Source organism: Saccoglossus kowalevskii, chromosome 3 (genome assembly GCF_978046115.1).
Source record: "Saccoglossus kowalevskii chromosome 3, keSacKowa6.1, whole genome shotgun sequence".
NCBI classification, from domain to species: domain Eukaryota; kingdom Metazoa; phylum Hemichordata; class Enteropneusta; family Harrimaniidae; genus Saccoglossus; species Saccoglossus kowalevskii.
This window is the reverse complement of record NC_140643.1, coordinates 25,994,151-26,132,516: the sequence shown is the minus strand read 5'-3', so window position 1 is coordinate 26,132,516 and position 138,366 is coordinate 25,994,151. Positions and strand designations below refer to the sequence as shown.

The 138,366-nt window shown below is 36.2% G+C and overlaps 3 protein-coding genes and 2 long non-coding RNA genes across 6 annotated transcripts; all 5 read right to left on the bottom strand.

Annotated features, from left to right (window-relative positions):
* Positions 1-30,123: 30,123 nt before the first annotated feature.
* LOC144354701 (uncharacterized) lies at positions 30,124-30,668 on the bottom strand. The gene is made up of 2 exons (XR_013421002.2): positions 30,620-30,668; positions 30,124-30,246 (listed from the first exon to the last, which is right to left on the bottom strand). It is a non-coding gene; the product is annotated as an uncharacterized LOC144354701 (long non-coding RNA).
* Positions 30,669-57,039: 26,371 nt separating this feature from the next.
* LOC102803115 (uncharacterized) lies at positions 57,040-89,506 on the bottom strand. Its single transcript, XM_085497411.1, has 24 exons — positions 89,494-89,506; positions 81,846-82,006; positions 80,222-80,293; positions 79,911-80,010; positions 79,607-79,732; positions 78,755-79,463; positions 78,123-78,306; positions 77,616-77,805; positions 73,472-73,846; positions 73,226-73,279; positions 72,773-72,845; positions 72,173-72,222; positions 71,717-71,902; positions 64,402-64,556; positions 63,763-63,804; positions 63,572-63,665; positions 63,309-63,446; positions 62,475-63,174; positions 62,071-62,260; positions 61,148-61,337; positions 59,397-59,783; positions 59,245-59,298; positions 58,422-58,494; positions 57,040-57,109 (listed from the first exon to the last, which is right to left on the bottom strand). Exons 1-24 carry the CDS (start codon positions 89,504-89,506, stop codon positions 57,040-57,042), a joined length of 4,386 nt encoding a protein of 1,461 aa, XP_085353537.1.
* A 2,462-nt stretch (positions 89,507-91,968) lies between these two features.
* On the bottom strand, positions 91,969-99,322 carry LOC100371314 (uncharacterized). Its single transcript, XM_085496542.1, has 3 exons — positions 98,976-99,322; positions 92,767-93,118; positions 91,969-92,303 (listed from the first exon to the last, which is right to left on the bottom strand). The coding sequence occupies exons 2-3, from the start codon at positions 93,110-93,112 to the stop codon at positions 92,236-92,238; spliced, it is 414 nt and encodes a 137-aa protein (XP_085352668.1). The 5' UTR covers positions 93,113-93,118; positions 98,976-99,322; the 3' UTR covers positions 91,969-92,235.
* A 7,029-nt stretch (positions 99,323-106,351) lies between these two features.
* On the bottom strand, positions 106,352-119,928 carry LOC100371924 (actin-related protein 2/3 complex subunit 4). Of its 2 annotated transcripts, XM_085496970.1 has the most exons (6): positions 119,868-119,928; positions 117,768-117,886; positions 113,417-113,528; positions 110,824-110,919; positions 110,330-110,500; positions 106,352-106,960 (listed from the first exon to the last, which is right to left on the bottom strand). In XM_085496970.1, exons 1-6 carry the CDS (start codon positions 119,916-119,918, stop codon positions 106,955-106,957), a joined length of 555 nt encoding a protein of 184 aa, XP_085353096.1. In that variant the 5' UTR covers positions 119,919-119,928; the 3' UTR covers positions 106,352-106,954. The 2 variants fall into 2 exon arrangements, with proteins under 2 accessions (XP_085353096.1, XP_085353097.1); XM_085496971.1 differs by lacking the exon at positions 110,330-110,500 and having other exon boundaries at positions 106,541-106,960.
* Positions 119,929-121,881: 1,953 nt separating this feature from the next.
* On the bottom strand, positions 121,882-122,850 carry LOC146747650 (uncharacterized). Its single transcript, XR_014928881.1, has 2 exons — positions 122,216-122,850; positions 121,882-121,990 (listed from the first exon to the last, which is right to left on the bottom strand). It is a non-coding gene; the product is annotated as an uncharacterized LOC146747650 (long non-coding RNA).
* Positions 122,851-138,366: the final 15,516 nt, after the last annotated feature.

Here is a 138,366-nt window from a genome sequence, read left to right as displayed (position 1 = left end):
CAAAAAACATTATACCAGAATGTTCATAAGACATTTCGTCATGTAGTAGTATATGTTAGTGTTCTCAACAGGTTCAAATAATACAGGGGTGCTGAACTTGCACACTTCATTGTGGTAATCAAATTTTCCGCATTTTCTGCATCAGTGTTCTTTTCAAGCATGTTAAAGCATGTTAAATATATATGTATGGCAGCATTTAAAAAATTGATACAGGGAATGACACTAAGCATGGAGGGAGCTGCATCCCCTCTTCTCGTGCTAGTTGGATGGTTATAAATCAATTTATTTGTGAAAAAACATTGGCATTGCATGTTAGTTGAATGGGATTAGCCCAATGAAGCATGTCAACCAAAAACAAGGTATTCTTGAAAAAGTTTGATTTTTGTTATTCTTACAGTGAACCAAACTATTAGCACAGGTAAAATATATCTATGGGAACATTCGATTTGTCTTAGCTTTTGTCATTCTAATACCATGATTAGATATTTCCATTTTTTCTAATGACAGTGCCTCCATTTCAAGGATGTCAGGTGGAAAGACAATTTCCCTCCAAATAGGTGTAATGCATCAGGACTTGCACTGGGATTCAGAACAATGGGTTCCTTGAGAGTTCACATTGAAAACAATGGGGTCCCACTATGAAAATTGGGGTCCCAAATAAGCAATTGCTTTGAAAATCAAAGTAACAAAAATCTATTTAAAGGAGATTTTACAAATTATACAGCTCAAATTTTAATCATAGAAAAATTGAAGTCGTGCCTCTGTCAAGGTGAAAATGCACAAGCACAGACAAATTCAAGTCTGATATTGCAATAACAATGCACACACTTATCGATAAAGGCAATATTGGTGGAGTTTATAGGCATTGTCATAGACAATAATTTTATGTGCCACAGGAAACCTTGTTTTAATCCTGAAAGGCATCGCTGAAGATGCATGACTCTTCATCACTTCAAACCCAATTCAAATTTTATGTGAACAAAACATTGTAAAAAGTTCTTGGGATAACGTTGGACGGCCCTTTGCGAATTTGTTGCAATTGGTAGTATCTCTGCATGGTCTTGCTTCGATTCTGGCATCTGAATTGAAAAAAAAAAGTTTATTACATGATGTGGGGCAATATCATCGTTGCACCAGGATTCAGGAGTGGTGAGCCTTGATATTTGTTTTCAAACAGATAAATATGAATTCAAATGGTGATAGGATTTAAGAAAAGTGTTAGCAGCCCATAATATCAATGCGATATTTGGTGTGAGCTCCTTTGAATTGTTCTGCACAGAATAATGGGTGCACCATTCGTCAAGTAATGGTTAATACCATTTGTTGGCAGCCCTTTCACTTCGAAGTGTATTGTACTTAAAAGCTCAATCTGATCCAATCTAGGCAGTCACACCACCCCCAAAAATTTTCATTGATTAGATGACTGTGCAGAGAGACTGTTATCCTTATATGCATGGTCAAATGCAGAACGGTACACACAACTCATTATCAGGTCAGCTGAGAATCAATTAATTATAGCCTACAGTTTACCAACTAACGAAGAACCACTTACCCATGTAACTGTGGCATGTTTGGAAAAAAGCTTAACATATTTGTGGAGCTTAGCATATGTTCATTGTTGTGCACTGGACCAGGCAGGATAGGCAGATTTTGCTTTCACAAGCACATCCTTGAGTAAGAGACCTCACATCGCATTTCAGAACAGTCTTCTACTGTAGCCGTCAGCAGTGCACAGGCTGGGGAGCGGGAGTCTGATTTCTGCATTCAGGATTTAGTTTAGCAAACTGCATCAACAGTTTTCTTGCACTAGCATTAAGGATAAAGACTACCGTATCCTTATGCTGGCTCCAAAATGGCAGGTAGTTCTTCAGTATATATTCAGTTATTGTTAAAACAATGTAACAAGGCTTTATTCATACCAATGGCTGTCTTCACAATTTTCACATTGGAATGCACTTTCAAAGTTGATGTTAAACAGTCTGGCATACCCATTCCAAGCGATGCTCATCTTGTGGAGTGGCAAATGCAGGTCATCATGCTTTTCTACATAAGCCATTAGAAACCCTTAGAAACAAAAACAGTCAGTAATGACTTCCATAGAGCCATATTGTATTATCATGTCAACACTCACAAATAAATAACACTGTAATGAAAATGTCGGAAATCTGAAGAGTGTAATAACCATCAAAGTTAATTTACATTTACCTGTGATATGCTGCAAGTGTACTTTTGCCTGTAACCATAAGATGAAGGTAGCCCTCTAACAATCCATAATGAACAAAATCACTGTTATTTAAATTGAATAACAAATCATTCTGACCATCATAGTTAAGTCGACAAGCACATGGCCCAAGCATGGTCTGTAGAACACTGCCAATAAACAATAATAATAAACAAAGTGTACATGTACAATGATCTCTTTATTAAAATTTAATACATTGGGTTCTTTGATGATTGGAACACAGTAACATGAAACATGTCAGGGGTTGAAAATTATTCATGAGTCACCAGTATAATTCTTTAATTTGCTAATTTAAAATTGTGTGATTCTGAGCATACTGAATATAAGTATAATTTATAAGCATTCCCTGTCTTAACATGCAAACATTTCAGTACAACTCCAAAGTTCCTGTTTCCATATCCAAACAGAACTTTCTGTACATTAAAAAATATAATAAATGATATTAAGAAATGTATTCTACCTTTTATCGCTCCAATTTCATCTTCAACATTTAAATCCACTAAGGTACAGCTTTTTTTGTAAATAGTTCCAGGGCCAACAAACCAATTGTTATCAACTGGATTGGCTTCATCCCACTTAAATCCATTGGGGCATTCATGGTTGAGCTGATCAGAAGTTTTACTTGGGATGACTGGTACTGAATAATGTGGAAATGGTGTCTTGTACTTCGTCTTCAAGTGGGTCGGCAAGGGGTGTGGAACAGGCTGATAAGACAAGTAGTTAAATGTTCTTTGTATTCAATTGTTGTCTCCAACACACCGCTGCTGTTCTCAGCACACCACCGTCTACATGTTTCAACATAATCACACCCAGTGGTGTTGTAACGACATGTCACACAAGCTAGCTTCTTTCCAAAGTTGGAGTTCTTCAAATGTATTAGATGAACTGACCCCTCTTTGGTGGAAACCGCTGTCAAAAATGGCTGCTCAATTAATATATCCACAGTATTGGTTTGTTCTTCTGTGAAAGAAGCGTGTAGGATTTCTGCAGCCCGAGCATGATAGCAATAACTCTTTCTCTCAGACTCCAGAATCAAAACCACAGAAGCAGTCTTCTTTAAACAGTCTTAAATTCATCAGCACAGTTACATGTCAGAACAGGAATGTTGTGAAAAAACACCTGTTGAACACAACAATAAGAATTCTTCTCAAGTAAGCCTGTTTTATGATTGTAGTCTGATACTACAAACGTCCTGCCATCTGACAACTTCCATGTCTTTTTTTTTAATCTTCAATTGTCTTACATATTCTACTTTAACATCAGAAACAACACTATCGGTTCTAACCATCCTAAATAAATGAGAAAAAAATTAAACTTCAGAACATTTGTGATTACAATGGAGAAAATGAACATTTATTTTATTCTGGCATATTTTACATTTTAAATGAAAGTAGGAAATAATGTCTACGGACTTTAAAAAGTATACTTTCTTTTTGATAAAACGCTGACCTTTCAGATCACAAAAGACCCTTATTTTATAGGAATACTGATTATTTTTTCATTTGTTTTAAAAATGTACCCTTTTCTCAGACATGCAGAAATTCAGAACGCTCTTGCGTATTCCTTGACCAGCCAAGTGCCCCATCTTGAATTTTCAAGGTGAATGTTCCGGCGAAGCACTCCACTATCACCTTGAAGTATTTCATTAGGAATATGTGTATGTGACAATGCCCTCACAGTTTAGAATCAGTTTACCAACAGCCAATCATATTGCTTCTTTCATCAACGCGCTTGACCAAGCTATCAACATTGTCGGGGCAGAGCTAAGTCACAAGACGCTATTAAAGACGCGCACCACTCTGCCATGTATTCCTATATGAGCTCTGCGCGAGCTGCTGTGGAACGCCGGTCGAAAAGCCGTTGAAAATAGCTAAAATCGAAAAAACAGCACAAACATAACTTTAAAGAAATCCTAAACAACCAAATTTAAATATGTTGCATGTGCAGGGTAATCTTGTTACACGGTTCAGGGGGTGTCAACAACCATCCCAAAGTACCGTTTTCTGAGAGTTGTTGGCCTTTGTTTTCACCATGATGGTTGCCAGATAGTGAAAATGCTCGCACAGTGGAAGCTGTATTGGCTTGGATGTCGAGGCAATACACTATTCGAACAAAAGCCGTTCAGGGTACTTAGTTCCGAGTCTGATGTGTTCGTTTTTAGTCGCACTGGAAATGGTAAATCATTATGTTATTATGCTTTACCAGCCTGTTGAGTATTATAGAAGAGTAGGTGTTATACCTCAAAGCTCATGGTGTCACTGCAACATATTATTGGCAGAAATGAAGCCGAAGATGAAGACATCAAAAATGCAAAGCCCCAAACGCTTTTTGGTAGTCATTGTAACAAAGCTTTCTATTGGTCGGTAAACTTTCTATCGCGCAACCACGTGACATACACGGTTATGAATAGAATTACCCCACGGTGTTGTGGAGGGAGGAATGTTCGAACGGAGCAACACCGTGCAGGCGGACGATGAAGTGCCCCGACCGTCAATATTTCACATCACAATATGGACGAATAACAGAGCATGGAGGTAACTAAGTAAACAAATTTAAAATTTGGTGTGTTTATCGGGTTTTAATCGGACAGCCAAAAACCATCGACGATTTCGAATATTTAAAATAAACAAATCATCTGTTAAAACATGCAAGCCCAACAGTTGGAAACAATCAAGATTTTGGGGGTCGAGACGTCCAGAACCTGCAGCACATTTATCGGTAAAAAGACAGTCAGCTGGCATCGGTGTCGCTGGGTGTATTCGATAATGGGAAGTTGTGCAACCAAGTTTGCCGAGTTCACAGCTTTTCGCCAATAAAAAAATAACTAAGGCAAAAACTCACGGTTTTTCAGCATTTTTGTAATAAAGACTTTATTCTCTATCAATAATCCGCCCCAAACAGGAACATTTCTACTAATTCTTGTGTTTTTTTCGACGTTTTTGAAAACCTGTGATTAGACAGCGAAAGTGAACATTCCGGAGGGGTGAAATGGAAGAGCCAAATACAATGTGTACACACAATCTCTCAGACAGAGTTATAATCCACGAATACTTTCGGTGATCTAACTGCAAGGAACTCTGGGAAGGAGAATGGTGTACACATACAATGCTGAACTCCGCGCAGTTCGATACGCGTTACTTATTGTCACCGCACCGGGGGGGGGGGGGGGGGGGGAGTTGAACGACACGATTGGTTGAAATAATCGTCTTATTTGCATAAATTAATATTCATGAGCAATGAAAAACTCGTCTTTTCAGTAAAATTGTGCCAAAATGCTTTCCGATAGCATACATGTTAGTTCTAAATTGACTGATTCTATCGTTACGAGCTGAAAAAAAATAATCGGAAAAATGATGTGAAGGTATTTTTTGAGACACGTTCTCGATCAGACTCCAGCTAACTGTTGAAAGTAAGCACAGGTTTTCTCTTTACCATGATCATAGCAAGTTACGAAATTAATGGAGAATGCAGAGGCACGTTTATATTTCACTCTAGTACTATTGCTCAAAATTGCTCAAAATGTTTTCGATGACTTTTATCAGTGCAAGGGCGATAGACAAAAGTGTTGAATCTGTGATACATTCTGCTTTGGAAGATTCAAGAAATAATATTCGTAGTACACACACTAGATACTGCGCCATTATATCTATATTTAATTTCCTCACCATATTCTCTAATTTTCACCGGCTCGGCGTTCCGCGTTCCCCAGAAGCGTGCGCAAAGCCCATAGAAATACGTGGAACTGTGTTGCGCGTCCTAGCAACGTGGAACGTCTTGTGATGTAGCTCCGCCCCCGAGGATTGAGAAAGCGGTAAGCACGTACATGAGAGTTGTAAACAATATTTATCAGCGCCGCCACCGATGAATTGCATAAGATCGCTTGGTGGGAGAGATATATTCGTAGAAATAGAACTCTGCTCGGGAGATTGAGACAGGGTATGACACAGCACATTCCATTTTCGGACACACCGCGTACCAGACTTCTCGTTCGCTAACATTATTTACCACCTCATCATTATTTTAAATATTACGTAATTTGTATGTAATGGTTTTGAAAATTCTTTATAAATAGGTAAAATACAGAAATAACCCCTCATTTTTCATGAACATATTGAACATTTTACTTGATCAAGCCAAATACAACGCGTACAAATAGAATGTATCGTATCCAGCCATTAGTTGACCACATTATTTACCACATTGTTATTATTATTAGAGAACGCTCACGCGCGTAATCACTCCATATTTGGAATTTGCATTTCCTAATGTGGTAGGATGAACGGCTAACGGAAAGCTATCCCAGAGCGCAAAATATTTAAATAAGCTTAGCTGTCGGCAAGCTGTGTGTGGAATCCTAAGGTTATTCAAAAAGCTAATTAGCCGTAGCATCACAGTATTTTAGGTTCAGAAATCTGGGCGATCCGATGAAAATTATATGCGATAAATTAAATCGGCGAAATACATACTCATACAGTGGTTGACACTGTAAATATATATTTGTCCGGCGAGAGTGAATTCAAACCAGTAAAATGTTTTCCAGGCAATTGTATATTCAACACACAATCATACAGCATGTAATTTTGTAACAGTTCAAAGTATAGTTGGTGTTTGATTAACGTTACCATGCGAACATCTTGTTAAATACGCGACCCTTTCTTTAAACGCGCCACGCACGAAGTTAGTCTCATGCGACGTATAAGTGATATAACTTATATCGCTCGTTTCTCTTTAACGAATGGTTGGTTAACTTATATTTCTTACTGAATGTATATAAATATCCAGTTATTGAATCATATACTTTACGGAGCACTTAATTTCAAAATCAAACTAAACAGAGTTAGTGTATGAGTGTGTATTTATGTTTGAGTGGTGGTTGTGGCGGTGAATTTTGTGTGAGGGTGCAGAAGTGTGCATTTTGAGCGGCATTGTTTTTATGAATAATCGTATAATACTGTTTTATTATTACAGGTGGAGCTAAATTCTCTGATGACTGGCAACACTCATGAAGGTACAAAAGTTTGTTTACCAACTATTCACACCTGGACCTGCACTTGATACATGACACAAAATTAGACATCTTTACTGCATTCTGTTTCCTATCATCAGATAAAGATCAGGAGTTTAGCATATTTTCACGCCAACTGAAAAAAACATGCTATATTGACATTAATAGAACTAGCGAGACAACTTGAAAGAAGTATCAAGACTGACCCACCACCAAAAATTATTTATTTATTATTAGAAGAAGTGTATGATTTCAAGGCGTGGTTAAATCAGTTTTGTGTGATTTCATCATCACTTCGGATAATTAAAGTTAACGTTTTTTAAATAGCAGTACATTTAGTAAGACTAAATGTCATGAAAAGCTGTCGAATCCTTCGTCAACAAAATTATTAAGCCATTAAAACTTGTTTCAATCACATTTTTAGGTTTACAAAAAACGGTAACAGACTGAAAGTTCAGTAGAAAAAGTGGAAAAGTGATGAATGGTGGAGACCAATAGAGCAAAAAGAACTACCAGTATTCAACATCGAGGAGGGCGATAAATACCTACTTTCATTTGGTTAAGAAAAACGCCAAACACAAACGAGACCTGACTGCATTATCTCATGTGATGCAACCAGCAAGGGTACATATGGACAGTTTTCAGCGCCAGTGGTGGGATGGGTTTTTTTAGTACCCACGTGATCTAAGTGTTTGGTGGCATCCATATCGGGTTGGTAATTGCGATAATATATAACTTTTTCACAAAACAACATATTAAATCTCAAATACTTTATCCATTAGATTTTGTGCATGGGTCTATTTATGCTATGTTTTTATGTTTCAGATTGTAACAAAGCAGAGAAAGCGTTGTGCTGTGTGCTCCACAGGTAGTTGTGGCTGAAATCAATTCAACAAATATTGTTGGGAAGATAATGCGTAGTGAGAACAGAACCAAAACATGCCCAGTGTACACCGATTGAGACATCAAACAATCAACCACTAATTTCAATAATAAACCGCGCTTCAGTAGATGAAGTGTTTTTCTTGACACCATCAAAGCAGCTGCCAAGTAATATTTGGCGAATTATTTTTAATAATTTGCGGCTAGATACGTTCGTTGAGTTTATGACTCGACTCAAACATGTGTATGAAGGATACGTTCGTATCTGAGCCCCTATTTACTTTAAAATATGTGGCTAAGGTCAGACCAAAAACATTACTTGTTCATCGCACACGCGCACATATCATATCGCATTTTTATTTTATTTTTTATAAATGAAGATTCCATAGAAAAAAAATAGCAATATCTGGTATTCGTAATATACAGAACAAATAATATACTGTGTAACTTGGTACAGGAGTTTGTGATGAATTTAATATGAAGTGTGTTACTTTCACTGTGTTGCACACAACCTACCCAAATTTGAGCACTGACCCCGGACTTGCTGCAGTTTAGCAGCTCTTATTGGTTGCTTAGCCCCCACAACGTATGCCAGGGAATAAGAACTGCAGCACACCCTGGACGCATACTTGGAATGTCAGAAGATATTTGTACCCAGTCAACGCCAGTAGCTAGTAGAATTGCAGTGCAAGTGAAGTGATTTTGCCAAAGAAAATTGAGCCGCCTCATGAAGGTAAAAAAAATACTTAGTCCTCTGATTCTGTATAATGATGTCATTGATTCATTTGAACGCATTGAAGCGGGTTTGGCAAAAAAATAAAATTGAAGTGGGAAACCAGACAGTTGCTACAGTTCGTGATTTCCTGCGGTATATTGATAGTCACCATGAAAAGCATTAACTCACTTGGCAAAAAGGTAATAAATGTCAAGGATCTTTAATAGAATCAACTCTGTAATAGATTGCCCCCACCCCAATTTAATGAAACTAGTTCAGAGCCCAGGAATATCTTAATATACAGTATATTATCTCCCCAACATTCCGAAAGATCTTAGAGAAAAGGTAGATAAAGAACTGATGCTCGAAGAGTATTTATTTACTTATAACTAAAAATGACATTTCTTTCCTGTGCTACAAAATAAGATGTCAGTCGTTACATGATTGAATTCAAAAGTATGGCTGTCGACAAAGTTTGCCAGCCTACTGTACTGTTGCTATCTTCAACTCCAGAGGTGATATAACTTGCTGTTAGTACTATGGCTTACATCATGAAAGCAGAAGAATTACCAATAAAACAGAAGTTGGATATGGAACATCAACAAATACAGTAACCCATCATCTAAAGCCTTGTTTACACAGGAATGAAATAAGACAGTGTCACGCCTGCTTTTTTTGGGGGGGGGGACAACGGGGTTAAAAAACATATTTAAACAGAATACACCGGCGTGGGTGGCACTGGTGTTTTTATACTCTAAAATTGTTCTATTGTTCTCCCTGTTTGGGTGGAAATCAGTGATTTTTTTATGAATTATCATTCAGCAGCAACAATTCACATAAGTAAAACTCCCTACATACAGTATGCTGTGTGGTTTTGTGGCAAAATGAAAAGATTTTATTTTATTTTTGGAGGTGCATTTTTGGTCAAATGATTTTGATTCGTTCTCAGGAACAGTTAGACCAAAGGGGATCCAGGAACTATTATCAACTGTACGCAGTCTCTATAAGCAGGGGGGTTATCGGCTGGTATCTAGCATAAAAAATAGACAAGGGATGAAGGCTCCAGCAAGCTCATGTTTTTTAAACTGGGAAAAACACACGAACAGAATAAAAAATACCAGGTTGAAAAATATTAGTTGCACTTTCAAATTTCGCCAAAGCCTTACCTATATTTTATCTATCTGCAGAATAAATCAAGAAAACTACACAAATTCACTGCATTTATGAATAATTAACGGTTGGCCCGAACGCATGGCACAGTGGCCTGTTCAGAATTTGTCAAGAACTAATCAAAATACTGGTTACGAACCAGTTGAGCGAGGCTAACCGAGTCGTAACCTCAGCGTGGTTTGTAACCAGTCTTATGATTGGTTGTTGACAAATTCTGAACAGGCCACACCTCCAACTGTAATAAAAACACGAACATAGCAGCCCCAAGGGGTTTACCGGACTCCACAAATAGAAGATTTGGATTTCGGCATTCCCATGATGTATCCTTGAAAGGAAAAGATGTATAATAATAAGGTTATAACCTTTAGAATAACTTATATAATTGGTATACTTTTTTTATAGCAGAACTCCCGAATGACGTGATTGAAATTGTGTACTTGATATACTTGAAAAATGCAGTAGTTTATCTTGAACTAAAATTGTACACTTACATGTATGCCAGAGTTTTTAGGGTTGCTATGGTGATGTGGAAGTGAGTTGTATAATATGAAATTCCAGTAACATTTATTAGAAGATTTGGATAGTCTTTATTTGCAGCCATCAGAGATAACAAAATGTAAATTACAGTTATAAGATTTGTTTATGTATTATATTTTTGTATACTTGGCTGTGAAGACAAAATAACAAGGTTTACCTGACATATCCACGAATGTATTTAATGGAAAGTTTACAGCTAAACATGGAAATGCAAGAAGAGATGGGAAGTACAGACTTGAGAAAATGTATTCTACAAGTACAAAAAACACAATATTTGCAGTATGTAGAACAAATAAATGTTCTATTCTCTGTTGCTACCATGTCTACCTTTTTAAATGCCATAGTTACCCGGGAAAATAATGAATGAAATACTGTTTGGAAGAAAAAGTAAGTCGCATAATTCACACCCTCTTATTGGGATCTAGACGGCCATCTTAAAATAAGGTATATTCTCTACCACAGGTGTTGTATAAACCAAATGTAGCATGTATTATGTAAATGTGCTGTAATACTCGTAGAAATGCTTTACAAATTCACCTTACAAGGCATATTTCATCCAAGTAGTGTTTAAAAAAACTTATAAAATCAGGTGTTGTTGTCTACACAAGTGAAAAAAAAAGTCGCTATTTTCACCAAAATTGGTAACTAAAACATGCAATGAAACAAGTTATTAATATTTTATTTGTATCAACAGAGAAGAAAACAAATAAAAATGATTTTGAAAGAGTATCAGTGGCTGTCGTGCTTGAAGTTTACGTACAACGCTAATGCATACTAAAGCAAGTATTCTTACAAGATTAACACTGGTGAAACTAATTGTTTTCTGTAAGTAGCAGGAATTGTCATATGTTACTCCCGATTAAAATATCCAATGGGCTGTATCACATGAACAGGCATGGTGCGTGGATGAAATATAATAATGCTTTGTATTGTTCAATATTCATTTTTCAATCAATATACCAATATTGCAGACATTCACTAAAGACGAAAAACCATTTAGGTTTATTAAACCAAGTGAAGTTATGGGATGGGCAGGTTCGAATCCAAAAATAAGAAGAAAAGTAACTTATTAATAACATATACAGAATTGATATTGATAGCAACATTCTAACATAACATCCGTTATGTGTTTTTTTAACTTGTGATAAACTTTAGCAAGCAATTGCGAAATAATGATTATAATTCAAACGCACACCCAACCCATTTAGCCAAGTAAAATATAAACCATGAAACTGCAACTGTTTAGTATGTACAATCAATGAAGATGGGAACTTGCACTATAAATTACATGTTTTGATGGCATTAACGGTCACAAGTTTAGTGATTAGAAGAAGGGGTAAAAGTTGATTTTGTTTTGCACATGTCAAAATGGTAATAACACACGATACAAAAAATGTGAATTGCCATCTTTAACATTCTAACCTCACCATATGTGCTGTATTACCTCACACAGTAGACATGTGCATATTACGCATATGATAATAAATTTGATTGTGTTTTCTGATACTTTTGAATATCATTCAGATACATTGGTTTGAAAATAATTTACAGAAGTTGAGTGTGCTTTTTGAAAATTACTATTCAGCTAAAATGGACCCTTTGAAGATCGTAACACAGTTAGTTAGTATAGCAGTGCTATTATTTTATGCAAACGGAATAAAAATGGGAGGTAATTAACTTTTCTGGGTATAAAGTTGAGAGAGTTATAGGCGAATGGAGTGATTATCCGCATTGGAAAATTCACGGATGTTAGATAACAAAAGGAAATTCAGACAAATATTTCACATTATCTCAAGCCCAAATAAATGTTAAGATAAACAAGTAAAAATAACAAAAAGACTTTTTTTTCCAAAATTAGATTTATTTTCTTTCTGAAATTAAAAATGGAAAAATAATAGTAAATGAGCTATAAAAAACATCAGAAATATAAACAAAGTACATGTATTGGCAAGGCTTGAACTTAGAAGTTCAGAAAGCACCCAACATTCATAAAATGTCCTTGGCATATACGTAATCCTATCATTTACTATTGCCATCCGTATTTAATTTTTATCTTGTTTTGAAACATGAGCACTTTGGCAGTGTGCCCGTATATTTTTTGCTAGGATTAATTGTTCCTTAAGCATTATTTTTCAAGGATTTGAATTTGATACGAGTTTATAAGTAAACATGCATAGTCATTTTTGTTATCTTATTGCGTAAACACTCTACACTCAAATATGTAATTCACTGTATCGCCAGTGAGATCTGTGACACTACAATCACACGGTAATAGTTTCACATGATTCTAAAACCAATAATACTAATACTAATCAATGATATTAATACAATATAACTGTTAATCTAAACAACATTTTACTATGCATCATCGTAGATTGTTTTAAAAATGCCGAAATTAGCCGAGATTTTAGTATTATAATTGACGTCATTTGACCAATCTTAACTGGATAATAAAAACAATTGCATTACATGATGTGTAAGTTTTGAACATGATTGGTTAATTTCAGGCAAGATAAAATTTGAAACAACCTCATGAAAATAAAATTGCCGTCATACATTCATTTGAAATCAGACTTGGGCAAAAAGTAACTGAAATTTGACTTTTTCACATAGCAATATTATATGCAAAGGAGGGTATAGAAATGCAAGTCAATAACATTCTTAGTCAATATAAAGTACAGATAATTTCAAGGAAAACAATTTTCCTACTTACCAGCCGAGGTAGTATGAAGAAGATATTTTTAAAGTAATCTCATTTATTTTGTTTTACATGTAATTATATATGCTGAAATTTGAACAATATAGATTACCAACACCTCATAAAAAAGGTCACTTTTTTATTACTGTTACAATCCAATAACTTCAAACTGAATATAAAAACGGGTTGGATGATCTTCGCAAATTTGTTATTACTTTAGGTTCTGTGTTTCCGTCATGTTGGATGCACCACAGTTATATGATGAAAATAACATTTTATCACTTCATTTTCTTCCGTGGTTCTTTCAGGTTGTTTGTAGACAGGTGTCTTGAAACCCAGTCCTGAGTCATCATAAAATGTGAAACCGACATTATTGAAAACATGAAGAAAATACCTGTTGCCTCTTCAAAGTGTTATTTTATTTCAATTTCTTTCTTTCCATCCGCGTGCAATGGGCGTGTTCCATTTCGGCGCGCTTATTTGTATGCATTCTATAAGCGTACATTTAGACGCGCATAACTTGACGTGTTCAGAATACTCCAATTTTTTTTTCTCACAGTGGTCGTTGACATCCAAAGCGGGAAAATTGTCACGCACCTTTTGGATAAAAGAAATTATTACAGTGCCTGTTTCTAATATGATAGCCAAACCTCTGAAAGTCTCTTTACATAAAAACACAGTGGTGGCTGTTGTCACATTTTCCTGAAAACGTTTTTATGTGACAACCACCACCACCGTGTTTTCTAATATAAATAATGGTCACAGGGGAAGGATCCACCATAATGTTATATCGTGAAACAATTGTTTAACGGTGGATGTTGACATTAATTTTGAATACACTACGACGACTATTATACAATCATACATTGAAATTATAATTAGACATTGTCACGTTGGATGAAATCGTAATAATTTTTTCATTTCTGTGTATATGCAGACGATCAGGGAAAATTTTATGAAGACATTTTTTTAATGAAGAGTTCTGGACTGCAGGTATACATGGATTTCATTATTATAATTTAAATAATCCATCTTGTAAAGGATGTTCATATTTTTTTTATATTTCACAAATGGTGTATGAATATTAACTCGTTGCTGCCTGACCTGTAAACAATTTAACAGTATCCTCTACCACTAAGTTTTAAACTTGTGCCAACATTTTAACTTAGTTAGTACTTTCATATTATTTTCCCCCTATTATGCCCTTCTCCATGGCCATAACCACAATGCTAGGCACTGTAATAATTTCTTTTACCCGAAAGGTGCGGGAAAAGTTTCCCACGTTGGATGTTAACAACCACTGTGAGTAACCATGTGACGGTTTTCGGAAAGATGCGGCAACATACGTCACCGTTTTTTGTTTTTTTTAATTTATAGCCAAACTCTTGAAATATATGACTTGAATGATTGTGCTTTGGCATCCATTTCGCCGCTCGCATGGAATTTTGAAAAGACATAACGGTAAGTAAATTTTCTACCTGTTGTTGGTACGTATTCAGTCGATCAACTGAAATTATTTAGAACCCCCCCCCCGCGTACACGTTCGAGCGCGCTAAAAGAAAAAGAAGCACTACACAGCTGCTGATCGAAAACGTAATTATAGCGTTATAAGATGGATCAAAATTACATTTTTAAAAAACGTTATAATAACCAAAAAAATGAGTCCAACTTTATAACATTAATAAATGATGCATTTACAATATAAATAATTATGTTATAGTGACGTTTGCAAATAAATGCATAATTATGCTTTGCAATATCATACTAATAACGTTTTCTTAAAACGTAATTATAACGTAATTTTATAACGTTATAATACTGTTATTTTTAAATGCCACATATGTATCTTCCCTGGGTACGTCATAGTGACGTTTGCCAAAAAATGCTTGTATTGCAGTTTTAAATGTCATAACTTTAGTGTCATTTTAAAAAACTTTCACATAATCGTATTTTATAACAGAAAAATACAGTCCTTTTTATGTGATTTATTTACGTAAATTGTCATAATTCCATAATTACGTTTTTTAGTGATGCATAAAATACGTTGTATACCGTTATTAAAAATAAACTGATATAGTAATATACGTACTTTATTTAACAATACAATATCTCCATTTACACACAAAATTACATTGTAATATAATCGGGACCGAATATGAAAATACGAGTTCTATACTTGTGTAATTTCAAATGGCCAAACATATTTACCACTGATATCATAGAACTAGATATCATTTAATTTCCTTTTCCAACAACATTATTCTGAAACACAAACAAAGCAAGCAATGTTACGTAAGTAAGTTCATTTAAATACAATTTGTCCCCGAACCACAAACACAGGGGTGAACAAAATTCAAATTTGCCAAGTTCAAAATGGCCGGTCTCTGCCGCGCGTAGCAACCATCTTTCTGATTGATAAGCTTGAATAATCATAGTTTTCTGAGTAAAATCTTTGACTGAATCATATATATTAATATTAGAGAACAACTTGTATAGATTATACAACTATTTGACCACTTACCATGCGAAGAATGAAGATAATGCCGGCAATAGTTATATCCACAAGCTTAATTGTTGTGGGAAAGCCAGTTGATTGAGCATGCTCAGTACTGAGCTTATTGTCCATACCATTTTTTGGAAAGGTGTTATGGTGAAAATACGTTTTTTTGAAAACTTCATTATGACGTTTACAACTATAATTATGAAACGTATTTTTGAGACGTCATGAAAACCATCTGAAAAATCATGACATCGAAACATTTTCTAATTACATCATTATAACGTAATTTTCTACAATGTATTTATTATGTTATTAAATATCAGTATTGGACTATCATTAAATAATTTTATCTTTGCACCCCTTATGTATATTAATATATGTCTTTATGAGATGCATAGTATGCTGAACAAAATTATTGTATACTAGTATATGTTTTTATAAGATTGCTTTTTAACTATATTTTCAGTTGTAATTAATTATTGTAATAAGTTATGCACTTATTTAAAGTTATCCATTGATGTTGTTTACTGATAATTTATAAATTAGAACATTTAAATAAAACATTTATATAAACATTTAAAAACACAAAATGACAATTCAATATAATCAGACCAATCACAGTGATAATGAATTTGAAGTTGGTGTATATAACGTTATTTTTCCCGTATAATTTATATTGAATTTATTAATTGTTGCAAATTCCTATATAGTTACAATTCTTAATTTTAATCATGTTTACTCATGAGACAATGAGGACGTACAAGTCTCTTGATGCCCATAGCTATTTTACTGCTGGCTTTGTTAAGACAGTAGTTCGCCATAGAATCATTAAAGGAGTTACCATATTAACTACATATGTTAGACCATCCCTGAGAAACAATGACCAGTCTCACAAACCTTGGGTAGGAATGAGTGACAGGGTAAGTCATGCTTTAATTTGGTGTTCACCAATGGTATCTGCATGATTTTAATTTTAAATTATGTATGTTATAGGTGATCTATTTATATATATCAATGGTGGTCTGAGACAATGTTAATAACTATGAGCGACATTTTGCTAATTTTGGCACAATTATTTTGCAAGTGAAACTTGAGGATTTCGAATAATTATTGAATACTACCGGTAATTATAATTTGTACTATATTAAAAAAATTAATATATCATTTATGTGTTCTCAATGCTAAGCTGACTGTTGAATCAAGTATATGCCAAAATCCTATCCTTACATTGCCAACCAAAAAAACAACAACATTTAATTCAAAGTTTAATACTTGACTTGCCAAGCTTTGAAAGAACTAGTACTTTTGCATTTCAGATTAGGTGAATCATGTTCACATGTAGCTGCGCTACTAGTCAAACTTGAAGCTGCTATTAGAATTGGAATTACACGTACACCTTGCACAAGCAAATCATGTGAGTGGAACAATTATTATACAGAGAAAGTGCAGCCCTCTGCTATAAAAGACATAAAGTTCTTTCGTTGTGCTTTGGTTTCAAAAGTTACCACTACAGGACGGAAGAGGCGTGCCACTTGCGATTTACCACCTGCGTCCCTAGATGAGCAACAAGACTTATTGCAGTCACTAACAGTGAAATCCATGCCATGTGACACTTTCACTGTTTGAAGAAACCTCTACCTATTTCAAGAGCAAGAGAACTGTTCCCCCTACACTTACACTACCACCACTGAGATAATTTGTCAATAAAGGTCACCACCTTTACCAAACTGTTTTTTGTGGCAACTAATTTGCACGTTTGTGGCAAGCATATTTGATTGCCAGAAACTAGTTGCCGATCATTGCCAGTAGCGGCAATCATTCTGGCAACTACTTAGTTATTTGTGGCAACATTGCCACAACACAGAGTAAACATCATTTTGTGGCAACAATGCGGCAAAAGTGGTAATTTATATAGTGGGCATACGTGTACGTATATCTTAGCCGTAAGTAAATAAAGGTTGTGTGACGTCAACATTGAATATGTATTTAAAATCTTTTTTTAATTTTTTTACACATCACATTTTTCATCCATCCATAGGCCGTAGATTGATTTTTTTTTTTACCAAAACATCATACTAGTCGTTATGTTTTCCATGGTCTCAGCATCTTGAATGTCCGAACAACACCGTGCAGGCGGACGATGTGGTCTCAGTAACCGCTTTTACGTGGAGAAATTAAATTCACACAAATACTAAAAGAGGTCCAAGTGCATGAACTGTCTGACTTCGCGCGCGAACTTGTATCGTCTCCTCGCGCACCGGGCCTTGTCAAACGCATGTTGAAAGAGCTGTCACTTTTCACAGGTAAGATTATAATATAAATATACATTAATTTTACTGAGCTAAATATGTTTTGTTTGTGTGAGTCTATTTAGAATGACACAAACGTTGTAATCCAAGGTCATCTGCTGCTTGCATGTCATGATGCGTTACCGATTCGATCGATCTTTTATAAATTAACATTAAAATCTTGTTGAATGTTGACCAATGATCAGTTTAATTTCCGTGATTTTGGCGAACAATTCAGTTGAATACAGTAGGAATAATGTTGCCAAACGATATCCGAATACACGTCGTCAAAACGAAATTTACAAATTCAAGAACACAAAACAAATGACTGACAAACAAGAAGGTCAAATCCGGGAAATTATATCTATCCCACAGCTCATATATTGTCTCTTGTTCACACTAACTCATTTCTCACTGTGTATTGTAACTTACTGTGTGTTGTGTGTCTAAACATCAAGAGTGGCAAAACAGGTAATTTTTTTGTCTCTTCTCCTGTGTACAACAATGTACACCTGATTAGAATTGATAATAGAATACTTATAAGTGACTTTTGACTTGAACCAGAACCAATTGATTAATTTTTGTTTCTTTCTTTTTCAATGTTTGGCATAAACAAATTACACATGTCAATATCTAAAGTGAATATTGCTTTCAATTCTCGATGCTCTACGTGTAAGCGATCAGTGTCTTTGGGCCGTGTAATGAGAGAATTCAACCAATCTATATTTTCAAGCTCTGCCGATGTGGAATGTTATGATGGTCATCCAGTGTTATCTTGCAGTGTTTGTATGCTGTGAATTTAGCAAGATTTTCCAGGACCAAAGTCATAATTTTTCTGATTTTTAACTGGATGATTGAAAATAGGTTGCAGAGCAATACTTCTCGAAAGTCCTGGATTTTTGTTTGAGGGTTAAGTGTATGAAACTTCGTCTTGTATTCCAATTACTTTGTTAGTCCCTTTTCAGACATACCGCCGGTACTTGTAGACTAAAACAGACCTTACATATTTATGGTTCCTCAATGATAATGTCACGGAGCTTGAATGTGTCTTGACAGTGATTTGTTCAGGATTGGACAACTCGCATTTTGTGAAGTTAACTTCAGTTTTCTTATTTTATACTTTGTTTAAAAATAACAATATCTACTTATTTTTCAAAATTATTAGACTTTAGTGTCAAAATGTATATATGTCTTGATTCCAATTGCTTTGTTAAGCCCCGTTCAGACATACTTGTAGGGTGAAACAGACCTGACATATTTATGGTTCCTCAGTGTTTATGTCACAGAGTGGGGACGTGTCATGTGTATTCACTGAGTGGACCTCTCACATTTTGTGAAGTTACCTTCAGTTCTGTTATTTTAAGTTTAAAAATGACATTTTGTTATTTTTCAAAATTATTATTAGACTTTACTATCAAAAATAATATTTTGCACTTTGCAAATCCTGTAAATCACCACTAGTTTAGTAAGGCAATTAAAATATCTTGCTTCACTCAGAATAAATGCATTGTTTGATTTTGTGTTAGTGGGGTTTTGTGCGTGGGGGGGGGGGGGGCTTGTGCCTACCTATATTTCCGTAAGGGCATAGATGAATTTCTCTTTTGATTCAATTCAAGATATTACTTTTGTTTTTAGTCAATGTTCCACTTTGTATCATTTCTGTCACACGAATATAAATAATTATTTTGTAATAATGTGTCAAGTCACTAAATACTGGAAAGGCAATTGTCATTGACAATAATTTATTTTATCTGTTGGATGTTGGATTTCTTGCTAAACTTACTTTCGTTATTCTTCTTTGCGTACAGTGTATAGAAAGTTGGTGGTCTCAGATGAGAAAATACCATGATCATTATTGGTTAAATGAATTTAAGGTGAGTGTAAACAGGTTTACGGTTTTGTATTACCAAGAAACTGTTTGTACACACTTAACATTGCATAGTGTTTTTTATACTGTGAGCCTAGCATCCGGCCCGTAGATTTCTGTATTAATTGCTACAGAACCACAAAAAATGTATAACAGTATTCACATTTACAATCTAATTCACATTGTACTATAATAATGTTTATTTCTGACGGTCAGACCATTATTTTTTTTATAAAAAATAAATAATAAAATAAATAATATCAAAAGGGCATTGAACTTTGTGCCACGAACCCATATATGCGGCTAGGAGGCTGATGGGTTATATGATCCTGATATCAGAAATGGCAATTAAGGAATACTAGAGTCAGTTTTTAGTTTGATCATCCATTGTTGACAGGGACATTTCAACACGTTTATTTATTAATTTTCTGAAACTAGGCATGTTTTTTTTAATAAAGCTTTTTTTTTGAATAAGTCTCATTAGTTCTAAATTGTAAAAATACATGTGTAATGTACTAAAATACGGGTCTCATGCCAAGCAGAGCTCTCTTTGCCAAAATACAAACTTTAGTCATTATTTTAGTCAGAAAATTAATTGTGGGAAATTTGAAAAGGAATAAGAACAAAAAAAGGAGACACTAAAATTGAAGGGCATGTTACAGGTGACCTTGAGAGAACCAGCCCTACTGAGACAGTTACTGAGAAGGCATGTCTGAGCCAATCTAATGTACATGGTGTCCCGGAACGAGAGTCTTCACTGACTAATACTTCAGTCAATTCACAGCATCAGTTAGTTGGTCCAGCTAATGAGGACATGGTTGTGGTTAATGGTGTGTCTTGTGCTCTTATTGATACAGGTTCACAGATCACTTCAGTTACTGAGACATATGTCCAACACCATCCTCAACTTTGTCACCAACCTCTGGAATCTAGTAGTGTTGTCATTGAGGGAGCTACTGCTCACTTGGTACCATATAAGGGTGTTATTTTTCTCTGTCTTGAGTTTCTTGGTAATTGTTATAAAGGTGTCCCAGCTTTTGTAGTTCCTACTACTGATTATAGGAGTAAGGTCCCCTTACTCATTGGTACAAATGTTATTAGGGCCAGTTGCACTCACATGAGAAATACTCTTGGCAGATGCTACCTGACTAAAGTAAGGAACACTTCTTCTGTATGGTACAGTATCTACAAAGATACAGCAAAGGCTGAAGTTGGAGACCCTGGTGGTTGCATTGGTAAGGCCATATATACTGGACGACGACCGTTATCCATTCCAGCTGAATCTGAAGTGCATGTCAAATGTAGTGTTCCAAGAATGCCTGGAAATCAGTCTTTCACTGTACTTGTTGAGAGACCAGTAGACAATGGTAAACTTGACAGCATTGCAACAGCGCAGAGTTTGAGTAAGGTAGAGGATGGCCAAGTAGTGGTGCGAGTATACAACCTGTCGACTAGACCTGTGAAAATTTATCGCAACACTGCATTGGCGTCTTTGCATATAGATGTGCATGTTGAACAGGTACTGTCTGCCAACCCAAACGAACTTACAAAGATGTCTAAACCTGCTGAGACGAAACACCAAACTACAAGAAAACGTACCAAGGGGAAACTTTTGAGTGATCAGCATTGTATGTCACAGTCCGAAACAGCAGTGCAGATGGACATCCCAGGAGTAGATCTAAGTGGTGCAGCAGTCAACAGTCCTGAGGAGCTCAGGCAGTTACGGGAGTTGCTTGGGCGTAATAATGACGTATTTTCCAAACACTCCCTTGACTATGGTTGTACCTCTATTCGTTTGCCACATCGCAGAATCCCCCCTGCTCAGTATCAGGATGTAATGACTCATTTTAAAGACATGGAGGATTCAGGGGTTATACGTCCAAGTAAATCACCTTATGCTTCCCCCATCGTTGTTGTTCGTAAGAAGGATGGTAGTTTGCGAATATGTATCGATTATCGGCAGTTAAACGCTCGCTCGGTGCGGGATGCATATCCTTTGCCAAGGATGGATGAGGCCCTGGAAGCTCTTGGGAAAGCGAAGTATTTTTCTTCACTTGACCTCACATCAGGTTACTGGCAGATAGAAGTAGCTGAGAAAGATCGTTACAAGACAGCGTTCACTACCCCGATGGGTCTGTTTGAAACAAAACGAATGCCATTTGGGCTTCAAAATGGCCCTGCTAGTTTTTCTCGCCTCATGATGTGCTGTTTGGGGGATCAGAACTTTTCTACTCTTCTTTTGTATTTGGATGACATTATTGTCTTTTCAAGCACTTTTGGGGAACATTTAACTAGATTGCAGTTGGTGTTCGATAGGCTTAGACAGCATAAGTTGAAACTGAAGGCAAAGAAATGTCATTTCCTTCGTGAGGAGGTTAGATATTTAGGGCATGTCGTTACTGCAAATGGTGTCACTACTGACCCTGAAAAGATTGACAAGGTGAGGGTGTGGAAGAGACCAAATAACCGCAAAGAAGTGCTTCAATTCCTGGGATTTACTGGTTATTACCGTAGATTTGTGAAGGGCTACTCTGAAATTGCGGTGCCACTGAACCAACTGACATCTGGGGATGCTCGGAAAAAGAAAGGTAGAAAACATCAGGAAAAGCTGCCACCATTTGAGTGGATACCCGAATGTGAATCTGCCTTCTTGATGCTGAAAGAGAAGCTCACCACAGCACCCATTCTTGGTTACCCGGACTTTACACTACCGTTCACCCTGCAAATAGATGCGTCTGTTGATGGACTTGGTGCAGTACTCATTCAAACCCAGGAAGGACAAGAACATGTCATTGCATATGCCAGTCGGGGGCTAACACCATCAGAAACTCGATACCTGGCCCATAAGTTAGAATTCCTTGCTTTGAAGTGGGCTGTAACTGACAAACTGAGAGACTATCTCTTTGGTAATGTGTTTACTGTCTGGACTGACAACAATCCTCTGGTTTATATAAAAACTACTGCTAAGTTAGACTATATTGGTCAGCGATGGATATCTCAATTGGCTATGTTCAATTTTGAAATTAAGTACCGCCCTGGTAAGAGTAATGCTAACGCAGATGGTTTATCGAGAATGCCGAGAGAAGATGTTGCAGAGACGCTAAGAGTAGTCAGTTCAGTGGTGATGAAAAAAGAAGATAGTAATGGTAACAGCAAATCAGAGATATCGATAATGAAAGTTAAGCAGAAAGCAGGTTCCGAGACTTTGCCTGGTTTGTCCTCTCCAGAAATAAGTCTGCTTCAAAGAGATGACCCGGTTATTGGAACAGTGTTGGTGTACAAAGAAATGAAGAAGCGACCAAGCCGACGAGAAAGAGCAAACAAATCTAAAGATACCAATCTACTTTTGAAACAGTGGGAGAGGCTGTGTGTAAGAGATAATGTCTTATATAGGTCCACACACAACCATGAGGTTGGTGAATGTTGGCAGTTAGTTTTGCTTGAGAAATTGAGAAAACAAGCAGTGTCTGGTTTGCATGATAAAAATGGTCATTTGGGCTTTGAGAGAACCATTGACATGGTGAGAAAGCGATATTACTGGCTAAAGATGCAGTCATATGTGAAAGACTGGTGTACTACCTGTAAACGATGTGCATTGAGAAAGGCACCTCCCACAACTACACGTCTTCCTCTTGTAAATATTTGTACTCAGGCACCGATGGAGTTAATCTGTATTGATTTTTTGGCTCTTGAAAAGTCTAAAGGTGGTGAGGAGAATGTCTTGGTAGTAACTGATCACTTCAACAGGTATGCACAGGCTTTTGCTACCAAAGACCAGAAGGCAAAGACAGTTGCAAAGATTTTGTGGAGTTAATTAGTCCCCGTTCGGACGAAGTCCGAAAACGGGGACTTATAATTCGATCTCCGTGTGTCCGTGTGTCTGTGCGTCCGTCCGGAGTCATATCTCAGAGTCCCTTGGACTGATTCCGTTCATTCTTTGCATGTGCCTAGTACTTTATGTGGGACATATGCACATGCAGTGGTTTAGCGATTCGATTCAAAATGGCCGACTGGCAGCCATTTTGTTTTTTGAAAATGTTGTATTTTGGATATGCTTTGTCAGTTTTCATTCAAACTTGGTACATAGATTATACATGTTAGGATACATGTCCATGATGATTTATTTCACAATTGGATCAAAGATGGCCGACTGGCAGCCATCTTGTTTTTTGAAAATGTCGTATTTTGGACATGCTTTGTCAGTTTTCATTCAAATTTAGTACATAGATCATACATGTTAGGATACATGTCCCTGACCGTCCGTGAGTTCCTGAGTCTGTCCGTCCGTCTGTCCGTGCGTCAGTCTATCCAACGTCATATTTCAGAATCCTGTGGACCGATTCCGTTCATTCTTTGCATGTGCCTAGTACCTTATGTGGGACATATGCACATGCAGTGGTTTAGCGATTCGATTCAAAATGGCCGACTGGCAGCCATCTTGTTTTTTGAAAATGTTGTATTTTGGACATGCTTTGTCAGTTTTCATTCAAACTTGGTACATAGATTATACATGTTAGGATACATGTCCATGATGATTTATTTCACAATTGGATCAAAGATGGCCGACTGGCAGCCATCTTGTTTTTTGAAAATGTCGTATTTTGGACATGCTTTGTCAGTTTTCATTCAAATTTACTACATAGATCATACTTGTTAGGATACATGTCCCCGACCGTCCATGAGTTCCTGAGTCTGTCCGTCCGACCGTCCGTCTGTGTGCCCGTCTGTCCCTGCGTCATATTTCAGAATCCTGTGGACCGATTCCGTTCATTCTTTGCATGTGCCTAGTACCTTATGTGGGACATATGCACATGCAGTGGTTTAGCGATTCGATTCAAAATGGCCGACTGGCAGCCATCTTGTTTTTTGAAAATGTTGTATTTTGGACATGCTTTAGTTGTCATTCAAACTTGGTACATAGATTATACATGTTAGGATACATGTCCATGATGGATCAAAGATGGTCGACTGACAGGCATCTTGTTTTTGTTTTTTTATGCGGTATCTTGGATGTGCTCTGTCAGTTTTCATTCAAATTTGGCACATACATGTACTTTATACATGTTAGGATGCATATCCATGACAATTTGTTTCAAAATCTGGTCAAGGATGGCCGATTGACAGCAATCTGACTTTTTGGCCTTCCTACTATATTTCCACAATTTATGTACCATTTTCATTCGTATTTGGCACATACATCATACATATCAGTGTGTTTCATAATCAGATCAAAGATGGCTGAATAACGGCTGTTTTTATTTTGGCCATATTACTATGACACGAAACGCGTGTTTTGATGTAAATAAACAATTTGTTGTATACGCCACTTGGAACTCAAGTTTCAAGGATACGCTCGCGACAACCCCTCCGCTTTAATATACGAGCACAAAGAGAACTTAACGGGGACTGTGTCATTTTCAATGACTTGTTTTTTATGCATTATGGTTTCCTGAAGCGCATTCATGCTGACCAGGGCAGAAATTTTGAAAGTGCCTTAATAAAATAACTCTGCTCTGTTGTTGGAATAGAGAAAAGTAGGACAACTTCTTATCATCCTCAAGGGAATGGAATGACAGAAAGGTTCAACCACACATTACTGAATATGTTGGGAACCCTTGACCCTTCAAAGAAACAGAATTGAAAAGAGTACTTGGGATGCCTTACGCATATAATGCAACTCGCCATGATTCTACTGGGTATGAACCCTTCTTCTTGATGTTTATCCGACGTGCACAACTGCCTATTGACTTGGCTTTTGGTGTTGAGGACGAGTCAGACAAACCTGAGGTAGATTATGATGTATATGTGACTGAACTGCAGGGGCGACTAAAGTGGTCTTATGGAGAAGCACTTCGGAAAGCAGAGGTGTCCAGAGGGTCACAGAAGAGAAATTATGACAAAAAAGCGAAAGAAGGCCTTGATCTGTATCCAGGAGACAGAGTCCTTGTGATAGACAAAACCCCTCAGATAGGCAAACATAAACTTCATGATAAGTGGGAACCTGTACCGCATGTTGTAGTGTCGAAACGCCCAGATGTCCCAGTTTACCTTTTACGAACTGAGGATGGACATAAAGAACGCACATTGCACCGAAACATGTTGAAACCTTGTACATTCTTGTCCCCAGATGGACGTGACACACATGAAGATAATATTGATTACAATGAGTTAGTTGAGGACAATAATGAGCATACTAGTGATGAGGAAAATAGTGATAGTGGAAGCAGTGATGACTTTGTAACAATTCATACTTTTCCTTGTGTTAATGTAGTAGATAGTAGTGAACAGACGAGTGTGCCCAGGCCAACAGAGATGGATAATAATGTGACACAGGATACTCAATCTTTGGGGATAGCTAATGATCTGGAAGAAGTATCTCCCCCTACTAAAACAGTGTCAGTAGGTTATGCTGATGTTCATGATGAATATGTAGAGCAGCTGGAGGCGAGGTCTGTTGATGCCGATGCCAAAGAGTCTTATGACCGAAATAGTGTTTCTAATGGCTCTGCTGCTGAGCCAGATAACATGCAAACTAATTCTTTGTTAAATGATAGTCACATCAACGATGTTAAAGTACCTACACATGTTGAAACTAATTCTTTATTAAATGACAGTCACCTTGATGATACAAATGTAGTAAAGGTTGAAGCTGAATCGAAGGTCAGCGGTGTAGATGAAGTGTCGGGGACAGCAAATTTGGAAAGCGAACCTATTCGCTACCCTTCAAGACACAGAAAGGCACCTGATAGACTAGTTTATTATAGTATGGCCTTAATATGTGAACTACTGAGGAGACAAAAGTTAAACTAGTGGTATTGTTAGTGAGAGTATTGCGTTTTATCCTATTGTTCTGCATTCAGTTTATATGACTGTGAGTAGTTGTTGTTATTGTGTTTTTTCCTTGCCTAGGTAGTGTATGTTGGACATCTATAGAATTTGGATTTGTTTTTGAACTGTGGTACTACGACTGTAGTGCTGGATGTGTATGCTCATCATCTATAGTCAATGTACTTTCTTTCTTTCTGAACTTAGAGTGTATAACCTTCGTATGTAACTTGAGGTAGGAGTGTTGAACGACAAGGATGTCATTTTAGAAAGCCAGGGAGTATGTGACCAGTGTTCATGGAACACATTAGTTTGATTATTTTAATGTTCCTTTTACCTCTGGTGTGACAAGGGCTCACAGAATCTTGTTATCGAGTTTGAATTATTGTACTTAACAAAAACAAACGTTTTACCAATATCACCTGTGATGGCGCATTTTATAACATGTGGGTTCCTCGGTGGTGACCTTTAACCCCACCTGCCATCTTTTGTGTGTTCCTAGGGGTTCAAAGGGGAAATAAAGATCAGCAACGTAGAATCGGTTCATCAATCCACAATTGCAATCTCTGGTGTGTTATTATATTTTCATGTATGATCACCCAAAATTATATATACAACGCAAATCTCCGACTGACCGTCGAGAAGCCCTTCCACAAATGTATCAATGCTCACATCTACAATCTTACTGTTTTACAGTTGAATAAGAAGTGTGTCTAATTCAATAGTAATACAATTAGTATGCATTCATGCAGCGTGAAATGTATCATGGTTTGCAGGTGGAGAACAATGTGGTTATACAGTTAACCCTGATGATCTTGATGACATTTCCAGAAGATAAAATTTTCATGAAGACTGTGCAAGTTACCTGCCAGATTATCTCACAGAATTGCATATCGAACATATTTGTGGGAACATCAATATTCACAATGCCAGGGAGAGCTACAGTCTGAAATGACTCAGTTTGGTATGACTAATCAGTAAATGAAGTATAAAAATAGATAATTTATAAACAATGTAGTTTCCAACGCACAATGTTCAGTTTCCATTATTTAATACAAGAACATAAGAAATCATAATAAATCAATTTACGCAATGCTGTTTCAATAGAGCATTAACCGATATGAGACTGCAATCTTGTACATACTAAATTATTTTTATTCCATAAGGCCAGACTCTTATTATCCCTTGTTTCGCGAATCTGCCGAATGAACAGGAGCCGAAAATAAAATAAAAATTAAATTTTATTTCTGCGTAATTTCTCGCGCCCGCCGACTTGGGAATGCAAAAAATTGCTAAAAAAATTATTTTTCTTCATTTGTTCCTGCCCGCCGCCTAGTTGCATTTTAATGGGAGTATCATGATCAAAGTACCGAAGTCTCGCGCAGATCTATACTTTATGGCGTTGGTTGACAGTGAATCTCGGGTATTGACCTCTCTGCGTACTGCTTGAAACTACTAGGCGAACATGGCGGCGTGGTTTGTGGTGACACGCCGTGAAACTCTGTCGTCACATACCGAGAAATCCCTCATTAATGCTGAAAATTGTGCCACTATTGTCGACATTACCAACCAGGTTATACATGGAATAACAGTTTATTTCATTTCTTCCCTCCGATCAATGATAATCACACAAATCTAATGGAAAAAAAAGAATTAATTTTATTTTTTCCGCCCTCAAAAAATTGACTTATAAAAATTCGAGAAACAAGGAATAAAAAAAGTCTAGCCTAATGGTTATACCAAATATATTGTTATAAAAATCATTGTGTCTTTATTGTATATTTGTGATATTTATATAAATATATTTAAACCAGTTTTGGTTATAATATGTGTGTGATTATTTTCTTTAAATATTTCCTCTGAATGGAACAGGCAGCAAAGGGCAAAACAGTGTATGCATTAATTCTGTCAGATTGTTGTGGTACAAGTTGTTAACAATAAACATAATAAGCTACTACAATTGATAATGATTGATTATATAGTTCCAGTTTATTGACGAGTTGAACAAGGCTTTTAATAGGCTCATGAAGACCCTTTAAAAATAAATATGAATTTAAATCTACCATAGTAATTTGTCAATGTATTTCATTATCAAACACAAATTGATCTGCAGTTAATTTGTACCATAATTAATCTGAAACATTTCAAAATACATTTTATAACTGTATTTTGTTATACATTAGTAGTGTTTATGCTGTATGGGCTAACATTTAAGCTAATCTTATATGTTTGCAAATTGGATAGACCCAAATGTGTTCAAGCACGTGAGGGTACAGTGGTTAGCAGCATGGGCTAAGGAATGCCCAATCCTGTTAAGAATATACAAAACTTTCCAGTCATTTTAACTATCATTACGCATTACAGTAACTAGGATGGTATACATGTTAGTTACCAGTAAACAGTTACAAAACAGTACCGAATTCAGAGACTAACTGGAGATTAGATTATGTAAATTCTCGTCTGTTCATTTTTTCTCGAGAACAATATCTCTGGATGTGCTCGCGTTGATCGTCAAATCAAAAATGACATACCAAAATGGATAGTTTCTTAGCCCGTGCTAAATGTTCACACATAATTTATTTTAAACATGGGCTAAAGTATTTGACCCCTTAGCTTGTGCTAAGCTATATATGAACGCTACTAATATAAACAATTATAACTGGTTCAGTTCAGTTCAGTTCAGAGTATCCTGTGATGCCACCTGATTTTCACTGGGTGACAAGTTAAGCCACCAAGTCATTTTAGTAATGTCAAAACATTTATACAAGAGTGTATTCTTCATAGGTAATAATTTACAACTCTATATACCTCATGATGTAGCACTATGAGGTTACTATAATTAGCAGACTTTTTCAGAGGTATCTTCTGAATGAAAAAACACTTTCATTGAGCTTTTTTTTATATTTTGGTTCGAGTCATCGATGGCGTGTTCAGTTTCTGGATCAGTCTAGTGGACGCTGACTAACGGTATAGTAGGCTTTGAAGCTGTCACTATTCCATCATTTTGATTTGTTTTACCAAATTATTAATTATACTATGTGGTTTCTTCAATTGAACAACATACGATATCCTAGCTATCACTCACATACTAGTTTCCTGACTGTTTTCCAATGACTGACATCTTTCAAGATGACCTAGAGGGTGCTATACATTGATCAAAATACAATATGCTCATTTGAAGAAATATGTAAAATTAATTACAGATTTAATATCTTTTTAAACCAGATGTACCAGTCTGCCGTTATAGCTCTGTCCCCGGGATTCACTTACAGCCATGCACCAAATTTTAGATTCTTAGATTTAATTACAATATTCAAATTAGTTGTACCTGTTTATTGTGTAAAATAGTACTGGTTATCTTAATTAGTTCAAACACCATTAACAAATTCACATCTTTTACCAGAATGCACTTTATTTAAAAAAAAATAACCACAAAGATTACAACACAGTTCAATGAATAAGACATCAGACACAGGAGAATTCATTCATTCATCAGTTTATCTGGACTTCGAAAGCTCTGAAAAATACAACAGTTCAATAATGTTAAATATTATTTGAGGTATTTACCAATATCTCAGACCACTAATAAGTGATCTGAGCCAATATGCTTCAAACAAGTTTTAACTAAGCATTTATTACAGAATTTCAAAATTGGTGTGAAATGATGTAGTATAAGCAAATATCACGCAAATGACTGGAAAAGTCACGTAATGATAACTATAAAACTTAAATCTTCATGATGCAAAAAATGCTGATGAAATTAAACGCATATTTCCGTTGGAAAAAAAACACACTAAACACTGGTGATTTTAATCTGGAGATAACTGAATTGATTATTATTTGTCTACAACACGTATAATCAGTCCTGCAAACCTCTTTTACACACTTACCACAACTTCAGATGTCACTAATCGTTGCCTGATCATTACCATCTACATCATCTGGAAGAGGATTAATACCTAGAGGAATACAAACACAAATGATTTTTAATATAATATGAAAGAAGCCAAATACAATCCTAAGAGAGAGTTATTAGTGTGAACCAACAAATGGCATAATAAAACAATTTTACAACATAGCTAATGTTAGTCAAAGCTTTTTAATATATCACATAAATAACAGTTCATAAAACCATGCAATTGATTATTGATATATTTAGACAATTGAACTGTGTGACTACTTAGCTTTTAATTGTTGTTCATTTAAATTAATCTATTTGTTGACAGAATCCATAAAAGCAACTTTCTAGAATACAACACTTTTGCGTTTAAAAATAGGTGTAAGGTAAAAATCTTCGTGTTTTTTTTCGTTGATATTTTATCATTGCATTTATCTTTCATTTTCATGTTTTTTTTGTTTTTTAATTGATTTTTTATTGAAGTTCAAAGTATACAAGATACAATCTTACAGTGCTTTGAATAAATAGAATTACATGTGTTTGAGAAACCTTCAACAAATATGCATTGTATATAATAGTGTCAACTGAATGCATTTATTTTTCTAATAGATCAAGGGATTCACCCCACTTTTTCAGATGAGTGCCCAGTTTTGGTCTTTTGTTTGCAAATGCATATTCCACATTTTGAATGTTTTGCACAAATGAGTTTACAAATGATCGTAGGGATATGAAATACTTGCCAATGATACCAGGAGTATTCACCTTGGTTGTACAATGTTTTAAATGATAATGTGCATTAGTGAATCTAATACCAATCATTTGATCTCGACTTTCAATATCAAACAAATCAGCTGGCTTTCACACTGAAAATAATGCTGAAACCAAGCATGCATTTTAACATTCTGATAAATGATAAACATTCTGTGAAACACCCTTGCCTACAACATCATCCCATTCCAAAATGTTACCTTTATCATTGAATAAATTACCTACATAAATCAATCTAGCATCTACAAATTCTTTAAAGTAAATACTACATCTACCAACTGTTATGTTGCAATTGTTCAATATGCGCTGATTGAGGTAGTGTTCCTCCAATTTATGGCCAGACACTGATAGCCAGGATTGTAACATGTTAAAATGAAATTTGTTAAGTTTTAATGGCAGTGATTTCAGACAAAAATTGCATTTAAGTAACATTTCAATGAACATCATAAATAGCAAAATATCTGGCATTTTTAAGCCACCTTGTTCAATACTACCAATAACAGTTTTCCTAGCCACCCTATCAGGACCATCCCAGAGAAAGTTATACATTAATTTGTTAATCTCTCTTAATCGGTTCATTTGTGGATCACTGAGATTGAGCACATACAAGATGTGAGATATTCCCATCGATTTAATAGTCTGTACTTTACCTAATAAAGTTAAATTTTGCATTCTCCAAAATTTCAATGATGCATGTAATGTTTCCATAGGCGCTGCAAAATTCATTCCAGCCGCAAGTTTCTTGTATGAAATGAATATACCAATGACTTTAATCATAGATTTCCAATTCATGTCCATGGGTTTATCTCTCCGATCCTTTCACTTGCCCAACCAAAATGCATCACACTTAGTTTTGTTAACAGCCAGACCAGACACCATTCAAACTTTTTAAAATTTCTTGAAGAGGTGGGTACAAACATGTCAGGTCGTCTGCAAAAGCAACACTTTTCACTACCTTATCATGTATGGAGATCCCTTGAATATTTGAGTCTGAGCGTACCGCATTCTGAAAAATGTCTAGAACTAAGATAAAGAACATAGAGGAGATTGGGAAGAGGAGGCAGGGTGACCTATTGTGAAATAACAAGTACTTGCCCCTCTATTCATGATACAACTGGATATGTCAGTGTAAAGAGTTTTGGTTTTGATCCAACTGATAAGGACTGGGCCAAAATTAAATGTCTTTAAGGTTGTGAATAAAAAAAAGGCCACTCCACCGTGTCAAAGGCCTTCCCCTAATCTATAGTCAACAGATCACCTGGAATATTACACTCATTTGTATGATCAAGAATGTCACCACATGTCTGACGACATCCCCTATGAATCTGCCCTTGACAAATGTATTTATTCATTCACAATATTTGCTAGTACTTTAGTCATCCTTTTGGCAGGACATTTTGTTCAATTTTATAGTCGGAGGTCAATAATGAAATAAAACGCCAATTTTTAATCAACCTGTGATCTGTCTTTTTTTTTTGAATTAATGTTATTACACTTTGCCTTTGGGATGTTGACATTTGACCTTTTTCAAGTCCTGTATTTAGTGAGGTGACCACATATTTGCCAACCAGTGGCCAAAACTGCCTATAAAAATCCATGGGGAGGTCATCATTACCAGGTGTTCTGTTTGCTGGGAAGTCTTTCAATGCATTCAAAGCCTCTTCATTAGAGATCACACCCTCGTATGTTTCCACTTGTTCGTCTGCTAGTTTAGGGATCACTGGGTTGTTAAAGAAATAGTCATTGATTTCAATCAAATCATCTGGGTCTCCCTTAAGCCTAGTTGAATACAGCTTTCTGTAGAAATTTCTAACTTCTGAATGAATTTCTGGAAGTGAGGCAGCCATAATAGACCCATCAGATCGAATCAGTGTAGTAATTTGTGTTTTCTTATTGTTCATTTTCTCAGCTTGCAAAATATATTTGGTGTTCTTTTCACCCAATTCGCCCTTGATCTAATCATTGCCCCGTCGGTAATATAATCATACTCTATTTGGAGGTCATCTTTTGTCCTATCTCTACCTAAACAAAATTCAATATTTTTTATTTTGTTTCCAATTCATCAATTTTTATCTTACGTTCTTTAGCTTTCTTTTTACTGTATCGGATTGAGGTCTTTTTATACAATATTTTAGCCAATCTCAGAGAGAACGACAATCCACCAATTCATTGCCTTCCTGGACCCAATTAGGAAAATTTTCATCAATTAATTCTTTATACTAAAAGGCTGGTATTAAGTTTCCAGTAAGAAGGACCACTTATTGTACATGCAATATAACAACAGAATGATCGGACCATATGCAGGGAACAATTGACGCATTTTGAATCAAATTTTGAAGGTTGGCATTGATCAAAAATTAATAATAATCTACTTTGAACAATAGTGGGGTTGAATCTTTTCCAAGTAAAACATTTTTGGGTTGGATGCAGGACTCTCCAAATATCACTCAGTTCAAGGGCCTCCATACACTCACTAAGTACCTGAGAGGATCTTAACCATAGATGTGGGTCCCCCCCCCCGTCGGTCTTGGTCTAAATTTAAAACCATATTTTGATCACAACCCCACAAAATGTTAATGTCTGGGTCTGTTAAATTTGTTTTGATTTGTGCTACTGAAATACGTTGAAATGGAGCATGTCATTTAGCATATTAATTAATCACCAAGAAATGTTTACAGCAAAGTGTTACATCAATGATCAAGTAGTACCCTCCTGGGTCATTGACTGTTTTGTGCACATCAATAGTCAATATTTCTGAAAATTGTGAGTACATCGCTACTTGCAGATGAACCATGACAAAATATCATCTGACCTCTAAATTGACTTTTCCAATTCATTTTACATTGAGGAGTACTGTGAGTTTCCTGAAGCATGGTTATACTACACTTTTGACTTGAAAGCCAGGTCCAAAGTTGTTTTCTTTTTTTGTACTGACCCATGCCTCTTGCAATCAATGACAATCACATGTTTATGTTTTACAATTTTAATGTATATTTTAAATCTTGGGAATCAAAACTAAAAACAAATATAGCTTAATATACTTGGTTATCTGAACATATATATCACACCTAGTTATGCTCAAATACACTGACGAAGCACTTTTAGTGGTGGAAGCTGGTGGAAGTCCTTTAATTTACTATGTAAGAAAACTCTTTGAAAATCAATAGTAAATCTTGGCTCTTTGAAAATCAATTGCACTAACTTTAACTCTTCAATGATAAAAAGAACTCTACTTATACCTTGTAAGTTTAAAAGATGACAATAACGGTTGCACATGTAATGCTTTTTACTAAACGTTATGGCAGTTTTGGACATGTTATCACATCCAAAGTACCTATGAAAGTAGTAATGCAAATTCACAAAATACATGTGTAATTAGCATAACAGATAGTTATACCAAGTGAGTTCAAGTTAGATATTGTCGGTAAAAACAATTAATGACAGTTTGTATTATAAGCTCGAGATGTCACATGAATATCAAGGTGATATCAATACCATGGCATCCTTAGCGTATGAATGTACTAAGTTTAAAACAAATCCGGCAACACACAATGAAGATCCATATTTGGAATGTGTGATTTTGATGCATTTTTGGCCTTAAAAATGGCTGCCATTCAACCATTCATGCACATGCATTATAATAATAATAATTGTGTATTGCATCACTAGAAATATTAATAAATACAGAAAAATAAATAGTTAGTAAGAAGAATTTTAGAAAGTAAATAAAATATGTGCGTTGTTGGAATGCCATGAAGAAAAATTGTGCAACATGATTAATTGATTTTTTTCATTATTAGTTTTGATTTCTTTTGGGGATATTATATGTGAGAACAAATCTTGCCGTAATGTCATGTATTTTGGACAAACGATTAGTGTATTTTTGTTTCATTTGACATTTCACTTTGTTAATCATTTTTTTAGATTTTGAGTCTAAGATTGAGTCTCTCTATCATACAGCGAGTTCTGAATAATTTCTGTCAACATGCCTTTTAGTGTTGGCATCCAAATATTACTATAATGTTGATTTTTTTGTTCATTGTATGCCCATTTTGTTATATTGTCTTCTGGAAATTCCCGTAGTCTCAACCAATATTAAAACATGAAAGTATGTAAACTACCAATCTCACTTCTACAAGCTGCATTGTTAGCATGTTTGTTTTGTCCTAGAATTCTTTTACAGTATTTAAGATGTATTTTTTCAATAGCACCTCTATCCCATTTTGTTAAATCAATGATCTCTCAACCCCAGATTTCTGCACCATATAACAATTTTGGTTTGACATTGGAATAAAATAACTTGATAAAGATGTTGATAGCTGTGTTAATAATAGTGCTTTAGCGCACACAGCTTTAGATGCTTTTTCCGATAGTGTTTGTTTTGCTTTTTCAAAATTTACCCATTGATGATGTCATCAAAATTCGAAGGTAGGTATAGCTTGTAACGCAATTAATGTTTTTATTGCCATAGTTTCACGTGTCTGATGTTTCAAGACACTTTGTTGACACTTGGCTCATTGTGGGTCATATCATACCCCCATAACTAGTTCAGAATATATTTATGAAAAAGAATTTCTGATAATAAAAAATCAGCTAATTTAATATGGCCGTAGGTAACTACTGCGCTTTATTTAATCTTGTTATTTTCCAATCTGATTGAAGTAGGTGCATGCGATTTCGGCTCTGGTGCGTTTACATAGTCAGACCTATATGTCCTTTCTTGGCTCAAACACAAAATATAACACAGATGAACATATTTACACAGTGATTTTGGCTGGCTCAAGCTAAAGCCTGTTGTGTCAATGTGGAAATAGATGTCTAAGTGGCCGGCTAAATCTATTATATAATATGTTCAGTGTTTGAAAAAACATACCTTATAAATCCGCTATGATAAGCTTTGTATGGAACTTCCGGAAAACATAATGACAAAATGCCATAACCTTTTTTCCCATCATGTTTTCCGCTAATAATTTGTTAATCACTCCATCGTTGTTCATATATTTTACAAATCTTCCAGGTAACTTTTCTTCAATCATGTAACAATGATCTGAATAATTCTTCAAAAGTAAATAACATGGTATAACACTGAAATGGGGAAAAAGAACAGAAAAGAAGAATTACAATATGACTGCAGTACTGTTTATCCACAATCCAAATATAAGTATATAGGCTAACTAAACTAAACTAAACTTAACTAAAATTAAAAAGAGAAATATTTACAGCGGACATTGGTGATGTGAATATTTCCTTCTAATATGACAGCCATACTCCGGGAATTTTGGTTGTCTATTTATATAAAAAAATCCACGACGGTTTTATCTTGCGTGAAACCCTTCCTGTGTTGGTGTTTTATCTTTTCGGTTTACCATCGTCTCCATTCTTTCAAACACGGACTTACTAATCTCTGCACTGCACTCGTTTGCCATCCCAATACCATTCCCACATGTTTATCTCTTGATATGGTGAACTCCATCTGTTGTACCAAATTACTGATTCTTGTGGTGTTAGGTATCGTACAGTGTCATTATACTTGATATTATTTTTGTAAGTTTTAATGAGTGGATCAACTCAACGAATTGTTGTTGTAGCACCTCGCCTCTTATCGCATCTTGGACTGTATTGTATAAATATTGTGACACACTCCTGCTGATAAACTTGTGCCAAGTTTCCTTCATATCTTTTGACAATTTCAAAAGTCGGTCGGATTGTACCGCTTCACCTGGTCCTTAACGAAATATGAGTTCTTTAGTTTTTGTTTTTTTTCCTGTCGCGATCCTTGCATCTGTCTTCCATGTCGCTTATGTCAATGGAACATGTTTTATTTTCTATTAGGTCTCACAGTTCTTTTCCATTGGTGTTTAACATTCATACTGATTCTTTGCTCTTTCCTTGTAAATAAACAGCAAAAGATGACGGTACTTTGCATACTTGGCTTATGATATGAAAGTTTGGATTGGTTTCTTCATAACTTGTTTTTGCCAGTCTATACGCAACCGTTTGCCCGATGTAGTTTGTGTTACAGAGCATCGCCATTCCATAAACATGCGGTTCTTTATTGAGTACAAAAATCTTGTGCACCATTTTTGAAAGTACCATACGAGTCAACACCTTTGTCGTTTAACAATAAATCACGTACAGCAGAGGATAGTCTTCCTCTTGTCATAGTACTACTTAACACTTTACAATAGTCATTTTTACACGTTACACGAATTACACCATGACATTTCAATATATCATACACTTTATCAATGTCTAAACTATGATATTCCAAAATGGTACCATCTAAGTACGTGGATTTTTCACGGAAAATCATCTCAACGAATAATAAATAATTCTTATCTAATCTACCTCGTTTTATTTTGGGCCCGTAAGGTGGCCCACTCGCCTATATATTGTCACAATCATATTTGGGCTTGGCACACAAGGAAACGACTTCTTCTATCTCCATCCGCGTCATCTTCGTAGGGGTTTCTCAGTACGCAGTACAAGTCAGTTATGTTATCTTGAATATTCTATTGACAATATTGTAATACGTCAGATGGACTTGTTTCTTGGCTGCGGCGCTCACAAAGTATGTGTAGATGTAGTATCATCAACACAATGTAGAAAATCTTCAATGAAAACAGTGAGAAATTGTCATTTTTTTTTCCATGCATTCAGTTCAGTATAAAATCTACGGGTCAAGTCAACATAATGCTAGCTGATGAAAAAGCACAAACCCGATTGCTTCGATATTATACATATAGGTACTACAAGTGGACCAATCAATCTCAGATTTGTTCACACCCCAGGAGTTGTTTAGAGGGCTCCCAATTACAATTCAATCGAGATAATAAAACAAAACACAAACCTCCTTGATACTGGCCAAAAGCCGAGAAACTTCTTAAACGGGTCGAGATTTCCTATTACATGGGGTAGCGGCAAAATAATATACGTTTTCTGTTTGAAAAAAAAAAACGAAAATGAATCACAGACGAAGCCAAATCGCAATATATATATAGTTCTACAAACTATACAGTAATTACGTACCGAATGTATCGGGCGCGTACCATCTTTGAATACAGCCTTATCACTACATTCAATTCTTATTTCAGAATTCCTCAGGTATAGCACACAGTATAAGGTGGTAGAAGCGATGAAAAACAGATTTCCTTATTACCTGGGGAAAATTCCAAAAATATATTATACATTTAGTGATTTGCCTGTTGGTGATTAATGTTTAATTATTATACACACGTAATTATGCACCGAATTTATCAGGTCACTACGTTCACGATACATTCAATGAAGTCGTATACACCAAATGCGAAGAGTTTGAGAGTGGTGAAAAATCTACAATATGGGTACTGGAGCCAATGTTGCTGTAGTCGTATCTTGGACTGTATTGTTTCTATTAGGTCTTGCAATTCTTTTCCATAGGTTTTTAACATCCATACTGGCTCTTTGCTCTTTCCTTGTAAATAAACAGCAAAAGATGACGGTACTTTGCATACTTGGCTCATGATATGAATGTTTGAAATGTGTTTCTTCATAACTTGTTTTTGCCAGTCTATACGCAACCGTTTGCCCGATGTAGTTTGTGTTACAGAGCATCGCCATTCCATGAACATGCGGTTCTTTATTGAGTACAAAAATCTTGTGCACCATTGTTGAAAGTACCATACGAGTCAACACCTTTGTCATTTAACAATAAATCACGTAGAGCAGATGATAGTCTTCCTCTTGTCATAGAACTACTTAACACTTTACAATAGTCATTTTACACGTTACACGAATTACATCATGACATTTCAATATATCATACACTTTATCAATGTCTAAACTATGATATTCCAAAATGGTACTATCTAAGTACGTGGATTTTTCACGGAAAATCATCTCAACAAATAATAAATAATTCTTATCTAATCTACCTCGTTTTATTTTGGGCCCGTAAGGTGGGCCACTCACCTATATATTGTCACAATCATATTCGGGCTTGGCACACAAGGAAACGACTTCTTCTATCTCCATCCGCGTCATCTTCGTAGGGGTTTCTCAGTACGCAGTACAAGTCAGTTATGTTATCTTGAATATTCTATTGACAATATTGTAATACGTCAGATGGACTTGTTTCTTGGCTGCAGCGCTCATAAAGTATGTGTAGATGTAGTATCATCAACACAATGTAGAAAATCTTCAATGAAAACAGTGAGAAATTGTCATTTTTTTTTTCAGTTCGGTATAAAATCTTCGGGTCAAGTCAACATAATGCTAGCTGATGAAAAAACACAAACCCGATTGCTTCGATAATATACATATAGAGATACTACAAGTGGACCAATCAATTTCAGATTTGTTCACACCCCAGGAGTTGTTTAGAGGGCTCCCAATTACAATTCAATCGAGATAATAAAACAAATCACAAACCTCCTTGACACTGACCAAACGCCGAGAAACTTCTTAAACGGGTCGAGATTTCCTATTACATGGGGGTAGCGGCAAAATAATATACGTTTTCTGTTTGAAAAAAAATAAAAATCGAAAATGAATCACCGACGAAGCCAAATCGGAATATATATATATATTGTACAAACTATACAGTAATTACGTACCGAATGTATCATGCGCGTACCAGCTTTGAATACAGCCTTATCACTACATTCAATTCTTATTTCAGGATTCATCCGGTATAGCACACAGTAAGGTGATAGAAGCGATGAAAAACACATTTCCTTATTACCTGGGGAAAAATCCAAAAATATATTAAACATCAATCACCGACAGGCAAATCACAAAATGTATAATTATTATACACACGTAATTACGCACCGAATTTATCAGGTCACTCCGTTCACGTTTCATTCAATGAAGTCGTATACACCGAGAGTTCAAGAGCGGTGAAAAATCTACAATATGGGCACTGGAACAATGGATGTCAGATTGACCACATCTGACATCCATGGCCGCAGTGGTCACTACCAATAATGCATTGCGGCATGTTTATCCATGATGCAAAACTTCAATTTTTTGTATTTTTTTTATTCAATTCAACTTAATCTTAATAATAAAGAATAAAAAAATTCGATGAACATTGAAAATGAATATATACATATCTTAATAATTTCCGACTTGTCTATGGTAATCTGGTTAATCGTAATTTGTGTTTGTTGCATTTGTGAAATCCAGTCTCTCCAAATCGTATGATCTGGTGGGTGCTCTTGTAATACTACTACCTCTATGTGCTTCATTTTCATATGTTGTATTTCTGTAAAACATATTGTTATAACGTAGTGGTGCCCCTGTTTCGTGTGTTGCTGTGAATATGTCAATATGCAGTAATGGTTGCAGCCTGTTGGTATGTATTAAATTGTGGTTCATCCATCCGAGTTGAGTTGGCATATTTCTTTGGTGTCATCCATATATCTGGTGGTTTATTACAGTTGAATTGATAGTGTCTAGTGCTGTCTGGATGTGTCATTCCGGTTGTTACAAGATTCCGTCTATCTCCCTAAATCAAGCCCTGGTCAATCTATTATTGAACAATATGTGTGCCATGGTAGTGATAAATTGAATACTGGTTCTAGTATGGTTCTATGTACAATGGATTTTATCTTCCTTGTGTGCGTTAGGATTATCTGGATCTTCATCTTTTTGGTATGGTGCTGCTTGTGGTTCACTCCTATCCGGCATGTCATTTACTGCCTACCATGGTGATGGTTTTACACTTGGGTAGAAAACAGTAATAAAAATATCCAAATGTGTGGTTTGTAAAAACCCAACCAAATAAATGATTTAATCTCAATATGTTGCAATTATTTGTTACATTGTAACGATTAACAATAAAATTGACGCTCAGTTTTCATACAATGAAGCATTATATCGATAATTTTTGTTTTCAGTAAATAATGTTCAACTCAGTAGGTCACTAGCAGATCATTGACCGTCCTCGATTACTGTCGGACGCAACAAAAGCATTCTCTTTACATTTTCAAACTGAAAGCGAGATCGCACACGTATTTAACGGTAGTGAGGGGAGGGGCGCCCTCTCTGAACGGTTCCCTTCTCGGAGGGAGTGTAGTGTCCCAGCAATTTAGACTGGGGATGGCTGGTTACTTCCGGTAAAGTTAGGGTATGCCTTTGTTATGTGGAGAGTAAATATCCGGTATGGGATTAGGGGAATCACCACCACGTGGAAATAATTCTGACTGACCTCGCATTCGTTTTTGAATTCTGTGGGAACGTTTCTTCTTTCCAACAGAATTCAAAATGCACTCGTATACAGACAGATTCTCAATGATGGAACGGGAAGTAAGTGAGACGGTGTTTTTTGGACGTAGCTCCGTCTTTGAGAATACAATATGATTAATCAAATCTACTATGTTACTTGCTTTTGTTCATTTAAATAAACATACTATATATTTTTTTTCCACGAACCATTCTTTATCGCCTGAATTCTAGTTACCTGTATATGAGAGAGAGATAAGCATTATTGCAACGAACAACTACCAGAACAAATTTTTGATCGAGTTATACAAGCAGCCTGCAGCAGCCGACTGAGATAGCTCTGCTGTTAGCAATGTACATATAAATTAAAGAACTTAAGATATCATTGGAAAATGAACAATATGTATAGTATTAAAGCAATCGGACTTGCTGTTTTCAGCAAGATTTCGAAAATATCACTTTTCACCAAAACTATTCATCAAAAATAGAGAATCAAAGATATCATCACGAGATGAACAAATAATCTAAGACACTAACTATCAAAGAATTCAGGCTTGTAGTTTTCAAGAAGAAGTGGGAAAATATGATAAGCTCGGCTCAACTAAGTCGACAACGGAGCTAAAATACTCACATCAATTAACCTTCTTTTACCTCCCAATTACCTGTAAGTGTGAGAGAGAAAAATAAACATTAATGCAACGAATAGCTATTTGTGATCGAGAGTAACGGTAGCTACTAACTTACATCAATTAACATCAGTCACCCCGGGCTTCAGATACGGGTAATAATAACGCAAGATGGCTGTTAAATAATAAAAAGTTAACATTATTTTGATTGATTGAATGAACGAACGAACGAGCAGCTCACCTTCTTCTGACAGGCCAACTGTTACCGGCATCTTCATACAGTTCCGGCTGGGAATAGCGTTATTCTGTCAATGGATAGACATACAATTCGATTTCTAGACACTTCGACCAAAATTGGACATCACATTCAGTGAAACAAACACTGGTCTGCGAGCACTGGGAAAAGAGGCGTCTGAAATAGGTGGGTCGAGATGTCCTAATCTAAAACACCTTTTTAATTCAAATGATTAATAAGACTCATATCTTTGGTGTTCAAAGGCCCATCTGATGAGAACGTAAACACCAAATGCGGACAGCTTGGATTTACTGTCAGGGGGAAATTCTCTTTCTCTCGGGTTCTCCACACTTGTCAGGGGGGGAACTCGTCTCGTCTCTATCTCGTCCCCTTGAGGTACGGGATCGGGAAAGTCACTTTAACTTTACAGTCAAATAAGGCACACACAACGAAATACGTTTCAGCTCTCGTCTTAGTCGATCTTTTGGAGCACTCTATAAGACACAGCGCCCTGGGAAAAAGTCCCCAAGACTCTCACAAGGCTGAACCAAGACTCGCCCAAGACTGGACTGCGTCAAGGCTCACCCCAAGACTCTCTCGGACTGCTCTCTCGACTTTCGACTGTGTCTGTCGTGGAGTATTCTTCAAGACCAACTCAAACTCTCTTTATTCATTTTCAAAACTCTAACCAATTACAAAGCATTAAAAAGACTCTAAGGCGTAACCTTCAATCATAAAGCCAATCATACTAAGTACTGAATACGTCATATCTTTTGATTAATCGTTCACTACATTAATAACTACGGATGTCAGAATAGCGACGGTATCTTGTAATTAGTTCCAAATCACTGAGCCAAGTTCCGTCCAAAACTTCAAATAGGCCTAGACGATGACAGACATAACACAGCAATTCGCTAATAATCAGTTAATTAAGTCGGTCAACAGATACGCAAAAACAAATTCATGACACATCCCTTCACCCAAACTGAGATATGCCTCTCGGCATTGCACGTTCACAAATCAAAGATACCGTCAGCCACTCATCGTCATACGGGTTAAATACAATACTAAGAAAAAGGATAAATCAAAAAGAGTAAAACACACTAATTAAGTACAATGATTATAAAGTCTAAATACAATGGTTATAAAGTCACAAATATCAACGGTTATAAATCAAAAAACAAGGGAAAGGCTACCAATCGACTCACTTTTCTCAAAACGGTCCGCTGAGGGTAACCCTTCGCTGCACTGTCTCCGTTACTAAGGTTACAAACTCTATATCAAAAGGTCAAAAAAAACTAAGGCGTGGCGGTGTAACCAAGCGATCAGCTAATCGCTGCAGTCGACAGCATGATCACATGATTACCAGGGATGCGTCTCTCGGTTAAAGCATTGCAAAGCGGTAACTAATAAACAATGAATAAAAAGCTATTAATCAAACTCCTGTCATATACGCTTATAAACTTCAACTGAACTCACAATTCGTTAATCTAAACAAAAGTCATACGGCGTGGAAACAGAATGCAAAGACAAATTCGCTTTCATAACACATTACTCCTCTGGCAAAAAGACGGAAAGGCTAAAACGATAGAAACTACTAAGTTACATAAACCTGTCAATCATGAACAAAAGCTTGCGTTATCAAACAATACGCATATAAGCGCACCAAACTCTCATCTCAAAAAGACATTAAAAAACGTTACAAAGGTGCTATCAACTCAAAAAGCGTCAGAAGTATTCCGGAACAACACGTAAACAAAAACAACTCTTAAAACGTCGGTATCTCTGTACTCGACAAATCTCAAAACTCTGAAAAACTCATTGGGGCATTACTTTCCCCATCACAATCCGTACTCATGAACTCATTAAAACTCCATAAAACTTCACAAAACTCCAAATCACTGTGTTGCAAATACTTGTCCACAAACGCGCTTAAATCGTTACAAAGGACCTCGAACGTCACCAAATATCAGTTCAAAACAAAAATCTGGGCGCTTACATACATACAATTCGACATCACTAAAAGAAACGGTAAAAACGATAATAAAAAGCAGGCAATACAATACATTACTGAGCAATAGGGTTAGGGTTGTGGAAAAGAGTTCAACGTCCTGAGTTACACAGTGTCAGTTACAGTGTCCAACGAGCGGTTCTCTAAGCAATACAAAGATAGCTAAAGTCAAAGTCTATAAGCGTCTTCTTCTCTTGTCGCGTTAGTCCGGGTCGTTCTTTCATCTTCTTCTTGTCTTTAATGTCGCTCAATTCTTAATTATACAGTCCTATCCGGTACTGGTCCTTCCGAAGGGGTTCTGAAATCTTCATCTCTTCAGCGTTGTACATCGGTGCCATACTGGTAACGGTGTTAGTCGTCGAGCGCGGTTTCTGAGTCGTCTCTGCCATGGAGCTGTTAGTTCGGTTCACAAGAAAGACACCTCTTCGTCATTTCACTTTTCTTCACAGGATGATTTTTGTGTTGAACACAATGCCCGGGTTCTCCACCACGTGTCAGGGGGAAATTCTCTTTCTCTCGGGTTCTCCACACTTGTCAGGGGGGAACTCGTCTCGTCTCTATCTCGTCCCCTTGAGGTACGGGATCGGGAAAGTCACTTTAACTTTACAGTCAAATAAGGCACACACAACGAAATACGTTTCAGCTCTCGTCTTAGTCGATCTTTTGGAGCACTCTATAAGACACAGCGCCCTGGGAAAAAGCCCCCAAGACTCTCACAAGGCTGAACCAAGACTCGCCCAAGACTGGACTGCGTCAAGGCTCGCCCCAAGACTCTCTCGGACTGCTCTCACGACTTTCGACTGCGTCTGTCGTGGAGTATTCTTCAAGACCAACTCAAACTCTCTTTATTCATTTTCAAAACTCTAACCAATTACAAAGCAGTAAAAAGACTCTAAGGCGTAACCTTCAATCATAAAGCCAATCATACTAAGTACTGAATACGTCATATCTTTTGATTAATCGTTCACTACATTAATAACTACGGATGTCAGAATAGCGACGGTATCTTGTAATTAGTTCCAAATCACTGAGCCAAGTTCCGTCCAAAACTTCAAATAGGCCTAGACGATGACAGACATAACACAGCAATTCGCTAATAATCAGTTAATTAAGTCGGTCAACAGATACGCAAAAACAAATTCATGACACACCATGTCGACTGCACGACTAGCTAGGCTAAAAGACGAAATGTGGCACTACATAAATCACGTGCCAGTCTAAACGATGATTGGTTATTTGTTGCACGTTTACCTTGCATGACACGAATGTTCATTTGCATTAAATTAATATTCATGACAACTCGATTGAAATGCTTTTCGATAGTTCTAGGGGGATTGGCACGAGAGGGCGCCGTTCGATCTGGATAGAACTTCACGCAGTCAGTCGTCCTTTTTACATACAGGCTTTAAAATTGTGTCTATCGTAAAACAAATCAGCTGGCACTGGAGCCTGAGTTCTACGCGTGCTTTTATTGTGTTCAAAAATGTTTCATTTCAAACTGCACATGCGCACACACAGTGCTTTCTCGAAATGCATACTAATTAGGTAACTTGTCACTGATAAAAGATACTGAAAACATTTTGAGCAACTAGAGTGAAATATTAACGACAACATGTTATCCCTTTATTTTCTGCTCGCTTATTAAAAACACCGATCAAACACTGGCACATGAGTGAGTCGACATGGTGGTTTTAATGCTAAAGGTCGGGGATTAAATGAGTATTAACTATTATTAAATTCTAAGCGACACCAATCGTGTTCCACAACAAGTTGATATAGCGGGACTGGGTTCCGTCTGAACTCAGACTAGTACTATAGTTTGAGGTCCAGGGGTTCCCTCTTTTCAACAATATTAATATGGAGGAAGAGAAAAAAGAAACAAGGAAAATATTGATGTGTTTTGCCCAAAAAAACAACGATGTCAAAGCCACTTATATAAAATGCTAGCGTACGGACGGCGAGGCAAATTTGTTTACAATATTGTACCGGCTCTTAATATTTCAACATTGTAATGTATTGCTTTCATAATAATTAAGAAAACTCAAGTTATTTTTTTACTATTGTTAGGGCGCTGACACGGGGTATTGGGTCTGTGAATATTTCAATATTAATGACCACCTCCCCCTTAGAAGACACGCATTGCTTTGTTCAAACTTAGTTGAATGAAAAAGCAGTGTTTTCAGCTCCTATCGGCACGTCGACTGCTTTCGCTGCATTCCAATACTTGAGTGTCTCACAACCCTACTGACTGTTATGTAAGAAAAGTTTTTCGTTCATAAGAACTATCCTTCAAGCAGTTATATATATATAACACTTACTATTCAAGGCACGTTTTCTCGTTTTTGCTTTTTTCACCATGGCAAAAAAGAATGATATTTTGATGGTATTTTGTACGTCGAACTAGAAAAAGGTATTTTGACTTTGAATACATTAGCTCTCCATTAAAAATAATATGGATTTGATACAATCAAAGGGAAAATTATACGACATGGGGGTTAATCATTCAAGCTTCAGATTCCAAAATTTGCTGTCGTTTTTAATGAACTGATATACTAAGTTGCCCGTTTTATACTTTCAGCGTAAATTGACGGGCAACTCAGAGTTTGTCGTTGTTTAACGTTCAACATACTTAGCGGAAATCACGCACCATGAACTTGAGCGCTACTGGTGAACCTGCTTCCGTGGCCTGGTTTAAAGACTCTGGTAATATATTTCAAACTAATCAGTTCATAATTTACTAGTTTATGGTCATCGTCCATGCATCAGCTATATATTTTTTGTTGTGTGCAGATGTGTATAATGGACAGGTGTTGTATATGCTGTTTTGAACTAATACGCATTGATTCGATCGTGGCGGAGTGCTTGTTCGGCGACTGTAAATATACGTTACATATACATGCCAATATAACGACATATACTACTTTTTACATACGCATTCGTAGTGTCCCAACACAATATATATATAATATATATATATATATATATATATATCTGTTATTGTGCCCTCGCACATGTCTAGTTACAATTCATTATACGTGTTTTGAGAATTTATATGACGATTAAATAAGTGTTAACTTCATAATTGTTTAATTACTTTTACACGCACACACGAGGTAGGTAACAATGGTTAAATTTTCATTACCTGTATATAATTATTGTGGCCCAAGTGCTGACCTAAAAGAATACAAAAAGGCCAAAGTTAAAATAGATTAAATATGCAAAGAGCATGACATACAATATGGGAATCCAAGAATACCAACTGCTGAACATGGATATGTAACGCGTATCCTAGAGGAGAAAAAAAATGATAAAAATAACGAATTCCATGTTATGAATGAAACACTCTAAATACAAATATAATACAAGTGCAAATACAATACACCAATACAACAGATAAATGTCGAAACAACAAACCAAGAACAAACAACAGGTGAAGAGCAAGAAGCGGAAACAACAACGATGTCGCCAAGTAAAAGACAAAAAGAAGATGATGACAGAGAGAAAGAAATGCCAAACGCGACGAAAGAAGATGAAGGCTGCTCTGCAGTTGGCTTTACGGGAATTGGGAAATATGAAATGCATATGTTCAATTCGAATGGACAGGGGATAGACCCAACGAACTAACGTTTGCAAATACTGTACCAATATATATATATACCAATATACCAAGAAGTACTCACCAGTGACAGATCACAAACTCAAGTGTCGAAACTTGATAACATAAGACACCAAGTTGGTCATAGGTAGGCCACGATCATCCAATGCAAAAACACGACGAAAAGCACTTATTTGTCTATGCATGCAGAGAGTTGAAGAATAATATAACAATTAACAAATATTACTCCATTGGCAGTAACTGATATGACAAATCAAAAAACTATACTACACATACCAAGACCTGTACTGTTTATATTTGAGGACAAAATTGGAATAACACCACAATTCCAATGCCATGCATTGAGAAATAAGAAAAAAACGATCTAATTGATGCACTAAAATTAAATTATCCAAGATTCGAAAACCTACCAGAGTGGAGAGAACATATGTAATACCGAGAGTGTAAAAATCGCTTATACTGGATTTGTCAGCTGAATATTCAGATTTGTAGTAATATCAAATCCTGAACGTCAAGCAGCATCATATCAAAATAATGAAGATCATGACAATCCAAACTACCGACAAAGAGACAAAATAAATGACAGTATAAACAAATCAAAAGTACATGGAAGTATAGTTGAATCAGTATTTAATCTGTCACTACTATGGCACACATACTGTCCATTAATATATTGGCCAGGACACGATTTGGCAAAAGACCAAGGAGACGGATGAAACATGGTAACATCAGGAATGGCACATCCAGACGGAACTAGACATCAATTTAAATGTGATAAACCACCACATATATGGATGACACCAAAGAAATGTGCTAATTCAGAAGAAAAATTGTATAAAAAGTGGACTATGGACATGCAAATTAGAACCACAATAAAATACATACCTCTCAGTGGCAAACCATACTGTGCACCCGAAGTCATAGGATTTGACACATCCAGTGCATCATCTAATATTGACATATTTTACAGAAACCCGACACTAGAAAACAAAACACAAGTTCGAAAAAGTATCACAAGAGAACCAATAACATCATATGGTATCGGAGGATTGGATTTCTCAAGCATAGCCAAGAAAAACTACGAACAACCAGAGAACAGAAGTCGAAAATTATTAACACAAAGTTTTTTCAAGTTAATGTTCATCAGTTTTTGTTAAACTTTGTTAAATAAAGCAGGAATTTGAATAAAGTTATATAAGAAAAATAGTTGATGAATGGCGCAATGCATTATGGGTAACGCCTTGTCGCAATGCGTTGTGCGTATTGAAAAAAAGTCTAATAAAAAGTCACTGGAGCCATGGAGTGGCCACACGTTTGAGAACCAATGGAAGGCAATTATCCTAAATCGGCTGAAACCATCCTCCAACACTCTCGATTACCAATCCACAATGTTATATTAAAGCAGCTGCTTACGAAGCTCAACGGGTGGCCCACCATGCAAAGGTGTGGTGCGTTCTGTTGGTATTGTCATGAATTTGTTTTCGCGTATCTGCTGATCGACTTATTTAGCTGATTACTAGTGAATGGCTGTGTTATATCTGTCATCATTTAGGCTCATGCGAGGTCCTGGACGGAACTCGACTCAGTGATTTGGAACTAATTACGATATAACCGTCCCTATCCGGACTACTATTTCTGACAGTTGGTATTCGCAGTTAGTAATATAGTGAACGATTAATCAAAAGATATGACGTGTCCAGTACTTAGTGTGATTGGCTGTGTGCAGGTCGAATGTGTGAAGGCCACGCCTTAGAGTCTTTATAATGCTTTGTAATTGGTTAAGGTTTTGAAAGTGAATAAAGTTGTTTTAGTTGGTCTTGGCGAGTACACCACGACAGACGTAGTCTTGGGGCAGTCTAGGGACAGAGTCTTGGGTCAGCCTTGCTATAGTCTTGGGGACATTTCCCCAGGGCGCTTTGTCTTATAGAGTGTTCGACTGACCGACTAAAGACGAGAGTTGAAACGTATTTTGTTGTGTGCGTCTATTTGACTGTTAGGTCCCGATCCCGTACCTCGAGCAGACGTGTATAGAGACAGAGACGAGATCTCCCCCTGACACGTGTGGAGAACCCCAGAAGAATTTCCCCGTGATAGTATCTCGGGACAATGATTAAAAAGTAAATGTTGAAGAATATCAAAAGCTGCTTTCTTTAAATGAAAGCGTCTCTTAAAACCATCAAGCGGAAATCGTGGAACAACGTTCTCCGCATAACCAAAAATGTTCACTCTCGTGTATCGCTGTTTAACGCCACTAAATAATAACATTAACTTATCGTCGTCTTAATCATCGTAAAACTGATTAAACGAATACGTTTCTGTATCAAAAACTTGTTTGATGAAAGAATACGCACCGTTGCTGAGGGCCGCCATCATGAATAATCGTGATTATGCTAATCGTTGTTTTGTTTACAGCCTCGTTTTCAATATTTACGTCTTGATAATCGTTGAGAATCATGATCGTGATTTTGCAATATCAAACGCGCCCAAGGTATTTTACACCGATGCGCAGAATGTTGTTCAATAACTTCATATGAGAGCTGCCAAATGGGTACTAAAACATTGTACTACGCTATATGAAAGACCGGAGCTATAATGGCCCTTTCATCTATATTATTTATTCTCTCCCTAGAAATATTTCAAGTCACCCTGCAGCATAATAGTAATGTGCATGGAATTATGTTTGAACGTGAATGAAGTTTATTTCACTATGAACATATATACATATAATAATAAACAAATAAATGTGATATATAAACAAATGAGTAAATAAAATTAAGTAAATAGGTATATATAATTTGAATTTTAAATATATATATATTTATATAAATTATCTATAGTGAATATCACAAAAATAGTTCCCTAAAACTAGTCTAGTCCATGACCTTTTTTAAAGAATGAACTGAATAAAGAGTAAATAATACTATTAATAAGTTATATACAGGTACATAGTTGTACATTCATTTGAATAGATTCAAAGTCTTAAATTAACAAAAGAGATGAAAGAAAACAAACTGATTGAAGCATTTTTGTCAATTACTTGGAGAAGTCAGAAGAGTAACAATAAACTTAGAGTTTAGTGTTATGTTTTTTGCGAAAACCAAATTGCGTGTTTGAAAGTATGTGATTTTTTCAAGGAAACTTATGAATTGTTTATTCACAATCGATTCAAATATTTTGCTAAGGATTGGTAAGATTGAAATAGGGCGATAGTTACTGGCCTCTGCTGGAATACCTTTTTTGTGAATGGGTGCAACTTTTAAGTCATCAGGAAAAACACATTGGCTTAACGAACAATTGATAATGTGAGCAATGGGTCGGGCACTAATGTTAGCTGAATGAATTGATGTTTTAGGGTGTATATCGTCATGTCCTGCTAATTTATTGGGATTAAGGGATTTGATTTGATTGAAAACTTCGGACTCGTATACTGGGTGGAAAAATGACGAGTTAATTTGACTCCCGGTGAAATGATGTCGAAAGTCATCTGTGTTCGTTAAACTAGCAGCAAGGCTCGGGCCAATATCTGTGAAATATTCATTAAGTTCTTCACCGATATCAGAAATTTTCGTTAATTCATGGGGGATGACTTTGTTTTTGTTTTATTTAGGATCTCATTAATAACCTGCCATGTTTTATTTGTGTTCCCGCGGGTGACAACAAATTTATTTGAGTAATAAGACGTTTTAACCGACTTTAGCAACTTAGTCAAGACGTTTCTATATTGTTTATATACGTGTGCATTTTGGAGAAGGGTTATTTTTCATTTTAATAAATGGGTTTTGACTTTAATAGTTCTTTAGTTTTCGAAGTTGTATTTGTAAATACCGTTTTTTTTTTGTCTAAAAACATGTTTACTTTTTTTTAAGGATACCAAAAATTGGATAATGATCACTAATGTCCTTTAGGATTGTGCCACTTACAATAAAGTGATTAGTAATATTTGTTATGGAATCGTTGTGCTGGATTGTTGAAAAATGCAAGTAGTAGTGCTGATTATCTGGGTGAAATTATAAGCATTGAGAAGGGTGAGATAGTAACAGGTGTTCAAGTCTCCTTGGCAAAAACAAATACTTGTTGTTGCACCAGAGTCCGCGCACTTCATCAGGAGACTGTGATAAGCACGTCTTTCTTCGGTGGTCGCTGAGTAAAATCAATCACATGGAAGACACCGATTCAAATGTAATAAACCAATAGATATATGGATGACATCCAACAAGTATGCCAATTCAGATGGTATCTTAAGTTAGCAAATGATATGCAAATTACAACTATACTAGAATACATACCTACAACACAAATCAACACTGTATACCTAAAATAATCTCATTTTACACATTCCGCGAAACTAATCTATTAAGTGCACCATTACGACATAATAACATCTTTTACAATAATCCTGCACTAGAAAACCAAGAGAATTAATTACAAGAGAACCAATAGGCTCATATAACATAGGTAGATTGGACTACTCCAAAATCAATACGAAGAACTACAAAAAGCCAGATTATCAACGACGAACATTATTAATGATCCATTTTTACAATACAATGTACATCGATTTTTGTTTAAGTTGCGTCATAGATGGTTGCAGGAATGTTAACAGAATTCTTTAAAAAAAAGGAAAAAATGATTGAAGTCTGAGTAATGCAATGCATTGTGGGGCTAGTAACACGACTTCAATTATGGAGACTTGTCCACTATAACGATCATACTTTTTTTAATATGACAGCCAAACCCCTGGCTGTGTGACGCATATCGTGCAAGGAATGCCGGGAGTTTGTTCGAGACTGACGATATAATAAATCATCTCAGTTATTACTTTAATAAATAATGATAAATGAAACTTATAGACAATGTAGAAATGAGCTGGGCAATTTTTTTTTTCAATCAGCAGTTAGTTTGATAGTTCCTTGCGTGTAATACGTTCTACGCTGGTGCATCATTGGAAATTGTGAGGGCCCAGAATGATTTGTCTGAAATATCTCAAGCACTGTTTTAAATAGGGACATACACCTAGTGTAGTATTGAATCCATCGGACATGTGACTAACATATCAGATGACCATATATGGTCATATGCCCTTAATTAACATTGTGACGTAAAATACGGGGTGGGGGCCTTTCTGGGGCTACTCCGTATTCAGGAGCTGGGAGCTTATCTTCAATGCAGGTCTAATAATAAACATCTTTGCTAGCGTGCTATCTTGTAAGTCTCCTCCCTTTCAGCTCGTCCGCTGCTACGAAGGTGGGAAACGTTTGATGAATGTATATCACCACAACTGAGGCGGTGCAGGGAAGGACATATACCAGTAACGAATACAATAAATCAAAACAACACGATATATAAGGTTTCCTTTACTTTAATAAATAAATAATAGGGTTGCTGGTCACTGGAACCATCAAGAAATGGGGATATACAGTAAATAAATAAAATTAGGGACCTGATCGATGCTGCATGGTTCATTCCACTCTCTGATGGACAGCAATGTACAATCTTCCATCGTATCTGGCATACTGTCGAAGCAGGTGCACTGCAATTTGAACTCGTGCTCTGTGTCCAGGGAGTATCGGCAACTGCACTGCTATCTGCTGCTACTGGTAGCACTGGTACAACGTTAACGGGAGTAGTTCAGGCAGTCAACTTCAGTGGTTCCTGTTGATCAGCAGGGATTACTGCACAGCACGTTTGCATATGTACCCCAGTATAAGGTACAGCTCATTGGAGGCAAGAATCAACATCACAGGATATAACAGTATCACGTCAGGTCACCTTCCTGAATAAAGGTTTTCACACATGTCTCAACGTAATACCACAACTAAATTATGGCCATGCAAGCAATAAAATGTATTCAACGAAATGATTGGTTATCTCGAAATAACGAACCAATTAGTGTATAATGAATGCCAATTTTGGTATTGGAATAAACCACTCTATATTCAAGCTCTACCAATTTAAAGTAGAAGACTCGGGTCAATGATATCGTATCTATTTTTATTGCTAACAACGCTGGGCTCAGCACATTCCAAGATATTTCACAATCACCACACCACAGTCTGTGACATACCATTACAAGACGCATGTATATCAAATTCTGCTGACAACACAATCCAGTGACTGTATCAGCAGTCTAAAAATAAACATGTACAATGGGTTGTTACAAAGTATCCAAACGTGTGTACTTTTCATTCACACATCAAGGGCTCTGTTTTCTAAAAGTACTTTTCATGTCACAATATGCATAACTATGTAACATTCTTACAGATAGGATCATGTAACAAGTACAGTAATGATGGTGTATAACCACAGAAATAACTCACAATTCTTTTGACCATATGTTCACATTACCTCATTAATATGCATAAGTGTATTATCATAAGTGCTATTGTAGATAGGACAATGCAATATCGGAGCATTTGGCAAGAGATGTCCATATATGATCATGTGTCTCATTAATTAACTGCATTCTCAGCAAATATCAGCAGTAAATGACAGTAGATAACACAAAAGTACGAGTGATTGCGGAGCATGCATCCATCTGATAATGAAAATTACTAGGATTGTGGAGAAATTGATTATACTATGACTTGATTCTTTTTTATCTGCATGTTGAACATTGCCAGATTGCCGCCTGAATATCGTCTATATAGAGAGCCTGGTTGTCTGCTTTAACTACAATGACAACAAACAGAAAACAAAATTAGCAGTACTAGTATATCGAATACAGAGAGAGGTACATGCATGGCTAATTCAAAGAACTAGGCAAGATTCCACCATAAGCCTGTTTTCTTACAGCTATAATATCTTTGGAATTACTAGGTATGTTTGATATGTTGTCTGTGTAACTATATGAATGCTGTAATAAAAGCGTATGTCTTTAACAACTATCGTTCTTGTGTAAGTGCGCCCTCTTGGGTATTCAGACTTGAACGTATCTAACCTGGCGTGTAGACTGCAACTTCACACAATACTAACACAGCAGTAGTTTCCATAGAAACTGTAACCTCATTCCCTCGTAAAGGTTCTGGATTTCTACAGTCCAGCAAGATTACTTCGGAACTTGCTGTATCCGCATCTACCTGGCTGCCACATTGGTCACCAGCGGGGTTCACTGTCACTATAGCGCCCTCTATGTTGGATGCTAAAACAAAAAAGTCATGATTTATTATAAATTTGTGTTTTGAATAATAAAGTGCTAATACTAGAGGTATTTCAAATACTATTGGATATATATTCCAACTTCGTGAATATGGGTATATACAAGTTTTATTGTATTCTAAAGAAAAATATATTAATAAGAAACACAGCTTTGTTCATAATTTCTCTGTCGCATTGTTAAGGGTGATCCGGAATTGGAAAACGTATTTTTACTCAAATGTAGATTGTGAAATTCACCCATCTCTTATTCAACATGTCAAATGTTTTGCATGTGTTTTTTATAACCATTGCGCAAATGTCTGAACTACCCACCTATAATGCAGTTAGATTCAAGCCCAATAAGAGTTTGAAAACTAAAGTGAAAATAAAACAGTTCATATGAGGTTCATATGATCAAATTTTGTTACACTGACTTTCGAAAATGTGTTATCAGCGATTTGGAATTAAATGAATTTTGGTGGCATTGACTTACCACAGCAATCTAGTCGATTGGTGATCGTCACGTGATATATATCAAGAGAAACACCTAAGTGTACCGTCCACCACGGAGAAGGCTCAGAAACACTCGAAAAACAACTTCCTGTAGAGTAGTTACCGTTCTTATTGCCATCAACAGCGTTCGACGCATCGCCTTTCCCGTTTACCTCCGATGATGAGGTTACAGTTTTGCCAACGGCGTAATTGATAAACGTCTCTGGGTCCAACGATGGGTCTGCGGGAAGGAATCACAAGTAATTTAGAACCGCAGTTGTGTAAAGTATATGACAAATAGATTAAATCTACTATTTCGCATCATCAGTTTCTCACATTATCATCAATTCCAATTACACAAAAAGAAAATGTTGGAAAATACCATTAAATTATTTTTATCGGGCAGGGAAAAGTATAAACTATGAATGCAGGACACTAACTCAAGTTGAACGCATTACAATAATAATTCTTTTCAAATTTGAAAATGTTACTTGAGCATTCAGACATTATTCTTGATTGTTGGTTATATATGACGCTCTAATGGTTTGACACCTCAATTGGAATTTGTGTAATCTGCTCTATTTTGAAGACAGCTTTTTTGCAAAGAGTGACATACTTGTATTTCAAACTCTTTTATTATTATTTCAGGATAACCAAAACTTGTATTTGTGAGTGGAACTTGGGCGTAAAACTGCTGGTTGTGAAAAAGATAAAGGGGGTGGTCGTCGCGTCGCGTCCTGTTCGATATAGGACTCATAGTGACGTATACAACGAGTGTAAAATACATTGTTTGTTTGAACATGAACTTTGAACACGACGACCACCACCCTTTAACTGATACATTTCAAGAGAGCAGTCAGCTGAATCGAATTATTCATGTTTGTACATTGTAATCTGCGAATTAATTTAAATATTGGACCTGAAACAGACATGTTTACGCAGACAGTCTGCCTTACCCAATTTTAGTGCAGTATATTCAAGCAAATTGTCACTTGATGATTGTGTGTTCTGCCAAACTTCAGGTGGTATGTTGTACCATGTCTCTCTATCGTCGTCACTGAATATAATCGACCTGCCATCTCCTCCAACGCCATAGTACGCATCAGTGTCGCTATCATATGCAAGTATGTTTGTTATTTTAGGACTTTTACCTGAAAAATAAACACACATAAACTTCAACGCCCAAAGGTTGTGTCATAATACGACGTTGCATACTTAATCGTTTATGTATGAAACAGTCACTAACGACACAGACTGAAAAACACGACTATAACACCAGTCCTCTGTACATTAGCGCAAAATACATATCAGTATAGCAGTTTATTTATTTACCAGCCCATAAAGTATCATTGGTCTCCGATCCCAGCCTAGACTCGCTGCAATCGCCCCCATCCCTATAAACAACAGAATATTAGTATTGCCTATTGAATATAACGTGGAAGATAAACAGTTAATAGGGGGCAAGGGGACAGCTGGTACAGGTTACAGGAAATAGAAAAGGCATTTTACGTTTTTACAAAAAATAAAATGAAAGTTCCATGTACAGTGAAAAAAATAGTTTTTTACACTTCACAGATTCCTAATTACATTTGATATTTTTATATTCTAACCAGTAACTTATTCAAACCAGTAACTTATAAACATTACATGTCCCCAACCACAACAAAGTCACTACCATCTGGTTCATCAGCATTATTACTCATTCATCTGGGCAATGTAGACTCTTCACAGTTTACCCAAATATTCACATGCAAATGCAGTAAACCAATTAGTTCAGCACACATTTTCACACCATGTTGCCTTGCAACATTCAGTTAAATATTGAAAAGACTATTGAAATGGAACACATAATGATAACTGCATTTTGTTACAGCTACCGGCAGCCGTGCTGGATTTAAGAAAACCTGTGCACAATTTGTCGTACTTCCAGTGGTAGTGATGTGATGTTTTTTGTGAAAGCATTACTAAAAATTGTTCTATGAATGTTACAAAGAAAAATAATTAATTTTATTCCCGAAATGATATAAAATGCTTCTTCTTCATAATCATTCATTTTATTAGTCTGCAATGTAACATGCATATAAATGTATATTACAGTTTTAAAATGTGTGGTAATTGGTTGTGAAGTTCGGCGACAATGTTCATGTTAAGGGAAATGCTGTATTTATCATACATGGGATGGAGAACTAAGCAATGTGAAATTGATCACTTTTCAGACGATTCTCAAAGAAGTATTTTTGAAAAAAATATAGTACAATAAGTACTTATTATTAGTGATATAAATACAGATTATGTTGCTGATGAAGAAAAAACACATTTAATTTTATCACTTTCTGTTTTTCATTAAAAAAATGTCCGTGTGACTAATCCAAACTCTAAAAGTTGTACCAGTTCACTTTAGGGTATGGGACATTTTAGACCATTTGATTTAGCAAAGGGCTGGAGAAAAAAAAAACGGTGAAAGAATAAATGAACGATAACAAACGAAATCCAAACTATTTTGGCTTGGAGCCCTGATTAATATTGTTAAAATAGTCACATGTGCTGTAGGATAAGAAGAGATAGGAGCGAGTCCAGTCAACCAGAATAACAGCCCTGAGACAAATCCAACATTGGCTTCTCAAATAACCCTCCTATAGTCTGTGTCTCGATGAACGTACTACAAGAACAAAATTTAGATAAGATTTATAACAACCCAGAACTTACCAGGCTACCAGCGTGTCACATATCATAAGATCACCTTTATGTTTTCTCACAAGTATCCCTCTCTCATAGGTATCTATATATAGCATAAATAATTGAGTTGAAAGTTACAATGATTATATTTTCGTGCTTAAACATCGATATAGCAACGCCCTTTCACCTGGAAAGGGTGGATATGATAACAATTATGAAGTATTGAGACTAATATATCAAGTTTCCGTGGACTCGCCAATTTGTTACACACTCACACAATTAGCAAAAATGACAAACAATGGAATGGTCGCGGGAAAAGCAACCGGTATTCTTTGCATGCGCCCTCATCGGAAGTGGAATCCAAAACACATTTCGGCCTTAAAAACTCGTAATTTGTTTAAAATATTTTGACATACCAAGTTTTGTTGATATAGCAATTTGTCATGTTGTAGTTGCCGTGATACAGCGAAAAATCGCATAGGTATGCACTCGAACTGGGTAGTCGGGTAGAAGGCTCGTCCCATTTTTCAGAACGTTCTATGGCAACACTGATGTGGATATTCATTGTTAACATGCATATTCTATTTATTTGCACCAAACTTCGCAAAACCTTCATACGATAAGAATGATCTAGCTGTTATACGATATTATTTGCGATCATTACCGGAAATGACGTTGAAAAGCTCAAGGCAGTATTGATTTTTTTTTTTAATTACAAGCTTCAATACGCTTTGAGGTGTTAATGATTCTCGTATTACGTGTTAGTTACGAGTAACTCTTCAATATTATATTGTCACGTCAGTCCATTATTTATGAGTTTGTACAAGTTAAATATTGTATACAACAAATTTACCCGTTAACGTAGAAGTTTGTCTTTCAATATCGTTGGAGGGTACGGTCTTTTCATCTGTAAAGCAAAAATATGTGACATAATTATAATTATGTGATTATATTATAATTGGAAAATTAACATAAAAAGTCAACGACATTAATATAAGTGTATACCTTCAATTTCGCATATATATCCGCGGTCTTTACTACATTTTTTGTCATTCATGTTGTAACTAGGCGACAACAATTCGACGCAGTTCTCATTGTCCAAGTAATTGTTAGGTTCATGCGGTAACCACATGCTGTATCGGAGGTAACTACCGTTGACCCACTTAAATATTCCTTCTGTGTCCCGATCAGTCAAGCCGATGAACAAGTTGGTGAGTGCCCCTGTTGTGTTCAGTAGATTTTGGACAAACTCCCATTCGTTTGCGTCTTCTACTGTAAGAAGATGACCGCCCTCTGCGGCGCAATCAGCGCTTGCTTGATCAAAGTTGTAATCTTCATCATCAGTGATGTAATAGCACGACGTTTTGAAACGATGATGCCCGTCTTTGCATTCTGGAATTAAAAACAGTATAAAAACTGTTAATAAACGGAAAGTATTTTAGGTTGTATACACGGTCATGTATCTCAATAATCACATGCCTGAGGTTCGGTTCCATACAGCTTCAGTTTTTGCAGGCCTAAGTCATTTCATTACATCGAAATCGTGAGATTCAGGCGATGGAACAGATGCGTTTTATGGCGATTATTCCAAGTTCAAAATTAGTGCCCGACTCGGAGAATGGGAACCATCTTTGGTCACGTTCTGTCACAGGGAGCCCAGGAACTATAATCAACTGTAACACGCAGTCTCTATGAGCGGGGGGGGGGGTATCGGCTGGTATCTAGTGTAAGAAATAAACAAGGGATGAAGGCTCCAGCCAGCTCACATTTTTTAAACTCGAAAAAACAGACGAAAAAATAAAAAATAAAATCTAAAAAAATACCAGGTTGAAGAATATTAGTTGCTTCTTCAAATTTTACCGATATCTGCAGAATAAATCAAGAAAACTATACAAATTGACTCTATTTAGGAATTCCTAACGGTTTGCCCGAACGCACGGCACAGTTGGAGGCGTGGCCTGTTCAGCATTTGTCAACAACCAATCACAAGACTGATTACGAACCACATCGAGGTCACGACTCGGTTAGTCTTGCTCAACTGGTTCGTAACCAGTCTTGTGATTGGTTGTTGACAAATGCCGAACAGGCCACGCCTCCAACGATGTCGTGCGTTCGGACTAACCGTTAGGAATTCCTAAATAGAGTCAATTTGTATAGTTTTCTTGATTTATTCTGCAGATATCGGTAAAATGTAGGTAAGGCTTTGGCGAAATTCGAAGGAGCAACTAATATTCTTCAACCTGGTATTTTTTTAGATTTTTTTTTAGATTTTTTTCGTTTGTTTCTTCGAGTTTAAAAAATGTGAACTGGCTGGAGCCTTCATCCCTTGTCTATTTCTTACACTAGATACCAGCCGATACCCCCCCCCCCCCGCTCATAGAGACTGCGTATTACAGTTGATTATAGTTCCTGGGCTCCCTGTGGTTCTGTGCTTCGATATGTAAATTACGATGTGGCAGTGGTGAAAGCAAGAATGAGTATAGCACAAGTAATAGCGCCAGAGTTTTGAGTGTGATGACATTGCATAACACAAAGTTACGTCATATTTGGACTAATTTGTCATATGGGGGCGTAGCGTAAGTCCTTCCAAATAAGTTGCGCCTCCTAGCGATGACCCGCTTCCGTGACGTCAACAGGATAGGTGTGCCGTGCAACCACCTACACATCATAGGTGAACTTCATATTCCACGTAATATGTTATTGTACATGTCTTAATTAATACCTTCACAGACATAACAAAATTGATTCTTAGTTACCTGGTATAACATAATCAAATACGATATATTGTGGGGATTGTGAATGATAACCTATCGAGTCACAGGAATCTTTGTAGACAAGTTCACATAGTCCGACAAATGTGTGCGTTCCGGCTGGCTGTTCCTGGTTATCGCCAATCCTAAAAGTAATCTCCAAATGTATGACAGTATCGAAAGTTACATCTCCCACCTGCAATTGTAAAGCAATATATTACCATTCAGATATTACCAGTAAGCTACTTCAGACTGCCAGTTTTGTAGTTAAGTAAAATCCCACCTGAGATTGAACATCAAAGAACAAGCGACCCATGCCTGAGGCAAGTACGTTACTGGCCGAGATTCAGACACAGTGAATTTTATACGGACGCACGACCCTGTCATGTACTCTACCACCTGTTACTCGTATGTTGGTAAAATGCAATGAATTTACGGTTATCATGACTTGAATTTGAAAATGTCATCATCAGTGACCCATTGTAACTGTCGTATGGTACAACAATTTAATAAAAAAACCTGAACCATGTTACCATAATATGCAATGCAGTGATTTATTTGGGCTGTAATATTTTTAATTACAAATCATCACAATAGGCACATCCGGGGTATTTGGCGGTTCAGTATTGGTGGTTGTCACAGATTTCATACAAAATTTAAACTCCTAGACGACAATGTACACATGTAAGCAGACGTAATTTACTTATAGAAGAGATGACGTAAGAACTCCACTTTTGTCTTGTTGCATGAAAGTATAGGCTATAATAGAAAATTAGTAAAGACCAAGGTGACTACTATTACGATATTATTCCGCTATTTCAAAACCAGCTGTTCGTCACTAAAATTCCACTCATCAACTAAAAAATATAGTAGTAACCGTGCACTAACCAACAATTTACTTATATAACATAATATCTTGACAGACTTACTTTTATTCTAATTTGACTACCTTCTCCAGATGTTACAGTTGGTTCAGTTGGCATGGAGTTCTCATTCCAGTAACTGATTTCTGTGAAAGTAAGCCAGGGCGTGTACACCATATTGATTGTGACGTCATAACCATAAGCACGTGATAACGGTTGTTCATGATATACTAAATATTTGAATCTGACATCGTCCCTGAAAATAAATCAGATTATTTTCGATTATTTTAGCGGTGGGTGTCAATTAATGTAATTAATGAGGGCGTCCTACGTATACGGAGACAAGCCTTGAGACAGTAGGGTCATTTTTTATCTATAATAACTGCCTTAAAGACAGTTTTTTGTTAGAAAAACATAATAACATGCATCGATTATTCAGCTTTCTGGAAATGCGAATAGATCACACGCACCCTCTTTGATATGTGTCACCATGATTCATTAACAGCGCCTCAAAATGAAGTTTCGGTTGTCTGTCCTCTGCTATCTCCACAGCAACCGGTAATGTAGCAACAAATATTTGACTTCCTGCCAGATTTATACCTACACCAATCCATAGCTCGGTTTCATTGTTCAGAAACTCCATATCTTCCACTCTAAATGATATGTCCAAACTCAACTTGTTTGTGTCGTCTATGACGTCACCAGCGGTGATCGATATATATTCATCGAAACTAACAACGGCGTAATCATGTCGTGTGTTGTTGCATGTTGATTCATATGCGATCGCGTCAGTCAGGTCCACGGTACACGTGTTAGCATGCGTTCCCAATTCGCCTGATACAGGACATGGCACGTTGCTACCCAAGTGATCGACCGTAACATTCATCACTGAGAACGCAGAAATTTCATCGTCCCCGCAGCCGTTCCCAATTTCAATTTGCCAGGGTTTCAGTGATATTTTGGGAAACGCCATAACTAATGTCGTTGTCGCCGATTCACCGATCTGAAGAGGGGCAACGCCATCAACGGTGGGACCAACATGCGAAAATTCGAAGAACGGTGTGGCTGCAAATGCAGATTTACATATGAAGTCCATGTAGAAAATATTCGGAATCGCCATTATTCTCAGCTGAATGAGCAATTTGTATTGGTACCCTGACCACGGTCCGACTATGAAAGATAATATGAAAACGTGAAATAATCACGGCGAATCCACACGTTATTATGCAAAATATCCGAATTTCTAAAATGAGTCTTCTAAAAAAATCTATCTCAGTTGTAGTCATGGTAACTATTGTTCTTACCTTTGTTCCCATTACAGTCTGTACAATCTGTACCATACACACAGAAATTACTGTCAGAGTCCTCGCTTCCGTCATCGCATTCGCCATCCAGAGTGTAATCGCAGGAATCGTCAATATCGGAACAACTACCATGAGAGACTAAAACAGTTTGACTCGGTCAATCAAGTGAATGTACATTTTGTATAATTGTGTATATCATGGCGAAATGTAGTTGATTTCAAGACGATCTAGTTACTTAAAGTTATATAAAAAAAAAGGTTTACCAGACGTTGAAGTGAGCAAAGTTCCGTAGAATCGAAATGTATGAGGGTCAGAAACTCTCAATATTGTTAAATGACCGTCTCCCAGTTGGACAATCTGTAATAAACCAGTGTAATATGTCAATATTTGTTTTCCATGCCGATGATCATTGCTGTGCGATCTGAAGTTATAACGTATAAGGGGAACTACTTACCGAGGTACACTCAGGGTTGCAGGAATATTGTATGTCTTCAATCTATAAACAAAACAAAAATAACACTTCAGCATTTTGCTCGCAATTATGAAATTAGTTGTGTGTTTCAAATCTCAATATAGAAGGTACTCAGACTAATTGCGCAAATCTCCGCCACGCCATGCCATATTTGCAATGAATATTTCTGACGATAACAAAAAATCTGAATATTTCTGTCTCAATTGAAACTAGGTCCAGATCTTTCTAATCAATTGATCTTTCGCTCGAGTCAACCCGTCACCAATCATTTTATTGGTTATCTGGCAACCTGGTAGAAATCTTTCTAATAATACCATAATGAATGTAGCCAAATATTGGTCGCACCAAAATCTTCCTTCATTTTTTCATAGTATGGCAAAAGCGAATAATCTATCCAACAATAGCCGTCTCCTTGACAACCCTAGATCTTGCCAACATTAAATAAATTGGTCTGTGTTCCTGCTGCGACCCCTTTTAAAAGTCTTAAATGATCGACAGCAATTCTAATTATCCCGCTGACAGACAGACATACAAACTAACGCTTTCTCAATAACTAACATTTTACAATCAATCATACGAATATTTAACAGCGATAGGCCACCCACTATCTCGCTCACTCACTTGAAGTCTATATGCATCTTCAAAGAATCGAATATCCATCAAATTCAGCTGATTTGTTATCGTAATGTTCAAATCAAACTCGAAGGCGATCTGTTCACCTGCTTCGTAAGGTCCATTTTCTCCAACCACAGTGACTATCCCGTCTGCATCATAAGCTGGTAATTGAAAATAGATTTTATGTTTCATTACAGAATGACAGGATATGTCAACGATTATTTTTGAATTAGATAAATCATCTCAACTATTTTCAATTTCAAATAACTATTTTAACTGACTTACTAAATCACATAGCATAAATGCCGATACAAAGAAAATAATTTACAAATAAAATATTTATTTCATTCGTTAATATCAGCATTCGACATGGTAAAGTCAAATTGACAACTGTTGCTACGACTGGTTGGACAAACGTGAGAACGACATCAAGATGTATCCCTAATTAAAAACTCGGATACATGTATGTTTCAATAATGTTGGTCATTAAAACAATCACTAACCGATAACGGCATTTGGCAATACCATTTAATGTACGTTAATGTAACGGTAAACTTAGTTCTGATAGTTCTATCTAGAAGTGCAAAATTAGAATACTGTTATATTCCGGCATTATTGTTTTATTTACATGTTCAAACATTATAACTATATATTTAACCGCAGAATAGTACATGACTCAATAGCAGAAATGTATTGGGCAATTTGAGACAATTTATAATGAATATTAAATTCCTAATCCCAGTTTTCCCTTTGTTTCTTTACTTGTCACGTCTACACTTGAACTTTTATCCTATTCATATAACCCTTTAATTATGTCAGGGCAATTCTTCTATATTGTTTTCCTTAATATGTATGTTTTCTGTAGATATTGTTGTGTCTGGATTGTAATTATAAGAGACGAATTTATTTATTATAAGGAGATTACGTGTGGTTGAATATTATTACGTGGTTTATATTTGGCCTGACCTCATCACTTTGTGAGATTTCGAGTCAAAAGTGAGATAGTATTCCACCTGCCAATCTACAAACAAAAGTACATGCTCAAATGCATATACTCTCTATTCGAGCTGTTGTATGGGAGAACAGAGACGTCCACTGACCACCTTGCAAGACCTATGGACAAAATAATTCACTAATCCTGAAATTAAAGGTACATATGGGTATATCATTGACCTATAGAATCGATTGGATGACACCTGCAAATTGGCTCAAATAAAACTAAGCAAGTCCTATGCTCGGTATCAGGTTGATTTTGGAAAATGTACGTTACCGTGGGTGAGATGGCACAAGCTGCAAATGCAATGACAATGACAATACCGTGTTAAGGAAAAGGGCTGGCGGAATGACAATCATATAGAAAAGGATAGTATAAATAAACTGTATAATGCCAATCTGTTGAAGAAGTGCGAGATAAGAAAGTCTACTGACGACCAATTAAACATAAACGTATACACTGACACTAGGTTCATCCCAGTGTGTGTCTACTGACTTGATTGACAATCCACATACTGACCATGTTATAGTGGTCTAGAACACCTGAATGTCGACTAGAAGAAATCAGTCTGCTTGCAGGGGACAGTAACCATTCAGGATCTACATCTGGCCACTGGACTTACCGAGTCTCAGATCGAAGATGTGGAAGTATTGAGAGAATATACTGCCACACTTACGTACCAGGCAAGTCAAACATTGCTAGCCATGACTCGCAAACGGCTTTGGTAGATCCTACTTATTCTAAAACATGCCGTGTCCATTTTTGCAATTTTGCCATTTTGTATGTGTTAGATTGAAGTATTTCCAGAAATAGTATTGTGTGTTTTACGTTAATATTTAACCCTGCTCCATGACCTCGTAATAACTTACAATAGGTAAGTTTCTTGAAATATTACTTTCATTTAATATGCGAGTTTTCTGGAGATACTATTTTCAATTAATAGCTTAGTTTTTTGCGTTAAATCATGATTAACTGTGTCATTAGCTCGGTATTTTGTGACGGGCATTAGGTAGTGGATTATTTAACGCGCAACAAAATTTAAACAGAAAACAGTGACCTCACCTTGTATAATATATACAAACGCCAGGTTGCCCTTGTGTAAATTTGAGTTGTATACTTGGCCGTGATATGGTTCAAACGTCAGTAAAACAGTTAAACTCCATCCAAGCGTTTGGATGCGTCCAGAAAATGATAACGGAAACGAGAACTAACAGTACACAATTGTACATACATCGCGCCCTATTTGAAACTACCTTTAACATTTATGTTCATGTATATCAAACGAGTTTGAGGAGAGAGTAATTTCTAATCACAGACGTTCGTGCGAGTGAACGGTGGTATTCTAATATTAAAATGTCCATAATTTGGACCAGTTGCTCGAATGTTACTAGCTCAGTATTATTATTTGCCATTTGCTTTTTGGTCCTGCAAAACAAAACTCCACAACCATTGTATGTCGCGGATATATGCTTAGTTAGATTGATCACAAAGATACCGGTATTATTACCTATATTGGTGAATTGTTTACGCTGAACCACTGCCTATGCTTTATGTTTTGCCGTGTTTTATATCACAGTATATTATATTGATTGACTGTTATGTAAGTTAATTGAAGAGAATTTTCCTGTCGCAGTTCGCAATATTTGTTTTTAATATCCTGTGTAGTATAAAGCTAACGTTCCTGCAAATGTTGTGATTTAGTTAGAACGGTAACAAGTCATAGGATGTAAACACGGCGGCTAGATTATGTTGATACATCAAGTTTTTACAACGCTGTTTGATATATACTTAGTGTGTACGATTTCTCGAGTGCAGTGAAATACTGGGATGAGTGGTTGCCTCAATTATAGTGTGGCGTATGTTATTGTGGTAACCGAAAACTCAAGGCGACCATGTCAGTCCGTCACTTTAAAACCGGTTGGAGACGCAAAACCTCAATAAACCTGTTCCAACAAGAAACATAAAATATCATGGGAAAGTGTAAAATTGCAAATGCCGTGTTACCGTGAAAGCCGGGTATTTCATCGTACAAGATTGTATGCAAATATGTGTCAATAGATATCTGTGTTAGTGTTTGATTAAATGAATGTTAATATTTTACTTACGATCGTCTCCTGTAACACTCGATAAATTCGTCACTATCGTACACACAATAAAACACGTACACCACGAAACGGTCAGTTTGTACATTTTCCGTGTTCTCCTAGTGTCGAGTTTCCACCACGATCAGCCGTGAAGTACTAGCAGATAATAAATTCTTTGCCGTACAAATACAGATTACACCGGTGCGTTGATTTCGTCGCTGGTACACATCGGGGTACACCCCTTAAATGTATGGATATACTCTCTCAAAGAACACAATACATTTAATTTCACAGAAACCAATATGTTCATTCATTCTAATATCCGTAGAAAGTGTGTTTACTTAAACATCCATCTAGCTCGTTTTAGCACTGATATGAACCGCACACATCGAATTCTTTTGATTCATATGATGTGCAAACATGTTTAGAACAATGGGTTATTGCATTTTATTGACTTTTTCAAAATTGCAATTAAACATACATCAAACTGTATCAATAACATGAACGTGAATGTATGCTTTTTTGCATGGTAGAATGAATTGTCAATAACCGTATTTCATGCTTGCTTACAATACAAAATATGTCTTGATTGTGACCTTGAATTATGTGCATATTAAGTATTTGAGTACAATACACAAGTTAATAAGTTAGTTAAACGTGCTTTTAATTAGTTTTGTGCATTTTGTGACCATTTGTGACAACTCGTATGAAAGGTCACTTCGAAAACTTTACCCGTAGGTAGCTGTGCCGATTTATTTCAGATTTGATATGATTAAAATTAATACTATGACCACAACGAGTTATGACGTTTTTTTTTTTTTTTGGCGATTCGAACTGTTAGATCTGACGTTTCCAATAAACGAATTTACGGGGTAATACCTAAATTTATTCGTCCTGTTACGTTTCCAAGCTAACTTTTCAGAAAATGATTTGGAGACACAACGTTTAGATTTAACCTTCAACATACTACAATTTCTAGTTGTACAATCTGCTCCACACATAAACCGTCATGAAACATGGATTTGGACAACCATTTACTTTAAACTGCGCTGAGATAGTACCAATGCTTGGTTGTTTGCTACGTTGATGACACGGGTATATAAGCAGACATATAGGAAATTGGAGAATAATATAGATTCAAATTGGAGAGTAAGCAATCTCATATAACCCAAACAGGCCACAGCTATGATGTTGGGTTTAGGCACAGTCCCTCAACTTTACTGTAATCTCGTTGCAGTGTAATCTTGTATGTTTAGTGACTTGACACGCATTGTTGTCAAAGTTGAATACCTTTTGTATGTTTTCGTTACAACAAAACAACCTGACATACACTTTCCCACCTCTTCATATTTTCATGTGTGGCAATTGGTTTTATGTTTGTATTTTGTATAGTGCGTGAGTTTGGCGAAACACTCGGGTACAAAGACTCTTATTGAACTTAAAGATGACGTCACACGTCAAATCAAAGAGAACACTTGATGTGAGACAAAACTAATGCCGGACGATTCGGCCCCTTACGTTTCGGCTCCGGACGTTTCGGCCTAAGTAGAGTTCGATGGTAAGATGATCTTAGCCACGGAGTGAAACTATTCTAAATGAAAGGGAATATGTTTTGCAATCAACGATTTTTTTACGTTTGCTTCTTCTACTATTCGTGTAGTTGCATGTAATAGCATTCTTGTCTTTCTGCGAATGTGTGTTCGTTTACTCACGTGTCACCTGGCACCTTTAATATTAGCTGTACAGTAGATCTGCATTTCTCGTTTGTAGAATAGCTTAAGCAGTTAACACTATATGCTTAAGCAACTATATATTAATATTTCTGTAAACAACTCTATGCCGACATCACGTAATAGACTATGTATTAAATATTTCTGTAAACAACTCTATGCCGACATCATAGAGTATGTATTAAATATTTCTGTGAACAACTCTATGCCGACATCACGTAATAGACTATGTATTAAATATTTCTGTGAACAACTCTATGCCGACATCATAGACTATGTATTAAATATTTCTGTGAACAACTCTATGCCGACATCATAGACTATGTATTAAATATTTCTGTGAACAACTCTATGCCGACATCATAGACTATGTATTAAATATTTCTGTAAACAACTCTATGCCGACATCACGTAATAGACTATGTATTAAATATTTCTGTAAACAACTCTATGCCGACATCACGTAATAGACTATGTATTAAATGTTTCTGTAAACAACTCTATGCCGACATCATAGAGTATGTATTAAATATTTCTGTAAACAACTCTATGCCGACATCACGTAATAGACTATGTATTAAATATTTCTGTAAACAACTCTATGCCGACATCACGTAATAGACTATGTATTAAATGTTTCTGTAAACAACTCTATGCCGACATCATAGACTATGTATTAAATGTTTCTGTAAACAACTCTATGCCGACATCACGTAATAGACTATGTATTAAATATTTCTGTGAACAAATATAAATCAACAAATAACTTATACCGTCACTTATTGTTATGAAATAATGGATTTCAACACTTATAACGATAGGTGTGAATTTCACGAGAAAGAACAATAAAAGTGTTTTTTATGTTACCACCTCTGTTTGCTAGATGAGATTGGGAGATATTCCTGTATGGCTTCACTAATGTCGGCAACATTACTTGTAACGCTAATTTCACATACTCACAGAGTACTGGAGATCGTTTATTTTATAGAAGAGAGCCACGGGCCGAAACGTCCGCCCTGGCCGAAACATCCGTAGCCGAAACGTCCGTCCACCGACAAAACACATGGTCACATGATGTCAGATAACAGAGACCAGTTTAATCGCTTAACCACATATCACGTGCGTGCCAGGGCGTAGAACGATTTTCATGATACTGATAGACATTTGAATTAACACAAACCAGAAAATAATATATGCATTTTTAATTAATTTCAAAAGAATGATACGACCATGTTATAGTTCATTTTTTACAACTGAATTTGTGCAATTATTAGGAAGTTTACTAAGTACAAACTGAGTAAAAATTCTGTACTTCCATGGGGAAGTAAAGAAACTGTTATACCTAATACACAAGTAATAGAGTAATCGTGCATCGCTGAGTGGATGGGAAGAAAGAGCATGTTTATAGACGTCCACATTATACGCTTGTCATAGAAATTCCTCTCTACTCCAAGCAAATAAACATTACATAACAACTCATGTTTATCCACTGTAATTTGAGTTTCATTGGTAGTACACTTGACATGTGGTTATATTAGAGAACAACGCATGCGTGATTGGCTCGACGTCGATACAATACAGTGACAAGACACGTGTAATATCGTCTTTCTTCTTAACAGGTCGAGCATTGCCAAATAGCGGTCTTCGTACCATTCATAATCACAGCACTGTTGTCATGGTTAGCTGAAATTAAAACACGCATCCGCATAAGAAACCAATTGGAAAGTCGGGAGTAAGTTCAATTCAGTCACACCGAGCGATAATATTCAACTCAATGAATTAATCACGTGACATATATAAGAATCGATTTACTCGGCTTTTGTCAATAAAGCCAACGTCTAATAATGAAATGTACGTATTTAATTATTAACAAAGGGAGACTTTTAAACGAACTATGGTTCATTGTGCACGTTTGTCGTTTATTTACCGCTATATCATGTTGCTAATATGACAGCCCCGTTATATTTATTAAATTGTTGTTTTCCGTAAAAGGTCTCCTGGCTACGTCATAAACACGCCTCTCTACAATCAACCAAAATTTTTGTTTGCGACATGTATGAGATTGACTTTAATCACGTGTTTGTAAAATGTATTTAAGCTATTGCAAAGGTGAATTACCCTGTGTCTACATTAGCAACTGTCGATTCGAGGACACGTATTTTATTTCTCATACACCTTAGAAAGGTGAATATTTGTGTGTTTTGTGCACACATATAGGCGAGAATCTATGTGGCGCTCCAATTTCCTAACTCCTTGCTGTTATTTTAGCAATATCTCATTGTGGTCGACTAAAGGGCGCAAGATTATGGTTATTTTTTACCGTGCGCAGAATTTAAATCGCCATGCCACACGACTGTTAATGACAACCCATAGTGTGTGTTATGTTTTGCATATTATGAATATTGAAAGAGAAATGCCACATAGATTCTACAAGCCACTTGTTATCTGGTTACCTACACCAGTGTGGATGTGCGTAATATCTTGTCAAAACATTATAGCTAAGTGTTACAAACCTGTTGGCACGACTGAGTAGACGACCATATCTACGTCAGCGCTTGCAGTATCCCACAATTCTTTGCGAATGCTGTACCAGGAGTTTCCATCGTCATTGCTGATCAAGTATGCATTTGTGTTGTGTGATATCCCATAATATTCACTACTATTCCACCCAATAACGTTCACCGCACCAGGAGTTATTGCTAGAATAAACGAGTTTAGAATTACACTGTAAACTGTACATGTGCTGTATACGTTAACTAATGAAGATCGAACAACATCTGAAGTGAACATAATTTCCAACAGTCTCGAAAAGTTAATTTTAGTTACAAACACTATTATGAAAGTAAAATTAAATGAACTATCCCCTTCTCCGGTTCAAAGCCATGTAATTGGATAGCATACAACTTGGTATGTAGAAAATGACATGTTGACTACAACACAGGGTCGTTTATTTTTACGAGTTAACTTACCTGACATTCTACCATCCACGTTGAGCCTTGAACAAGCACTTCCTCCCTGTCTAATGATAATGTAGATCAAATAAGTTATTTATTTATTATTAAAACGTGAGCTAATATCTACGTACACAATAAGTGTAATTCCAGTCTTGAGATTGAGTGTTTATGTTTATTATAGTTCTGCTTGTAGTTGATTTCTTTTTTCTCATTGGAATATGTTCACGGAGTTTATAGTACTTCATGTAGACCCGGATTTATGGGTTTTACAGAAAACGAATCTTCGTACGCCTTTTTATAGTCAAGCATTCACGGCTTCATTTGGTTGGAATTCACAAGTATTTTTTTATACATTAAATGCTGTGAACGAACCATATACTCAATATACTTTACAAAACGAGCACTAGGTCGGAGAGTGTGTATATGTCCATACTAAATGTATACTTATAATGTATGTATGTATATATAGATCATTGGAATGTTAGCTTTATGGTCACAGTGTTTTCCCCCCTCCCCGCTCGTGTGACACACGTCCAAGTCCGCTTCTGATCGTTACAACAAGTAGTAATCACCAATACCTATAATTTTCACAAACGTAATATTGGATGTAAGTACCTGGGTACAATGTCGTCGCATGTTATAGACCACTGTCCATTCACATCATCCAAAAACTGTCTTGCATTGTAGTCTGAAATATGAACGTATTATTTCATTTCGTGTTTGTAAAATGATCGTGTTTTTCGAGGAAAGCCAGCGGCAACCTCTCTAACAGCGAGAAACTGTTAATATAAATCGAATTTCTGTCGTAACTAATCTAGCGGAAGGAGGATTGCTGCAAGATTGACAACATTTGTTTAAAGGTCATTAACTCCATATTTGAACATGAACATCAAACCAGTACATGCAATGTTCCATTCGGTGGACGGTTTTACAAACGGACGTGGAGGGCGGGTAACTATAGCAAGAAGTGAATATCGGCATCAATTAACAGAACTACAAGAGTACGAAACATTGATGAACAGACGAGTAGCAAGACGATGCACGTTGTGGTCCGCAGTTTATTCTTACCTTCAACTGGATCTACTGCATTTAGCGTATATGATACTGTGGGCGCTTGCTCACCTAAAAAAGGAAAGACAATGTAGGTTACCTATAACATTAATGTACTCATGCAATTATATAAATGATTGTAAAATATATGCCGGGAAAATAATAAATGTTAAAAAAGCGGCACGAATGTACTTGTTAACTCCGCATATAAAAATTTACGTCATCTTTTCGACCAACAATTATAGATACCGTCATAAAATGTACCTCTAGTTTCGCATATGTAATCGACTGCATCGAGACATGAGCGCGTGCCCCATTTGTCGCTATAGCTACCGCCGATAACAGCACAGTGATACCCGTCTGATGGCTCTCCTGCGGCCCAGTTACTGTAAGATAGGTACGTCTCATCGTGCCATTGGAATATATCCTCAGTTATTAAGTCGTTGCTTCCGATCCAAAATTCTTTATTCGGGTCAGTGACGTAATTGTTGAATATAAAGCTGTTCTCTGCAGCGTCGTTGATAATGACTAGACTTCCGCCCTCAGTGGAGCATTGGGAGACGGCCTGTTGCCATGCAACGCCTGTGCCTGACTGAGAATAACAGGACGTTCCATGTTGTAGTTGGCTTGATGTACAATCTTAAGAAATCAGAGAGGGTAGAGTCAATTTATTTCTTATCGTGACAAATGATTTTTTTGGAATATTTGAAACTGCGCTTGAATTATACGATTCAATATTGTAGCACATTTAGTGTAGGCTCATTTGTCATGAACTAAACATTCGTGTATTAATTTTGGTAAAAGCAAAATCTCACCCGATTCTGTTAGAATATTATATAGACATAAGAAAAAAATAGGGTGTCATTTTTTTCTCTCTTTCTGACACCCTGAAATCCAAGATGGCTTCCACACTACAAAAAGGGGGTAAATTGGACATTATGGGCGAGCTAAATCTGATTCTAATATGTTTTTCACCATCTATTTCTTGTAAAAGAGCAGGTAGAGATTCCCACATGGATGTCAACTTCCCTATAACTACTAATCTTATATTTTGTGAAGTTTCAGCCAGACCTACCATCTAAAATTAAATATGGCGTCCTGAAAATCAATGTTTAAGGTAGTTTGCTACCATTTCTAGCGGTCAAAATCTCATCACAATATTTTATTTCCAAATTGATATATAATTATTCATTATGGCACTAATGATCAACTTTTTTTTAGTTCAGAGAAGAAATGTTTTCAAAGATAAACTACATAAAATATAAAAAAAATTCCATTTTAAAAATATCTCCATAGGAAACCATTGTAAAGCATTATTTGATAAAAAATATTTTGAATCTAGAAATTGTTTTAATATTTCATGACAATAATTCGTATACCCAAGGTTATTATATATGATTTTTTCATCCTATGTCACCATGCAAATCTTGAGATATGATGAAATATTATTCCCATAGGACCCAATGGTAAAAAGTTTAATTTTCATGAATTTTGTCCTAATGTTGTCGTGAAAGTAATACAGTGACCATAAATTTTCTTTATGAATTCATAAGTACTGTATGAAATATTATGGAAATCTGACATTAAATTCAAATGGTGGCAAACTACCTTAAATGCAGTTGCTGGACGCAGTTGTTCCATATTAGATATATAAGGTTGTTTTATATATACATTTCATTGTATTTGCAGGAAAAAAGTGCCCACAGGAAACACAATGTAGCTTAGAATCCATAATTAACCAACATGGCAGAATTTTCATCTAAAAAGAGGTAAAAAAACTGTGGATTTTAAACTTTGCTTCATTTCTCAAGTGAGCAGCAGACAAACAGATTATACAAACTATGTGCTTCATCCTTCTTTGTCCTCAGTAGAAAAACTAATTAATACAACTGATGTTCGATGCTCATACGAGGAAACAGAGTTCTCTGCATTAAAGGATCGCTTAAGTGGTTTGTCTGTTGATGATCTGCTACAGAAAAGTGTTTCGTACCACAAGACTTGTTACAAGGATCTCACAAATAAAACATACATTAAACGAGCAAAAATCAGATATGAGAAAGGACAATCAACAGGAAATGCAAGTGCCGTAATAAAACAAAAGAAAAGAGGACGACCATCAAAATCTACACCTACATGTACTTCCAAGTCACAACCTACATGTACCAGGAGTAGCACTTTTGACAAGGGGATGTGTGTTATTTGCCAAGAAGACAAATCATACAAATTGCATGATGTCTCAACTGAAAACATGGGAGCTCAGCTCAAGGCAATTGGTCATCAGACAGCAAATGAACAGTTGAAAGTCAGAATGAGCAATGTTGTTGCATCATCTGATCTTTTAACAGCAGTTGCAGAGGACATGAAGTGCTTAAGCCATGCAAAGAGAGACATAGAAAAGGCTAACAGGCAACTATCAAAACATCCTATCCAGTTTGCACAGTTAGTGTCCCATCTTGAGATGCTCGACATGGTAGAAACGGAAATTAACAACACAACTCGTGAATCTGTTTTGAATATGAATGACATTGAAAAATCATATGTGCTTTTGCTAGATGCAAACAGGTTTTCTTTGCCTGATCATCCAAGATACAAACCATACCTAAAGCAACTAATTTTGGACAATATCCCTGATGTGCATTTCACCAGACCTCCAGACAAAACCAAACCAGAACAAGTACTTTCTACAAAGTCCAAGGAAACCCTGTTAGCCAGTGCTCTTGATAATGACCCGAATAACCTAAGAGAAGATGTGAAGGTCCTTATGAAAGCAGCTAAAATTCTAAGGAGACACATTGCAACTGCAACTCCGTGGAAATTTCAAGGAACATTAGATAATTATGAACCACCTGCTTTGCTCCAACTATTCTGCAAACATGCTATCCAAGGCTTGCATGAAGTTAAAACTACCATCAGTGCAGAGTCCATGAACCAAAGTGTATCTGTGCTGGCACAGCATTTCGTGAGTTCATACAAAAGTGAACAGCAGGTTACTTCAAGGCATTCATGTCTTGTGAAGATCAAATCTTGGAATCATTATCAATGCTAGGAAATGACAATAATCTTTCCCCTGATGCATGCTCCCAGCTAGAACGCTTTGTTTGTGTGCTGTATCGATCAAAAATCCACACAAAAGTAAATGAGCTTCGCTGGTTCCTCTACTCAAATCGTGCAGCCGAAGGAGAAAACCTTCCACCAACTTCAGGTTCACTGGAATTGCATATTCGTCGCGCACACTACATAGCCATGATTTGGAAGAAAGCTAATAAAAATCACCCAAGCCTCCCAGCACCTACTGCATTTGGTTGGACACTTGACGCAGGTTCAAGAAACTTCTCTCCTGTTCGATGTATGAATCCACCAGCTCCTCAGGCAGTACTGCACCTAATAAAGTGCGGATGCAAACGTGGATGTGAAGGAAGGTGTAGTTGTCGCAAAAACAATATCCCCTGTACAGAAGTATGTGGATGTTGGGCATTCACTTGCAACAACAAAACAAGTCAACCAGGGATAAATGATGAGTGTGAAGACGATTGATGTATATTTCTAAATTCACACTTATGCTGTTGTATATGTGACTTTGTGACATTTTGTGATTAATACAATAACTGAACAATAACTAACGTTGTTTTAAAATAATTTTGTAGATTTGTTTTTTGACTTTATCATGCAATACATTAGTTTAATCAAACAGCTATTTTGTTTGTACATTTATTTCCAATATCATTGTATAGATTACGGTGTTCAATTCAATAGAATTCAGAATGGAAGCCATCTTGACCATAGGCATGTAAATCATAATTTTAGCCTAAATTTGAATATTGCATTGCTTTCCTTGTGTCCAAAAACCTATATCTAGACACTTTGTTTGAGTTATAACATGTGTACGAGTCAATATATTCAATTATTGCTAAACGGCGGCCATTTTGGACGCCATCTTGGATTTCAGACCCTAATTTTTATTAAAGCTTATGATATCTTCTTTTAAAATCAAGTAACTTTTTGCTTTTACCAAAAAAAATACACGAAATTACAAATGATCCTAGACTAATTGTGGAAATTGCCTTTGTGATTTTTTTCTCGCATCAAAAATCATTTTCGTTTTTGGTTGCAAATACATCCACAATTACCAATATTAGAATTATTATTGTGTATCAGTTTTCGTCATATTTTCGTCTTAAATTGAAACAATGGTCATGTTTCTGATTGTTCAATACAACAGGTTCTATCACATCGTAGATTTATATTTTAAAATACCTGTGAATTTCTTGTGAATTGATGTTGTTTGTGTACTTCATGTTGTTTGTGAATCAAAATCGACGACTTATGTCATTGTTTCGTTAGACAAACACCGTGCCCTGTTACCGGCATTTTTGTGTCATGTATATTGTCAACATTATTGTTAAAATACCTGGAACCTGGTACGTTACTTGTATAAAGCCACCACCCATCGACAGCGTATTCGTTGACGTCCGTGTACTCTTATATAATATATCAACAACACCGATAAAAATATAGACACCGCCATTCTGTAGTTCATCCGGGTCGATATTAAAGGTAAGTTGAAGTTCCACTTGTTCGATGAAGGTAACACTGTCAAACTAAATGAAAAAACAAATATTTAATTTTAAACATTTTGGTTACGTAAAAATACATCGATGCCCATTACATAAAAGTAGTTGGTTTCAACCAGTGTTGTTTCTGTTACACTGAGACAACAGTCAAATCACTACATTCGCCACACAGCTCGCGATCAGAGTTCCAGGAAACAGTAAACTGTACACAGGTTGTACGTGTTGATTAGGATCCATATCGAACAAGTCGACGTAGCGCGACGACTGTGGCGTTTGAAGCCCTCCTTTAAGATGCTAGTCTCAAGTCTCTAATGACTTAAATGTGATTAGAAACAGTGTATCACCTTAATGTGAGTTATATATCCATTCTGACTAATAAGTGATGGCCCCGTCTCGATTGTTTCGTTATTCCATGTACAATCGCTGTATTTAACGTACGGGGTGCTGATGACGCTGATTGTGACGTCATGTGCGTAGGCATCTGAGTCGGTTTGATGGTGTAATATAATCTGAGCACTGACGTTGTCTCTGAGAAAGAAAAGAACTTTCAAAATAAAGCGTATACTGATATTTAAGTGGGGTTATTTGAGTGTCACGTTTCAACAATCACTACTAATTCAACACGTTATATACTATGAGAAAAATGAGATACTTTCAACCCTGTTTTACATACCAGATACGTCTCTATATCGCACTTACCACACATAATATACATTTCCCTTTCCCATTTCACCTATATTATAGACCATATATTTAGAAAATATCTCACTGATAAGAGTTGACTGGGCCCATACTTATTTTCAATCATTGAGCATACTTTCGTTTATAACACCTCAATTACAGACCACATAAATCCGTATTGTACACTGTATTCACTAGTTACAATATAAAAGCACTCTTTTAAAACCAGATATACGTACATATGTATCTTTCACTTATCATCTACATCACACACCAATTCAAATTAATTACTCACCCTCTGTAATATACACCATTTTCATTTATAACACTTGTATTACAGATGAGATTGGGTTGTCTATCCTCGTTCAACAAAGCATAAAATGGTACTTGGGAAGTCAGTATGAGTGAATTTTCTATGAAACCACCAACTTGAAACCAATACTTGGAACCGTTCTCCATTGAAGGATGGTCTTCCAGACGGATTTTCACCTCGAAAACGAGCGTGTTCTCAATGTCGGAGACAGCGCCCGCACTGATAAACATGTATTCTGTGAAATTAATGAGGGCGCGATTTATCTCCATCCCTGGTCCCGTCGAGTGATAAGTTATGAAATCAGCAACGTTACTGCACACGGTGACGTCATTTATCAAATTATCAGGTGGACAGGGTACGTTTGCTCCGATGGAAATCAAGTTAATGTCTGCGATGGTGAGTGTTACTCTTCCGTCGATAGAGGGAGACAGCATTTCGATGTACCATGGCTGTAGAGACGCCATCGGTAAACTCACACTGAAATCAAAGACTGCTCTATTGCCAATGGCGACAAAGGAAGAGTTTGGTGCGCCGCTTACGGTAACTACCGGTGGAGAGAAATCGAAGTGAATCATTTGAATTTTAACAGGATCCGAGTCGTACTGCGCAAGCGTAGACAGAGGTGACATTATGGTTGGTCTATATGATATTTTGATTGACATAGTCAGTTCCTGTCCCGGTGCTACGCTGTCTGTAAAGAACAACAACAATACAATGTGTGAATAGTGATATACCGAAATAATATTTTTTTTTTGTCACTTGCAACAATGACAATCAATGTCGGGACATGCAGGCATTTTTGTTTTGAAAATAATAAAACTCTTTTGAACTTACTTCTTACACCACAGTCCGTACAATCATCTCCATAATCACAGGAAGTCGAAACGGCGTTTGGACCTCCATCATCACAGTTACCGTCGTTACTGAAGGCTCCACAGTTTTCATTACAAATGTCATTCTCTGTTTGAAAACACCAACAACAGCAATATCAACAACGACGATTATGCGTTAGGTATACAATGGATAGCGATAACGATAGGGGTCGTGTTTCATATATAAATATTTCTTCACCATGATAATGTTATTGTTGTACGCCAGCTCCACGTGGGTGTTAGAATAATAATAATGAATGTTTTACCTAATATTACTGTAGATAATTCGCCGTATATTCTACAGTCAGTGGCTTGATCTGCTAAATTTATTTTATTTTCCCACAGACCCGACGTAATTTCGGTTATCTGCAATCATATGAATACAGTTTTGTTTGTAAGTGTAAATGAACAAGCAAACTATTTCAGAAAAGTGTACTGTATTTCCGGGACAAACAGTGTAAGAATGATAGGTACAGTAGCTACTTGACAAAATTTTTGCTGTGGTGTTGTTCAAACTCAAAAGCTAACACGAATACTGCCCGCTATTGGCCTGAATAGCAATATCGCATTTCCTTACCGTAGATGGCGCCGTCGTATCCAGCCAAACATCGCCTATCAGCTCTGCATACGTCCATGACAACAGAGTGATCTACAATCAAATACGTATTTGTTTATTTGAATATTGATAAAAATATTGGATTATAATTTATCGTAAACTAAAATATTGACAAAATAATATTTGTTCGATGAAAATGCATTAGTTTGTGTTTATTGATTGTTGTAACATGTACCACAACAATCAGCGTACATGCGTAATAAAGTTGTTTTGACATCGAACAAACAGTGTGGTGCAAAACATGTCAGAAATAAAACAAAATGAAACTTCATAATAATAATAATGGTAAAAATATTACGTTAAAATATGACACAGAACAAGGTATTTAAACTGTTCGATAAACTTGATCTTTACCTCTAGCGATTTCATATAATTGGCAGCTTAATGGTAAATCAATCCCGCTAATAATAGAATTATCATTTCAAATGCGATTGCAAGTAAATTGCGTAAACATTTTGTGATTTTGCTATTAAACATGGTTATGAGAAAGTGTTAGAAAATCTGTAGCCGATAATATCAAATTACGATTGTTGACAATGCTTAAAGATGGGTAGCTGCTATTCTAATAACCATGCCAACATTGAAACTCCAATTGAACTCATTGATGATAATTTGTGAAGTACTCGTCCCAGAAACACAAAACAATCAGATTTCCGACAATTATTGCGATACATGATGAAACTTCAGAGCCAGAAAGATAATAGAACCTTTATGTACCTCGAAGCATACCTCGAGCACAGTGATGCATAATTTGAATCTTACTAACGAGATAATTTAGTTCAATTTATATCATAATGGTATCATAGGTACTAAAACTACGTTTGTTCACTAAATGTTCTAACGCTGTGACACATTTCAACTTCTATTGCCTTGTACTAATGTATCAACACCCATGATTATATGGTAATTTCAATTGTATTAATACAATAACTTATAATGTTTTGTTTAGGCCAGCCGTCAATGCGTGGTACCTAGCGAACAAAGTATGCAATGTACATCATTCGAAGAGTATGTGACGATTGCGATATATAATTTCTCAATATTAAATAACAAATGTAAATTTGTAAACAAATGATATTATTTTAATTCATCAGAGTGGAATGCATATTGCATTTTATGATGTGATTACATCGTCTATCATAAATTCGTTATTTGATTTGAAAAGACAAAGGAATATAGATGAATACGCGGAAAGTACACTGTCCCCAGACGCAAATTGGATGTTGGTATTATGTAGTCAAATTTAATTATTAGCAATTTCATTTTTACCCCGACATACATTGAACATAATTCAAACTGAGGTCATATGGCGATGTGACAATGACAATGATTAAGATAATCTTTGATAATCTTTGCAGTAGTGTATATATCACCCACCTAAACAGAGTTGCGACATGATTATTGCAAATTAAATTGACTGCTGTGGGATTTTCTTGTCCATTTATCCCATAATGCAATGCAACGATAACGTTATTGTAATCCTATATAGCTGACAAAACATGAGTCAGATCTCACAAACATGCGACAAAACAATGCACAGAAAATAAACAGGAGAATTGCCGAGAATCGTTAATTGTTAAATTACCTTGATCTTGAAGCTATTTGTAGTCTCGAAAAACGACAAAGCCGTCGTCTTCACTGACTGGGTAAAATTAACATTGATGTCAAACTGAAATACAATAGCGTCACTGGCCTGGTACCCCACGTCGGCTGTTGGTGGATCTAAGCTAGCGAAACCCGTCAAATCTAAAAAAAATGATTGAAAAGATTTGACTTTTTCTATGTAATGATGGGCGATCTACCTAATCTAATAATATTCAAACATGGGTTGAAAAGAAACAGAAGTACTAGGAATACTAGGATAGTTGTACTATCAAACCCCTATTTACATTGTATTGTCCCATGGTGCATCTCAACTATAACCTCATAAGACAAAGAATGAATATGTTACCACAATACACGTACGCCTAAGATTTAATTCCAATAACATTTAGCAAGAGTTTGGTAATGGAGGCGATATACAAACAAATTTGCGATTTACAATAAATCATCGAAAGGCACAGCAAAGTAACGCAGTGGTAGTTTGAAATTGTCGTTATCATCTGAGCATGTAGTACATTTACCCTATTCACGCGCTGAATGGCGCGTCATGGTTACCTCATTTCCATTTTCAGTAACACGTAATCGCGACAAACGCTATCCATTTTTTTTATGATTCATAAAATTTACAATTTCTTTGACACAGTAACAAACTGGAGAAGCGTGATGTAAATGGATGGCCTACTCCGAAGTGAGTTCTACTGTAAACTGATCTCACCCTAGGCAGTTATGAGATGTATGTGAGATTGATTTAATGAACAAGTAATCAAGGAAATACACAACCAACTTATTCTAATACTCCTGCTATATATTGAAATTATGTACTATATCCAATGTTTCTGTAGTGTAATAAAGGTCAACGTGGAGGTGTTTTACAAAACCAATGTCTTGATGAGCACTCAATCGCCTTTTCCAATGTAGTTCGTGATAGTTACGGATAAATATTGTTTACTTTAGTTGAATTAGATGGAAGCGTGTTAAAAATACAGTAGTCAACTTGGATACTAGTGATTCGTCTGTACGCAATAGCCTATCCCAAGATCAAATGGCACATTAATGGAAACCAGTCAAATAATCCAAGGGCGATATCGCTAAGTTTCTTGTGGGTAGAGACTATAGAAAATATGCCACATACCGTTGAATTTTCTCTATTCGGTATTACTTAAATTGACTTACAGTTCACAATCATGCAGACAACGCAGACATACTTAGGTATACTTTAATGTGTTCCAGACCTCGAAATAATAACATATCGTTTCTTGCAAAAAAAGTATTAACGCTACTTTGGGAGTGTTGATATCCCTCTTGTATTGAGTGCCGAATACCACACAAGTTGAAACGTATTTGATTTTGGTCAGCCAAGATATATTCAGAATATTTCCTCACTAGCAGGTAGTTATGTTATTTTTCGATAATTATTTACGCCAGATTTGTCGTTACATTATCATTATATATTCTTAGAATGTCATAGACGAGTTGTGTTAGATAGTATACAAGTTCATCACCGTCATAATAAAGGTGTTCATATGTTAAGCCATCCCATACCAATAGCTGTTACAGTATCTGATAGATATATAGGTGAGTTCAAAATGTTATCTAGATGCAACACAGTATGAACTGTCATGTTATTTTCAAACGTTGTATTGAACGAGTGGGAACATTGATAACCTCAAAATGATCTGCAAAACATTCCGCTACTTCCTGTTGATCTGACACAATATTATTGTCCATGTTTAGACAGATTGACATTCCTTTCTCCAACCACATACCAAAATGTATGTACTTTTCTGTGTCTTCATCTCACATCTGAATAACCACTCAGCGTTTTTGTATTCGCTAGGTCAAATCAAATGTAATAATAATATAATAATAATAATACGTAATTTATAAAGCGCCAGTATCCAAAACAAGATAATGTTCAATGGCGCTGTATATAGAGATGACTTGCTTGTTAAAGGCTTTCCTAAAAAGATGGGTCTTAAGTTGATTCTTGAAACTGTTCAATGTTGGCGACTTGCGTAGTTCAAGTGGTAATGTGTTCCAAAGCCATGGTGCAGCACATGAGAAAGAACGTTTGCCGAATGATTCTGATTTATATTTTTGGTTTGATATATAACAAGGTGACATGTCATTTATTACTAATGTTTAGTAGCATCTTGTTAATGTAGTCCATTCTTGTAGCAGATTGTACATTCGTTTATGCAAATGAGCAATATTTTTCCAATATGGTTTGTAGTGCGCCTTCCAACTGGATTTTGGTATTGTACAAACTGACGTCACACGGCGAAAATCAACAATGCTGTGTAATGAATTTTCTAACTCTTCCGGAGATTTAGATTTACTAACATGACACTTTACATTTACATGTACTTTTGATGTCTGTCCTGCTAAGTTTTTCCAATTGATTTCTTGAAAGAGCAAATAGTTGAGTTACAAAAAAAGTTGAAAATGATCCGACAAGTTATTCGAGTTACCACCATGCAACATATCAATGTGTAACATTAGATTTTGAATCAGAAGGACTAAAAATGTAATCAATTGTTGAATGTTTAGTACCACAGAAAGATTTAAATCAGGGAAGATTTCCGTTTCGTGCACGTGGTCGTAATTCCATCTCTGTCCATCACGAAGACGGAAATCGAAATAATGGATTGGGTCGTAACTTTTCCTTCTAATCTCAACCAATGTATGCAAAGTGTAGATGTCACTGTGGAATGGCTAAACTGTAGCGAGCACTAGACTACGGGCATCACCTATGACTTCCGGTCAACTAGCCCTATTAATTATAATAGTTAGCTGTCACTGTCGTAACCATGGATACATCATATACACTACACCTCTCTAAGGGTTTGGTATTAAATTTGCTACTATCAATGTTGAAATGATTAAAATCTTGACAAACTCTACAACTTTGTGCGGTGTGCTCGCGTGTTTTCAGAGCATCCATTGTATTATATAAATTACAAAAGCAACTAGCCATTGGGGGTTATCCATGTGTTTACAGTTTACTTAAAATATACCATAACTAAATTCCCACCTTCTTTTTGAAGTAGTGAAATTTTCGCACGAATACTCCGTCTCAATGGATTATGTGCCGTTTTTGATTGTAAAGAACTTTAAATTGAACGGCTTATCAGTATTCATATAGTCTTATATTGCCAACAAAGTTGATCATTAAAAATGCATTGTATAAATAAGAGAAACGAACGTGTTTTTGTTTTTTCAAAACATTTAAAAAGTTATATTTGCAGAATAAATACATAAGAATGATGTGTAATACAAACACGTTATTAACCTGACTTGTTCCATGTAATTTAATCGGTTCGAAATACTAAAGTACATGTTACACAAACACTATAATATGTTCTCGACAGGGAATTGCATCGTGCGTGGGAATAAATTGCTTCTGTTCTGAAGCACACATACGTAATGGGTTTGCTGGCAACAAAGGCGTGTAATAATTACCCGAGACGTTTGGTAAAGTCTCCCACGTCACGTGATTAGCCATGTGCAATTTAATCAGGCATGGATTCGGATATGGTAAACCTTAATATATTGAAATAGTAACGAATAAGGTGTTCAGTTTTAATATTTACAGAAGATCGAACATAATAATGATATTTTTTGAATGTGTTATCGCGTTAAATCTGATAATAACACGTGTTAAAGAACGACCCACAAGAATAAATTTGAACATTAGTTTACCAAAATTGGAATGTACACGGCAAAATCCATTTTAAAAATAACTATTATTAAATTAAACGCAAAATAATAACAGATTCGACAGTAAATTCCGACCATTACATTAAATTCGGTGTTTTGTTGCAAATAAGGCTATACAATTTAACGTTGACGTGCGTCAGGTAATTACTCCTCAAATTGCATTATATACGATATCAACGCAGTCAGTCGTTAAAAGTCTCGTAAACACGGATAGTGCCTTTAGATAACTAGAGACATGTAGGGGTCGATTGTTTACGAGTCTTCCTCCGAAATTTTTTTTTTATTCATTTTATGGAGGGTAATTTCAGAAGTCTTGACAATGAACTTTTTGTGTCTATGCAAACATAAGCTTGACCTTAATGTAACCGTTCGCCGGAAAGTAATTGACTATTAAACGATGAGTGGGATATTTGAAATTGCAACATGCGTGTGTTATAAATTGTATACGTGTTTTTTATTGGCATATTAAATCGAATATGTAGAATAGATAATTTAGACTGGGTTTAATAAATAAATAGTAATGTTTAAAAGCTGTAAATGAGAACCATAGGTGGGTTTTGGGGTGCTCCTGTGGTTGACTGTACCGTGGAACTCAGCAGTGAAAACAGAGTACATTCTGACCACTTATCTGACTAAGACGGTATCTCTAGTTTAGAAATTATAGCATACAGTCGGAGAATACTCTGAGCTGCCGGTGCCGTGTGCTGGTCTTTTCATCGGTTTGCTTAAAACAACGCAGTATTCTTAACGCAACGATTAGCTGATTACCGCAGGATGACTGGAACTAATGCAGACCTGTAATTGGGATATATGGCCGTTGATCGGCGTTGAAAATAAATAAAGAACACTCGGACACCAGAATCTACAATAACTCAAAACATGACAATAATTCCCATTTTTACTGATAATTATTGTTCTAATTGTTGGTAAAAGCTAGTACTCATAACTTCTGTCTGTAAACATTGTTATTGTCACAATGGTTATTATTTCTGAACGTTTTGGTGTTTTTGAGGTAAAAATGATATTTTACATTTCTTCATGGAAACTAATATGTAATGTGTACGTACCCTGGGATGAATTTTCTGTCAGTGTATCTCAAATGTCTATTTCTCGGCGATTTTTTCTTGTTTTGTGATTTTTATTCTAAAATTTTGTTTTCGGCTATTCCTCAAAATTCATACGCCAGAATACAACTACCAATACTGTCTGTTTTTGTCATATTTTATTATCATTCGACATTGGGGTTTTAGAGTAAATTTGTCTACGTGCTGTGCTGTTTACTGTTTATTTCTCCATGCATGCATTTTTGTTATAAGTCAGAAGCATGCAGATACACTATAACTCAATCCGATTAAAATCTAATGTACATATTCAAACTTCAATACAAATAAATATTATATAAAGGGTCATAAAAAACAATAAAAAAAAACTATTGGAGCTTCATACCTACATCGGATTTTAATCAGATTGCAATGTAACTGAAAATGCCACAATATTGACCAATCACCTGACAATTTGATATCTATACTAGTATGACGTAATAGTTACAAAAGTCAATATAATTTGTTATTAGTTTGTATTTCTAGATAAGGCATATATTGTAACGTCGAGTTATGTTATCTTTTTCGTATCGATTTCATTTCATTTGTTTACCCAAATGCTATGATTGATCACATGGAAGTCAAATTTAATGATATTATGCAAATTCTGTTCATATACAGTGAATACGTAATGTTCTGTAACGTGACTGAATTCATACCTGCTATTTAATATATAGTAACATTAGCGTTACTGTAAATATATGCTATTTATTGTTTGTCTCCTGAACAGCGCAGTATCTTATACTGTAATATGACGTCACATGATATACGTGTTGGTTAGTGACATATATGACATGCCATATATAAGACCATTGTTAGTGACACATAAATGGTGATATACAAGCGTGACCCAGTGATAGTGACATGGCCACTGTGGTACCTATTGTGACATGTCTATTATGATGCGTGTGTTACTGACACATACAAGGTGACAATTCATGTTCAGTGTGAACCGTAAGACAGTGACACGTAGATATAGTGATATGCCTACTGTGACGCCTGTGTAAGCGACCCCCCCCCCACACACACATACATACATACACACGCATGGCGACATGTCTGTTGTGACACCCATGTTACTGACACACACATGGTTATATGGCTGTGTTGTCACATATATGGCGATATGTGCATTGCGACTCTGCACTTGTGTCACATACGTGGTGTAATGTCTACTGTGCCTACCTGTGTTAGTTACACACACATAGTGGCATGCCTACTGTGACGTCACTGTTGGTGGCACTCCTAGTTATATACACATGGTGACAGATATATCTTATAAGTACCATACATAGTGACCTTTTTTTTGTGACACCAAGACATGCCTACTGTGACGCCTATGTTACGGTATATATGGTTGGTGACAGACAGACATACTGTGTTTAGGTCATAAATGGCACCTAGACGCGGTGACATGCCTAGTATAGGATACCAGTGTTATGAATTGACATAACGATAGTAGATGTTCACAGGCAGTTATGTCATTTTAGTTAAAATGAGATCAAGAAGCGTTGTAGTTCATACTGAGTTTGGTAATGTGCATTCATTCTCGTATGTATAAAACATAAATGAACCGGATCGCATGACATAATTCAGTGGTCGTTATTATTTTAAAGTCACGTGCGTTGTTTGCTTTACTAATGAAACGGAATATTTATATATCTTATATTTTAACTCATCGGGAAAATCTAAGCTTTCCTTCTAACTGTGATAACTAAATGACGTGTCGTGAGATGACATGCATATATAGGACTTGCCTTGTGACTTGATTCTTCTACTGTATATCACGCACACCATCAGAAGTTTCCAAATCGAAGACATTTCTGTAATAATACGGTACTAAAACGCAACTTCGAAACGCACACTGGTTCTAGGTCTCTCTACTATGTTGGGGACGCGCGAATTGCGTAATGCGTGAGAGAAATCCAATCACGCGTTAGTAGACACGGGGATGAAATATGGACGATCATAAACACCCGCGTGTAGCTGCAAAGTTCACGCACCCCCGTCAAATAGTGTTTCAGTCCAAGCGCTCGTATTAATCTAATATCAAACCATACTTCGTGTAAGTAAATTGGAAATTTGTGATCCAGATATTGCTGCAAATTAGTTGATCCACGGAATGGAGACAACGCAATTTGCTTGAGGCAAATCACAACAACATGCGAGGAAAGATCTATAATTATGTGTACACCGCGACGGGATAATGTAATAGAGGCATCAATTACTCTGTGTAACCCGAGTTGTTTTCCCTTAATGTACCATTCACAGTGAAAAATAATGATTTATATTTTTCTTATGCCAGTTATTTAGATATCAAAATAATAAGCGAATAACATCCGGGGAATATGTAACTCGTTCAACGGAGTTCGGCGCGAGTAACTTCCTTGTGTGCTACGTAGTTATAGTTTAAATAGTTGTGTGAATATATTTTTTCTCAATATGGATTACGCCCGACATCCATCCCTAGGTACACCTGACATTTTCCCCCTTAACGGTTTTTTCCTTGGCGGTCGATGTATTAGCGATGGGGATTTACAATCTATTATTTTGTGTATATTTACATATGTAAGGGGGATACCTGTAATAAACGCGTGTGGCTCCTTGGTTCTGAAACGACCGCATACCGCATTTCATGCTTGTTGTGTAATTTGTATGAATAATTTAGGTTGGGTATAGATTCGTGCATATATGATGGCAAGTACGTTACACATATTCAATATTGTTATGCAATTCATCATTCTAACGCAATTCATCATTCAAACACTAGTTTTGTTCTGTTTTCAATTGTTATTACAAGTGCAAACTTACCTCTTAAGTCCATTCTATATGTATCGATTACTGTGGTGATACCAATCAGTCGTCTTTATGCATTCCACAAACACACACACGCCTCACGCTATTACCCTTATATCACTTTCCACATCCAGACCTTATCGCGTCCTGCAATGCTGTATGTGTTGAGACGAATATAAGATACTCACTATCACACAGAGGTAGAAAGACGCAATAGTTCATGGTTTAGATTTCACTCACGTAATAATACTAATTAGAGCAGTTTGAGCCGATGAAACATTGCAGTAATATATAATTATTTCATCATAGTATAATGGACACGATAATAATTTACATAGATTACAAAATCTCTTCTTCCTGTCAATTCATTGTTATCTACTGGTGTCTATTTCCCAGAGGATAACAAAAACTTCTGAATCTAGCAATTGCCCTTCGTGTTTTAAATATGATCTATACATGAAAAATACAATTCCAGGTTGAGGAAAGTTTTATAATTTCTATAATATGTATTGTCCTTATGAGTGGAAAATTTAAGATAAGCAATAGAGTGGGAGAAATCTCCTCCATTGGAAACTCACTAAATTAGAGGTAACATTCGTGAAATCTTCCAGCTATATTAGGTTTCATATCAAAAATAACATGCGTCTTTTTCATTTCAAGTTACCGAGTTAATTTTGAGATACGAAGAAATAATTTCACCACTGCCAAAATGCAAGTTTTTAATATTTTCCATGACATTTTAGACTGCATGTTCCCAATTATGTTTTTCAGTTTCGGTATGCTAATACAAATGAAAGCATAAAGACGGTGACAAATAATCTTCCATTCGGCTAGAACGTTCATAATATGAATCCCGACTGCAGAGAAGGTCAAATTATAATAAGATAGATGTTTCGTGAAAACGGTGAGTGATTGTCTTGTATGGTATCATCCATCTTCCATGGCGAGTCAATATACACTCACTGTATCCTCATTAGGAAACAATTGTACATTTATTTGGTTCAACATATCTACATTCTCGACGATATTAATGCATAGTGTGTCAATACAAAGGACGGCATGGGAGGGGATTGCTGTACTTCCTTGTAATAAAATCGTCCATACTTGGAGGTCCGTTGTTGACGATGAAATGGGAAATCACGCAAGACGCTGTAATAATTCGTCGCGTTTAAGAAATTACTGAACAGTTACTTAAACCTAGATACGTACGTGATCAGCTGTTTCGTTGTACGCACGCACTGTCCGATGAGTACATTTGTGAAAATAAGATCGGCGCTTTGAGTTATGGGTGTTACACTGATATACCTAGAGGGATAGTTTGCGGTGGATTGGTAAGTTTGGGCTGAAATAATATCCTAAACATGAATGATTACGCAAATTTGTGACTGAAAGAAAGTAGTAAACCAAATAGCTGCTAAGATCTCGTCGTCTCCCTTCAAATAAGCGTTCAATTTTCGAATTTCATAGTGTCCAAATTAACATGATAACCAGGTCAGGACAGTGGACGCGCACACGGTAGAAAATGGAACACTATTAGAAGGTAAAAACAAATCTCGCGGTTCTCTCGCTCTCGACGAGATCTCGGCGGCCATTTACAAATAATTTCTACAGTACTTTTTCTCTTTAGTTTGATACAGTTTCAACAAAGACTTGGCAGCAATATAATGTCGGGCTATCTAATATTCATCTCTTGGGGAAGAGCTGTGTTAGAAATGACTTGCGACAAACATACACAGTCTGGTCGTAGTATAGACAACAGAGTGACTGTGCATAACCCTTAGAAAACAGGAACATGCAAATGTGAGTATTCTTTTCATGTAACCTTAGCTAATTTTGTGGTTAGAGCAAAATCAGAAACATTTCATATTATTAAAACTGAATAGGCCTAACTAAAAATTGCATGCAAGGAGGAAGTTTTTGTTTCACTGTGGGTACATGGAAAGAAAACAAATTGGACATTTTTTCCTACAAGGCAACAAAACTGTCTAAAGGTGAACAATGGCCTGTCGAAATTTGTATCGTTATAACAAGTGTATCTATAAGACCGATATAGCCTTAGCCTCCCGTTATTCTGGGATAGATATGAATAGTGGCACAGCATAAATAATCAAACATGTAAAAAGGAAAAAACTGTTAAATCTACATGTTATATGCATAAATATGATTAACTATACTATACCCATGTCGCACACAGGGAGTAGGATTTTCTTTTGTCCCAGACAGTCAGTGGTACCTTTTTCTAAGGGTTGTGGTCGTAGGTGGCGCTTTTCACAATAGCATTTCACCCTGATGAGTTCTGTCGTAGTGATGGCCAGCGATGACATTGCACTCAAATATAAAACATACCTGAATCTTAATTCCGATGCATTGGGCGTTACTGCTTTATATGGTGTCGTATTAATATAATAGTAATATAAGAAAATGTCCTGCCCTCTACGGTCACACGTAATACATCCACACATATTCAGACAAGAGATGAACAGGAATATATTTTTGTGTGATAAATGTTATATATCTATTCCAATTTCATGGTGACATGTTTGTTTGTTTTTTCTCAAAATTCCAAATGTCGGAAAATACGAAACTACTAATATAAGTAAAAACAGCCTGGCATATATACATTTTTTATTGAAAAAATATAAATGTAGCACTATAAATAAAGTATCGCTGATGTAATAGCGTAATTTAAAAAAAATGACGATGCCCTTGAATGAAATGTGCATGACAATCTAGTTCAATAGAAAGGAAGGCAGTAGTTCACTGGGAATATGGCTCGAACGCCCATGGCGCTTTCTTAAATTCATCCTCGTCTAGTACACCATCACCTGCAAGAAAACACACTTAGGAGTAAAAATTAAAAATATCACTTAAAAAACGCTCTCTCGGAAGATTCGCGGTAGATTTTTATAAAAGCCAAACAAGTTAGTCTTTTAAAGATGAATGAGTTGCAGACGACAATTTGATTAATAGTGGAATAAAACATTTGGTTACAATGACAGATTCTCTTTAACGACCATGGCACATTCCGTTTGGCAGAATATAACGCGTTTTTGTTTATTCCGTATTTATGTTTAAAACATGTTATTTGCATATCTAAAGGAAATCAACTAGGAACGCTAAGGAGTAATCGGGAGCATTAATGAACCATCATGTGCCCTGTACCTCGCATATGTTGAAGAGTTGCAATAACTGTAAGACGCAACGTAAAAAGTGGCACGTCACGTATGAATGACGTTACGTGACCGAAACGTAACTGGACAAATATCATAATTACAGAATTAGACTCACCATTAAGATCCGCATCGTCAAAAGGTTTTTGAGCATCCTCTTCTTTGGTTTCCGTTGCTAAGGCTAACTCTGTCAAATTTACATGTCCATTGCTATCTATATCGTACGTTTCGAAGGTGGTTGGAAGATTAATCGCTTCGAAATGACCCACTTCAGCAACATCTGGGATATGACCCTCGAATGGATAAGGAGGTTCGAAATCGTCATAAATTACATCATTTCCAGTCTTCGGGACTTCCGATATGTCTGGTTCTCTTTTGAGTATGGGGTCTTTTTCCTCGTCTTCGCTGATAACAACAACGATGAAGCAAATACCAAGTAATACAACACTACCCCACCTGGACATGTTGACCTAAAATCAAAAAAAACAAATAAATTGAAATAATTAATTTTCGCTGAAGGAATGATTCAAGTGCAAATAAATTCCAGCAAATATACCATTTTTCCTATATTTTACATTCAACTCGTCAAAAATCAGTGAAAATAAATTCCATACAAAACACACCAAAAGTATTTTACGGTATACTGTAAAAAAAATGGTTGCGGCTAGCTTGAGAAAAATACATTGTGCGGGACACACAGTGAAACTATCTTTTGAACAATACATCAACAAAGTTTTACGGAATTGGTGATCAACATGTGCTGAGCACTTGACATTCGGTGAGCAAAACACTAGTCAGTATTAGGGCAAATATGCATTCAATACAAAAGCTATTGACTAGACCGCTATACACAATAATACTTCTGGAGATTAGTTTTATCAGCTTGTAAATGAACTGCAAGGTTTCTGTAAACAGACGAGTGATTAACAGCATCATTAGCATAGCCACAAATGAATTGGGCCTTTAAATGTTTACCATAAATAGCGCCCTCTGTCGAAGAAAACTTGCGTAGTGAAAACACGGTAACCTCTTTATAATGAACCCTTTATGACGATTTCCCTGATATAATTAAACAAGCAACCTGTCGGCTGATATAGCTCCGCTTTTTGTAATGGATGCTCTGAAAGCAATGACTATGAAGCAATTTAAAGTTAATGCTAGCTGCTTTAATATGGCAAGACACCAACTTTCTTGATTTTGTTACAGAGAATATTTCACTAAAAGTAGAGAATTGAAGATATCTTTACAAATAAAGTTATGAAGCAATCAGGTTAGACGTTTTCAAGAAATAGTTGAAAATAACATTTTTTACCAAAAATGACAAAAATATTCACTAAAATTAGAGAATTGAAGAAATCGTCATGAAATTAACAAATCTGACAGAGATCTATCCAAGGTACCTACAAATAAATTTACAAAGCAATCAGGTTAGAGGTTTTTAACAAGAAGTTGAAAATAACATTTTTACGAAAAATGACACAAATATTCACTAAAATTAAAGATATCGTCATGAAATTACCAAATCTGACCCAAAGTACCTACAAATAAAGTTACAAAGCAATCGGATTAGCAGTTTTCAAGAAGAAGTTGGAAATAACGAATTGAAAATGTCGTCACAAAATCAATAAATCTGAGAGAGGTCCACCCAAGGTACCTACATACCAAGTATCAAAGCATTTGGGCTAGCGGTTTTCAAGAAGAAGTCGAAAATGGCCTTTTTGACCAAAAATGACAAAAATATTCGCTATAAATAAGACAATTGAACATATCCACACGAAATGAACAAATCTGAGAGAGAACCACCCAAGGTACCTTTCTAGAAAGTTTCATAGCTATACAGTTTGTGGTTTTTAAGAAGAAGTCGAAAATGTAAAGTTGACGATGGCGACGACGACGGACAATCAGTAATATTATAAGCTCCGCTCGACCTTGCCGACGTCGGGCGGCGTCGCTAGTTGGCGTGCTGTCAGAGTATCAATCACACTATGTTCTAAAAGGCTTGTAATATGATATTTCAGATAAAGTATATATCTTTAATGGGAAGCTCGTCTTGAAATACGTGTATCAGTATTCTATGTATATCTTTTTAAATTTCATTAGATTGCCCAGGACATATCACGGAATGTAAAATTACTTGAGAAACGAGATCAAAACTGGCATTGAACTAATGATATCACAGAATAAAATACAGCAACGCCAGTATATATTTGTAATTAATTTCCATCAAAGCATTACAGTCGTGACGCAGCGCGTTTCATAAATTTCGGGTAAACAATGTGTTTTACAACACCTCAAACACACGACGCGTCGCGACGACTGTGACAGTGTCTCAGTATTTCGTATTCATTTTATTGGAAACAAATATATCTATTAAAAGTATATTTCCAATCAACGCGAAAAGTGTATTGTGAGTAACACAAGTAAGTTATTTTGTATAAAACACACTATATTCCATGAAAAGACAACCACTGTGAAATACGGCATGTAACAGTTTAATATTAACACACATTGCCATGTGACACTATTCATTAAGATCACCATTAGTCAGTCACACATTGTATAACTTGTGTTCATAGCATGAATGTTTCTTCTTATCGCTGGGTTAATAGATACTGACGTGTACTGGACCCCGTGGTGATTGATTCAATACAGGTACTGGATAGAAAAGCGACGTCATGGGACGTACGTTCGGTCATATCCAATCACAGCCCGCTCTGCCTGTAGTCGCATCAATGTTGATATCGAAAGTTTGGATTTGGATTCGGAATATGAGTAGAATTTAAGAATTGAACTTGCGACAAGTGCGAGAAATAAAAGTGTACGTGAAAGTAACCACAAAAAGACAGGGACTGGTGTGTAGCCTGGGTTTATGTAATCTGATGCCACTGCAATGCACAGTGTACTGGTACTGGCACAGTAACTTTGTACGGAACTGAAAATGCGACTCTTTCGTTTTGAAATTGCAGGTTATATATAAAAATTGAAAATTCTCTTTTTCAAGAATTTGTTTGACGAAGCGTTCGTTTCATCGCCCACTAATAACATGGCACGCGAGATGTGATTTGGACCGCCATTAGTCTTCAAGTTACCACGGCACGACTGACATCTTGATGACGTAATTTACGACTATTGAACAGTACATTATGTTTATACGGGATTCATACCAAAATCATCTTTTTGAGAAGACAACCTAAACGATCCACAAGACGCCATGATTAATACGTGTCCTCTGTTGCACTTCCACGCATGGCAATTTCAACGAATACACCCTACGTTAATGTCGCACCTGTGCCCACAGTTGTGTATTCTTTTCAGTTGCCGCGAGGTCGTTGATTGTTGTTTTGATGGCGAATTGTTCCGTTAATCGTTGGCGCCACAGTGAAGAAGGGTGCTTGATGACACCTGGCTATATCACTTGAAAGCACGTTATTATCCACTGCATAAAAATTATGCTTGTCAATTTCAGCACTACTATAAGGACGCTATTCTCCGGCGGGCAAACAACTTCTATGAGTAACCCAGCGGGGATCTAATAGACACGCCCACTGTTGGGAGGGATGCGAGTGCACTAATTGGCCCATATAAACATATAATTAAATAAATCCTCAAATCTACTCAGGCTGGTGCACTATATCGAAGTGACTGTTATGTAAGGGACATAACGCCGTTTTGAAGTTCACGAGTACTGTGAATTACCAGTACAGGGATGTGTAGATATTTGATGATGAGATAGGATGAACAGTTTCGACCATTCCATGATATTTATTTATGCTCCGTATAACTGTAACTTACATCTTGTTCACCTCATTATTTGTCAAATAATTACCGGGAAGCCATCTCAGTTTATCCCCCTCAAGATGTCTCAAAACGAACCCTCAACACACACACACAGAACAATTACTGCCAAATTACTAGTAGTTTATTGTTTGTATTGAGGATGAATCAGAAAAAGTACTTGTATTTGTTATAACTTTCATAAAACACTAAATACAATCGTATACGTAAAAATCCGTCTGCCATGGCGTTTCAGGTTATCGTCAGGTATATTTATTTGTTGTTGAAGATCTCAAGTCAGTGAAAGTACTATTATATTGTTTTATATACATCACTGGACACATCAAAATAACTCCGCTGATATATACCTACGGGCAACGGATAATAATACATAACCCTGGACCGTGCAACATTCATGTATGCCCTCCTGAACTCGCCTTTGTAGTACATGTGGCGCGGTAGCTCACCCCAATGACTTCAGTCTGATATTTTCAGTGGAAGGATTATTACACGGGGATTTTAATCCGGTAGACTGCATCCGCCAATATTGTGGAATGGAGTGAAGACCGCCCGGGAAAAAAATTCACGATACAGATTCGTTGTGGTTTTCAAAAACAAAACGAAACAAACAAACAAAATGATTAGAGTCGCCATGAACATATTTATATCCGCTTCCTCGTTTCGCTCTTTACATAGTTTAGGCTACCTCGTCTTTCACTACAGCGTTATATATAAATGTCCCGATGCCAATGACTGTTTGGAAAAAAACACAGAGGAATTCCAAATAATAAAGCTCTGATGTCAATACCGGGGACGGGGAACGGGTAAACAATTGTCACCGGAGTTTGACACGAAAGACAGTACAGTTTACAATGCCCGAGTATTCATACGCACTCGAAACGACTGATGTGCCTACATTGAGTACCGGTACGTGATTTGAGTTTAAATTCGTGATTAGTGGAAGTGAAAGCTGTGACAGAATACATGCGTGAACTGTGGATAACTGTTTGAGTGGCAAGGGCGGATTCAAAGCGTTTCAAACAGTGAACATAACCATGTCTGGCTAAATGATTATCTTTATTGAGCAGCGCTGATGGGTCGGAACTAACATGATTAAGAATGAGCTTTACTAGTAGTTTGCCTTCGTGCGTGACTGTTGGACAAATACTTAAATTATGACATAATGTCTGTATTCATTGCTATTTGATTCAGCCCTAAACCGACCTGTCGAGAAATTATCGAGAGGTCTGCACTATAATAATTACTTTCTTGCGTCCCCATTATTTGTCACGAGTTCATGGAGTTTTCTGTCTTCGGCATTTCCTCTATAACCATAATTATGGTTTGTAAGAACAAAACACCCAGTGAGTATTGTATTGGATATAAAACAATTTTACGTATTTACATTTTTGTCACGTGCCATTTGTTTATATAGAGTTAAAATCGGGTATTATTTTTCGCATTCTTAGTAACATGACGTTACACACCCAAGTACGGTAGTACGAATACACAGCGACGCAACTCTTATACTAGTGCGACCAAATTAGCGAAAAATCAAAAATCACGGGCGCGCCTCAAAATGTTTCTGTTGTCAGACCAGACCCTTCAAGTTATTGTGAGTTTATATTCACGGTGTCGCATTTATTTTCTTTACTTATCTCAAGTAGCGGGTGGTTTCAATAGCTGTCGCCAATGCGTCCACAATCACAATTCTATTTACCCAGAGACGTCAAATGGCTAATTGATTAGTGGACAAACTAACCAGCTGGAAGATCACCATTCTGCCAAGTGACGAGAAAAACTACCAAATAACGACAATATATGGTTTTCACCTCTGACCCAAAGTGCCCATTAACGACAAAATAAAGCGATGACATCTCAGGAGGAAGATCGTTTTTCATCCTCTCCTCGATATCTCTGACAATAGAACCAGTCAACTGAACTGTACGGAGTCACCCACAGGTGTAACCTATAACTTCCAATTAGTTCAACCGACACAGATACTGCTACGTCAGTGCATATAGATTGGGTTTGTAAACTTTTAACAAGAGTTAGACTTTTAAAAATCATTCACATAGGACCACATACATAGTCGCGAATACTACCACACTCACTCACCAACAAGTTTCTTCTGTTACAACACCGGGAAAAAAATGCTTACTTTCGAAATGTACAACATTGTCAGTAGTCGCTGACAGAAAACAATGGTAGCATAGCGTGTACATGTGGAGCTATTAACTTGACTCATAAACTTTCTACAGACTGATATTTTTTTAAATCATTGGCCAAAGTCAACTAATATAATTTAAATCAATTGATCTGAAGCGCAAAATATTATCGTAACTGGCCACAAAAACGATCACATGCATACTGCGAATACTACGACACTCACTCACCAACAAGTTTCTACACTGAGGAGAAAAATATTTACTTTCGAAATGTTTTCTGTAGTCGCTGACAGAAAACAATGGTTGCATAGCGTGTATATATGGGGCCATTAACATCACGGTTCGCCAAGCCGAACCGATCACGAGCGAATTTTATAGAACTTACCTGGCTTGATTGGACTAGTTGCTGGGATGGGAACGTAGAACTAAAGTTCTCTAAAAAATACTCCTTTCTCAGTAAATACAGTAAATTTGGATCGCGGATTGGCCCCGTTGACTGGGTCTGTCACGATGTATGTGGCTAACACTGGTGGTATACGTGGGAGACTCGAGCGGATAAACAACACTTGAAGTAGTCGGGTGTCACTTTTCAACAAACTGAAAACAGGAGATGTCTTATCGAGAAGTTAATAGGGTCCTTCTCTACAGAAAGGCGATACCAAAAGCTGGATAAATGCTGCGAGCGTTCTATGGCATGCACATACTGAATGCATTTTACAGATGCGAAGTCCGTGGCCGAGATGAACTCTATTACGTTGCTATTGGTTCAGGAGTGGCTGTCCCATCTAGAGTCCTTTCTCCCCGAGTGATAATCTACAGACTAAATATAAACACTGAATTTCAAAATACTTGTAGTATAGCATATTTGATGGAAATTTATTCTAGATACATTTGAATACCGAGAGTCAAGATGAATGTATTTGAGACTAATGCTGCACTTAAAGTGGTACTCCCGGTTGCATGAAACAACTAATAGTCCGGTGGACACCGACAGTGTTTGGAACAGCCTAAACTCACTTTATTGCCCAATAATGCTGAAGTGTAGTGGGAAATAGCTGTCCGGAGGCGAGCTTAAGATTTACAGCTCTCGTATTTCAAATATTTGATAGTACTGAAAATTATTACTACTTGGCAGCACTATTGTGGACTGTGTTGACCTCTGTACTGACAATACTGATACTGTATGCAAGGGTACGGCTGTCCTTGGATGCCCTACTACGAAGGGAAATATAAAAAATATGTTTAGTTCTGTCTATGTTGGTGACTCAGCGAGCAAATAAATATACAGTCGCAAATACGTGTCATGTTTAATGGACGTCACTGTATGCGGCATCGTAACCTTGTACACAAAGTACGGTACATTTACGCTACATGCTACGCGTGTGTGTTTTAACAGACCCTGGTAATTCACTAGGCAGATATAAATAATTCAGAAACTTAAACATGTCTAGCATCGAGTCCTCGATTTTCTCTAGTAACTTGAATTTGGTAGTACAGATATACATATTGTTGAGCTTTCCGGATTATCAACTTTATAGAGTACGCAAATTAGCCTTACTGAGCACTGCCATGCCACTAAGTGGTTTTCGTGGCCGACATAGAAAATAAACTCCCGTAACATAAAACTGCTGTAACAAGAAAACTAACATAAACATTACCATTATGACTCCAACTACAAGTACACACTCTGATGGGTATTTCGTTTCATTGAAAAGACAACAAATTTTGTTTCAAATATTGAGACGGTGTAGGAGTGTTTTTTTTATATCATGTTGGCATTGTGTAAATGTGCATCCAATGTATTGGTATCTATTTTGTGCTGAAAAAATTATTGATAAAACACACAATAACCGTACACGTATTTTGCCTGCTTTATTGACCTTCAAAAAACACTCGATTTAATTTGGCATTTTGAAATTATTATATAAACTGCGAAAAAAACAATAAATCAGGAACATTTTATAATATAATAGACAAATTAATACTGTTAACACCAAAATGCTGTTGGTTGTGTTAAGTGAAAAGCGGGCCTTACCGACCACTTACTAAAAGGGTATAAGAGAGGATGATGGGCTGAGCCCCACTTTCATTTACCATATATATCGATGATGTTAAAAGCCACATTGATTTATCACAAAATGACCCACCAAAACTTTGAACTAGTCCCATATCTTGTTTATTATATGCTGATGGCCTAGTATTACTCTCAAAGTCCAAAAAATGGCCTACAAAATGCTATAAACTCAGTGCAAACATATTGTATGTAATAGATGGAAACTCGAAGTAAATGTCTCAAAATCCAAAATCATAATTTTCAATAAATCTGGAAAAATATAAATTTGTAACCGGGAAATGTATATTCGTACACTTAATATCCAGGGTTGAAACTAAACACAACTGGTGAACTTATCAGAGTTCAAAAAGATCTCAGCCACAGAGCAATGAAAGCTTTCTTCAAAATAAAACAATTGCTATACTCTGAAAACAATATTCCAGTCAAAACATACCTAAAATTATTTGATAGTATGGTTAGACTTCTCTTGACCTATATATAGACGAGCGAATTTGTGTCACAAATATAAGACAATTTCAATAGTGGGCTACCTACCAATACCAACGGAGAATTTTTTTAACAAATTTCGCAAATATATATTACAGGTAAACTGGGGTCGGTAACTTAGTGTGTAACTTAGTGCGAATTAGAACAGAATTCCCCTTTATGAAATGTAAAAGTGATCAGTCAAAATATCAATCTCTGTCATCTTTTGCAATAAAAATGAAAACAGTTGTGTGTCTTTAGAATGGGCGAAAATGTTCTAATGCTATAATTCGACTGAGTTCAACTCTGAAAACATCACGCCAGCACAGAATGGTTCTGTTTAAAGAATTGTTTTAAAGATTCGTGAAACTTTGGCACAAACATGCAATCTCGAAAAGCGGGGGCGACCCAGTATTTATGATTTGGGGCGGGCTTTAAAACACAAATAGTGCGGACCCTTAATTTCAGCAGTCAAGGCGATGATTGGCAGCTTTATTTCGGAGTTTAGATTTTCAGTCGATCGTCTAAGTTACGATCTAATAGCAGAGAAAAATATAGAGCCGATGAGGTTACACATTCAGTTTCAACTTTCCATTATATATATTTGTTTTGCTGACTAAATTTATTTAATGGTAGCTATCCTAGTATTGATAGCACGTCGTCCAATGATCTACTTCAACTGATAGTTAAATAATGATTGCAATAAATTGTTTGGTAGTAGTAGACATCATGCTGCAATATCCAAATTGTTTAAAGCGGGAGGGTCGTCACCTGTGCACGCGCGTGAATTGAGACCCACGCGACGATAACAACACACGTTAAAAACGCAAAGGCTCATGGATAGACGCTACTGTCGTAACCACTGCCCTGTTCTCTTAATTTTAATAAAGAGTTAATATATTTTCCAATCCAAACTTTTTTTATTGGACAATGGAATAACACTGACACGTTTCCAAATGACGTCATTACACACTGTGCTCGTTGATTGTCTGGTTGAATTCTACTGCCATTGAAATGTTTAAATGAAAGCGGAGGTGTCGTAACCTGCGCGAGCGCGGGAATTGAGTTCTAAGCGACGATAAAAAGGTACCAGTAAGCTAAAACGTAAAGGCTCATGGGTAGACACTTGTTTGTAAACAGCGACATGCTCTAACCGTCTGCCACACAGGCAGGTGACGACTGCAGATGACGCTTTGAATATTTATGAAACAAAAATACGAAATTGAATGGGTTTGTGGGCGCGATATTATTAAAATGCAGAGTTCTGTTCTAAATATGACACTCCTTATAGCCAAGAAATAGGATGTCGAGTTCTACACCAAACTAGTGACATAGTATACTCGATTTCCAGTCTCTGTCTCTTCGGTATTTGTTATACAAAGTAACACAAGGGTCTCACCGGGCGTCGGTGACTGAATCACAAGTAGTGCAGCGACAACAGACTGTGCCTGTGCCACTTTTTTTCCTGTTCCATTCTTCTCAACACTTAGGATGGTCACGGTCTCACTAAACTTGGCGCTTGTGACGAGTGTGGGAGGGACGGGTAGAGGCACAAATATACGGGTATGTCCAAAAAGTAGATTTCCGAAAAAGTGTATTTTACAAGAAATATTCATAGTGAAGAGGTATTGATAATTGATTTGTATGGTGTTGTACCGATTCAATTAAATCAAAATCCGAAAGTAATAAAAACCATATGCTAATCCTGTAATTTATTGTTGTCACCACCTTGTCAGCCGTCCCCCGGTCATGCAACCCTGCCAGAATAACATCCTCCTACACGTAGAATACGGGAATTAAATAGACCAACCTCAGGCTACACAGATTTACCACCGATAGGCATTCATTTAAAAACAGCATATTTGCACGTGTATGTCTGTAAATGGAAGAGGGGTAGAGTGGCAATTAATAACACCAAACAGCTTTCGTGTCTTAGCTGGCTTTCCTGTATGCGTCCCGCAGGCGTCTCTTGTATCCTGTAGCGCCCGGTGAAAGTGTTTGTGTTAAGTAACCTTACAATGTGAACATACTTACAGGTTTCTTTAAAAAGTAAACATTGAACAACTGAGACCAATACGAATTGTGATAAACTCCTACCGGGTTAAGATCTATTATTACTCTATGATTATACAAGATCACGTACTTGTGGTGAGTGAGGTGACAGGCTGGCGCCTAATGCTGGGTTTACATGCAGCGTTAAACAATATACCGGATTCCACATACCCCCCCCCCCCGGAACATATTAAATGCAGAACACTTATAGCTGCATCTTGCCGGCGATGCGAGTACTGCATGTTATTTATTTTCGAGTGGCTCAAAACATGCACCTGATACGAACGTTTTGCTACACACACAAATAATTATGTACACTATTTCTATCCATTTGCGTAAACTTGTTAATTTTAACTATAAGTAATTTAATTATGCAAGCATGTACTCGTACGGTTGCAACTGATTCGAGAAAAAAGTTGAAATGCAACGGGAATATGCAATTTGGTATGCAAATTAGCTAATATGCACACATTAAAAACCAGGTTTCAATCCTGGTGAGCAAATAAGTACTGTTAGCAGGAATGTCAGTGTGCTTAATGGTGGAGAAATCAGTTGATTATTAAATATGGGTATACTGAGATGCCCATCGTTTTGAGTTGAGCTACCACCGTCTTACACGTAGGTATTCGTTCTTGGGGTCCAATATTTCATGTACCCTCTGATAGCTCATGCAGTAACCCTCTTGTATGACTTCATGTAGAGGAGTTCAAGGGTGACAAATCTACTATTGTCTTGGCTTCACTGAATCTTTTGGTTCTAGAAACATGTAGAAACCAAGTTACATGGGCAGGGGAATATCACCCCTTTGGCTAGAAAAAAATGATCCCCTTTGCATTCACCAAGTACTAGGAAAATGTACAAGATCTTAAGAAGGCCTGCATGGAATCCGAGCCAAGGGTGAAGAACCCTGGGACAGATTTTATGCAGATCCATGCCAGAACCTACAAAAGCCATCCTGTACTTGACAATTGAGCAATTTACCGGTGTGAAACATCTCAAACTTCGATAAAAAGGCAAATGCAGGCAAAGTTACACAGCTCCCTACCAGCTAAATTAATGGCACACTATTGATAAGGTTAGCTAAACTGACTAGGAGCTCCCAAATTTCCAGCCTACGTCATGTGCCAGAAACTGAAGATTTTTCAGGTAATACCCACAATCCCCAGAGGTGCTGTGCACCTAGTTGTTGCACCAATATTCCGGGGGTCAACTGGCTGGCATCAGTTAGACGAACTTTTATCTTGAACAAATAGTGGGAGTAATTGTAAACACCATTATTATGCAACACAGGGGAGCCAATAAATGGCCAACAATATTGAGCCATTTTCTTTATAACAGAATGAAGAACCACATCACTAAACTGATGAATGAAGAACTTTAGGCAGCAAGAAAATTAGTGCATACCTGAAAATGAAGCATCATTATTAGATCTCTCTAAATGATCCAGTATACAATAAACAATAAACACAGTTTTGAGTTTGTGAGCCCTGCTATTAGAGATGTGCTTCTGATAGAGGAAACACTTTATTCTTGAAGAGCCAATCATTCTAATTAATAACTCAAACTTTCACACTCCTGAAAGACATGCAAGTGCTCTCTTACAACCATAACAAGGTATTTTGATTATGAATAATCTGATTTATTTCAAATTTGTGTTTCCATAAAAAGTGATTTTTTTGCACAAGTGAGAGATTAATTTATCATAATGTTCATTTCATTAAAAGGTGGCAGTCACCATAGGGACCTGATGATGAATATTCAAAAATGTTCCAAGTAAACCAACAATGGTTTTATGGGACCCACATCTGCTGCATTGCCATGACTACCACCATTTAACATCATAACATATAAACGCCAATATTAAAATGTCTGTATGTAAATAAGATGAACTACTCTATATTCTACAGTAGTGCTTTTTCTTCAGTTTGTTTGTTGATGTCTTACAGGTTTCCTGTCAGGTGTCTAGCCTGGTCTTCAAGTAACATCCGGTAATCTTATTCCAGGAACGCAACAAGAATGAGTAATGCCTCAAATGTTGTAACCAGAGATACTTCCATTCTACTGTCTGAATGCAATGTATGAAGTTACTGTACACCAATGATGGTTACATTTGTCGAGCTGGTAAAAATTGAAAAAACTTGCATGCCGAGTGGTCTGGTAACATTTTTTCATGGTCTGCTTCAATAACATTTTTACTGAATACTACTATTATTGGTATAAGGCCATTCTCGCCTCTGATGACTGATACAAACAATGCAAAAACATAAAATAGAAACTTTAAAATTACACATTATCTGCAAAGTGTTTGTTGCAATTATTTCAAAAGTATTTTAAAATAATATTTAACACATGCTGGTAGCTTTTTAGCAGGGCTTGTAAAATTGGAAAGTTACACTGCTATATATATGTGATAAACATTATTCAATTTTTTCCACATTTCACACAGACTATTGTTTTTAAAATGTATATTTTAATCTACCAGTATTTACATGGATTGGAACTGTAGTAACTAATATATGAAAACATACAACCCACGATATTCGAACCTTAACCAACCATCTAAATAGGCTAGTGACAAATTAAGTCAAACTAGAACAAGCAATTAATTTGAAATTTTACTTCTTGAAAGGAAGACTTTTATTTCACATAGAAAACCCCCACAAAGTAATGTAAAGATCATCAACAAATTAAAATTAACGGCTCCCCTGGGAATAAGTAAAGGACACTATGTTCATGCGCGACTTCATTGTGTGCGTAATAAATCATGTGAAGAATATAGATTAAACACGACCTGTTTGTAAAGGTATAGCACAATAGGAGATTGTTTTGTACTTGATAAAATAGTGACAGTGAACTCTGAATAAAATCAAATCAACATAGAATCATGAGATACAGGTTTGCAACTGTTGTGATGTGCAAGATTCCACCTGAAGTCGCAGAATTATGAGATGATTACATAATATTCCTAGACAGACACACATTGCTAGAAATCAGTGAAAAGAGTGCTTAGTATTCAGGTCTCAGGGAGTTTTATGTTTGTTGTGCCTTGTGTATTCCCAGAATGTGTATTTTAAAAATTGTACATGTTTTTTTCAGTTTTGCAGGTATTAGAAAAGCGCTCAGAAGATTGCAATACAAATGTAAAGTATACAATATACCACACTTAAAGATTACACATTTGCAAACCTTGAACTGTTATTCAAGATAAGAAAATTATTACAACATGCTCAACTGACACAGGGTTCATGACCTCTGTGGGGAGGGGGGGGGGCATGCAAGCACCAGGATGTATGACATCTGGGGGGGGGTCCATAAAGGATGTAATTTCATGCTATAATCCAGTCTTAAGGCAAATAAAATAAGGGTTAAAAAAAACATACTTATTATTTGATACTTGAAAATTGCAATATTTCCAAACTGTAGATGAATAAGTTCAAGTGTACCATTGATATTCAATGTTTGTAACTCATCTCTGTAGCCGTATGATAGAGGTACATAATTTTTTTTCAAACTTTAGATATAGAACATTTTTTATTTTAGTTACTGGGCACGTCTATATGGTGGCTCTCAGTCAAAATTGATATCTATGAGAGACAAACACGAACAAGCTCAAGAGCTTGAGAGTACACAATTTGAAGAAATAAAATCAACATTTTCTCTTACTACCAAGCTAAAATAATCCTAGATGTGAAAATATTCCAGTCTCTCTGTGTGTAATACCGAGTACAGACCTTGTCGACATCAAACGGCAGCTTTATACAGTCCCCATTTATTCAAAACTGCAAAGAAATATAAAGATACATGCATAAATATATTACATATTGTATGTACTGAAAGATAAGTACTACTATAATGTGATGTAAAAGTGTTAGCTATTTGAAAAATTGTCAATTTACCCAAAGCACCAGTGTTTTAATTAAGGATCCTTAACAACACAAAAACCACATATCTTGGATATCTTGATTTGGATAACTAAATGAAAAAATATGCATATATGTGACATAATGCCTGGAATAGCATTTTTTTAAACAAGCAGCCTGTCGGCTGAGATAGCTCCACTGTTAGCAATGCACATGGCAATTAAAGAACAGAAGATATCATTAGAAAATGAACAAATCTGAGAGAGGTCCACATGTAGTACCTATATGTATAATATATCAAAGCAATTGGACTTGCGGTTTTCAACAAGAAGTCGAAAATATCACTTTTTACCAAAAATTACAAAAATATTCATCATAATTAGAGAAAAAAAATATCATCATGAAATGAACAAATCTGAGAGAGGTCCACATGTAGTACACCTATATATATAATATCAAAGCAATTGAACTTTTGGTTTTTAACAAGAAGTCGAAAATATCACTTTTTACCAAATATGACAAAAATATTCACCAAAATTAGAGAATTTAAGATATCATCACGAAATGAACAAATCTGAGAAAGGTCCACATGTAGTATCTGTATATGCAATATCAAAACAATTGGACTTACGGTTTTCAACAAGAAGTCGAAAATATCACTTTTTACTAAAAATTACAAAAATATTCACCAAAATTAGAGAATTAAAAATATCATCATGAAATGAACAAATCTGAGAGAGGTCCACATGTAGTACCTATATATATAATATCAAAGCAATTGGACTTTTGGTTTTTAACAAGAAGTTGAAAATATCACTTTTTACCAAATATGACAAAAATATTCACCAAAATTAGAGAATTTAAGATATCATCACGAAATGAACAAATCTGAGAAAGGTCCATTTGTAGTATCTGTATATGCAATATCAAAACAATTGGACTTACGGTTTTCAACAAGAAGTCGAAAATATCACTTTTTACTAAAAATTACAAAAATATTCACCAAAATTAGAGAATTGAAGATATCATCATGAAATGAACAAATCTAAGAGAGATCTACCCCAGGTACATACACACCAAGTATCAAAGCATTCAGGCTTGTAGTTTTCAAGAAGAAGTCGAAAAGGTAAAACATTGACACGGACGACGACGGACAATCACTCATATGATAAGCTCCGCTCTACAAAGTCGACAGCGGAGCTAACAAAGGCCCCATAATGTTGAAAATCCATTCATACATGACTGAGATCCGGTTCCAGAATGGCAGAAATACTAGATTTTGATGAATTTTTAGCATAAAAATGGCCACCATTTGACATTTTGAATCAGATAATGGAATTGCATATGTCAATCTTTGATGTAAAGTATTTATCAAGTTTGAATGTGATGGGACCAGGCATACATGTATAAGAGATACTGGTGGAGACGCATTAACACGCGCATTGAGGTCAATGCGCATTTCCCCCATTTTCGGACAAACAAGGACTAATGATTCAACCTTTATATAAAGACGACCTTTCTATGAAGACAATTATATTAAAGTGTGTTGGGTGGTTGCTATACACAACTGCATTACCAAAAACATATCTTGATCAAAGAATGACCTTTGTTCAAAGTAAACTCTTAAGTACTCATTCAGTTACAGGAACAAGAGCTACTTTTTTTGACCTTTAATCAAGTCAAAATTACCTTAAGTTTGTATTACTAAATGAGTAAATATTACATGATATGTCATGTTAAAAAAATCTGAAGAACATAAAAAAAATGTTGATGCTCATTTTCTACAATTACACTCAGCGCAGTTGAACAACGATACAAAGTGTGGCAATGAATGCTTGGCATCCATTAGTGTAAACCTATTTAGCCACCTTTAATAAAAGTGTTAGTTTTGTCTTGACCTTGTGACAAATATCAGAGACATACTTGTTGAATCTGAGCATTATAAAAATTCCAGATGGTAACACCAACATAACACATTGATTTATCAGAGTATATTCCATGATTTAAAAATACTCATTTTATGAAATTGACTGCCAAGGATGGTACACTGCATGTAATAAACAGTAAATTAGTGTAGATAGTCCATGGGTAGATTTCAAAATGGACCATCAAAGTGATTACCACAGGACTATTAGTGAACTATGTACACTGTAGTGTAATAGAAGACATGCATAGATGGTGAGTTATGGGTGCTAGTGTAAATATTGACATCTCAATGCACTAATCATAGATACTGCCATTCCAAGGACAATGAGAGACAAACTCCGCCAAATAAAATCATGCACTTAACAGTGTATGCCAGAAGGAGAAATATTCATTGCGTTTAATTTCACCTTATTCACTGGTTTGTGAAGGAAACAATACATACAATGGTTAACTTTGCACAATCATTGGATTTTAATTTAGTTATGCACTGATCATTGCAAGTTATAACAGGCCATTACTAAAGCTTCTGAGCCACGTTATCATGAAATATAAATGGGTAGTATGGTTTCTTTATTTCAATTACATGCCTAAATGTTGAATAATTAAATATATGCATGACCATGAATGTTTTTTAATCACATCAATGATGGTTGAGCATGAAAAAATTATGTTCGTTTCATGGATGATTTTCCAAATAAAAAGGATTCAAATTCCTTAAAAATCAAGTTTGTTGTTTTATCTGTCCTAATGTGGGAAAACAATGAATACTCTTGATTCACATACAATTTTGTTCATCTGTACTGGTTTGATAAAGTGAACTGAGTACAGTAACTATAAGAATTGTTGGTATTTTCATATGATAACTGGGTTCAATGTGATATCGATTGACCAATGAGAATGCACCATTTCAATGTACGGTAGTTATAAAACCTAGATATACATTTTTATTAAGGACCTAAAAGTTGATAACTGGTGAAAGGTTTTAAAACGTACCGGTAATTGTACACCACCAAGCCACACACTGCAATGATAAGCTCTCATTGTGTGGCCCTAGCAGCTCCCAGCAAGTCAAAATAAACTACCAGCCTTAAATACCCTCATACAGTATATATATATATACATGTATATATAGTCTGGTCAGCCAAACTTGAACTTTTTACTATGCTGTGTATATATTCAATAGATTCCTGTGGGGGCCGTGAATAGTCCAATTGTGAGTAACGCAGATCTGTTACTTTCTCACAACAAGCATTAAAATCAAAACCTTAAATCATTCAGGTTATATCTAAACATAGCTGAAACTCAATCACACAGCGCAATCGGGCGCAACAATAACACCGAATTCACGCCTCAATTACTCACATTTTTCAAGAATTCCTCAGCGCATATACGGGCTCTGGAATTTACAGACAGCTTCATCTCGCTGATTTCTTTGTCTATTTCTTCCATAAAATGAATAACAAAGTCTACTAGTTTGTGTTTGTACATCTGTTCTGTGTGGAAGTTTGTAATCAAGAAGCTGATGTCGTAGCCCTGGAGGAAAGAAAAGGTAAACATTGCCAATTCTTGTCACTAGAGGGCAGTTTGTGTGATGCAAGTCAGCTGTTTAATGTTGGCAATCCATATATACACAATCTTTAAAATGCTTCAAGTCACTTGAGTGAGAGAAAATAGTGAGGTGCATAAATTATAGCACATGAATTGTAATTCTTTATTGTGGGACATCCCAGGTGGCTTTTTTTGTAGCTGCGAAATTCTTTTTTTAATAAAAAATACCTTTCAAATGAGCATTTGCTTTACATTGTAGTTCAAAGTCTTGAAAAACAACCCTGAATTTACAAATATACAACATTTACCTCAACAGGTTTTCTTCTCAAAATAAAAAAGTTTTCCGCCCTCATCATCATGAATCTCATAAATTTATGGCATAAAATCTTCTCCAGCTCATCAGCCTAGATAAGAAAATATGAAAAAAAAACAATGCTATTGTGATGCTCCTGTAGCCGGAAGACACAATATATTAATGAGTGCAAGAAATCATGATGATGTAATCCGAACATTACCAATATTGGGCCATTCCAATTTATATCTGCACCCCCCCCCCCCCCCCCCCCCCTGTTGATGAGCTTGTGTGTTTACTTCATACAGGGTATAATTTCCATGGGTGTATAAGTCATACAAAGTTTTATTTCCAAATCACCATTCACCATACAGTAATGGAAATCCAAAACTATAGTTCCTACTTATGGTGTTGATGAGTTCCATTGTGCCACCATACAGAGTAGGATTTCCAAATATAACTCATCATAAGCTAATTTACCAAGTTCAAAATTTTATATTTGATAATGGAAATCCAAACTAGTCTTGATTCACGGTGTTGATGAGCTCATTCGTGCCACCATCCTTATCTAATTTCAGTAATAACTATTTCATACTGGCCCAATTTTTTTACCATATACAGTCAGAATTCCAAGTTTTTTTAGTCATACTGTTGGAAATCCAACCTCATCAACCGGTATGTGGCGAGATAAACTAGGCCATATTTTATTTTAGTAGCCATAACTGCCTGGATTTCCAGATTCTGTTTCTTCATATACAGTTGGAATTCCGGGGTATTTTCCCCATCATACAGCGCTGGAAATCCGACCACATCAACAGGGGGTGCAGATATAAACTGGAATGGCCCATTGCAAGTACAGTATCAGGGTGGTTGTTTCAGTTTTTTTTTTGTACTATGATACATGTAATAATATTAATATGAGACTAGCGGTAGTCACCACACAACTGTTGTCATCTGAGACTGCTATACATTAGATTTTTTTTTGTATGACCATAGTACTTCCAGCAACAGCCAATCACAAACCTTACGTTGGCATGTGTGTTTCAACAACTGAATTGTACTCATTTTTTGTTTTGGTACAACCCCCAAAATTTGTCTCAGACTGTGTTTACTTTTCAAGTTATTATAACCATATCAGCCCATATTCAATTACAGTAAATATTCAGGATAATCATTCCATCAAAAAGCCAAAGTGCGATGTACTATTAAGGTAAAATCACCTTCTCTAATATTCCTCCATTCAAATTCAAACCAATTGCATGACACTGTTTACTTCATCCATTTCAAATGCAAATGTGTACATGTTAACGTACAACTCCTTAATAATTCATCCAATCGAATCACTACGCTTATTTTCTGAACACATGGCTATTGTATAGCAAAGGACCGGAATCAATATTATTTATTATATACCGGATTCTGTCGTAAATTCGCCCAGGGCCGTTAAACGTTACTTTTTAATCCAGCTAGAAAAAAATGTATACAATTTTAGATTAGCTTCTGCAAGAGTTTCTTTCGTTTTGGGTGGTCCAACTGTCGGTGATGAAATTCGGCGTAGGTGGATTTTTCAATGAAAATATCAGCAGTGAAACCGCCCAGGGCGATTTTTCGGATGGGCGAATTTACGGCAGAATCCGGTATATATAACAGTTCTAGGGTAGGGTATATAAGACAATGTTGTGAACTAGTCCAAAGTAATAGTCCAAAGTGCAGAATAACTTTTCTATTGGCTCTATTTAGCTGCACATGCAATTAAGCAAGTGATACAGGAGTATCTGAGGTCAAATATGTCACATTTAAAGATCCAGTGTAAATACAATGTTTAGTTTATGTACACTTCTATTCTGATACACAACCTGCTGTATGGTGAGAAATAAATTTGATTCTGTACGAGTAAACGTTTGTCAAAGTTGTCAATTTCAACGACAGACCGGGTTCAAAGGCCAGCAAATCAAAAAATATAGTAACATAGCTACCAACGTAATTTCAAAAACCCTCAGAAATTACTCTGAGGGCGCACTTTACCGAATAACACACTGAAGACATGTAATATTCAAACCACTGGGCTATAAGATTCAACCTAATTTCTGCAAGAATTCAAACTTCCTTTTGTTTTTGCATAGTTTTGTTAAATTAAATTAAATTAAATTGAGTATGAAAAATATGTCATTCCTGCACTTTTCAAACATAAAATAATCTACTTTTACTTACAGGGGTGAAACTTTTAAATATGGAGATTAAAGCCATTCCACATGTGATGTGGAAATAAAGTCAATGTTCAGAAAACATAAATTAAACTGGGGTAGAACGGGATAATAGAAAAACTGCAAAAAAATTGCTTCTCTAAAAATACTTTTCACATTTGCAGGAAGAAACTTGTAGCATAAATATTGCATCCCCCTTCCTTAATTATACAGCCATTGAACATGTTTTTCTTTTCAGAAATTTAAATAACGTATCATTACTGTTCACATAGAAGGTCAAGTTCTTGATACGACTATATTAACACATTGCCTGCAGAAAGCATCTATAGCAGGCGATGTGATAATGGTTGATCTATTGGCATAGATTTGTTTATCAACTCATCTATACATATCCTAAACGCTCACCTGTTTGACTGCAATGCTTATCCTCAGTGAATTGACACTGCCTTCTATTAAAACCTTTTCTTTCTCATTACGACTAACAACTACAGGTGTCAGAAGTAACTCTTTACTAGTCCTGTAATTGCGAACATGAAAAAAAAAATAACGATGTGATACAGTCAAACCTGTGTTGGCGACAACCTGTTCATAGAGACCACCTTTGTAAAGTCCCTTCGCAATTTACACGCTAAAGACACTGAATATAGTGACCACCTGTCTAACACGACCCACGACCAATCTATTGTAAACCTATTCACACTTACACCTTTGTATAACGACCACCCACGTTTCCATCAGATGGTCGTAGCATAAAGACAATAGTTACTTGTGAATCAGAATCACAGGAATTTGCCACATGTTTTGTTAAGACTACCGTGTATACAATTTTTCGGACTATACTGGAGGGGGGGGGTGTACATTGCAACTTGGGTTGTGAAATTGCAAAGAAGTCACAATGAATTTCAATTGAATATAACAATCTATAAGTTTGTTCAAGCAATAAACTTTCTTGTGATTCATAACTGTGACGAATGTCAAACATTAAATCATGTTTATGTTGTATGTCGTGATGGTGGCGTTTTGTGTTTGTCTTATGGCGATAGATAGGCAATGTTGTTTTTGGCGATAGATAATTGTTAAATATAGAGTGGCAAGATGTTTCTTTTAGTCAGCACTAGGGAAGCGGACTTTGATAGAACCCGATCTGAACGTTCATGTGATCAAATGTGGATGTCCGATCTTGTAGGTACCACAGTAAGCCATTGAATAATATTGCATCATGGGAGTATACCATTTTTTACGTGTCTACTAATCACGCGTTTGCAAGTAACGTTAGAACACTACACTGTGTATTGTCATACAAATTAATGTATTGTGATCTACGGAATGTGCATCATAAAGATAATTCTATTGGCCAATTCCGGCCTACTGCAGTTAACGAGTGGGGAAACTCGCCAGTGAATGACATTCCCGATTTTGGTTCTGAACTGGATGTGCCTTCTAATTTATGTTACTGGCTACGGATGTGTACTGCGGTGCAAGGGAATCCACCCGGACCACTCTCCTTCTGCAAGTTACGAATATTGGACAGATAAACTCTGTAATTGATTGGTATCGTGCTCGACTGAGTGTGCAGCGTGTATTCTACGACTACAGTGCTTCTGACTGCGTTCTGTAATTACCGTCGTCGCCACCGTTAGCAGAGACTCGCTGGAAAATACACCGTTATCACGCAAAGACCCGTTTTCATCTACTTTGAAGAAACTGTATGTAGGTAGGGCTGTGTCCGATCGCCAGTATATTATTTGCGTCCGTTGTTTGTTATTATGTTTGTCCCTTAGTTTTATGCATGCATGCAAGATTCTATGTTAGACAATTATTTACATTATCGATTTAGGCATTTCCTCGTAATAGTATAACGTAATCCACTACCCTTTTCCCGTGTGGAAATATTACAATATTATTACTGAATTATATTTCTAGTGTTATATTTTTGTGTAACAACACAACGTGCACCCCACTACCCCTTGTAACGTGTCAGGCATTTCCTGCCCATCTTTTAGGTGTGTGGAATAAAGTACGTTGTTTAAACCTTACTCGTGTAGCGTGTACTTGTTGTTTATGTCGCATATAAATTATACAACTGTCTTAAGTTTCGAATTGTTAAAGGACCCAGTTCACAGGGGTGTTATGGGTGTCATTTGTTTGGGACAATTTGAAACCTTAGCTCAACCCAACTAGCACCCTGTGACAATAACAAATCACAGAAAATCCACAGCAAAGTAACATAGTAGGAATTCAAAATATCTATCATCTGATTCTCTGTGCACACTGTCCTTATTGGATTCATTTCCAGTTCTCTATGATTACGTCAGTTCTATTTTTAGTAACATTTTGTAATTAATAACCATATCAATATAATCATAAATATCTCAATAAAATTTTGCTACAACATTTGCATTGAGTTTTTTTAACAGAATCATGCAGGCGAAAGAGGTCAAGGTTATAGGGTTAATTAAGGATGGACATAGGAAGTTTGCAGAGTAACAGATAAAAAAAAACTTAGTAATTTTAACAAATCAGGTACCTAATAGAATCATAGCCACCAAAGCATAGGCTTAACACTGAGAAAAAAAAGACCACTGTTGCTATGGGAACAAGCTCATATTCAAAATAATCTTTTGCTGAGGCAAAACATCAAGAACTTGTAATGCCACTAAATTGGCTGCATTTTTTCAAGCTAGTATTGAAGCATACCTTTGTATTGGAGCTTATTTGCATAGAATCCAAATAAATGTGTTAAAGTAGTGTTTGAAATTACTGTTTTCCATTATGGTGGAGAATGGTTACTTGTTAGTCAGGCTAGAACAAATTCAAACTTCCATACAATTTTACTACATGTATTTTTAATATAATTGTTTGAAGATAAAGCAGTTTTCCTCTGATGCCTGATAAAACGATCATGAACCAAGTAACAGCAGATTGTCAGTTATTTTTTTTATTTTTTTAGGGAGCCCACTACAAAAAAGTATGGTGTTCAATCTAACAAAAACAAGACAGAAAGAAATTGTAATGTCTAACATATCTGGGCACAATCTGATTAAAATCTGATGTAGTGTACGGGCTTTAATTATTTTGGCTATAAACTTATTTTAATTTTATGTTTTATTACTTTTGTTATTAATGCCTTTTTATTTTATTATTTTACTTTGATTTTGATTTTGTGATTTTTTTTAAATTCCGCCCTACATACATCTGAGCCGATGCCTATGTAACGAGATTTCAACGAGACCCACTGTCGACGATTTTAGTCAACGAATCACAGACCTTCTTCCATAGCGCACATGATGACGTCACTGGGCAGAGTCAGGTGGCAAACACACTCAAACATAAAATGGCGGATTATACCGACGTTAGGACCGAGAAGAACACGGCTTTTATCATTGTCAAATGCAACGAAAGTCATTTTTTTATGTTTATATTGTGGCTCGAATGGTTCGAGTTTAGATCGTTACTTTGCGTAGTTATTCTGCGAGTGACGATTTTGTTTCCACCGGTTCGACCGAACACCGGTGTCTTTTTCCAGTCGCTTGCCCTGGAGACGGGTGATGTTTTGTTGACGATCGGGTCAAAACCGTCTACGGTATTGAAGCCGTAGCTGTAAATATTCATCAAAATGTATCAACATTTTGTACATTATACAATAACTCTTTATTAAAGTAATTGAGCTGATTTGGACTGGAATAAAATATTTTTTATTTGGAACACATCGCAATTGATCAGGAAATATTTTATTGCTCCAATTTTTTGCGTCGATGCCGTGGGCCGGTGACCGTTATACAATTTAAAATTTGCATTGTTTACTATAGCTGTTTACAGTGTTCTAATCATTACGATTCACTTATTTTTTTGCTTCCATTCTAGATAATTATGCTCAGTGTTTGATGTAAAATTGAAGCGATGACTGAATAAACGAACCTTGGCTGGCGAAGATGTATCAGGAAGTGTACACATTTGTTGGAAGTGAACAAAATATTCAATGTAATGACAAAAATTGGAAAATGCTGTGGAATTTCTTTTGTAAATAAAAATATACTAGCAATTTTCTATTAATGGTTTATTCAAGTGGGCAAAATATAATGTACAGAAAGATTGCCCGTAGAGTATCGCTACACTGAAAAGTAAGCAACCGACAGCCTCTATAAAAGGGGGCCTGTGATTGGCTGTTACTTACGCGAGATTTGAACGGGACTTACGTAGGCGTCGGATCAGATGTATGTAGGGCGGAATTAAAAAAAATCAAAATCAAAGTAAAATAATAAAATAAAAAGGCATTAATAACAAAAGTAATAAAAAATAAAATTAAAATAAGTTTATAGCCAAAATAATTAAAGCCCGTACACTACATCAGATTTTAATCAGATTGATCTGGGCACTGTAGTAGAAGCTATAATTGCTTTGCAAGTAGATTACACTTCAGATTCACACACTGAATATAAATCATATCTAGATGAAAGACATCAAAGGGACACTCACGTTCAGTCTGTTGTGGTCATTGTCTGTTAAATAAAGTGACTTGGTTTGAAATGATAACTTAAAAAGGGAAGGGAAATATTTGAAAATAATTAAACTGTCCTAGTACACAATATTTAGAAATACTGACTACTGGGTACTAGTACTTTAGAATTTTTTATTGGGACTCCCAATAAATGTATGTATACAATAATACAGAATACATTACGGTATTGTTCTGAACACACACACAAGAGTAATTCAATTAATTTCAAAGAGTAATATAAGGTATAGGTTGACTTACTTGACTTCCACCTCAGGTTTGTTGTGTCGTTCCACAACTTGTGATGAGAAGTTTTCTAAACACATAGCAGCCGTTAATGTTGAACGCACTGCATTCAGATAGGGACGAAGTGTTGCAGCCTGTAGGAAAAACAAACAAAAGTTATTTTATTTATTATATATGGAAGTTATTATTTATTACAAGTATAGAAGCCCATCTCTCCTACAAGAGCTGATATAACTGACAGTATTCAATCACATGGAAATCCACTGAAGAACATGTGAACAAACTTCAGACACTGCCAAAGAATTGTCCGCCAGTATTTCTACCATTCATACCGATACACATTATTTCTCTAAATAAAACAATATTACCAGACAGGAAAATTCAATACCATTGCCAAAGTCCCTTGCAATTACAGGTACAGACACAGGTGGGAAACATCAAACGAAAGAAAATGCTGTTGCAAGTATCATGGTGTATGCAACATGTCCCCCACAATCAATGTAACTCTTTTCCCAGTAGTTTATACAATCCATTTTCAAAAACACATTGACAACAAAGGTGCTCAAAGCAGACCTAAGTACTACTGGTTAGAGTACCCTCTAAGCAGATATGATGCACCTTTGTCTTTCACACAAACAGATTTGCTTTGATGCAAATAGTTGTGCTAATTCAATGACAGTCAGCTATTTTTTTTTTCAAGGCCGACCGATCTCCCTAGCAGTCAACAGCTACTCAACTTGACTTCGTTTTTATTCAGGATTCCTGCAAAATCAGTTCTGTTAGAGGGCACAGTGCTACCGACCATATACTATTTTATAGACTTTTTCTTGTTACACGAATAAAAATATCTTATTGTTTCCTTGGAACACCAGAAAATGTTCTGTCAACAGTCAACTCTAAGCCATTTTGTAGCCTGTTTTCAAAGTTTATGTTATGTAAACTGCTTTGATATATTCAAAATCATAATCATAATCAAATCTCAACAGATGTTTAAGTAATTCAAAGAGTTGTCCCTGTCTGTGTATACTTACTTTATCTACAACACCCAGTATCTTGGCTGACATAAAATGTACATGTATGTAACACCAAGAGTGATGCATTATGGGTGTTCAAATGATGAATTGATTTAGGGGTAACAAAAAGAAAAGAAAACACTGAGTGTCATATTTATTTATGTATCACCACAATGTTTGAAATCAAAATTCTTTTTGGCGTCCTCACGCAATTCGTTGAGAATAATTATTTTTATAACATATATGTGACTAAAATATATAATACTCTTGCACGATCAGCAGCCTGTCACTAGGACTGGTGACTAGTAAAACAATTTTTACAAATAAATAAATTATTCATGAAGTTTGCCCCTTTTGTGAATTTAATCAAAAATAAATTAGGTGAAAAAATTTAAAGTTTTTTACTGTATCTAAATGAACTAGTATAATAAGAGTATGAGAAGAGTTTTAATAACAAAATGGTTTGTTTCAAACTGAAGATATTTCTACTACTGTTTCCTACTGCCAATTCAAAAGAGGGGTGTGGTCTCAGTCCCATGTCATCTGGAATAGAAACAACTTACGGTGAGATTGAGTAGACTGTAAATGTCAATGTTCCGTCGCTGAATTCATAAAGAATCGTTGCAACATGTGGACGATAATTACTGCCACATCTTGAGTGACATAGGTGTGTGTATGTGAAGTAATTATTTTTACTTCCACTTCCACAATACACGAAACCAGGAAGTGGATGACGCGACCTCAGTGGTCTGTGATTTGCTCTGGATTTACTTCGTCAGTTGGGAATAATTACACTTTAATTCTCGAGTACAAACTAAGTGAGTAAAAAAAGAGGAACACTTCGCCTTCGCCGATAATGTTTAGAGTTAAGTCAATACAACACGATAGTGACGGCGGAATCAAATACACACACTACACCGTGTGTGTACGCCGCCGCTCCACACCCACTGAACTGAACTGTGCTGCTTGATACGGCAATTGTCGCGTTTTACGGCAGGAATTACTGGAATGTCTGATTTAAGAAGGCAATGAAGTCCTAAATTTCCACACACATGAAGCCAAAGCAGATATTAACTAGTAAATAAAAGAGAAATTTACTCACCATGATCAGGAAACGTTCGTAAGCGGTGCAGCGGAAATGGCTAATGAGCATGCGCACATTGTCCCACAGATGGATTGTGGGAAATTTAAGTTTTGAGAGCAAATCGCTTTTCACTGGTTTTCTGAACACCTCATTATGCTAGGACAAAAAGTCAATATTGTCACACATTTAATAAGTACATATAGGTTGTTAGGAATTTATATTATATCTAAATTATTAATCAGCAGGTCTACAACCTAAGGTATCAAAATTACTGTAAAACCATTTATTTTCGCTGGCATTTAATTTCACTATTTTCATAATATTTTGAGCATAATAATTGGTTTTAAGTTCGCCAATTTGCAAGCCAAACAAGGAGTTATATTGTTATTTTACATGCTCACGTGGATTTAATTTAGCGGATATCACTCATTAGCGAAATAAAAAAAAAAACAGTGAATAATTAATGCATTTACAGTATATGAATGTTAACTGCGAGTGAACCCGTCGGCGAGGGCGCAACATCTATCGTCAGCGCAGCGATGTTACATTGCATCTGTGGAGGAAAATATCTCATATTTTGACACTTCAACAACTTGTGATGTGAGATATAATTTTATATTATTTGTAGTAATAGTTGTAACAATGAACAGGCTTCTGTTTCATCGCCTTCCCATCACAATATGTAGAGAATGCCCGAATCGCTGCACCATAAGAATAAGTGACACACGTGCTGTCCTTTGAACCCTTCTCGCTTCAAGTTGTCTGTTCTGATATTTTAAATGTCTTCAATGGAAGTAATTATTACCCGTTAAAACGTGAGATGGCTACATAGTATATGGCGATCATCTTTGCCAAGGTCTGTGTGTACGTGGAGTGAGTTTGGAAATTTCTCAGTGTCAATCATGGTCGACCATGAAAGATACAAAATTGCATCCGTGATTGAATAAGTGAATCTCGGGTGGTGGCTTTGGCCATAGACCTTAAAAGACTTTTGAGGTCTATGCTTTGGCCCATTGCTCAAGCCCTCTCCAATTACTTGTGTGTTTTATTTTATTAGAATTAACCGATCTCTATGATGTAACAACAGTGCACGTGTCTGTTATTGATTATTCTAAAAAAAACTATCAGTTAACACCCGCTATAAGTAGTTAAGGTCGTATTATAGGGACGACCATGAGGGCGCTGTTCATACTCGGATGCGATGACGTCATACGTTCATACTCGGATGCGATGACGTCATACGGAGAGGGATGACGTCACAATGGGAGGCCGTGCATAGCTTAGCATAAATAATGACGTCACAATGGGAATTCATGCATGAATTAGCATAAATGAGCGTCCATGGCCGTAAAGGGATCATTTGAATGAGGATGACGTCACAATGGGATATTGTGAATACATTTGCATACATAAAATAGATGTGAATACGAGGTCGTGTCCAAGTCATCGTGACATTTGCATAAATTACTATCAATTTTTTTAATTATTTTTTTTTTGTGAATACGAGGTCGTGTCGAGGTCATCGTGAATACATTTGCATAAATTACCATCAATTTTTTTTAATTATTTTTAATTATTTTTTTAATTGGACAGGCGTGGACGAAAGATTTTCAGAATATATCGTAGAGGGCGCTCACACATACACACACACACACACACACACACACACACACACACACGTTAATAAATACACGTCATTTTGAAAACTAATGGAGTTTATTGCACAAAAGAAGTAAACAAGAATGAAATATTGACATGGAGTATATATTTATGACATGGTTGAGTATTTTTTTAACGTCACAAAAAACATACGATGTGAGTAAGGAAAATAGTTGCGTAGTGTATAAATGTTTAGCGTGATTAAATATTTCTTTGTTAACACCTCGAAAAATACGTAGATACATGTAAATGTGCGGCGTGGTTAAATTTATTTTTAATGCCACAAAAAATACGAGTACATAAACGATTCGATTAAAACACAGAAACGAGAAAAGCCAATAATAGTAAACATTGATCAATAAAAAATAATTCATTCTATATATACATATGTTGTTTATTTTTACATTTCTTACTTCCTTTCAATGAGTCAAGCAGTCTGTACACTTTTTTTTTATTCCATCACTATAATCAGAATCGCTCATCTGTCGTACAAAAAAGAGAGAGAGAGAGAGGATAATATTAAAAACCGATAGTTATATAAAGAAAGTATAAGTTATGTGTTGAAAATTTAATAGTATGAATTATCCCGTAAAACTGCGGTCATCAATCCGCTAAAATGCAAAGTATGCAAAATCGGTTGATCGACGTACAGTTTGTTTTTCAAAAAATGGCGGACTACGCTACTATGAGTTAAAATGTATAATTACCTGATCGTTTCACAGAATAACTTTTGACATACATAATCATCACACGGAATGAGTTTACGGTGTAACGTAGCGATTTTCGTTTTTCCCCCCGACGAAGAAAATATGTCCTCGCTTCTTGCCAAAGATTCAAAGGCGGTAGACCAAGTTTGACCTTCCGTGAAAAGTTCATCTCATGGACACTACGAGTCATACAGGACGTATTGGCAACACATGGCTTGAAAGTATTTGATGATTGTAGATCCACGTACGAGAAATCTTATAAATTCCATGACATGACTACCGTACGAGTCATAATAGTCTTCGTGGTAAGGGTATTTCAGACAGAAAGTGGCCCAACGCGTTCCACTCGCGAATATCAACGGTGTTTGATATAAGCGATGTGTATCATTCCGAAGCACACTTGTGAATGCCAGTCTGAACTCAATCACAAGATTAAATGTAAGGCGTGTCTAGTCCTAAGTGTTCCCAACGTGAAATAGACCTCCCACGTAGATGATAAACAACAGATGTTGGTATATTTATGTTATCTAAAACATGAACACTCACAAACAGCCTGAGGGATATCGAGTTTCAAGTTGAAAGCGTGAATTTCGACCTGCGTGTATGGGATACTGATAACATGACTCGACATTCTGTTGACCCCGGCACTATCAGTCAATTCACTGACTTAAACCACAGTCACTCTATTAGGACGGTTAGGAAGCGCCGCGTCATTCTATTGTACCCACCCTTGTCTCCATAAACATTGAAACAAGAGAGGTGTTAACGAGTTAAGAAGTCATTAGCATTAAACAGGCGACGGAAAACACGCGATAAATCATGAGACAGTGCGAGAGTTGCGTCATTTTCCCCCACAAAGCATTGCAATACATGGCATTTTGACCTTTCAACGAAGAGCAGTCTCAAATGCGGAAATGAACATGCTTTGTATATACACGTTTTTCGCGAGAAAATCTTGCTGTCTTGTATGGCATTCTGAAATTATAAATAGTTAATAGAATACTATATTAGTGAATTTCCCCCAAAAGTCGCCCCTGTCTCGACTGAATCAAAACATGTTGAACGGGATTTGTATCAGTCGTCAAATAAAGCGAATGGAGGGATATGAAAGCACGACAATCAAAAATCTCTTTTGTCCAATTACCTCCTATGAAAACTATGCAATAAAGCAACACGGCGACCACCTCCATAGACGAAAACATGCAAAACTTCGCCATAAAGTGACTCTAAAAACACACAAAAAATACGAGAATGGACAAAGGAATATTGTAAAGGTTTGCAGACATCAATATTTTTAGCGATAAAATTGTTTCTAAACTGAGTGAGGGGTTTATTTTACGGACCGAAAGACTGTTAGAGATCAAGACAAAGAGACTGTCAACAAAACACCGTTTTTCTCGAGTAAAGCATCTTCAAGATTGCAAAAGAATGCTCATCTGAAAAATACAATATCACTCCTAGTCACAGTTCAGTTGAGATTGTAGTTTGATGTAAAAATAAAGCACAATTTAAAAAAGTTCACGGTCTTCTCGAGGGTCTTCTCGAGCAACATCGAACGCAATAAATAATGGTGAAAAATAGTGCATTCCAATGACAAATACGTCATAGTTTTGAGACCAGCATAGGTTCTCAGAAGCTGCTCGTTCACACCTTTAACCAATAGAGCTTCCTAACCGTCCTAGTAGAGTGACTCCTAGTAGAGTGACTGTGCTTAAATTATTTTTATCAATTAGCCTTTGCTAAAATACTACCGTCATTTTCCACGTCATTAAAAAAAACATGGCCCGCAGCGGAGGGATTTGAAATAAAACACGTTCAATCTCGTAATGACGCGTTCTCCGTGTCAATGTTACGATTATACTCGAAATTGACTACTAGTATTTGGGGGATACAAACTGGGTCAACTTGATTCAGTCAACATGAATCTGACCCAGGCAGTATGATGATTCCAGTCCGTCACCAATTCACTTGTCTGAAAAGGCACACCCCAAGGGTGTATGACGCCTTGTCTCAATTCAGGCCGAATCAAAGACTGTGCACGCCGTCGATCTATATCTGTGATTGATGTAGACGAGAAACATTCCACCACTCTGATCGTTTTTATATCATCGGTAATTCAGTGTACCGCTCGAATGTAATGCATCAATCAATAGTTTAGTTTTGAAGGTTTATTTTACAATAACTGGAAAACCGACCGAAATCGCGAAATTTTAGGATTCAATCTTTACTCAGTCAAACATCAAAACTAAGTATTCAGTTCATTCTCTCTTCACTAATAAAATGGCAGTACTCAGCAAACTATCATTCATCGTTTTTTTAAACATCATTTCGAGTATCCACGATTTCGAAATACTAGAAGAGGCAAGAACGAACGTTACATTTGAATGGTCAAATGACAAGGGGCTGACCCCGCTCGAACGTGCAACAGAATGTATTAAATACATTGACCCATTTGAAAAACAGAGTCAACCTCAAAACATTGAGAGCCATAGCCGATGCTTCAAACAACGAGTTTCTCTTCAAATGGTTCAAAACCAAATTAAATGAAGCACTATGATTCGTCACAAATTACGCTGACATCCTTAGCAGCCTGGCAAAAGAAATCACTCAACTAACCACACCACCAGATTCAAATTTCCACGATCAACGACAAAAAAGAAACATTATAGGCGATCTCCTGTTCGAGGTAACGGCCTTGGCTTGGCTACAAAGAGACAATTGTAGTTACTAGCTCGAGAAATTGACCCATATTTCTAAGACAAAATTAACCAAATTTTGAAATTATACATATTTTAATACCAAACTTGTTATTTTTACCAACAAACTACTGAATCACAGTACGTATAATAACGTATACCATTGACAAATTCAGACTCCGCTTATAAATTATACTCGATTATGTCTTTACCACTAATTTAAAATAAACAGTTATATTGGAAAGAATGAGATGAAATTTTATTATTATCATTGTAGATTCAATAAGCAAACTGGAAGCGGGTCAAGAAATCGTAAATGTTTCATATTATAGAGATGGTGCGTAGTTTGTTCTTTGACGGTAAACACGTACGCATTTTCAATGGCGAACATCGACCAGTAATAATGGCATACACTTTGTATGCTATTTCATGTTTAATAAAATGCGCTAAGTTTTGATTATTCCCAAGATGTACAGAGAGCACTCGCTTATCCATTAGACAGATTCCACTATACAATTATAATATCCTGACCGCATTGTTTAAACTCTCGTAAATCGACTGTTTGACGTGACTGGGGCACCGGTGGACGAGAAATGCGTGCACATTACATTTCGTTAACACTTTCATTCATAATAGTATCACTTGCAATATGGCGTAATATCAATCGACGATCCTCAAAATACTGTATGTATGTATGCACGTTGTAGTTCGAATGATTAGATATTTCTTTTATTTTGCCATTTTTGTCGATTCTTTCATTATGAACAGTGTTGACTTGCTCTCGAAATAAATACTTTACACCGATGTTACCGTTTGTAATGTTTATAGTGTATACGTGAAAGATATTCGCCTTTGAAATAATAATTGAAGACACAACTATATAGTCTTCAAATCAGCTGGGTGTTATTATTGAAGTAACGCACGACGCGTGATATTGTTTTAATGGGGTCTGATCGCGTTTCATAACTCCTGTATTGAATAATGCCATGAATCAAATTGTCCTAACAACATGGTAAACACGGGTCAGCAATAAGTAGCTATTTTATCGGTGAGGAAAGATCTGCTTCTTGATTGCGATTATGATTATGTCTAATATAATTTATAATAATCTATTACTCTACGTACATAACTTGAAGCGGGCTTTTCAATTCAACTCACTGCGGCCGTACACAACATGGCTAGTTCCCCCTTCGAAAGAGTGCGTGCGTGTGCTGCGTTAGCAACACTATCTGTGACCACTGAGCTTTTCAAATATTTACAAAGCACGATGTGATAACTGAGGTGGTAAACTGACCATGATGTCAATATCCAACCATCTAATTTGCACAATAATAATTAAAATTGAAACCGTATTCATGCGTGGGATCTTGGTTGGAAATACAACGAAGTAACAAAAAACCAGCAAAGTGTAACAATAATAAAATCACAAACATGTGAATGTAAAGCAAAAAAAAAAAAAAAAAAAAAAAAAATATTTGGTGGTTGGTTTTGGCATTTGGCATTTTAGGATTTTTTTTTCTTATCGTGCCCTGAATCAGATGTGGACGAATGTTCCTAGCTCAATGATTGTTTTGTCATTTTAACTTTTTTAGTATACCTGTTAGGTGTTCATCATCTGTCCTAAAGTTGATTTTATTGTATTTAATATTTTAATCATGATTTTTTTTTGTTTCTTATTGTATAGATTACAAATGAGAAGATATTGTTTTTCGTTCACTGTTTTGTCATTTTAACTTTTTTAGTATACCTGTTAGGTGTTCATCATCTGTCCTAAAGTTGATTTTATTGTATTTAATATTTTAATCATGATTTTTTTTTGTTTCTTATTGTATAGATTACAAATGAGAAGATATTGTTTTTCGTTCACAATTTTCTAGTTGTCACAAACTGAGCAAATTCAGTCTTCAGCTATAAGATTATATACAATAAAGTAACAAAAATAAGCAATGTGTAACAATAATAAAATCACAAACATTTGAATGTAAAGAAAAACAAATTATTTTGTGATTGGTTTAGACATCTGGTATTTTAGTTTTTTTTCTTGTCGTAACCTGAAACAGATGTGGACGAATTTTCCTAGCTCAATGATTATTTTGTCATTTTAACTTCTTAGTATATCTGTTAGGTGTTCATCGTCCGTCCTAAAGTTGATTTTATTGTATTTAATATTTTAATCATGATTATTTCGTTCCTCCAAGTATAGATTACAATTGAGAAGTTGTTTTTCGTTCTCAATTTTCTAGTTGTCACAAACTGGGCAAATTTAGTCTTCAGCTATAAAGTTATTATATCTACCGCTTTCCATTTGAAGGGTATGAGCCTTTATTCCAAGTTTCGCCTTAGCGCAGCACTATGTTTTAGATTTTTGATTGTGGTGATATATTTTTTATATGCAAATTCTGTTTTAATTTTTCTGTAAGTTCGTAACTTGTTTTTATGATGTGTACTTTTATTTGCATCGTGTAATGTTTCTGTGCTATAAATTTCTAAAGGATTGTTCGAATTACCTGTCAATATTTCAATGATTTTCTTTTTTGTCATCCTGAGATTTATGTGTATTCCAAATATTATTTTTTCCATAGTCAAATTGTTTAAAATCTGATTCATGTCTTTTACAAGGATATTTTCTCAACTCTAGCAGGCTTGCCAAATTTCTTGGTTTGCTATTTACTTTGATCCATGTCTTTTACCCAGTTGTCTTTTCCCTTTTCGTCAATATGTATTCCATTCTTGTTTTACGATGAATATTCCTGATTTGTGTGTTTTTAGTATGCAGGTATATGTAGGTTTTTGTATATTCAAGTTCTCCCCCATCAGCATAAAATTTCGCTTCATAAAAATGAAATTTGTACGAGGGAGAACATCCACACACAAAATCCCGTCTTATGGCAAATCTGTCTAGACCAATGGAAAAAAAATGAAAATATATTACTGCAAATACCTTCTAAAATTAAATAGCAAAGCAAGAAATTTCGCTAGCCTGCTAGAGTTGGGAAAATATCCTCCCCCATAGCAACTAGATTGAAATATTGGATCAAAATAAATAATTCTAACCCAAACTCGCTAGTTCACGAAGCTCACAAACTTGGAATACATATTGACGAAAAGGGAAAAGACAACTGGGTAAAAGACATGAATCAAAGTAAATAGCAAACCAAGAAATTTGGCAAGCCTGCTAGAGTTGAGAAAATATCCTTGTAAAAGACATGAATCAGATTTTAGACAATTTGACTATGGAAAAAAATATTTTGGAATACACATAAATCTCAGGATGACAAAAAAGAAAATCATTGAAACATTGACAGGTAATTCGAACAATCCTTTAGAAATTCATAGCACAGAAACATTACATGATGCAAATAAAAGTACACATCATAAAAACAAGTTACGAACCTACAGAAAATTAAAACAGAATTTGCATATAAAAAATATCTCACCACAATAAAAAATCTAAAACATAGTGCTGCGCTAAGGCGAAACTCGGAATAAAGGCTCATACCCTTCAAATGGAAAGGGGGTAGATATAATAACTTTATAGCTGAAGACTAAATTTGCCCAGTTTGTGACAACTAGAAAATTGAGAACGAAAAACAACTTCTCAATTGTAATCTATACTTGGAGGAACGAAATAATCATGATTAAAATATTAAATACAATAAAATCAACTTTAGGACGGACGATGAACACCTAACAGATATACTAAGAAGTTAAAATGACAAAATAATCATTGAGCTAGGAAAATTCGTCTACATCTGTTTCAGGTTACGACAAGAAAAAAACTAAAATACCAGATGCCTAAACCAACCACAAAATAATTTTGTTTTTCTTTACATTCAAATGTTTGTGATTTTATTATTGTTACACATTGCTTATTTTTGTTACTTTATTGTATATAATCTTATAGCTGAAGACTGAATTTGCTCAGTTTGTGACAACTAGAAAATTGAGAACGAAAAAAAATATCTTCTCATTTGTAATCTATACAATAAGAAACAAAAAAAATCATGATTAAAATATTAAATACAATAAAATCAACTTTAGAACAGATGATGAACACCTAACAGGTATACTAAAAAGTTAAAATGACAAAACAATCATTGTGAACATTCGTCCACATCTGATTCAGGGCACGATAAGAAAAAAAAATCCTAAAATGCCAAATGCCTAAACCAAACACCAAATATTTTTTTTTTTTTTTTTTGCTTTACATTCACTTGTTTGTGATTTTATTATTGTTACACTTTGCTGGTTTTTTGTTACTTCGTTGTATTTCCAACCAAGATCCCACGCATGAATACGGTTTCAATTTTAATTGTTATTGTGCAAATTAGATGGTTGGATATTGACATCATGGTAAGTTTACCACCTCAGTTATCACATCGTGCTTTGTAAATATTTGAAAAGCTCAGTGGTCACAGATAGCGTTGCAACACACACACGCACTCTTTCGAAGGGGGAACTAGCCATGTTGTGTACGGCCGCAGTGAGTTGAATTGAAAAGCCCACTTCAAGTTGTGTACGTAGAGTAATAGATTATTATACATTATATTAGACATAATCATAATCGCAATCAAGAAGCAGATCTTTCCTCACCGATAAAATAGCTACTTATTGCTGACCCGTGTTTACCATGTTGTTAGGACAATTTGATTCATGGCATTATTCAGGAGTTATGGAACGCGATCAGACCCCATTACAACAATATCACGCGTCGTGCGTTACTTCAATAATAACACCCAGCTGATTTGAAGACTATATAGTTGTGTCTTCAATTATTATTTCAAAGGCGAATATCTTTCACGTATACACTTATAAACATTACAAACGGTAACATCGGTGTAAAAGTATTTATTTCGAGAGCAAGTCAACACTGTTCATAATGAAAGAATCGACAAAAATGGCAAAATAAAAGAAATATCTAATCATTCGAACTACAACGTGCATACATACATACAGTATTTTGAGGATCGTCGATTGATATTACGCCATATTGCAAGTGATACTATTATGAATGAAAGTGTTGACGAAATGTAATGTGCACGCACGCATTCCTCGTCCACCGGTGCCCCAGTCACGTCAAACAGTCGATTTACGAGAGTGTAAACAATGCGGTCAGGATATTATACATGTAATTGTATAGTGGAATCTGTCTAATGGATAAGCGAGTGCTCTCTGTACATCTTGGGAATAATCAAAACTTAGCGCATTTTATTTAACATGAATTAGCATACAACGTGTATGGTATGCGTACGTGCTTACCGTCAAAGAACGAACTACGCAACATCTCTATAATATTAAACAATGTCATCCATTCTCTCCAGTATAACTAATTATTTTAAATTATTGGTGTCCCACTTTTCGACAGTCACCCTTTATGAAATCGTTGATGACCGACATGTCGTCACATCAGTTTAACGTGGAAATACACTCTTGGTCAATCCCAAGTAAAACAGCTTTTGATTGAGGGATCAAATAAGCAGTAAGTTTTGGAGTGAAAACAAGAAGTACATGTATATCGCAAAAATCCGTTTATCTGTGTGTACGAATTATTCAGAACGTGGTCAATCGAATCATGAATGATGGGCGGGGTAATGATTGGTAAAAACATAATCGAGTATAATTTATAAGCGGAGTCTGAATTTGTCAATGGTATACGTATAGTATATTATATGTACAGTGATTCAGTAGTTTGATGGTAAAAAAATAGTAAATTTAATATTAAAATATGTATAATTTCGAAATTTGGATAATATGGAAATGTCTAGTAATGCTGTTCTGATTTTTTTTTGGGGTGAGACACAAATTCAATGGACTGATCATTATTAATTAATTAATGCATGAATACCTACTCAATGATTTTCAAATCGGAAAACCAATTCATTCATAAAAATGTGTTCTATCGACAGTTTCCAATCGTAAAGTAATTAACAGATATACTAAAATTATGTCCTTCATCTTGTGGGTAGAAATGTCGTGTTCATGTCCACATGTTCTTGCAAGGAGCGTAGTTTAAGTATTATGTCAGGATTGTTCTTGTTAGAATTTGAGTCCACGAATTCATCAATCGGTTGTTTTGCTGAGGCGTACAGTCTCTGAGTCGATGTCTCGATGATGATCGGCTAGATGTCCCGTTTCAAAGTATTCAATTTGGCGAGCTAGTAACTTCCATTGTTTCTCTGTAGCGAAGCCTGTTACCTCAATGGTTAATTTTTTTCGTCGTTGATCGTTTATCGTGGAAATTCGAATCTGGTGGTGAGGTTAGTTGAGTGATTTCTTTTGCCAGGCTGTGAAGGATGTCATCGTAATTTGTGAAGAATCATAGTGCTTCATTTAATTTGGTTTCGAGCCATTGGAAGAGAAATTCGTTTTTTGAAGCATCCGCTATGGCTTTCAGTGTTTCGAGACTGGTTCTGTCGTTTAAATGGGTCAACACTAAACAAGCGAAATATTGAATATGGTTGTATTTAATACATTCTGTTGCGCATTCAAGCGGGATCAGCCCCTTGTCATTTGACCATTCAAATGTAACGTTCGTTCTTGCCTCTTCTAGAATTTCGAAATCGTGGATATTCGAAATCATGTTTAAAAAACGACGAATGATAGTTTGCTGAGTACTGCCATTTCATTAGTGAAGAGAATGAACTGAATAGTCTTGATTTTCAGTCGGTTTTCCAGTCGTTGTAAAATAAACCTTCAAAAATGATACAAAAACGATCAGAGTAACTGAATGGTGTCAGGTCAGGAATCTTTAGCGCGTATGTGAAGACACTATATAACTACGCAAGACGGTACTGTGATGAGAAAAGTGATGAGAAGGAAGCGCTAATCCAAATTAACGCTAATCCAAATTAACGCTACTGTAATGAGTAAATCAATTGTAGCACTTGGATGGTAGCTGTGGAATGCCATTACACTCTGTGGGGGTGTGCCTTTTCAGAAAAGTGAATTGGTGATGGACAAGAACCATACTGATTCACGTTGACCGAATCAAGTTGACCCCGTGTTTCCATTCCTGTTATCATTATCCCATACACGCAGGTATAGGGGTAATGCTTTCAACTTGAAACCCTATCCCTCAGGCTGTTTGCGAGTGTTCATGTTTTAGATAACATAAATATACAAATACACCAACATCTGTTGTTTATCATCTACGTGGGAGGTCTATTTCACATTAGGAACATTTATGACGAACGATTTATAAATAATCCTATGCGCTCACACTTAATCTTGTGATTGAGTTCAAACTGGCATTCACGGACAGTGCTTCGGAATAATACACATCGCTCGTATCAAACACCGTTGATATTCGCGGGTGGAACGCATTGGGCCACTTTCTGTCTGAAATACCTTACCACGAAGACTATTTTGACTCGTACGGTAGTCATGTCACAGAATTTAAGAGATTTCTCGTACGTGGATCTACAATCATCAAATACTTTGATTTCAAGCAATGTGTAGCCAATACGTCGTGTATGACTCGTTGTGTAGATATCCATGAGATGACCTTTCACAGAAGGTCAAACTTGGTTTACCGCCTTTGAATCTTCGGCAAGAAGGCGAGGACATATCTTCTTCGCCAAGGGAAAAACGAAAATCGCTACGTTACACCGTAAACTCATTCCGTGTGATGATTATGTATGTCAAAAGTTATTCTGTGAAACGATCAGGTAATTATATATTTTAACTCATCGTACCGTAGTCCACCATTTTTGAAAAAAACAAACTGTACGTCGATCAACCGATTTTGCATACTTTGCATTTTAGCGGGGTTTATTACCGCAGTTCTACGGGGTGACTATTGGTTTTTAATATTATTCTCTCTCTCTCTTTTTTTCTTCTACGACAGATGAGCGATTCTGATTGGAGCGATGGAATAAAAAAAATGTACAGACTGCTTGACTCATTGAAAGGATGTAAGAAATGTAAAAATGAACATGTATATATAGAATGAATTATTATTTATTGTTCACTGTTTACTATTATTGACGTTTCCCTTTTCTGTGTTTTTAATCGAATCGTTTATGTACTCGTATTTTTTCGTGTCGTTAAAAATAATTTACTCAAACAAAACAAAGCAAATATGAGGTAAGAAAATATAAACGATGAACAACATATGTATATATATAGAATGAATTATTTTTATTGTTCACTGTTTACTGTATAATTATTGACTTTTCACTCTTCCGTGTATTTAATCGAATCGTTTATGTACTCGTATTTCTCGTGACGTGAAAAATGAATTTAACAACGCCGCACATTTACATGTATGTGTCAGGGGATAATCTTCTTTCTCTCGGGTTCTCCACACTTGTCAGGGGGGAACTCGTCTCGTCTCTCTATCTCGTCCCCTTGAGGTACGGGATCGGGAAAGTCACTTTAACTTTACAGTCAAATAAGACACACACAACGAAATACGTTTCAACTCTCGTCTTAGTCGATCTTTTGGAGCACTCTATAAGACACAGCGCCCTGGGGAAAAGTCCCCAAGACTATATCGCAAGGCTGACCCAAGACTCTCTTAGACTGCGTCAAGGCTCGCCCCAAGTCTCTCCAGGACTGCGTCTGTCGTGGAGTATTCGCCAAGACCAACTCAAACTCTCTTTATTCATTTTCAAAACTCTAACCAATTACAAAACAGTAAAAGACTCTAGGGCGTAACCTTCAATCATAAAGCCAATCACACTAAGTACTGAATACGTCATATCTTTTGATTAATCGTTCACTACATTAATAACTACGGATGTCAGAATAGCGACGGTATCTTGTAATTAGTTCCAAACCACTGAGCCAAGTTCCGTCCAAAACTTCAAATAGACCTAAACGATGACAGACATAACACAGCAATTCGCTAATAATCAGCTAATTAAGTCGGTCAACAGATACGCGAAAACAAATTCATGACATATGTACGTATTTTTCGAGGTGTTAAGAAATATTTAATCATGCTAAACATTTATACGCTACGCAACTATTTTCCTTACTCACATCGTATGTTTTTTTTCGTGGCGTTAAAAAAAATACTCAACCACGCCATGAATGTATACTCCATGTCAATATTTCATTCTTGTTTACTTCTTTTGTGCAATAAACTCCGTTAGTTTTCAAAAATGCCGTGTATTTATTAGTGTGTGTGTGTGAGAGAGAGCGCCCTCTATGACACATTCTGAAAAATCTTTCGTCCACGCCTGTCCAATTAAAAAAAATAATTAAAAATAATTAAAAATAATTAAAAAAAAATAATTAAAAAAAATGATGGTAATTTATGCAAATGTATTCACGATGACCTCGACACGACCTGGTATTCACATCAATTTTATGTATGCAAATGTATTCACAATATCCCATTGTGACGTCATCCTCATGAAAAATCTTTCGTCCACGCCTGTCCAATTAAAACAATAATTAAAAATAATTAAAAATAATTAAACAAAATAATTACAAAAAATTGATGGTAATTTATGCAAATGTATTAAAATATCCCATTGTGACGTCATCCTCATTCAAATTATCCCCTTTACGGCCATGGACGCTCATTTATGCTAATTTATGCATGAATTCCCATTGTGACGTCATTATTTATGCTAAGCTATGCACGGCCTCCCATTGTGACGTCATCCCTCCCCGTATGACGTCATCGCATCCGAGTATGAACAGCGCCCTCATGGTCGTCCCTATAATACGACCTTAACTACTGCTATATATACGTAATTACCGTAGTCATGTTCAGCAACATCGTGTTGGTGAGTAAAATCCCTAAAATAGCGTTTATGCATTGTGTTTCTTTTTATATTTATTTATTCATTTAGTTATTGTGATTCATCAAAAGTAAGAAATACATAGGATTGGGTGGTCAGAATTGGTCACGGTCGGTGCAAAGTGTCTAAAGCTATCCCCATAGTAAAAGTTAGAAATTATGATACGTACAAAAGAAAATCAACAACAGAATTTGCTGCATATCAAAGTGACCCAGGTGCAACGATTTTCAAAATCAAAATATTTAATAAAATTTGAAGTTTCTTAACCGACTGGTAAATTATTTCACAAGTAAATCATCAGTTTAACGGGTATTGATATTATTTCTTGTGAAACACATTGCTGTCGGCAAGTGATATAATTTAAGTATCACATTGCAGCTCAGGCTCTTCATATTCTATCAATTTTACTTACATTACGGTCAATTCAGATGGCGTGTTTGTTATTCAAACTGAGCTCGCGAATTACCACAGATTTTGGTTTCGCGATCGAGAATTATTAATAAAGAATCTGAAATTAGAAACTTAATGGCAGTATTGTTTTACAATGCTGGTATGACATTTAAATTATACGAATAATATCCATAACCCTCCGATGTAATAAAACACCAACTAAAATATATAACGATGAAAACAATATTTATTTATTATATAACAAAAAAAAAATTATGAAATTATTTGTGGTGCTGCCACGCGTCTTCTCCGAAACAATCTTTTCAGTCTTTTCCACAAACTGTTTTTCTCATGGATTTTGACATTTGACGTCGAGTCACGTGACGTTGGAGCCGCTGAGGCCTCGTCTCCCTTTTGCGTTTTCCTCTCAGGCTGTCCGTCTACAGTTTCTATAGCGACGATGCGTTCTGGTGTAAATACTGCTGGTGTAATCTTGCCACGGTGACGAGATATTTCGTCAGTTCGTTTTAACTGGCAGCTTGGAGTCGCCACTATCTGTGAGTGTGACGTCATCTCGGGGACAGGAGAGACACGTCCAAGTTGAGTTACGTCACTTCCACTAGCCAGTTGTCGGTCACCGGTTCCACTAATTGTTCTGTTAACTTGAAATGACCTGAAAGTATAATTTTAAAACAAGTATATTTAAAGTTTGATAGTTAGGCATTGCAATAAACACTATCAGTATTTCCAGAATAAACCGTCATGGTAAAGTGTGACAGACTCTTACTTACTTCAAAAGGGCGCCCTCAGCAGCTGGGTTTCTCACACAGTCTCCCAGCAACGCAGAAGCATCACCAATTGATCCTTCCTTAGATACTGACTTGATTTTATCTATAAATGCGTCTTCTGGGGAAAATATCAACGATGCCAGCTTACTAAGCTCGTCTTTCGATATTCCTACATTTTGTCTCAGCCGACGTATCGGTTCTGGTATTTGACCGTGACGAGATCGTGATGCATGTGAACTTGATCTAGACAATCCTCTATCTTCTACTTGCTGTTTATCGGTCGGTTTGTAGTCATGTGAGCGGCCATCCAAGTCACGTGACCTGTATAAATTGAAAGTTTCATGTCAATAAATTCAAAGTTGTCTGATATGCAAATGTTAACATTCACAGTACGTGACTTGAATCATAACTGGTGTAAACAATGAAACTATTTTTGAAATTAATGTGCCCACTTACTTGTTAATGGATGATAAAATAGATTTTAGTTCCAGTTGATTTCTCAGACAGGCTACTGAGGTTGTGGATGGTATAACATAATTGTTTGCAGGCAAGTTGGGTGATGACACAGACACAGCCCTAAACCACGAACTTTCCTTCTTGCAACAAGCTGAAAGAAACATTCGGATTTAATATTCGACTGAAATTGAAGACGTACTCATGAATTTAGAAACGGAATAAAAGGGTATTTCTAAAGAGGGTAATAAGAAGACGAATTACGTAATCCGATACTTACTGTTCTCTCTTTTGATTGGCTCGGCTGATTCGCAGTTTTGGTAAACGTGGCGTTGAGTGTTGAATATTTTACACAGATCTTTCACACTTCTTGTATTTGTTTCTAGAATAGAATAACAAATGTTGATATTGATATGAGAGACTAGTCACGTGGTTCAAGTACGGTGTGTCACGTCCAGTGGTTTCCGGCTTCTGTGCCCGACACGTGACGATGTATAACAAATTTTCCTAAAACTATGACAAAATTATGAAATTAACACACTATACTATATAGATGATCACATCTATTCAACATCACCATTCCGAGAGCAAGAAATTGCAATTTTCTATTTAAAACCTGATTCTGTTTCAACCAACTTATGCATTTTATGAACTAATGAACATGTATACATTTATACAGAAAATGCAGATCTGCTTATCCCACCTAGTGATTAGTTCATGGAGTTGAAAAGGGACAACTTGAACTTATTATTCATGAAAAAAGTGGATATTTTTTTTATTATCATGTGCACAAGCCATGTTGTTAGTTTCATTAAAAAATATGTTTACTTTATTTCTTCTGAATTTCCCTGTGTATTTTCTGTTCAATGGGGGAATGACTTGGTTTGGTAATTTACGATGTTCGTATTCCGGACAGTCCGCCCGTTTACTGAGCCGACGGCATCAGTCAGATAAAGTAATAAGTTGTATACCAAGCGACGTTATGTATTTTACTAAGGTCGGCGTTATGCAAAAAGTTAAATGAAACGCCCACGTGAAATTATTTGAACAATGTTTTAGCACAATTTATCAGAAAACCTCAAACTCATAGCGCGTTATTTTGACGAATACCCCATAACGTGAATCAATACTACGCAAAATACTAGTAGTGTACACCACGGAACTCATAAAAAACCCAAACAGAACTAACCTGTTTCCATGATAACCACACCTTGCTACAATAATTGGATAAACTGCAATGTAACGCAAGAGTTGATTGTAAGAGCTGTCTACGGTGCGCTTTGGAAACGTGAAATGAAATGAAATGGAATCGCATGCATTGTCATACGCGCGTTCGATTGGTTCTAAGTTTGGTCGCCAAGCTGCGTTGCCATGAGCCAGTGTGGTCACGTGATCCATACATTGAACCGGAAGCTTACGACTGCGAGCCGCCTGCCAGGCCGCTTGTTGCAAGGGACTGTGTAAAACTGTGTAAACTTAGCCAGTCTTGTATGTTGAGGGATTGTGGTGTCAGTCAGTTCGACGTGTGAAAATAAACAATACGTCGAACTTCCCGGTGCCGACAGAACCCGCCTCCCAAATTTATTATAATCTGCTGTGTACGATAGTAGTTGCAACTGTCAGCCAGTCCGGGCAGCCAGTATTTTAATTTTCTTCGCGCTCAGTTGAGAGACTCGACAAAACTGTCGACTTTAATACTATAGGTGCATTTTAAATTTAGATAAATATAGTTGTACTGGTAATCCCCAGGTAAGTGACTATCAAATCGCAGTGCAAATATGATCACACCCGAATCACCCCCGTGGAGTCACAGTGGTCACTCCCGTAGTTGCCGCGGGTATGTGCCGCTGTTTTGACCCCAATTTTCTTGGTCGAGTCAATCTTACCAGTCAGCTATTTTGAAACGAATCACGAAAAAAAAAGACGTGCATCAGGAACCCACCATGACTGGTGTCAATGCCAAGTTTGAATGAAATCGGTCAAGGCATGTCCGAGAAACGGTTGATGACATTTGGTGTTTTTCGGGACAAAAATGGCTGTCAGTTTGTCAAAGGTCAACCAAATAAAAA

Coding starts and splice junctions, on each gene's coding strand:
- LOC102803115 (XM_085497411.1), bottom strand. Junction 80,011..80,221: donor ATACGACGGCGCCATCTACG/GTAAGGAAATGC, acceptor ATATGATTGCAG/ATAACCGAAATTACGTCGGG. Junction 57,110..58,421: donor TGTGACACGCTGGTAGCCTG/GTAAGTTCTGGG, acceptor TGTTGTTTATAG/GGATGGGGGCGATTGCAGCG.
- LOC100371314 (XM_085496542.1), bottom strand. CDS start 93,112: ATGTCCAGGTGGGGTAGTGTTGTATTACTTGGTATTTGCTTCATCGTT. Junction 92,304..92,766: donor TGACGATGCGGATCTTAATG/GTGAGTCTAATT, acceptor GTTTTCTTGCAG/GTGATGGTGTACTAGACGAG.
- LOC100371924 (XM_085496970.1), bottom strand. CDS start 119,918: ATGCTCATTAGCCATTTCCGCTGCACCGCTTACGAACGTTTCCTGATC. Junction 117,887..119,867: donor ACGAACGTTTCCTGATCATG/GTGAGTAAATTT, acceptor TTTTTCCTACAG/GCTGCAACACTTCGTCCCTA. Junction 113,529..117,767: donor AAACCTGAGGTGGAAGTCAA/GTAAGTCAACCT, acceptor TCGCAATTACAG/GACTAGTAAAGAGTTACTTC.